This window comes from Paramormyrops kingsleyae, chromosome 1 (genome assembly GCF_048594095.1).
Source record: "Paramormyrops kingsleyae isolate MSU_618 chromosome 1, PKINGS_0.4, whole genome shotgun sequence".
In the NCBI taxonomy this organism is placed as follows: domain Eukaryota; kingdom Metazoa; phylum Chordata; class Actinopteri; order Osteoglossiformes; family Mormyridae; genus Paramormyrops; species Paramormyrops kingsleyae.
The window spans coordinates 61,987,197-62,131,375 of record NC_132797.1 but is presented as its reverse complement, the minus strand read 5'-3'; the positions used below and the strand labels follow the sequence as shown (position 1 = coordinate 62,131,375).

General features: G+C 44.8%; 1 protein-coding gene and 2 long non-coding RNA genes across 7 annotated transcripts; 2 read left to right on the top strand and 1 right to left on the bottom strand.

Moving 5' to 3' along the window:
* Positions 1-30,842: 30,842 nt before the first annotated feature.
* Positions 30,843-32,509, top strand: LOC111834640 (uncharacterized). The gene is made up of 3 exons (XR_011993569.1): positions 30,843-31,796; positions 31,893-32,004; positions 32,105-32,509. It is a non-coding gene; the product is annotated as an uncharacterized lncRNA (long non-coding RNA).
* A 33-nt stretch (positions 32,510-32,542) lies between these two features.
* Positions 32,543-33,901, bottom strand: LOC140593294 (uncharacterized). The gene is made up of 5 exons (XR_011993571.1): positions 33,512-33,901; positions 33,190-33,239; positions 33,057-33,110; positions 32,924-32,986; positions 32,543-32,747 (listed from the first exon to the last, which is right to left on the bottom strand). It is a non-coding gene; the product is annotated as an uncharacterized lncRNA (long non-coding RNA).
* Positions 33,902-61,973: 28,072 nt separating this feature from the next.
* Positions 61,974-117,846, top strand: LOC111842921 (contactin-associated protein-like 5). Of its 5 annotated transcripts, XM_023810039.2 has the most exons (25): positions 61,974-62,266; positions 79,480-79,590; positions 80,941-81,134; positions 90,313-90,460; positions 91,947-92,150; positions 92,523-92,707; positions 95,592-95,735; positions 96,689-96,953; positions 97,876-98,019; positions 99,291-99,462; positions 103,377-103,483; positions 104,232-104,351; positions 105,284-105,484; positions 107,765-107,921; positions 108,669-108,796; positions 109,086-109,256; positions 109,563-109,781; positions 110,605-110,844; positions 111,634-111,858; positions 113,581-113,714; positions 114,918-115,005; positions 115,465-115,668; positions 116,239-116,310; positions 116,484-116,704; positions 116,803-117,846. In XM_023810039.2, exons 1-25 carry the CDS (start codon positions 62,185-62,187, stop codon positions 116,851-116,853), a joined length of 3,987 nt encoding a protein of 1,328 aa, XP_023665807.2. In that variant the 5' UTR covers positions 61,974-62,184; the 3' UTR covers positions 116,854-117,846. The 5 variants fall into 5 exon arrangements, with proteins under 5 accessions (XP_023665807.2, XP_023665806.2, XP_023665808.2 ...); XM_023810038.2 differs by having other exon boundaries at positions 116,484-117,846; XM_023810040.2 differs by lacking the exon at positions 61,974-62,266 and adding an exon at positions 70,815-70,951 and having other exon boundaries at positions 116,484-117,846.
* The last annotated feature ends 26,333 nt before the right edge of the window (positions 117,847-144,179 follow it).

Below are 144,179 nucleotides of genomic sequence, written 5' to 3'. Positions count from 1 at the left end.
TGCACACATCATGCTTTTATGTACACGCACTTGAGAAGTAATCTTGGTTTCAGTATGAAAACCTGACTTTACACAGATTGCCAGTAGTCAGCACTGACACATTTTATCTTGGATTTTACTTGTTTGGTTTTGTCTAGATGAAACTTCTAACCCTGACTTGGTTACATTAGTTTTGTGATACAGGTCCTAGGAAAACAACTACTGTTTCTTGGCCTATTAATAATAAACAACATTACTTTATTTTCCTGACAACACAATTTTTTTGGACCTCAAACTATCTTAACTTATTATAGTCTAGTGCAGTGTTCCACAAAGCTTGGTTAACTTTAGCTAGAAGTAATTATCATCCAATAACAGTTTAGGTGAGGAACATAACGCACAATCATGATGTCTATCTTAAGTTAACCCAGTTAACTGAGAAATCCTTCTTTGTGGAACACCCCCTAGGCAAGTTAATATGAAAGTTACTAAACTGAAGCTACTGTAAACTGGGAGGTCTTCCACAAAGACAGTTTTTGAAATTGTGGTTAATTTGAAATAGCCTTGCTTAATTTAGCATAACAGTTCAATCGGTTCCACAAATAAAATTCAGATGCATCATTTCTGCTAATTTAATACTATTTTTGCGATAAAGGATCATGTGCATGCCAAAGATATATGAAGTGATCTTACATCTTTGGGCCTTTGAGAAAACCCCTTAACCTACAACTGCTTTATCCTGGGTAGGACATTAATCTACATCCAGCCTTGCAAGGTGTTCTTTCAACTTACAGGGAAAATTTGGGGATTGATGGCAGGATTAAACATGAGAGCTGGAGCTTGAATAAAAAAAAAAACCTGTGATGTTAGTGTCAAACAGGGCTTTAATTGGCATATTCACCATACATACACTCTCATACATGACACTTCCCTTTCCACAGGCTGAGCACGCATAAACAAAAAAAGAATGAAAATAATATGTATCGATGCCTCTTTCACATGAGCCTTTAGCAGATGCTTCTGTTGACGTGAGATTCAAATCAAACCCCTTGTTCATGATGCAGGTTCTCAATATGGCTAGAGGAGAAGAGTTTAACAATGGTTACCCCTGTCTCCCAGTAGTATGCTGGGAAATGTACCTATAACAGTATGAGCAAAACATTGGAGAATTGCAATGGCCTTACCTTGGCTGAGATTCTGTGCCAAAGATGATTCTCAAAATATTCTCGAATCATGTAATGACGCAGGCTATTTTTCCTCAGTGTTTGAAAGCACTCCAAAGTGAGTGCTACTGGCAAAGTGTTTTGAGAGAGTGGTGCTGGCCCACATCCAGAACAACATCCGAGACACTCTGGACCCCCTGCAGTATGCCTACCGGCCCAACAGGTCCACATCAGGCGCCATTGCTGCTGCCCTTCACTATTCCCTCTCCCACCTGGAAAACAAAGACTCCTACATCAGGATGCTCTTTGTTGATTACAGCTCCACCTTCAACAGGGTCATCCCCCACAAACTCATCCACAAACTGACCACACTCGGCCCACACCCCACACTCTGACTGGCTCCTGGACTTTTTGACTGGCAGACCACAGTCTGTCAGGATCAGCAACAGAACTTCAGCCAGCATCACCACAAACACTGGCTTCCCACAGGGTTGAGTTCTCAGCCCCATCCTCTACACCGTGTTCACCCACGACATCATCCTGAAGTTCGTGGGTGAGACTGCAGTGATCGGTCGCATCATTGGAAGGGATGAAGCAGCCTTCAGGAGAGAGGTGGCCAGTCTGGTGTCAAGATGTGAGGACAACAACCTCACCCTCAACATGGACAATACAAAGGAGATGATAGTGGACATGAGGAAGAGGAGGCCTCATTAGCCACTGTTCATCCGGGAGCTTGAAGTGGAGAGGGTGAGGTACCTGGGCATCCACATTAGTGAGGACCTCGCCTGGGGCCTCATGTATAAACGGTGCGTACGTACGAAAATGTTGCATATGTCCGTTTCCACGTGTCAGGGACCAAGATGGAAGGCACGAGGAACACAGGCGGATTAGAAAAAAATCCTTTTTTTAATTCACAAAAAGAAAGCAATTTAACAAAAGAGTACACTTGGGCCCACAAAAAGTCAACTTATCAAAAAACCACAGCTAGCCATATAACTTAAGCCAAACAAACTGACCATCTCCTAGACAAGACACCATGAGGGCTATATATATACTGGTTGGCCAAACCACAAGACACAAAAGGGGTAAAACCAATAACAAATACCACAAATACGCCAAAACAAAAGTCAGCTAATGTTTCAATCAAAACAAACAAAATCTAATTAAATTAAGTTAATCCAAAAAAATATACCTAAACAATAAAAAGAAACTAAATGCAAACTATTCCACCCCCACCAGAAACAGCCAGTTGGAACTGTCCAATTTCCTGCATTTAGCCCAGCTTCCATGTTGGCCACCTCTTGCGCCTGGAGCAGCAAGAAATCCTCCCCTGCACTTCACACACGATAAATCAAAAGAAACGATTAAACTCAATAAATACTCAACACATTATTCCACTTAACCAAATGTGCGCGCCTCATCTAGCAAACTGGTTAAATATGCCAAATAAATAAATGCATAAACAAATTAAATGTTAATTACCAATATATTGCAACTTAAACTAAACAAACTCAAACATAGAATAACAAATGACCATAAATGATACCCTCCTTCAAATTAGCTGTGTGGCTGTGGTGGCAGCCATCACACCACGCTTACGTCGAGGTGTATAAAAACGAAACATTCTCATGGCAGCTCCAGACGGCACTCAGTGGCAAATCATTGCTACTATGGTTTCTGTGGCAGGACGACCGACGGAGGAGCAGACAAAGAGAGCCCAAGTAGTTGTAGATGGCCCAATATCATTTATTTTATTACTCTTCTCTTTTTTCCCCTCTTTTCTTAAAAATACAAACACATACGGAGACAAAAATTCACCGCACAACTAAACCAAAGTAAGGAAAAGCAGAAAAAGGATATGAGTGGCCAGACTATGCTTAAGAGCCCTGGCTCACAACCGCAGAGAAAACGTGTTTCACCAGCCCCACTTCTTTTCTTACTACTGAGCCACTAGGCCTTATATTGACCAAGACAAACTATAGCTCCTCCCCCAGGTTAGCCCCATTAAGCAAAATAATCAATTAACCCAATAACAGCAAAAATCAAACAAAACAATAAATCAAGCAAACAAACAAATCATACCCAGACATACAAAATAATTATGTTACATCAAAATACATTATAGTGTTATTAGAAACAGCAAAAAGACCAACACACAAAACACCCCCGTCACATTGGACTTTACCCTCGCCCCTACGGGAAACCCCGCTATTTACATGAGTTGGACCAGTCCCTCGGTTTCGCGTCCGAAACCAGGAAGTAAGCAGCCACAGTTTAATATCGGTAAGCTAAACAGAATATAAAAATGTTTCAGCAGTTTTACCAATAAATGTAAATGATCTTGAAACCGCCAGTGTGTAAGCTGCATCCCGGGTTACCCTTAAAGGTTAACACAGATGAAAATGAAAAAAGAATTTTGAATATATAATTAACAAGTGTTTGTGCTCACATAGCCGCAACTAATAACACCGGTAGGCCTTTCCCTGTGTACCAGAGGCTATGCTTAGCACAACATACTATGTTTATGGCAAGTAGTGATAAATGGCAATATAAAAATAAACCAAGAGATTAAACAGTACATATGAAAAAGTGAAGAAGTAGTACCACGACCAGCGTCCGGACAGCATGTTGGAAAAAGCCGGCAAATGGCTGCCTGCACGCTGGTTAGCTGCGTAAGCGTCACAGCTCACCCTGTGACAGTTTCCCTTTTTAAACTCACAATCAAGACGCTGACTTTATCCAATACACCGATATTAATTTAATGTTGTTTACAAATGTACGGCACCTGATTTTTAATCAATTTGTAACAATAAAACGGTGCAGAAAATGACCGAACTATTACAACTACCATGGCAGGTCTTGCGTTATTCGAAGACATAGCATATAGAATAATTAGAAGAGAGCGCGTATTCAGGGATCATAGTGATTTCTTAGCCCTTGATGATGACTGGCTTCTAAGTTGATTTAGATTTCCAAGAGCAATCCTTTTGGAGCTGTGTGCTGAACTGGGGCCAGCATTACAAAGGCAGACAATGAGGAATTGCGCTGTACCTGTTCCTTTACAAGTTCTGTCCACTCTCAGGTTCTTAGCCACAGGTGTTATGATGCGTGTCGGACGAGCGGGGAATCAGAGGAGAGAGCCGTTAAATATGCTAAAACGGGGTTTATTCGGGGGAAACACGTAACGTTAATGACAGACCTGGGGAAACAGACTTGAACGCGGACTAATATACATAGAACTACAAGCAGGAAATGCAACACAACAGGTAAACGGAAGGATTCCACACGGGGTTAACGAGGTAGGCGTGGTCCACATGAGGGCGGTACAGGCAGGGTGTGACAACCCCCCCCCCCCCCCAAAGGCACAAACTCCGAGTGCGCCTCGGCGGAACGGAGAGACGGAACTGTGAAAACAGGACCTGGAAAAACAGGACAAAACCATCAGCGAGGCACAGGGAACAAAACCGAAACACAGAACAAGCACAGGGACAAGAAGTAAGACAGGACCTGACAAAGAACGGGAAACGCAGACAGACAAACCAGAAAAGGAGACACAGGGGGAACAGAGAACTGAGGAACAGAAGGACAAGGAGTAAACACGGGAGGCACAGAGGGACGAGGAGCAGAGACAGGAGGGACAAAGGGACCAGGAGGGAACGGAGGAGACACAGAGGGAAGAGGAGCACAAACAAGAGGGACAAAGGAAGGAGGTGGAACAAAGGCAGGAGGACAACGGGGAGCCCGAGGGAACCCAGGTGGGCAAGGGAAGGCAGCCGCAGGGGTCCCAGGCAGCTGGGAGGCCGGAGCCTGAGGGGACCACACAGGGGACAAGGAGACAGACGGAGGGAAGGACAGAGGAGACGAGGAGGGAGCAGGAGGGAACACTGGTGCAGGCAGGCAGGAGGGGGAAGCCGCGGCAGGAGAAGGCACCGTCCGACGCCCAGCCTGAGCAAGGGGGCCCGGAGGTGGCCGACGAGGCGCCGATGGAGGGACCGCAGACGAGCGACATGGCACCGGAGGGGGGCCTGGAGGCGACAGCCGAACCGGCGCCGCAGGACCCGCAGGCAGCCACTGAGCCACAGCCAGAGGACGCACTGGCGAGCCAAGGGGAAGGGCGGGCGGGACCCGGGCCCAACGTTTGTGGCCCCTCTCCTTACGGGACACGGAAAGGCGGGGGCCCCGTTGAGTTCCACCTCGTTGGGGCTTATGTGGAGGAGTCATAAGGGAGGTCCCCGAGGGGTCCCACTCGAGCTCCTCCTCTTTCAAGGAGGAAGGAGCGGTGGTTGGACTGTCTGGGACTGGAGCCGGGGGGACTGGAGCAGGGACAGGTAGAGACTAGATAGGGATTTCAGGCGAGGGTGGAGCTGGGACAGCAGGCGTAGCTGCGAGTGGAGCTAGGACAGCAGGCGTAGCTGCAGGCGGAGCCGGGACAGCAGGCGTAGCTAGGACAGCAAGCGTAGCTGCGTGCGGAGCCGGGACTGCAAGCGTAGCTGCAGGCAGGCGGGCTACGGGCGAGCCAGGCTGGACAGGCAGGACGGGCAGAGCGGCGGCATCAGGCAGGGCCGCAGGCAGAGCGGCCAGCAGGGGGCGCCTCAGCAGGCACCTCGTCAACCAAGCGGAGGTACTCGTCCTCAGCTAGGGGGGATCCTTTCTTGTTGAGGTCTGTCATTCTGTTATGATGCGTGTCGGGCGAGCGGGGAATCATAGGAGAGAGCCGGGAAATACGCTAAAACGGGGTTTATTCGGGGGAAACACGTAACGTTAATGACAGACCTGGGGAAACAGACTTGAACGAGGACTAATATACACAGGACTACAAGCAGGAAATGCAACACAAGAGGTAAACGGAAGGATTCCACACGGGTTAATGAGGTAGGCGTGGTCCACATGAGGCCGGAACAACAGGTGCTTTTCAGCAGGAACTTGCCGACCGATCGGGTATTTCTAGGTCAACACCAAGTCGCGCCATGCCAGCTGTATGGGATGGAATAATATGCAGGCTCCGCAGCAGGCACCTTGGGTGTGCAGCCAGCAGAGGGTGCCACTGCAGGCACCACCAGCACGCGGCCAGCAGGAGGCGCCGCAGCAGGGACCTTGTGTGCGGCAGCTGCAGGCGTAGCAGCCGGCACAGGCAGTTCAGGAACTGGCAGGTCAGGAACGACGGGCAGATCAGGAACGACAGGCAGATCAGGAAGTGAAGCAGCGTGTGAAGCAGCTGCAGGCGGACCCGGGAGCTTGGGCAGCGCAGCAAGAACCGCCGACTTGTGGCCAGCAGGCGGTGCCACAGCACGCGCCGCCAACTCGTGGCCAGCAGGGGGTGCCGCAGAGACCGCAGCAGGCACCTCAGGCGGCACCACAGGAACTGCCTGCTCAGGACCAGCAGGGGGAGCTACAGCCGGAGCCTCGTTGGGCAGCGTGGTAGCCGCCGGCTCCGGCAGATCAGGCGCCGGCCACACAGGCGGGACGGGCTGAACAGGTAAAACAGGCAGCTGCGCTTTCCGTAAATGGAGCAACCTTCTCAGGCCGTCCGCTAACCTCTCCATCTCACCTGAAGAAGAAGTTGGCGAGAACAGGGAGAACTCGCGATGTAGCTGTGCAGAAAGCTGGACAGCTTCATCGGACTCCTGTATGGCCGGGTCCTCGATCACCCTCCAGTAGAGCCCCTGGAGGGTGAAATAGCATTCGGCAAAAGCCAGTTCTGTACGCGCTGCAGCCGTCTCAAACACTGCCGGGTCCAGGATAGGACAGGGCTCAGGTGAGCACCCGGCGGGAGAGGAAAGTGAGAGGTTTACTGCCCATAAGGGGATCGCCGGCATCTCTTCAGGCCTCTTACCCCCTCTCCGCTTTTTCTTCCTCCCGGTCTGGGCTTTCGGTGGAGGCTGAGATTCTCCGGAGACACAGATCGGCCGGGCTTCCTGTCCGGTTAGCCTCTCCTGCAGCTGCCGGAGATTTTCGCGCACATCCTCCGCTAGATGTGCGTCTTCAGCGAGGGACATCTCCTCCAAGATGTCCCGGCTGTGGCTGGCTAAAGCCCATGCTACAGGGTCCTCTCGGACCTCCGACTGGGCCAGCCAGTAAAGGACCTCGTCAACCAAGCGGAGGTACTCGTCCTCAGCTAGGGGGGATCCTTTCTTGTTGAGCTCTGTCATTCTGTTATGATGCGTGTCGGGCGAGCGGGGAATCATAGGAGAGAGCCGGGAAATACGCTAAAATGGGGTTTATTCGGGGGAAACACGTAACGTTAATGACAGACCTGGGGAAACAGACTTGAACGAGGACTAATATACACAGGACTACAAGCAGGAAATGCAACACAACAGGTAAACGGAAGGATTCCACACGGGTTAATGAGGTAGGCGTGGTCCACATGAGGCCGGTACAACAGGTGCTTTTCAGCAAGAACTTGCAGACCGATCGGGTATTTCTAGGTCAACACCAAGTCGCGCCATGCCAACTGCATGGGATGGAATAATATGCTTGTCACCCAGATATATACACCCAGATATAATTTCCTTACACTGTGGTTGAACAGGCAAACATTAAAGCGCAATTTGCAGCGATGTCTGGTTTTCCTAGTGTAATCGGAGCCATCGACTGCACGCACCTTGCTATAAAGGCACCTTCAGATAACGAATTTGCTTATGTACTAGAAAGCATTTTCAGTCTATTAATGTACAAATTATGTGCGATTCAAACATATGTCTCATTAATGCATGGGCGTCGCTGCCATTAAATCTGAGGGGGACGTGTCCCCCTCACATTTCATAATTATTCATTTGGATCCCCCCATATTGAACATAAAATATTCGTTTTATGCCAGTGTGTCCGCCTCACATTCAAAATGCTTCTGACGCCCCTGCATTAATGTTGTGGCTAGATGGCCTGGCTCAACCCATGATCCGTTCATTCTCAGAAACAGTAGTGTTGGAAACAAACTTGAAAATGGGCTGGGTAAGAAGATCCTTTCCATTTTATAATTTGGCCCAAAATTGTAAGCTTTGTTTGATTTAACCATTCGACAACTCCTTAGGTGACAGTGGATACCCACTGAAGTCGTGGCTTCCCATGCCGCTCGCAAACCCACAGAATGAAGAAGAGTGGCGTTATAATGCTGCCCCCCATTCTCGGGCTCAGGCGCTGGTAGAGCCTTTGGGTAGAGCAGCTTAAAGGCTATTGGCGCTGCCTGGACCAGACCGCTGGGGTGCTGCTATACAGTCTGCAAAAAGTGTCGCATTGTACACGCATATAGCGTGTTGCATAACCTGGCACAAAATCGTGGCTTGCCGGTATCTGAAGAGCTTAGGCAAGATGAACCTGACCCTGAGCCACCAAATTTTCCGCCAAATGGAATAGCGTTACAACTTCAATATCCCAGAGCGTATCATTTAGATGTTTTAATTCAATGGCAATATCTTACAGCATTCACGATTTCTTTTTGTGACTGCAGCACAGCTTCAGTCAGCACACGGCCGGATGGTCGCCCCTCGGTTTCTGAGGCACGGGAATGTGTGCAGCCAGCACCCAAAGATGTGCTCGGCACAGCAGCACCATCACCGCCTGTGTCGTCCTCGGCACTGGAGGCACCTCTTGTACTATTGTCTGTAAGAATAAACATAATAAACAAAAGTAACACCGCATCTGCACCCTGCTTGTTATTCATAAAAACGCAAGTAATTCAAAGAAGTATGGTACAAAAAAAACTCACCCGCGCTGATATCGGCATCCCCCTCACCCGATAAAAGTGTGACACCGGGAATCCCCCTCCCTCCGCCTGTGCTGTTAAGACTCTTACGGTGAGCAGGTATTTATACAGATTTACATATGCAAATATACATAATTATGGGCGAGTCGGGGGGTGGCTATCGGCTCGTTCACGTACGTAAAATTTCACGCTCATTGGGATTTATAAAGGCATCTGGATTTTTTCTTGCATACGCACATTCCTAGTTTTGTCCATACGCCATGTTTTAGTATGAATTTTACGCACGTCGTTATACATGAGGTCCCTAGTCACTGAACATCACACAACTGGTCAAGAAGGCTGAACAGCAGCTGTACTTCCTGAGGAGGCTGAGGAAGTTTGGTATGTCAACCAAGATCCTCAGCAACTTCTACAGCTGCATCATGGAGAGCACACTGACCAGCTGCATCACCACGCGGTGAAGCAGCACTTCAGCCATGGACTGCAAACACCTGCAGAAAGTGGTGAAGACTGCGGAGAAGATCATCAGGACTCCGCTGCCCTCTTTGTAGAGCAGCTTCCACAGCAGAGTCCAGAGGAGAGCAGCCTCCATCCTCGAAGACCCCACACACCCCCAACACGGACTGTTCACACTTCTGCCCTCAAGACGGAAGTACAGAAGTGTGAAATCTAGAACCTCCCGACATAACAACTCCTTTTTCCCCACAGACTCCTTAACAGCTAGCAGGAGTATGAATAATGGACATCATACTAGCATACCATGCCATACTACCTCATACTATATTTTTTTGCACGTTAAGCTCTTTTGCACATTACACTTAAAAGTATTTATTTTTCTATTTTTTCTATTATATTGTACCTTGGCATTTTTGTGTGGACAGCAAAGTAAGAATTTCATTGCACAAAGAAATGCACTTTTCTACTGTACATATGACAATAAACGCTTTGAATCTTGAATCTTGGAGAGGTTATTCTAATATGAGTGTAGTCTATGGCCCCAATGAATGCCTCTCTGGCCAGGAAAGGTGATGAAAATATTGATGAAGTGCTCCAGTGCAATGCAAACCTTTATGATTTCATACTGTACTGTACTTTCAGACACTGCTTTGACAAAACTTCATTACTATCATGTAGGGTAAAATAGCCTCACACTATGCTACATTTTTTTTCTATTGGTTCGGTCTCCTGCGCTTAACCGACTGCACCTTCCTTCTCCCACCAATCTCTGTGAGTGACTGACTGACACACAGGGAGCCTTAGTTCTCAGTCTGGAGCAGAAAATGCAGAATGAAGAAGTGGTTCCCCCCAATAACACGTAGGTTTCCTCCAGTTACTCTTTTTTTCTCCTGCAGTCCAAAGACCTGCAGTTTAGCTGAGTAGTATCATATATGTATGACTCGGTGCATGTATCTCACCTGTGATGGCCTGGCCATCCCATCCAGCATTAGGACAGGGGCACATCCTTGCTTAATTAACACTTGTGCCCTGTGTGCTTAGGAAAGGATCCAGGACCCCCAAGACCCTGACCAGAACAGGCTTATGGAAGATGGGTTCTACTCTTTCTTTACCTATACACTCACCTAAAGGATTATTAGGAACACCTGTTCAATTTCTCATTAATGCAATTGTCTAATCAACCAATCACATGGCAGTTGCTTCAATGCATTTAGGGGTGTAGTCCTGGTCAAGACAATCTCCTGAACTCCAAACTGAATGTCAGAATGGGAAAGAAAGGTGATTTAAGCAATTTTGAGCGTGGCATGGTTGTTGGTGCCAGACGGGCCGGTCTGAGTATTTCACAATCTGCTCAGTTACTGGGATTTTCACGCACAACCCTTTCTAGGGTTGACAAGGAATGATGTGCAAAGGGAAAAACATCCAGTATGCGGCAGTCCTGTGGGCGAAAATGCCTTGTTGATGCTAGAGGTCAGAGGAGAATGGGCCGACTGATTCAAGCTGATAGAAGAGCAACTTTGACTGAAATAACCACTCGTTACAACTGAGGTATGCAGCAAAGCATTTGTGAAGCCACAACACGCACAACCTTGAGGCGGATGGGCTACAACAGCAGAAAACCCCACCGGGTACCACTCATCTCCACTACAAATAGGAAAAAGAGGCTACAATTTGCACGAGCTCAACAAAATTGGACAGTTGAAGACTGGAAAAATGTTGCCTGGTCTGATGAGTCTCGATTTCTGTTGAGACATTCAAATGGTAGAATCAGAATTTGGCGTAAACAGAATGAGAACATGGATCCATCATGCCTTGTTACCACTGTGCAGGCTGGTGGTGGTGGTGTAATGGTGTGGGGGATGTTTTCTTGGCACAATTTAGGCCCCTTAGTGCCAATTGGGCATCGTTTAAATGCCACGGCCTACCTGAGCATTGTTTCTGACCATGTCCATCCCTTTATGACCACCATGTACCCATCCTCTGATGGCTACTTCCAGCAGGATAATGCACCATGTCACAAAGCTCGAATCATTTCAAATTGGTTTCTTGAACATGACAATGAGTTCACTGTACTACAATGGCCCCCACAGTCACCAGATCTCAACCCAATAGAGCATCTTTGGGATGTGGTGGAACGGGAGCTTCGTGCCCTGGATGTGCATCCCACAAATCTCCATCAACTGCAAGATGTTATCCTATCAATATGGGCCAACATTTCTAAAGAATGCTTTCAGCACCTTGTTGAATCAATGCCACATAGAATTAAGGCAGTTCTGAAGGCGAAAGGGGGTCAAACACCGTATTAGTATGGTGTTCCTAATAATCCTTTAGGTGAGTGTATAACTTCCTTCGTGTTTCAGTTCATTGAGGAGAATCAACTATAATTCATTCTGTGGTAATGTGCAGTACAAAGATTTTCTTTATTAAATATAACTGACCAAACAGCCTAGGTGTACAGCTTTTACATGTACAGACCTGAAGGTCATCTCTGCTAGGCAGAAATATCAATGACACCCTACCTAGCCAGCCTAGATATTTATTATTATGTATACATCATTTATACACAAATTTGCTGTTTACTTTCTGTATCCATAGCATCCAGCATCTCAAACACTAAAATAACTCAAAAGGTTCATATTGTGAGGATGGCCTGACCAGAAACATGACTGTCCAAGTAACCTCCATGATTACTGGTCATGCAGAGCTGAGCTCTCAGTTGTTGATGACATAATCTTTAAGGGTAACAAAATAGTCATCCCAACCACTATGCGTAAAGAAATGTTGAGACGAATTCATGAGGGGCATCTAGGTGTGGAAAAATGCAAACGCAGAGCACGTGAGGTACTTTATTGGCCGAGGCTGAATCAAGACATCAGCCAGGTCACAGCTTCATGTTATGTATGCCTCACTTACAGATCAAAACAACAAGCAGAGCCTCTTATACCTCATTCTGTGCCAGATCGCCCATACCAGAAGGTGGGAGTAGATTTGTTCGACTGTAATGGAAAAAGTCATTGTACATTGTAGTCACATTGTAGTACAGTCGAACTTCGTTACAACGTACCTCGGGGGACATTAAGAATTTGTACGTTATAACCATAGTACGTTGTAACCAAGTCCCTCAAAATGAATGATAGAACACAAAATGTATAGAAAAAAACTTCTCGCCAATCCATTATCCCCTTTACGATAATTCTGAATTATTTCCACCTTGTCGGTCAGTGAAATCTGTTTCCTTTTAGCAGGCATCTTGCTTGATATGCGGTGGCATGACACCATGCAAAACCATGAAAAAACGGGGACTGCATGCAAGGAGTCCGGCCGGCGTGGAATGCTTCGTGAGGATAGGTTCATACAGTTAGGCGTTGCTAAGCGATGTAGATGGCCGGCAACAGCCGATTCTGAATTGTGCGCACGCTCAGAAGATGAAGCTGTACGTTGTAACGAAGGTCAGTTTGCCTATTTTCCTCTGAAAATCATACGTTATATCGAAGTTTACGCTGTAAAGGTGTATGTTCTAAGCGATACCGGCAAATGGAATAATGCATTACGCGAATTCGGGACATTGAAATTTGAACGTTGTATTGGTGTAAACGTTATAAACGGGGTACGTTGTACCGAGGTTCAACTGTATTACTTTTCTAACTATCCAGAAGTGGATAGTTAGAAAAACGAGTGTGGTTTTTGTGTGGTCTGGCTTGCCCCTAATGTCCAGTGTGAAAAACTTGTCCCCAGATTGTAGCACACGGAAGGGCCCATCATAAGTGCCAGTATGGTATGTCCTCCATTGATTTCCTCGGCTACCGCATCATGGGCGATAGGGCAGTTCCTCTGCCTGCCAAAGTGGAGGCCATCTCTGCGTTTCCGCAGCCTGCTACAGCCAGGGCCCTGCAGGAGTTCTTGGGCATGGTTACTTTCTACCATTGCTTTATTCCACGGGCCGCCCAGTTGATGCGGCCGCTGTATGAGGCTCTCAGGGGTAGGACGACCAAGCAGGTTCTTGAGTGGACTGCTGAGCAGACCCAGGCTTTTGTAGCTACCAAATCTGCTCTGGCGAACGTGACCATACTGGCCCACCCATTGTCTGGTGCTCCGGTCGCGTTCACCACTAACGCCTCAGAATATGCTGTGGGGGCAGTGCATGAGCAGTTTGTGGATGGTGCCTGGCAGCCGCTGACCTTTTTCAGCCGACAGCTCAGGCCGCACGAGCGGAAGTACAGCACCTTTGACCGTGAACTTCTTGGCCTGTACTTGGCTGTGCGTCACTTCCGGTTCCTCATAGAGGGCCGCCCAATCATGGTTTTTGTTAACCACAAGCCCCTGATGTTTGCGATGGCTAAGACATCGGAGCCTTGGTCTGCTCGTCAGCAGTGGCAGCTCTGCTTTATATCGGAGTTCACAACTGATATCCGGCATGTGGCAGGGAAGCATAACTATGTCTTAGGAGTGGATTATGCTCTATTGGCAGCGGATCAGCGGGTCGATCCAGAGGTGCAGGCATATAGGACCACAGTCACCAGTCTGCAGCTGGCTGATGTTCCCTTCCTTGACTGTGGTGCCACCCTCCTGTGTGATATCTCAACCGGTCTGGCTAGGCCTATCGTGCCGGCTGGTTGGTGTCGTCACATCTTCGAGGCGCTCCACGGGCTTTCACACCCAGGCAGACGAGCGTCTCAGTGTCTGATGGCTGCCAAGTTTGTCTGGCATGGGCCCGAATGGAAAGTCCTGGCATCAACCAGGCGCTGGTGTTTTATGTCCACCAGCAGTTTGTTAGCACATAAAAAATCGGCGGCCAGCAGGGGGGTGGACACCTTTGCCACCACAAAACGCCACCGGAACCGCTGGCCACCAAAACAGACTGCCTCGACACGAGTGCCATAAGTCAAAATACTGCTGCCATTAGCAGCCTCCAACGCCGGGCCCTTTGTCCCGGAGCGCGTATCCGCCACCGAAGCAGGCAAAACACTGACCTGCGCGCCCGTGTCGCAGAGGAAACGGCAGCCAGACACAGCATCCGTGATGAAGAGCAGGCTGCCGGAACTGCCAATGCTCTCTGCCGCTAACGAGCGCCGGCCCGTGCATTTCCCGTCCCCTTAAAACGGCAAGGTGGGGTGAATTTTTTTGCATTGTCACCAAAACGTGCATGGTAGAAGCAGAGGCCTGACATACTGCTCCTCTGTGCGGCAGAAACAGTAGCATTGGCAAGCGGCGGGGAGCTATCCGAGCACACACGGCTACACAAGCTGCCAGCCTGGCAGTGTGTACTTTGTCAGCCTCCCTAGCAAGCTCCCTGTAGTCTTTAAGCGGGAGGTTAGCTAATGCCCCCCGCACGTCTGCAGGCAGCTATTGCATGAAAAGCTCCCTAAAAATAAAGCAGGGCTGATGGTCACCTAGGAGAGATAGCATGTGATCCATCAGCTCCGAGGGCCATGAATCACCCAGCCCGGGCAGCGTGAGCAAGCGGCACACGTGATCTGTCTCGGAAAGCTCGTAAGTGCCCAGCAACAGAGACTTTAAGGTACCGTACTTGTCTGCCTCTGGAGGGTTCTGCAGTAGACTCACCACTCTAGCCGGCGTGGAGCTGTTCAGCGCTGCAACGAAGTAATAATACTTCGTGGTGTCCTCCGTAATCCCGCGCAAGGCCAACTGAGCCTCCGCCTGCATGAACCAGACCGCTGCCTGGCCGCACCAGAACTCCGGGAGCTTGAGCGCAACTGCAGTCTAAGCTTAAGTAACCAATTTAAAGCTAAGTTTGGAGAAAAAAAATCACCGGTCAAATGCTATCATTGTTGCTTGTTCTACCCGATTTTTTCTTTCGACAAAGCTAAACACTCTCCCACTGACAAATCCAGGCTGTGCATGGAGATCATGTGATATCTGGTACTGCCTCCATGGCGTAAGTTTGCATAACGTCATGTCCGGACTCACTTGTGGAGGTCACGTGTTTCCGTCCCTCTAGTGGAGATCCTCCTGGTGGAGGTCTGCAGCCAGGTTCTCTTGGAAATATCTCAGAGCAGCACAGAGGATCCTGAGTTCAGAATCCAAGATGGCTTTGCCCTTTATCAACAGAAGGGAAAGTTGTACTTTTATACTGTTTAAGCACTTCTTCTTATTTGTGGCTCATTAAATCAGTCGCACACTCTATACCATCCAACTTATCTGTGGACATGGCTACGGAGTTTGGACCACGCCTACCTCATTAACCCCCTGTGGAATCTTTCCGTTTACCTGTGTATATTAGTCCGCGTTCAAGTCTGTTTCCCCAGGTCTGTCATTAACGTTACATGTTACCCAGAATAAAACCATTTCTAGTATTCACGGCTCCCTTCGCCTGCTTCCCTGCAAACCGATCGTAACAGAATGACAGACCTCGGCAAGAAAGGATCCCCCCAAGCCGAGGACGAAGCTCCAGCCCCAATGGTCTCTGTGCCGCCTGAACCGTCTCCGGCCCCTCTGGCCCCAATTCCCCTGGTTCCGAACCTGGATCCAGCCTCATCAGCTCCCCAGACTCTTGGCCCTGTTCTCCAGGAGGGCCATGACTGTGGGGCCATCGTTCTTCCTCCCTTGCTGGTTGGAGAGGAGGAGCTCAAAGGGGGCCCCTCCAGGACTTCCTTAAAGGCCCCAAAGGAGTCGCCTGTGGCTTCCCCCAATCCTGCTCGACACAGGAGGGCACCCTCTCTGGCAGTGACCACACGGTCGCCTGCACCTCCCTCCAGGTCCGCGCGACCGTCCCTTTAGGCTGCCTCCTCAGCTCCTCTCCCTGTCCCTCGGCCTGTCTTCTCATCAGCCTCGTGGGTCCCCCCGGCTCCTGTCACCCGGGGTCCCCTCGGCCCCATCCTTCCAGTCACTGGCTGCTCCTCTGGTTGCAGCCCAACGCCCACGGAGGCTCTCTAGGGCTCCCCTGTGTCCGTCATCCTTGTATCGTCCTTCTACGTCCCCTCCAGTCCCTTCTGGTCCCTTTGTCCTTCTTTCTGTAGCCTCTCGTCCCTCTGTGTCTCTTCCGTTTACTCCTAGTCCTGTAGTTCCTCCGGTCTCAGCCCTGCGTCCCTCTATGTCCTCTCTGGTCACTCCGGGTCCTTTCATCCCTCCAACCTTAGCTACTAGTCCCTCTGTGCCTCCCATGTTCACTCCCGGTCCTTTCATTCCTCCCGTTGGTGTTCCCCCGGTGTCTCCCTTTTTAGTCTGTCTGTCTGCTTTCCCGGTCCTGTGTCAGATTCTGTCGTGGTTTCTGCCCCTATGCTTGTTCTGTGTTTCGGTTTTGTTCCCTGTGCCTCGTTAATGGTTTTGTCCTGTTTCTCCAGGTCTTGTTTGGAGTTGTCACACCCTGCCTGTATCGCCCTCACGTGGACCACGCCTACCTCGTTAACCCTGTGTGGAATCCTTCCATTTACCTGTCTGTGTTGCATTTCCTGCTTGTAGTCCTGTGTATATTAGTCCGCGTTCAAGTCTGTTTCCCCAGGTCTGTCATTAACGTTACATGTTACCCAGAATAAAACTATTTCTAGTATTCACGGCTCCCTTCGCCTGCTTCCCTGCAAACCGATCGTAACATAAATGATCATTTACTAATATTTTCTGGAAGAGTGGTAGAGTACATACTAGTATTGGTGCCTTACACCTTCCAGGGGTGTGGGTTTTAATATCACCTCCACTGAGTGTGTGTGGAGCGTGGAGCAACAGCAGACAGACAGATTCTTATTGTCAACAGCTGGTTTCAACTCCTGCTTTTCCATTAAAATTATTTTGGCATTAAATTTAAATGATGGAGGAGGTAAGTGTTACGTCCGAGTGTCGATGGGCGACCAGGCAGCAGAGAATAACAGGCAACAGGTGATTACAATCGGGAATTAACACGAGGTAACGAGGGGGCGTGGCACACAGGAGGATCGGACGAGCAGGTCATGACAGTAAGTTTTCCATTTCCATTTAATATTCCCCACAAGGGGAAATTCAGTTTTATTAAAATCTGTGAATGCAATTGTTTAATTATGGTTAAAGTTGGATAGCAGTTAAGGCTTTTCCCATAGAAATGAATGGACCATCTCCACAAAGTTACAAATATAATATGTGTGTGTGTGTGTTTGTGTGTGGGCTGATGGGACAAAGCAATCAGGCATGTAGCTCCAGCACGTGATGTTCCTCGAGCTCGATTACACTGAAGCTGAAGCCCTGATTGCCACCGACTTACCAGTAAATGGAGGGGCGGGGGACTTCACTGGACTCCAATAAAACCCTCTTTCAGTGCGGAGTCCTTTGATTTTTCACTGAGCTTCTTTTCTTAGATATATTAGCCAGTTTGGGAGAAGAAACACCATATGGACTAGGCAACCTTCACCACTGCTCCCCACAAACGCCCAGCAAGTCCAATTTCAATTTTGTCTACTGATGGTTTGCTAAGTTGGTGCGCTGTACATTGTCTAACAGGTTCACTGGCACTTCAAAGTCATAGGTTTGAGAGAGATGACCTCCAGTGTGGTTAAAGTATATATTGAGGTAAAATGGTGGCCAGGGGTGGGACACAGGGAGTCCTGCCTTTACATGACAGGGAGGTATGCCCACCCATGTCGGGGTGCTACAGGTGCGTGGAGTTCGTTACACTCACTCCATTCACCTGCTGTCACTATTTCAGTAGCAGGGTCTCCATGGCAACGCAAAGACCTTGTTGCCCATATGCACATCTTTTCATCTTTCAGCAAACTTGGCTGCTCTTCATGAAACCCCTTAGAACTCAGGTGGAAACGTGGAAATTTTTTAGCCGAGTCGGTTTGGCATTTCCTGATGTAAGACCCCTTGTAGCTGCACAGGGATCACATCAGCTAATGTTCTGTTCCTTTAAACAACTTTGCTTGCCTTCCAACTGTAATTATTAAAGACAAACCACAAGCAATCATGGGACGTGCAGAGGCATTCGTTCATACTCCCACAGCGATAATAATTGGAAAAGAAAAATCAAAAGTTGCATTAATACCATTCATCATGAGGAATTCATCACAAACCTTGATGGCCGTGGGTGTTTCCCGTGCTTTAAATTCGCACGGAGCGAAATGAGCGTTTACTTGTAAAGATTTGGGCCTCCCTTCTGACCTCATACGTCACTCCATGTAGCATGGGTGAACATTAAAACCTTATGCATTACTTACAGGGAACCAGGCTATGACCGCAGAAGTTTCTTTAAGTCAGAGAGAATGGCGAAGTGAAGGAGTATTAAATGATGACAGGCGACATGGGTATGGCACCATCGAACAGTAGGGGCCCAGCAGCTCTCCAGGAAATGTCACTGGACACCTGGGGCCGAAACCAAGACCCAGCTGTTCATAGGAATGCTTCACTCACCCACTACTCGTTCCTCATAATGCCACATTATAGTTAATATTTAACCTCCCATATCTGTATTTATCCAAAAAGTAAATTAGGCTACCCAGCCACCATTTGGAACAGCCATCTGATACATAGTTTACTGAGGATACAGTGGGGTGTTCCATTGCCCCCTACAGGCTGGACTCCAAATTCTACTGAGAAGGATGCAGAATCATCTGTGTTGGATATGAACCAGAAAGAAAATTGCTGGTCTATGGCCTGGACTGTAATTTGCTGCTTAATAGTCCACTCAGTTTTTATAAGACTAAGAGAGGATCATGACAGGGTACTGCGCAGGATAGCGGGGACCACAATGGCATCAAGCGCAGGACAGAGAGGACCATGACAGGGTACTGTGCTGGATAGTGGGGACCACATGAGCTCAGGACAGCAGGGACCATGACAACATACTGCCCATGATAGCAGGGGCCACGTGGGCAGACAGCTCGGCTTGGAGGGAGACAGAGAGCTTCTCAAATCAATTGTTTACATCCAGTAACTGTACATTTTAATTAAATTAAATCCAGTTTAATCCGGTAACTGTACATTTTAAAGTAAACATTATCTGAATTATAAATAGCATGTTTATCTAAAAATATTTAGGCTTTAAATGCAGCATCCATTTTGGGGTCTCATTTAGCAAAATGCGAATTCCTAAATGCGAATCGCTGTTACATGCTTGCTAAGTGGTATTTATCAGTCATGCATACGAACAGCCTTATTAAATGAATGTTGATTAATCTCATGGATTCTAAATGATATTCCACGGCAAGACTACAGTCGACCCATCTCCATTGCAGTTTTCCTCATTGTAGTTGCAATGTATTCTGGGGTGGGCATAAGAAATTAAATGGCATTGTTTTGGGAGCTTTTAGGAGTTTTGTGAAAGCTGCAGATGACACGCGAAGGTCAGCAGACGACACACAAAAAGTTTAGTAACTCATAACTGCGTAAAATATATGTACAGTGTCAGTTTGGAGGTAGCCAAGCATGTTTATAACAGCCCCAACTCTCACCTGTAATTTAAATAAAGAACCACCCTCATTGGACCATATATGGATATATAACCTCCAGATAACACTAGATGAGCTACACAATAGGAAAATGCATTGCAGGAATCGAAACCGTAAGGAGACGTAAACATATCATGCAGCAGAGTTGGGGGTGGGTGGGTACGCCCCTCCTCCCCCCCCCCCCCCAGATGGCCCACTTGTTCAGCATTCACAGTGAGCAATACAATACAATAAAACTATTGTCTGAGGGAGGTATGTGTATGCATGACTAGATCAATCAGAGGAAAAGTGCTGTTGAGAGGCAAATAGATTTTTCTTATTTAAAGCAGCAATCATAGTGCATTATGGATACCTTCATAATGAACTGCAAGGCATTCATAAAGTATTATACATATGGCGATGACTATTTATAAAAAAAGGCATAACACATTATAGCCATGTTTTTATGTATTATGTATGCTCTGTGAAGCTCTCACCTGTAACATCACACGCACGCATACGACAGGGCTGAGATTCTAGGTTGCCTGAGAAAAGGCCTAGCCTGGTATGAGAGGTACTTCTTGACCTAGGTACCCAACACACACACACACACACACACACACAGAAAACAAGAGAAGCCAGCATTACAGCTTTTATGGCCCAAAGATTTAGGGACCTACAGACTGGTATAGCAACAAACTAACGGCCACACCTACCTAAGGGTAAGATGTGCTGTTTGAATTAACCTACATAATGTAAGAAATTGCTAATTAATACAGATGGTATGAGGTGTGAACCTCCAGGCTGGTATGGCATGTTTGGTGTCAAACTGATGCAAAATCACTCCTTTTTCTTTTGGTCCTTGTTCTTGTTTTGTGTCTCTGTCCTGTTCCCTGTCCCTCGTTGATGTTTTGCTTTTTGTCTTCCAGATCCTGTTCCCCGGTTTCGTCCCGTCCGTCGCCTGCTCTCGGGCGCGCCCGGTGTGCGCGCCTTGGGGGTGGGGTTATGTCATGCCCCGCTCCGTCCGCTCCTAGTGTGTGCCACGCCCCCTCATTATCCACGTGTGCTTCCCCGATTGTGCCAGCTGTTTCCTGTTTCTTTTGCCTTGTTCTGTGTATATCAGTCCACGTCTCCCCTTGTTCCCCAGATCGAGCATTGTAGTGTCAGAGTGTTGTCCGTCTCTTGTGCATTAAACTCAGTTTACCTGACGTTCTGGCTGCACTTCGTCTGCTTCCCGACTCGCCCGTCTCCGAACGTGACAGTATGTGTGCGAACTGGCTACTAAGCTCTGAAACCTCAAGCTCGCCTGAAAATATCGCGATATTGTCTCAGCGGCTGTGAGAAGAGCTTTGCTACCAGTAGTTTACATCACCTGGTAATGTAGTTCAGTAGACGAGCATTCTAACCCAGGTTACTAATGCCTTGTCCACACGTACACGGGTATATTTTAAAACGGTGTTTTTCCTTCTCCATTTAAAAAAAAATCTCTGTCCACACGAACATTGTCTTCTAAAAAATTTACGTCCACATGAAACCGCTAAAATGCGCTGTCAAAAGCATGCCAAACCAACAGGTGGCATTATAACTCTAACCGTACTGCCATGTTAGCCAATCAGAAGCCTAATTGCCAGTCCTGTTAAGTTGAAAACCATGGCGCACATATCTGTACACATGTAAGAAGTCCTGTCGGCAAGGTTAGCACAAGCACTACAGTATTTCGGCTAAGTTCGCCATTGCTCAAAATTGCCTAATGTATACAGCAAACAGCGCACGCTCTGACGTTAAACAAAGTGGACAATGGCGTACAATCTGACATTTCGAGCCAAAAACTCTGTTTTCCCTGTCTATATGTCAATGCTGAAAACGGAGTTTCTTAAAATCTGGATGGAGTTTTGCAAAAGCTCCGTTTTCATTGACCTGAGACGCCGTTTACGCGTGCACAAAAGCCCAATACATATAGAAAAAGGTACGTTTTAAAATATACCCGTGTACATGTGGACAAGGCATTAGTGATACTGGTAATTAATGAATCCCATGTAAGTTGCACATTAACAGACTCACGGGGATTCCGCAACTGAGTTTGGAGAAACCAACCATTTTACGTAACAATTTAATTAATTTAAAAATAAATATTTAATTCCCCTACACATTGGTGGAGATATTTAAATTTACTTGAGCTACTTTTTCCTACACATCTATAATGCATTGTAATGGTCAGTATAAGCATTCATACCTGTTTGCCTTGTGGAGAGCTAAAGGCCTTCTGTAAATGGTATGAGATGGAGACTGAGGTCAAAGCCATATGGATAGTGAACAACTGCATCAGTCTAACCCTGGTCTTAGATCAGCAGGTGCAAGGCACTCCAATCACTCAAGCTGGCCATGGACTGCCTGTGTTGTTCTCACTGACGTCTGGGTGGGGCCTTGGTGTTGTGGTGGTGGTAGGGGCAGTGGGGGGGGGGGGGTGATGCTGTATTAGGATGACCCTCAGGACCCTTTGTGGGATGACCACATCCAGAGACACCCACCCAGACATGCACGGGGGATCACACAGTGAGGCAGATGAAAGAGTTGCTGTCAGGTACGCAGACGGCTCAACTCAAAAACGTCCAGTGCTCAGACGTAGCTGCGTGCAATCGTAGCTGAACCACACGCATACGGGATCCTGCACAGCCACTTGTGATTAAGCCAGTCAGCTCCCTCTAGATTACTGAATCGTCACACCAGTCAGCTTCCTCCAGATCTCCTCAGTACTGGTTCGGGTTTTCAGTGATGCGATCCTGCACTTTTCTTTAGCATTTGAACACATGCTGATGTCAGAGGTCCTAGCGTGTCTGGGAAATTAAGACACCCACATAGACAAAACACAAAAACTACAAACGAAAATGCCATTGTTACGTGCACACAGGAGGAACACACAAACACATACTCATCTACATGGGTGTTGCTGCCATTAAATCTGAGGGGGACGTGTCCTCCTCACATTTCATAATTACTTGTTCGAACCTCCCACACATTTAACATAAAATATTAGTTTTATGCCAGTGTGTCCCCCCCACATTCAAAATGCTTCTGATACCCCTGCTCATCTATCATTTATCTCTGAAGTGGATGCTTTTCTGCTGAGGGGGAGTAGTGCACAGAATGGTGCCAGACTCTATAATGTCCTGGTCCCCTGTCAGGTTCGGTCCCCGCCTTGCCCATCTGTCTCCTGTCCATTGTCTCTCTGTTTGGCCAGGGGGTGTTGCTGACCAACCCGAGACCAGTCTCAACTATGTAAGACATTTTAGATATCAGTGCTGTTTTCCGCACATTAATTATTTTCTTCTTCTCATATATTTCTGTATTGGTTGTTTTGTGCCTTTGTTCTTAGGTATCCTTACTTGTATCTAATCTTGTAGCAATGTTCTGTACCCTTGTTTCTAGTCTCTCTCTGTGTATGAGTCTGTACTGATTATTGATTTGCCCTCACTTGTTTCTTGCTACTTATAGTTCCTAGTGTTTGGTTCATTGTCAATGGCTTGCACCTGTTCTTGGTCTAGCCTCATTGTCTCTGTATATATGTGCCTACCGTAGGCCTCAGGCAGTCATTCCATTTTGTTCTTGAAGGTGTTTCTTGCCTGTGGATCCTGAATGTGTTCCGTGGTAGATTTTATGCTTAGTTTTTAATTTTATGTTTAGTTTAGCCTTGAATTTATTTTTATTTTGCCTACCTGCCTGTGTTTGGACCCCTCATGTTTCTTGTCTTTGAGCTCAGTTTGTAAGTTCCCATTGTGTTTCTAAGCCACACTGGATTCATCATCCATCATGCCCCATTGTAACTGTCCCTTGCAGCACTGATATCTGCAAACATTGGAAACCTTCTGTTAAGGGTGACTGTTCCATATATACGTTTTTAATTTGATGTCACGGGGGGGGTTGCCATCTCTTCATTCAAGGAAGCAGCTTTCAGTTTTTCCACTGTAGAACTTCCACCATTTTTTCCATATTTTGGTGAACTATTTAAATTTTTATGCTTGGATTTAGTCTTGGCTTGAGAAAATGAGTAAAGATGGAATGTCTGAATGGAGCCAGGAAGAACACACAAGCACTGAGTTCCATGCTCTTGAGTGATGCAGGCTGAGGGGAGCCATGTTCTAGCCCTCAGGTCATTGAGAAACTGTTGTGGACAATTGTCGTTCATCTGTCCGAGGGGAGCAACCTCCACAGAGTCTGCCGCTGGCAGCTCATTATGTGTCCATCATAGCTGTCAGCTGGCACCAAAATAAACCATCCAAATTAGTGACGTTCACAAACCTTCACGGGCCCAAAATCACTTCCTTTCTCATGTTTCTATGGGAACACTAAGAACAAAGATGAGGGCATGAGAGCTCACTGGCACCTGGTGCCAACTTTTTCCACTTTACAAGTAATTAAAAACCACTTTCCTCTCCCTCCCATTACCTCCCTCCGGTGACCAGGCATGTGGTTCAGTCCAGATGGCCCCTCAGGTTACCGCGGAGATGGGCCTTGGCAAACTGCAGTTATCCTCACCCATGAGGGAGACTCCCACATGAGATTTGCCCCTGAGGTTAAGACACATTTTACAGAGCGACCAGGCCGCTTAGCTGTAGGGAAGCAGGGGCGTAAGGACCCGTAACAGGCCCATTAGACTAGAGTGGCTGTGTGCTGCAATGTGCCTCCATAAAGTCTCACTAGGGAGCGGCTGTTTAAAAATAACTGAAGAGCAATTTTAATAGCCGAGAGTGGCTGCCATGGTTACTGCTCATTTACAGCCCTGTATTAAAATCATCATCTTCATCATCATCAACTTCATCATGCCCTCAATACATCAGCATCTAACCCAGACTTTATAATCTTTATAAATATCACACCCCCATTATTCAGTACTTCATTTACTACCATGTACTTTTACTTATCTAAAAGACATTTCCGATAAAGATAATAATTCAGAGCAGTCTGGAGTTTGCTTAAATTACACCTGATCAAACATATAAAGAGAGAATGCCAGAGTGCTGGACCCCCCTAGGAGCAAGTGAGTCTTGTTGGGTAAAGTGTCATACAGTATATGTAAATTGGCTCACAGGAACACTTGAGTCAGATGCAAGAGCGAAATGACCTCATAGGAATAGCATGAATGGTAACCATGTTCGCCATCAATTACCTCTCCATTAATGGTGTGACTTTCATATTCTCCATTATAATACCTTGGATGTTCATCATGCAGGATATTCAACTGTTCACCCCACCCACAAGTGACCTATCGCTCATGGACATGGAATGCAGCGAAACCAATTCCCATTTGCCAAGTTGAATCAGAAATTGATTAATTTCCATGTCATGAGGTGGAGATATTTACCACCGTCACATTCAAATAAACCTGCGTGTAACGACCTGAACCCTCAGATTTCCATATGCTACCCCCCGCCTCCCATTAAGAGATTCAGGGGGGGTCAATGACTGCCCTGTTTGGAGCTGTTCCATCCCATACCTGACTCTCATTGCACTGATAAGGATTAAGTTCCCAAGGATAGAGAGTAAGTGAGAGCTTCAGCGGAAAGTGCAGACGAAGAGTCCCCTCAAACAACAACATGTCACCATTGTGCCAGAGTATTTCAACAGAAACTAAATTCAGATGCCAAGATGAAAACTTCTATATAACTGGAGGAAGGGCCAGTCTATTGCATTATTTATGAGGACACCACTATTTCATGTTGTATGTTTGCCCTGATCCTTGCAAGTCATGCACATGCCCCCTACAGATGACGGTCTGTCTCAGAGAGGCAATAATGATTGATATTTGATAACTTAGCATCAGCTTTTTTTTTCTTTACTTTGGATAAATGCACAGATTACTGCTTCAAGCAGATTCCTCACTGCTGTGAACTCTCCTAGTCATTCATCATTAGACTGAAAGTCACTTATCTATTACAAATGAATGTTTCACCAAATGAGAGTTAGTTCCAAACTGCTCATTCTTCGTATCACACATGTAAGGCGAACAGCTCAGCACTCTGTGGCTATTATGAAAACATTTACTTTACAAAAGGTAGGGCTCTCGATGGAAGGAGTCTAGGATGCTGTGTCTGTGATCGAAAGTCCCTGTGCTGGCAGATTGATGCCATCCTTAAGCAGGGGTTGGTTTGTTCTTTCTGGGACCAGAGTCAAAAAGTCACTTGGGAGCCTCCTGTTGCCTCTTATGTAGTGACCAGACAAATGTGTGGTTCAAGTGCTGGTGAACATCGCTGCTGGTTTTAAGGTATGTCCAGCACCCTTAGATTACAACAGAAACAGCAAAAAGCAATGAGTCTTGCATGAAGTGTCAGATCCGGGTCCTACAGACTGGGCTGATGTTTCACCGTGTCCCTGCATCTGTTCTTGTTTCTGTGAGGGTACTGTAGCTTCCCAGGGTCAGTATCTAGTGCAGGGTTATTCAAATCACGGACCTCGAGGTCTGAGCAATGCAGGTTTTCCAGTCTTCCTTTACCTGTGAGCCTGGTGTGAAGCCTCTGACCAATCAGAATCAGTAATTAATAAACTAACTACCTGGGAGAACTGAAAACAAGGCCTGGATTTGGAATCGAGGTCCAGATTTAAAGAACCCCAATCTAGTGCATAATGAAGTTGAAGGAGGGCTGCATACCGATGCACACGTGTCTTCTTTTCCCTGCGTCTGCTGTGTCTCTGAGCCCTCATCACATGCTGAAGTGAGTCCCTCACCTCTGCTGAGACTATCTGCCATTGAAATCAGAGTCATTCGCAATTCCCTTTATTAATGACCATTAATCGTGTGCTTTTTTTCTGTAACCGTGGTCATTTCTGGGAGGCGGAGTGACACATGCGAGATTCGTCAGGTAAAGAGTACGAGGCATATGTCAGAGCAGAGACGCGCAGATGGGCATCTTGTGGTTTGCTGAGGCCTAAAGGACAGGGTGTGTTACCACTGGGGCACTTAAGCGGAGACATTACTGCAAATGAGAACTGTGTACCATGAACTCAAATGTTTTCAATTACTGCAGCTGTGTAATCTGGAGCACCTTTAAGGTGATGGATGGGGTTATCAGTGTCCTGCCTGCCTCTGGCTGTGCCATTTCTGAAGGGCAAAAATTTAAAAGCTCTGGTGATTTCGATATGTGTATCCACTGACTGTAATGCTGCGGTCCTCTGTACATTAGGCTTAACTGTGGGAAATGGAAAGGAAAGTTTAGCACAGGACATTAATCGGACAGCCGAGGGATGATTCACTTGTTGAATGGCAGCTATTCTCCAAGGTGTGGCTGCCTCTGAGCAGGAAGCCTATGGATAGGGCCACAGCACAGGATGGGGGTGGATGTCAGCTGGCAGTGCCATGATGACAGCTGTGCTGCAGAATGCTCCAGCTGTTCACCTGAAGAGATGGAAAAGTAACTCAGCTGGTCCATATTACCCATAATCCTCCTTCATCTCAGACATCGGTAATGGGTGAACACATGGTCTCTGAAGTGGACCATTATTTTTCTGTTTCAGTTTATATTTCATGTGAAATCTGTGTATGTGGACTCTGTGTTTCCCACTGTCTATCTATCAGGGTCATGCTTATCTCCTCTGTCCCATTTGAATGCTATGAGCTGCACCCCATTTTTACGCATTGGATGGAATCATTGGTGCAGAATAAGGACTCCTTAGTGTGATGGATGTTGTGCATAGTAAACTCAGCGTCCTAGCCGAGGTCACCCATCTTTCACGAAGGATGCCTCCCTCACTGACGAGGCCGAGCTTCCAGACAGAAACTGGGGCTGAGCCGGAGCGGGAAGCTCATGCTGGAAATGAAATAGGAGGAGCACAGTAAGAACGTGACAGAGAATCTGTCATTTCCTCCATGCGGACGAGCTCCTCTCCACCTCGGGATATGGAAGGTTGACCTTTTCCCATTGTAATTACATGCACAAGTTGCTTCTGCTGAGGATTACAGTAATTAATTGCCTAATTCAGGCATTTTATTATCCCTGTGGTTACCCAGCAAGAGATGCTACACTGGTTTAATGTGGGCTGACCTTCAGTAAAGGTCAAAGCGGTATTCGGTTAGCGGGCATGTGCTATGAGTTGAAGTTTTGAGGGCTGAAATGACAGCAGATGGTGGGAGGGGCCAGTTCCTGCCTGCTGCTCACCAAGTTAAGGGCGTGTCCTCCTTGGTATGTCGGGGACCTGGAACTTTTATCCCATCACGAGTGATTCAGAACCAGGTCCTGAGTGATGCCAGCTAATCAGACAGCTCTATGCTATCGCTAGCAATATGTGAATTCAGATCCAATTACTCACCAATAGGATTTTTGTTTCCTGTGGGGTAGAAAGGGAAAAGTGAATGCGCCTTTCTCCTGGCAGTAAACAGCCATGTACGTTGACTTCACGCAAATGGAAGGTTTGATGTGGCACCTTCCAGTCTGTGGGGTGGAGCCTGTTTGGAGGTGCATGACCCCTGAAATGGAGGCCCATACAGGAGAGACAGAGGCAGAGCGAGAGCGTAGAATAGCAAATCGGTAGCTTTCCTGAGTCATTTGTAGGAAGTGACCTCATTCCTCAGATGCAGAGGAAAGATGTTTGTGTGAATGAGATGATGTCATGCAGCGTGTGGAGGATTAATACATAAACAGGGAGGCAGTTTCCCTGTTTGTTTTCTGAGCCTCTGAGATCTTACCCCACATTCTGGTTTGCAGATCTAGTCCAGGAATCTCGACCAGCTTCACAGCTAACATGAACCCCTGTTAGCTGTGAAGTGATGTGGGGTTGACCCTCCCATGATGATGACTTTTACACAGCGGAGATATGCCAGCTCAGGGTGTGAGTGATCATGCTACTGACCACATCCCCTACTTTCTGCAAGCAGTTATGCTGAACTAGTCGTATTTAGCTTCCTACGTGCTTGGGGAAAAACCCCGTTTCTGTGGCATCTGACATGGGACCCTGGGAGTGCCTGACAGCTGCTGCCATCTTGAGGTTACTCACATGGGATTCATAAAGATTTACCTGATAAATACCATGAACACCATAACACCTCAGGTGAAGGGACCGGCCCATGTGACTAGTATGTCTGCAGGTCTCTGAGACAGCGGTTACACACAGAGCTGTTTGGCCATTGACAGGCTACCCACTGTCCCAGCTTTGACCTTGGAGGACGATTAATGGATTCTCTGTTTGCCAGACACACCAGGTTGTTCAAACTTGCAAGAAGAGACCCTGGATGGGCTACATTTTATTTACGATGTTTTTATGCAAAGTGACATTCATTTTTGAAAACAAAAAATAGGGTCAGCCAGTCCCTCAAGCAGTTGAGGGTTAACCCTTACCCAGCCCTAACCTTAAACATTAGTAACCAAAGTAAACATAGGATTTTTGGCAATTTTTGTTTCTTGATTGCATACAGAGATCACAAAAATGGTCCCCACAATGTCAAAATAGCAGATTTTTATTACATTGTGGGGGAAATTTGGTCCCCACAATGTAATATAAATAACTCCCCTACACACACAGATAGACCAGCTGTGGATCCTCTTTCTCCACTGACATTTATGCATAAATGTCCTGAAATCTCACACAATAGAATAATTCAGCAGTAAACACATTCAGTGCTGACCTTTAACTCCCGAGGCTGGACTTTTCTCGAGAGCCACTCGTGTCTCATGGTGTGGCTGCAGGATCTCAGTGTTTTGGCAGCTGCAAGGTGTCTAGCCTGAGACCCAAGACCTCTGGCTGGCAATTGTTCCCCCTGACAGGATGGAGCTGGGGGCAGCGTGAGCTGGGACGTCAACACCAACGCCCAGTAAATACCACACGCAGTGAGCCACAGAAGACCTGCATCGATACACTCATTACTGTTCATCTGGGTGTATGCTGATTTTCTAGCTGATTGTTAAACACACTCTAATGAAATCCATTCCCAGAAAATAAACTTTAAAAGAGATATAGTATTAACCTTATTTAACATTAACAATGACGGCGTGTGTGAGAGTGGCATTAACAGAGGGAGCGGGGGCTATGGCAGGCGATTCATTAAGAGGGAGGCAGGGGGAGTGAGGCACTGAAAGGTGAAGTACCTTCCTGAAGCGGGAAAGCTGGAAAACAGCTGGAAAATTGACATAGAGGGATGCAGAGAGAGACGGCCAAATGCAGGCAGAAAGAGTGGTCAGATTAAAGCAGAGGAGAGGAGGGGTAACCCAAGACAAGATAACAGAAGTAAAAGTAGACAAGAAATATGTGAAGAAAAACTACATTTAAAAGTACAAAAGAAGTTGCACAAACAGTGTACCACTACAATTCAGATTCAGATTTCCTTTATAGGCATTCATAAAAAAAACAAAGTTCCCTTCCCCCTAGACTAAACAGTGCCATAAAAGACAATGGACAAATAGACAAGACAAATAGAATTCAAAGTGTCTGTTGTGCGAATGGCATAATATACATTCAAAGTTTGTTCATAATACAGGTGCCTTTAGAATAAGCAGTGTGATACACTTGTATAACAGGTTAACAAAGAGCATTGTAGAGCTCAGTTTTGTGTTTGTAGGAGATTCTGTGAGTGAATGTGCTTCTGATGATACTGGTGTTGAGGGGATAGTCTTTATTATCCATTATGGAGAGTAGTTTGGACCTCACCCTTCTCTCCACCTACTACCGTTGACCAACTAGAAGACTCTTTTATGCTACTTCCAGCCAAGCTAGAAGCTCAACAGTTTGACTACCTAGCCCAAAATAAGCTCAGTCATTGTCTAATTTAACATCCAGAAGGCTTCATACCTACTGATGTTCAGAATCTGTCAAAGAATGGGTCTCTTGGTGCCCTGATGAGTTTGTCCTCCTTCAGTGAGGGTCTGAGTCACATGAGTTTCAGTGGCTGGGAGAGGTCCACGGATATGCCTGTGAATATGAATCAGCCCAGCTTACCATGAAGTGTCTCCATGTGCGCTCTTAAAGCCAACTTCATGATCTATAAGGTGCTGCCTCTGACATTATATAAAATGATGTAAACAGTCACATAGTGACATGTGTTTGTAGGACGATTTACAGCATACACCAGGAAAGGAATCCCCCATAGTCCATCATTAGCATAAATACCCACATCTCTTACCTTTAATCTCTAAACAAGATGGAAATTTTACTTTGACATTTAATCAGTATGTTGTTCTTAACTGTTATTGCTTTCCGAAACTATTAACCAGGGGGCCGTTTCACGAAGCGGGTTTAGTGAAAACTCGGAGTTAGTTGTGTGTGAGTTAAGGGAAACTCAAAGTTTTCGGTTTCAAAAAGCCAGTTGAGCCCAACTCTGAGTCATTTACCGCGGTAACATACCCCGTGAAGCTAACCTGCTCGCTAGCAGGTTTAATCCCTGTAACTCTGAGTTCCTCCTCTTTAAATGAACAGTCAGATTGAAGCAAGTACTTTCTCAGACATGGCGTGTCCTTTTCTCGAAAGACCGGTCGACATCGAAGCACAAATTATCCGCAGGAATCTATGTCAGGAGAGGGTGATCAGACCCCGTTTAGATATTTTATCGTTTACAAATGATTTTCTGTTAGAGCGTTACCGTTTTTCATCACAGACAATCATTTATCTCAACAATATTCTTAGCCCTCATTTTGCTCGTCAAACACACCGTGGACATCCTCTCAGTTCCGAGCAAATTCTTTGTACAGCACTTCGCTTTTTTGCTAATGGCAGCTTTCTGTACAATATTGGTGACGCTCAACATGTTTCTAAGGCAACCGTCTGCCGGTGTATCAGACAGGTTACTCTTGCGCTTAAACATTTTCTCTACATGTTTGTGGCATTTCCTGGTCACAGATGTAGTAGAATAATCAAGGAAGAATTCCACAGAATTGCAGGTATGAAGTAATAGCCTCATATATTTAGTAATATATGCTTTAAGATTTGAAGCAATAAACAATTGTAGGTTAAGACTAGATAAAATACAGTTACACTTTTTGCATTGTAACACCATACAAAACTAGAAACTGACTGCAGTACCTGTTAAAATTAAGTAGACTTATGCCCTCTTTGTTAGGATTTCCAGGTGTGATTGGCTACATAGATGGCACACATATTCCCATTAAGGCTCCTTCAGTAAATGAAGGAGACTATGTGAACAGAAAGTCATTCCACAGTATTAATGTGCAGGTAGGTGTTTCTAGCTTTTAGTAGTTTACTGCATTGAATTATTGGCCTACTTTACAGTACATCTACAGTAACTAATCACTGTTCTGCATTGTGAAGATTATATGTGATGCAGCCTATGTCATCAGCAACGTGGAGGCAAAGTGGCCTGGGTCTGTGCATGATGCCAGAATGTTCCGTGAATGCACACTGAGTGCTAGACTTGCTCGTGGTGAGTATACAATGTAGCTACAGTATATTATAATCTTTAAGCAATATCTTGTTCCCTCATATTGCACCTTAACATGTAAACTGTCTACTCATTATTGTAGGGGAGTTCAGTGGTTACCTACTCGGTGACAGGGGGTACCCATGCCAGCCCTATCTGCTGACCCCATACCCTGATCCTGAGCCTGGCCCACAGCAAAGATATAACTTGGCTCACAGCAGAACCCGGGCCAGAATAGAGATGACCCTGGGCATACTGAAGGCCCGTTTCCAGTGCCTTCGTGGCCTCCGTGCCACCCCAGAAAGGAGCTGTGATATCATTGTTGCATGCGTAGTCCTGCACAATATTGCAATGATGAGAAGAGAAACCTGGGTTGCTGCCCCAGAGGTTGACCCTGATAACAACCCTGACATTCCTGTTGATGCAACAGATGGACAAGCTGTTCGAAACGCAATATGTTCTAATCATTTCCAGTAAATAAGTTGCAAATAAAAACAAATGACAATCATTTTATGAACTCTTCTTTATTTCCTGTAATTGATTATGCAAAACAGTATTTTAATATTTTGTTTTGAAAGACAGTTAACGATCCATCAACTTGTGCCACTACCCACCTTTAACTGATGTTCCAATATTTGTATTTCTATTAGGGTTTTCTGCATTTTTTGTTTAATGTGTTCCATTTCCAGATCCGATTTTTCAATTTGTTTCTCAAGGTATATTTTGTACAACTGCTTTACAGGGAGCTATTAGAATACACAAAAATGTTACATCTTGGCAGTATTGCACTGTGAAAATTGTACCACTATGAATATAACTTAGAAAATAGACACTTGTAGCTAATGACATTTTCATTTAATGAGAAGAATGATTCTTAATCCAATTTTTCAATAACTGGCAGGCAAATACTGAAGCATCTTACAGAGGTAAGCTGCGCTGTGGCTGTGGATGCAGTCGGTTCACCCTGGAGATTCTCTGCATTGCTCTGTGAAGAAAGGATAAATGTTTTAAAATGGTGCATCACTTACATAACGTATTTGTTAGAAAGTGCATACCATAGGCTGCTCTACATCTTCCCTCCCTGTGACAGCTGACAAGGTGTCTTCATCCTGTAGTGAAGACTATCTCTTACTTGCATACACCAATAATGAAAGACATAGTATGAAAAATCTCGAGAAGAGTATGTACCATTTCATGGGTGTCTGGCGGTTCCACAACAGAGATTACTCCATCAGTAACTGCAAGACAATGTGGATTACAGGCAATTCATCAACAGAGACCTGCACATTTTGAATATAACTTTTACAACAGTGGGCAGTCTTTCAAATATCACAGTCTTTCAACAGTATGTACATGAAGTAATGACATCTATCAAATTATACTCATCTATAACTTTTAAATAAATTACAATCGGTTCGATTATGATGGGTTTGATGATGAGTTTAATGGATAGCCATCACTGAGCCAAGACTGGACAAATGCACATACATCATTCATATGAATTACTTACTTCTTATGTAAGAACTTCAGTCCTGGGGCATGGCTGTATTGGAGGAGCTTCCTCCAAGGATGCCATCAGCCATGGGCCGGCCAGTGTTTTGGCTGAGAGCCATCTCTTCAGCCTCTGAGAGAGCTGTTGGTGGTGGACCCCCACCAGTTTTTTGGGCCTCTGCCTTTTCCCTATTGGCTAATATGTAGGTAAAATGTGAACATATGCACCCAAGCCCACATTTAGAACCTTGTAAAAAGATTTAAACAATATTACATGCTGCCAGATTTAAGATGAAACTGTAGCTTTTGTGTCTTATAGACAAGCAAAACCTCCCAATCGTCCAGTGCCTACCTGTTTGTACTATATTTTTATACTTCATCTTTATTTGCTGCCAAGTGCGCTTTATGCCTGCTGGGTTACAACGGTAATAACGAAATTAAATTAGAGAGAATATAGAAAAACTAGTATTATTTCTTAAATATACATCAATCAACATCGTTCTTATCAATACTTACGCATTCACTCGGTCAGCTATTTTCTGCCACGCTTGTTCCCGTTCTTTCGCAGCAGCAATCGTGTTTCCTTTTTTTGATATGGCATGCTCATATTCAGTATACGCCATCATTAATAATTCAAGCTCCACTGGGGTGAAATTGGAAGCGCGAGATTTGTTTCCCTGTGTTGTCATGGTGAATCATTTTCTCTGGATGCCATTGATAGAGCCTTTTTATGTGCTCGTGCACGCGTGATAATCAGGGTTAATTGAACTCAGAGTTTTGTAAACTAATCGTTATCACCTGTTCTGAAACCAAAAACTCAGAGGTTGACATCTCAGAGTTAATCAACTCAGAGTTCAAGTTTAAACCCAGAGTTTGCAAAACCTGCTTCGTGAAATACCCCCAAGGACTACATGTTTATTTACACCAGAACAAAACTTTTCCAAGTTTCCCCATAATTTGACTCTTTCATGTCATGTGCAGTAATTTGACCCCATAATTATGCGATGTACGCTGTCAGAGCTACATGAATTAGCATGACTCTTGTGCACTTAAGCTGTTTACTGGCTGCTTGTCTTGTTTTTGCAGGTTCACCGAGTGTTTACAAGACCATCATGTGTTATCTTCTGCAGTGTTTGGATTAACACTCTGTAAACTCTTTACACAGTGTGAAAAATCTCAGCACATCAGCGCTGCTGTGAATGATGTTATGAATGTTCAGGGCTATGAATGCCACCTGGGAATAGCTGAAGGAGGGAACACATTGTAAAGCAAGGAATTACAGTCATCTTCCAATATGGATCCAGATGTGGATCCTGCAAAAATAGTCTACGATTTCACAACGGCACTGCATTCATTTTCAACAGTAGCTTATCTGGGTAGGGTTAGCTTATAAGAGGATACCATGCAAACCATACAAGAAACCAGTCCCTCTGGCTGGGATACACCAAGGACACTTTGAGGCACTGGGTTACATGACTTGCAGCCGCATGGCATATAGGAGGACATGCTGAGAGTGTGACCCAAATGGTGTTTTGGAGATGAGCCAGGTGATGTGACAGCCGAGCACCATGACAGAGGTGTCCAGCCAGCCATTTCCATGAGAGGAATGAGGGTCACCAACCACAAGCTAGAAATAAATAAGGAACCAGCATCCTCCCAACAGACAGACACACCAGAAGATGTCCCCACACTGACAGGTGATGGTGACATGTGACCTCACCACAAGCACTGCTGGGCCGATGAAACGTGCATTCCAAGGCGAAGTGGATGTGGATCCTGCAAAACTACACACTGGTCTTTTATGAGATAACACCTTAAACTGGATTTTTATGAGTCTGTTAATGTCCAACATGACCACACATGGTCTCATTGGGGACATACTTTCAACGGAAAGAACCAGAATGTCTGAGACAGCAGCAGAACCTGGCAGTTTTTAAGTGGCCTGGAAAGCCAGTAACCAAACTGGCTTTCAATTTTATTTTGGGGGGTGCGTATTGGAACTTATATAAAATTCCAGCTGTATCAAATTGCTTTTTGAACGTTCTCTCCCAAAGGGCGGAGCAGGGGGTCTTGGTCACTAGATGATCTTTAATGAGAAATCAGTCCCTCGATGTCTGGTTGAGCTGCACCTGGAGCCATTTAAAGAGTAAGCACCTTCACATGCACCCCACACCCTGCACCCCACAACCACATCCCGCATCACTGATGCATCCCACGGTCTGGACTGCCAGAAATTGCCAACACCAAGGTTAGATGTGATGGCTGAGGAAGCCACCGAGGATCATGGTAGAAGGCCAAATGGGAACTGAAGGTGCAGGAGCCAGCATTGGCCCTGGCAGCGTCCTCATGCCCACAGCGGAACCTTGCTGCTCACTCATCACTGACGGATGTTCGCATATTAATAATTTCTAATTTTATACCTTCTACCAGCTGAGGTGTTGGTTTGCAGGGAGGCAGGGGGTGTCCTCCCCCTCCGTGTCGACATGTTTAATTACCCAAAGTAGGATATGTTAAACCAACAAAATGAAACCCCACTAAACTGCTTCTGCACTGCGGTGCAGTCTGGTCATTCTGGGTGCCACATTTCACAAAGTACCACACCCTAACAGCTCTCCTGACTGCACCATCTATGTAAAAGCTACACACACACATCAGACATGGCAGGGAAATCAGTGCAATCATGAAAATCATCTATGAGGGAATCATGAAACCCGCCATATCAAACATGCATTTGTGATGCAGAGACGGGTCCCAACCTCGAAATAAGCCAATAGGTAAGCAAAGAAATAGCATGACTTTAAAATGTTAAGGGTATCAGGAAAGTCATTTGCATTCCTTTATGAGGTAGGTTTATTTATATTATAATTTGATAACTACCTTGGTCTGAAATCATTTGGGTACGAGGTAATCTGCGGTCCAGGGGCACAGTGCACACAACCCAGCTTATTTACAGTAAGTCTGTTTTCTGGTCCTTAAAGGCATATACGGTTACATTCTGTAACAAACAGAGGATCATTAATGCAGGGCTTTCGATGCTGTTCGATTATGCCGGACACAAGCCTTCTCATCTACACTAAGCTGCCCAGAGTACTAAGCAGACTGACGTTGGAACCAGACGCAGCATCGACTGGACAGTAAGGGACACCCAGCTGTCTTCCTGTAATCATCATGTACAACGACAAGGGAGGAACTATTTCACCAATAGTGAGTCATTGTGGTCATTAAAGCTCCCACTGGTCTCCCAGGATATAAATACTAACCCTATAATAATACCCCCAATATTTTCCTCTGGTATAACTAGCTAATTAAAATCCGTACCTCTCCATCGCAGCAGTGAATAGCGATCATGTCTTGAGTACTGTTATCAGATTATGCCGCCTATGAATACACAACAGAACTGCATTCCTTTTCAACAGTTGCGTATCTGGTTAGGGTCAGCTTGTAGGAGGAGACAATGCAAACAACACAAGAAACCAGTCCATCCGGCTGGGATACACCAAGGACTGCGCTGAGGCACAGGGTCACATGACCAGCAGCTGCATGGCATGTAGGAGGACATGCTGAGAGTGCAAACCATACGGAGTCTCGGAGATGAGCCTGGAGGTGTGACAGCCGAGGACCTAGCAAAGTTGCCCATCCAGCCGTTTCCATGATAGGAATGAGGGACATCAACCACAAGCTTGAAATAAATAAAGAACCCACCCCAATAGGCAGATACCAGAAGATGTCCCCACACGAGTAGGTAATTGTGACAGGTGACCTCACCACAAACACTGTTGGGCCAATGGAAAACTGCATTCTGAGGAGAAGCAAATGGATAAAAAGACACCTGAGACCATGTGGACGATGTTCTCCATCAGAGATAGCGACACGTCACGTCAAACATGTCAGACAGGTACAGCAGTTTAGGGTCTGAACCATGGTTTCAGTATGCTAATCAGTTCTCTGCTGTTTTATACTAAGTGATCTTGGGAAACTGTCACTTGGATTAGAGTTGGAAAGCAGTCTCCATATACTTTACAGCACGGGACGGCAGAGGAGGCACACGGACTGCATTCGGAAGTCAGAGTAATGGAATACAGCAGACGGGGGTCAGAAAGTGAGAATCCTCAGTACAAAATGGGCCCTGAGGGAGTAGCAGACTGTCTGAGTAACTAGCGACTAGCAACTTCCAGCTAGTGTGGCAGAAATGCACACTGGAGAAGCAACCACGCAGCACAGAGGTAGTGTGGCATGCGCAAATGTTCAGGCCACATCCAGCATGTTCCGGAAAGAGTAATCCATGAATTTCAGCTAATTGTGATTGGGCTGAAACACTTGTTAACCTTGTTTAACAGTCATTAAAAATTTATCTTCAATTATACTCCATTAAGGCTGAATTATATCCCAGTAATGAATGAATTCACCTGGCAATTGAAACATATCATGTTTATTCCACAGTCACAGAGATCACATTCCCTGACTAGGGACAGAGTGGGGGTTGTTCAGGCAGGGGCAGGGATGTTGTTTCTGCCCCCAAGTGGTTTCCAGAATGAAATACATAGCCAGGGAGTAGAGACAGATGATCATGGCTAGCTAGCTGATTAGCAGAACAAGCTGCTTCAGCATCTCCTAAATAAGAAAGCTGTTTATTAAATAATTTACTGTAGAGACTTTATGGACAACACGGGGCCTCGAGGCTCCCAAACCTTGGGGGGGGCATGCAGAAGGGTGGTTTGAGTGATGTTAAACACTGCTGCTGGACACAGGAGATGCTGGACATTTGGCATTCTGCTGGAAGGCTAACATGTCAGAGGTTGTTTCACACAAGAAAGCCCTCCCCATCCCCCGACACACACACACACACACACACACACACATGCTCTGAGGGTGGCGGGGGTTCTCGTTCAATTAATTTCCTGAACACCAAGATCCTGACCCAGCCTCATATCTATTGGTATGAGGTACGACTGCATCGTACAGTGATTACCCAGAAACTTCAGCTCTGCCCCCAGCAAACAGGGGAATGCGTCATGTGCTTCGCCACGTCAACCTGAGCTTTCCTGAAAACCCCCCACATTCGGCCCCAGGCCATGGTGGACAAAACAGCCTGGAGTTCTGATGAAACTCCCTGGGTCTACAGCCTGGGGCAAATGTGGTAATGAGCAAGTACAGCAGTACACCCCCCAACCCCCACCCCCACCCCCCCAGCATTCAGGATATTCAGCATGCCAAATGAGCGTTTATCAAAAGGGAGATTCATTATTATGATGATTTGCTTATATTTCCATGTAGTTTAATCGCAATAACAGACCATCATCATTCCCATATTGGCAATACAAACTGTGAGAACGATTGTAAAATAAATGGTGGATTTATGTCATTGGTCTTTGGTTTGGTAATGAGGACATTATACGATGAATGTGTTGAAAAACGAAAGTGAATATCAGATGGTGTGAAGATTAAACAAGTGTAAACTTATTAGCATCCTCAAAAAACTATGAAAAAGCTGAATGAGAAGCATCTAGAAGAGGAGAAGAATATTAGGCGTGGAGACGGAACTTCTGACCTATGAGCACGTTGTGTGGGATGTTCCATGGCACTAGAAGCCCATTTTAAGATACTCGTGATTTTTCATTGGTATTTTTGGATCAAAATAATGGCAAGGCAATCACTAAATGCAACCAGTGCAAATGAGATTGATCCTAGATGCATTTTCTCCCCCATAGAAAATAAATGAATTGGACTAAAGGTACTGTACTTTCTGAGGACTGTATGGTATTATTTTACAAGATGAACATGCATTATCTGGCTGACCAGTAATTAATCTTTAAAGATAAGGGCACTGATTACTTTGACTTTCACAGACAAAATAGGTTTGGTAAATAAACTATAGACAAAAATAGTATCTTTAGGCAGGTGAAACGAAGCAGAAATGGACACTCTCTCTGTTCTCTTTATACATGGTATAGCTTCAATAAGAGGAGCAAAATTTGTTCTAAAAAGGTGTCAGATCTGCTCTATTGATCACACAGTAACTGTAGTTAGACCTTGACCAAAATTCAGACAATCATGCACAGCTTGTTTCTTTAATTTATCTCAAGCAAAAGATCTAAATTATCTAAAACGTATCTAAATTATTGAAATACTAAATGACTAAAATGTTTGTTCTTCATTATTTGAAGCCATTCTGGTCAGCCATACAGTGCTGAGCACCAAATTTGACCTAAGGCTTTTCAGAGAAAGCATAGAGAAAATGGTTTAAGCTGCAGGCTGTACACAAGCACACTGGAAAGCCCACTAATACAGACAAACAGAAGGAATGAGGAACAGGTGGAACTAATCGATGAGAGTGATTTCAGTCACCTGGCTCTCCCTGGAGACAGACTGTACTCCCTGTTTATTTCCCCATTTTCAACAGAAAAATCCAGCATTTGTTGTGTTTAATGACTGCTCTCCAACTATTAAAACATGTTTCTTTCAAACCTTAATGTTATCATTTTTTTGTCTAAATTCACTGAAATCTGAGAGGGCATCTAACCAAAAGACCTAACAGGAAAATATGCAGGTGAAACAGCATTTTAATTTCTGAAAATGGCTGTTTTCTGCAGGATAAACAACAGTGATTTGCATGTGATTTGTTCATCTCGGTACAGGTGCTGCACAGATTAGCTTAAAGCATTTTCTTTGATCTTGGGTCTCTGTGGACCGGCTGCTTCTGTGTTAGAAAACACTGTTTATCATCCTCCATGGTCCGCTGTGCAAAAAAATGGTGATAACTGACACATCACTCTCCTCTTCTGAGGCTGAAATGAAAGGTCACAGAAAGGTGACAGAGGTGACACAAAGGTCACACAGAAAGGATTAGAAAGGTCTGTTTTATTCAGTAAAGCAGGGTTTTTCATGTGGACTCATTATGCTGTTTTCAGAAGGTCATTTGGGAGGAATTTCCATTGCATTAATATCACAATTCAGAATATTTCATCTATAAAAAAATACAAAATTTCCAAATAAAGATTGTGTATTTCACAGGTGTGGAGGTGGCTGTGAAGGTCGCTGTTTCACACCTCCAGGTCTAGAGGCTTCAGTCCTCTGCGTATATGTGGAGATTACATGTTCTTCCTGAGTCATGTGTGGTTCCTCCTGTGTCTGAGACCCTGACCAGGGTGATTGGATGGATGGATGGATGGATGGATGGATGGATGAATGGATTTTTCAGTCACACTACATGGTCTGTTTTCTTGTGTCTAGTTGGTTTTTTTCATTCTGGCAGTCACTGGTCTTCATTTCACCCCCATGGTAAGATGCTCATGTATCCAGCATTACTGTGTAGTCTCCATCTGCATGTAGAGGCTGGGATTCAAGGATTCATGGGATTTGTCATGTGCAAGTTATGCAATGAAATGCGAGGTGGTATAATAAAAATACTTGAGGACAATAAGTCAGAAAGGTAACAAAATAATAAATATAATAAACAAAGAACTGAGTGTTAAACTGGGAAAAAAAGATGTGAGATGTACAACACAGGGGAGCCTGAAAGCAAGACACTGAGGAGGACAAGAGCTGAAGTCAGCGGTGAAGCTCTCAGCACACGAGCCCCCTGCCACTCGTAGGGAGTGGAGCATCCAGCTTGGACACACAGATAGCAGAACGTAACAGACTTAATGTTGTATCCCTCAAATACGAGAGATTGACCACCCGAACCAAAATCTGCTGCCTGCCCCCTTGAGTGACAGGCATCCACCCCCGCCCCCCCGAAATATCTCTTTATTACCGCTCCTTTAATATTAAAGCCTTGCTCTTCATCAATGTTGGGGAGTAACGAGTTACATGTAATGGCATTACAAAAAAAAAGTAATTGTAATCCTTTACAGTTACTAGAGGAAAAAAGTGTAATTAAATTACAGTTACTTATGGAAATTTTCAACAATTTTAGTTACATCGTAAGATTGTATGCAAAACCTTGCTACTATCTTTAATAAGAGTATTTGTATTGCTTTTCGTGTTTTTCTTATGCAAAACATCCTCCTTTGCTATTTCCCTCCACAGCCGAAAGTTTGAAACTATTCCACGCTTCTGATTGGTTATGCTGTCGCGTCTACATTTGCAGCCAATTCTGCTAATTAACTTGCCTGAGCAGTCAGAGTTTCTGTTACAGGCAATGGCAGACAAGGAAAGGAATGCTTTCCATTGCTGGAAATATAAAAAACATTTCCGATACATTATGGAAAAAGGCACAAATTTAACTGTGCAATGCAGTGCGTGTTTACTGGCTGTAAAGATGTTGTCGACATCTAAACAGTCCATGTCCAACCAGAGGAAACATCTAGAGGTAAGTGCAGCTTACTGTAACTGCAAACAGTCATATTAAACAAAGCAGGGAAGACATGTCTACCTTCAGCGTGCCACACCATGCTTGCAATGCATGTAATGCCCGGTACACACTGTGTGATTTCAGCAATCTTATAAAATCATTACCGATCACACTGTGCGATACGGATCCTATAATCTTGGCTATGACAGGTATGCAGACTGTACGACGACAACATCAACTCAATCATAAGATACGGCGCATAGGACAACAAAACAAAATGTAAACACTGACAGCATGCGTAAACACTTCTGATCCCGTTGACAGAAAATGTGCCATCCTCCTTCAATATGCTAAGGTTATTGGTAATTTATTTTAGGTCTGATATTAGCACTCCCAACATGCTATATCGTATTGAGTTTTGAAAATTCAGTAACTAGCTAACCCTTGGGCGATGCAGCCTTACCACTGTGCTAACTCATTTTATTTTGCAGTGCTGCAAAGACACTGTTTTAGGCTACTCCGTGATTTGTGATTGACAAATTGACTTAAATAGAGTAAGTGATTACACAATCAGCTGAAATCTCATATCCTGTCTGATGCAAGAACTGTTCAGATCAGAACAGCCAACTCGGCACCAGCAGGGGGAGCCGCAGGAGCCTCCAGGGGAGTGATCACCCCTGGCACGGGGACCACGGGGAGCTGAGCGGGGAGCGATCACCCCTGGCATGGGGACCACGGGGAGCTGAGTGGGGAGCGATCACCCCTGGCACGGGGACCACGGGGAGCTGAGCGGGGAGCGATCACCCCTGGCACGGGGACCACGGGGAGCTGAGCGGGGAGCTCAGGAGTCACGGGGAGCTGAGCGGGGAGCTCAGGAGTCACGGGGAGCTGAGCGGGGAGCTCAGGAGTCACGGGGAGCGTTGGGGGCTGCACAGGGGACTGGGCAGGAGGTGCAGGAAGCAGGGCGGTGCAGCAGCAGGGGCCTTGGGCGGTGCAGCAGCAGGGGCCTCTTCCTCTGCGGGAGGAGCCAGCTCCGACCGCAATTGGAACAGCTTTCTCAGGGTCTCCTCCGCCTTGGCTAGCTGCTGGAGCAGGGATACGGGGGGGACTGCGGGGGACTCTGGAGAGTCTCTCACTGCGGGCTCTTCCACTACCCGCTAGTACAGTCCCTGGAGGGCAAAAAACCTCCAAGCAGTCTCCAGGCAGGGCCGCGGCACAGGAACCTCGGGGAGGGCGCTGCAGGCGCCACAGGCACCTCGGGGGGGGGGGGGGGGGCATGCAGGCGCCACAGGAACCACGGGGGGCACTGCAGGCTCGGGAACCACTGGAGGAGCTGCCCGCTTCTGAAACTGCAAAACCCGCGGGATAGTGTCCCAAATGGACCTGGCCCCTTTAAGGGCCAGGCGCGTCCCGGTAAAGGGGCAAGCAGCTGCAGGCGTGGGCAGCAAAGCGCCGGGCGGACGGTCTTTGCGCGTCCGCTCAGGCGAAGCGGCGGTAACGTCACCCGCGAAAACCGCCGGGTTGAGAATTGGGAGGGGATTCTCCCAAAGTGCAGCAGGGCAAGCGGCAGAAACAGAGATGGCCCCGATGAAGAGCGTGTCTGGTGCGTCCTCCAGTCTGTTTCTCCGTCTCCTTCTCTTTCTGCGCGCTGTCGCTGCGTGGCCAGGCACGGGAGCTGGTTTTGGTCGCCGGTCAGCATCCGGCCAGTACAGGCTGGGGTTGCAGAATGCATGATTCGCCAGGATCATCCTCGGAACCCTGGGAAGATCCTCCCTCAGCTGGTTCGCCGGCGAAGTGCCTGGTCGTTGTTTAGGGAGTCCGGTCATTCTGTCACGATGTATGCATCCGGAGGGCAGACAAACGCACTGGAAGCCAGGAATCGGGGAACACGGGGTTTAATCACAAGAAAGGCAGGCAATAACACATTGACAATACAATAACCGGACTGGGGAAACAAACGGAAACGCTGACTAAATACAATAAACTGATGACAACAATCAGGAACAGCTGGTAAACACGGAATCCACACAGGGTTAACGAGGGGGCGTGGCGCACGGGAGCACATCGGATCATGGCAATAATCATGTTAATTCATTTATTGAAAGGAGTTTGACAGTAGTCAATACTGCCAGGTTACAAAATTTCAAAATGGTTAACGGTTGAGAATATCCATTCATAATTTAGAAAAGTAATCAAAAAGTAATTAAATGTAATTAGTTACATTACTTTCATATAGTAGTTGAAATAGTTACTCTACTATTACTTTTTCGATAGAGTAACTTGTAATTGTAACGAATTACATTTCCAAAGTAATCCTCCCGACACTGCTCTTCATTAACGTTTTATCTTGCTGTGCTTTCTCTTCCGAGTTTGCTATGGCCTCTGCACTCTCTGTCTTATCACTATATTTCTCATATCATCATTGACCTGTGTGTGTTGTCTTTTGTGTCACAGGACAGGGAGAGACACATGATCCAGTTGGAGTGGAATTTAAAGTGGTCCAGGTGTTCTCTGTGACCAATTAGGGTCACGAGGACAAGAGGGCAAAGTGGCACATATTCATCATTCATGGTGATATTGTCATTCTTTTATATTCATCATTACTGTTCAATCTGAACAAAACCCCCACCCAGTTAAAAATCCCTGTCACTGGTCAGCTCAAAATGCTATAATGGCCCGGCATATGTTTTATAATGAAATCTGATACAAACAAATTATTTGTCTGGGGCCCATGGATATTGTCTGTCTTAATAGTAATATGGAAAATGTAATCTCTTTAAATTTCATGGCATGAAGCAGATCTCCTTGTAAGGTCATGTGATTCATGGCATCTTTATAGGTCTAGGATGTCGAACACAGGCAGTGGCGTTAATTATACTGTTTCAAAGCGAGTACACTGTACATGTGGGGAAGAGTAAACAAACACAGAGGGAGAAAACAAAATAAAAATAACGAGCTCTAACAAACAAGGAGCAGTGATCATTAAAGCGAGCGGCAAACTACGGTAGCCAGTACGAGCCAGGTAACAGTAAACAAGCGTCTAATGAGTCCAAAGAGTGCAGGGAAAGTGATGCATGATGGGGGAATGGGAGTTTTAGGTGGGGACTTCAGGCACTACAAAGAGGCTCTTTGGATCAAGTGCTGAGGGCTGGGGGAGGGGGGCAGGTTAGAGACAGATGGGGAGAGAGTGGGAGGTGTGTCTTCCTTCCGAATGGCCCAGCTGGAATGTTCTCCACCATTCACAAAAACAAAGGAGAGCCTGTAAGCCGTTGACGAGAGTGAAGATGATGACGCAGGGAGCGCTTCTCACTGAATAGTGAGCTGAAGTGCACATGTCCACCTCTGGCCTTCAAGACCCAGATCCCTGCAGGTCTGTAAACATTTTAATTTACATCTAAAAGGACAGGTGCCGTAATTTGCTGTTCTATGGCAGCTACTGAGTAACCTCATTTGTAACAGCGGCGGAGGGAGAAATGGCATGCAGCCCTGCCTGCTCATATCCAGGATAGACAAGAAAGAGTACAACCAGGTAAGTAGCCATTTATATCAGCCAAACTCAGCCATCAAAACAGGAAGTGATATGTGCATGTTAGCTACAGACACCAAATTCTGTCATGAAAAGTGAAAAACAGAGTATAAATAAACAAAACAGAATAATATGGCAAAACAGGGGACATTAGGCTCCAGAAATCATTCACATCATAGATGTGGTGTGTGCAGGTAGAAAGGTTTCATATTTAACTTCTCCTGTTTTGCTCTCTGATCGGCTACTCTCACAATCACCTGATAATTTTCCATTAAAAATTAAGCATTATAACAGCTTTCTGTGATTAAACTTCTTTCTGAAGAACGTAAATACATTTCTAACTGAACCCGCAAATGAAATAGCCTTTTTCCATTCCCTGACCTTCGCTGATATTAAGCTACTTCATTCATTCAGAGTAAAAGATTCCTGGCCATAAAACAGACCATTCAATTCTTTTCCAGTGTTACAGGATTTTCAATCATGACATTTCTGTTAAAACAACTCTGTCGTGATTTGTTAAGTCTAATGAAGTGTTTCAGAGTAATTCTAGCGAGTTCCTTGCCGCAGAACCAGCTGGAAAACCTGCATGAGTCCCCTTAATGCCTTGCATTCAACCCACTTATAAAGGCAGCCTTCACATGCTTCAGTCTTGATGAAGGTTAGGGAGCACTTTCCTGCACACTCCAGGAAATGTCACAATCCATTTTTCACATTTTAAGACATTTTCTCTCCATTTTCTCTCGTGGAGTCTGCTGAGGCCAGGCTGCACACTCATGGTCACGCTGGGCCTATCGGCGCATGGCAGATGCATACCTTGATCACGCTAGATTGTCTGTTTGCAAAAACTTTTGGGTTCTCAGACTTTACAGAAACTTCTCTTAGAGTGCAAATGGGAATCTGTTGAAAGTCTCATGTTACAGGTATGACTGTGTAAATCAGGGTGGAAATCTGAAACACGGTTAAACATCAAAGACGGCCGTAGGCGAACCTTTCCATTTGTCCAGCTAACAGGCATTGGGAGAAAGGTGCAAACCCATTGCAAATTCGCCCCAGGATGAGCAAAAAGACTATGCACATATGTACTTCAGAAAGCACATGGACTGCTGGACTTGAGACTAATGTGCTTTGAAGATCTTGAAGGCCATCCTTGGCAGGATCCCAAGCAGAAGTTCTTCCTTAAGGTTTGGTCCGAGTTTGGTTCTTCGAGCAGCAGAAATCGTCAGTGCAGCGACAACAGCCCATTGTGGTATCCTAGTCAAGTTTCACCGACTAGTGCTGCCCATCTGAGACAAAGTGAAATTGGCTTGCTAAGTTGGCACCCCTCAGAAGATGGCCCGATGGGTTGACCTGAATGCTGAGTAACCTACTGAAGGAAATCACAAGTGCATTCAAATTATAAACGAAAACAAACAGCAAAAACACATATAAAATAAGAAACAAACAGAAGTAGATCAGCCCGTGAACCAAAGCAAAATGCCAATGACCCCTGAGTCAGTGACTCGTTTAGTCTCCTGTCCTGTCATTCCTGCTCAGGTGCCAAGATGTGGAGATCAAAGATGGTGTCTGTGTAATGTGACTCTCAAGGATACAGCTTTAGCAGCCAGGGGAAAGGGTATACGTACAGCTAATGAAATGTAAACTTTATAAACCGGGGGATTGTGGGATCGAGTGTATGGATGCCTCATTAAAATGTTTTATATGCAAATATTTTTGCTTAAGGGAGAGCTGAAGATAGACTGGCTGCATTTAGGTATTTAATCTCCGTTGGGTTTGGCTAAAGTTTGAATTTTAAATGAATGCATTCAAAGATGAAAAGAGTGAATGATTTGCCTTCCTGCACCCAGTGGATCCTCCCACCCACTGGGCTTCTGGGTGGTTAGTTGCCTAACAGCATCCATGTCTGACCAACATTACAGCTTTCCTGTCATTTCCATTTCTAATTTCTAGTCTGCACAGACGTTACATTGCTGAGCACCATACACAACTGAAATAGACCCCAAAATACAGTAAGAAAGGGGAATGTCCCACAGAAGTGGGGGTGGGGGGGGGGGGGTTGTCTTCCTTTTGTTTCTTCCATCCTTTTCTTATTCTTTGTATCCTGGGTCCCGCAACCAGTGAAAAACTCAGTGCCTTTCATGTGTGGTGTGTGCATACAGCTCCTGTGGTTGAAATCGCCTCCGTCTTGCTTTAATAGCATACACTTTAAAGTAACAAAAGTATCTATCCTTTACATGATTTAAAGCACAGGGATCGGTCTGAAGATGGATAGCACCAGAGCTGGCATGCTAGCGTCTCCCAGGAGGGGGCGCCGCACTGTGCCGGGTCATAAACAAGCTGTGGCCTGGCTCCCTGAGCAGCTGTGTAGGTTAATGGGTTTGTAGGTCTGCTTGCAGGGAGAGGCTCCTCTCTGCTTTGTTTATAATATTATTACCCCAACATATCCTTTAGTTATCATGTTCATGCTCTACTTTCACCCAATTCAGTCTTCTTTTCGAGTTCTTTCCTTGATTTCTTTTCTGGAAAACAATTAATGTTTTTTTAAAAAAACTGATAAATATAGATGGGTCACATGTTGTGTCTTTGCTCTTCCAGGTGTTCATAGATGGTGCTTTACAAAGTCAATTCTCGCTTTATAATACAACTTTACATCCCCATCAAAGAACTTCTTTCTGTAATAAATAAAGTAACTTATTAATGGCATATGAGTCATTGTTTAGTTAATGTAAATCAATTCCCAGAACTACTGGAGCAGGGAACATATTCCAGTCAAGCTGGTACCTACGGGAGCGAGGGTCCCTGCTCAGTCCAAGCCGTGACCAGGCAGAACAGCACCGTCTGCCTCCCCAGCTTTCATTTACATTTTATTTTATTTAACAGATGCTTTTGTCCAAAACAACATCCAAGTGAGGCAGATAGCACCATGCAAACATGCAGCTGTCAAGGAATCAACTGGGCATAAGTGCAGCTAGGCTGAACTTCCAATGAATGCCAGTAGTATAGCAGCAAGAGCTACACATCTTACAGACAAAGCAAGAACCTATTAAGACAATTATTCAAATAAGACTGTGTGACGTTAAGAGCATTCAAGGAACATGGAGTAGTGTCAGGCTTATAGAGTTGTTTCTGGAACAGATGGGTCTTGAGACATTTCTTGAAGGTGGAGAGGGAATCTGATAACCAGGAAATGCATACATATAACAAAAAACACATATACTGTATAAACACACATACTGTATAACAATCATGTACATATAAACACATATGTATAACAAACACACATATACCAAAAACGTGCATATACGCACTGCACATAAACACACACATACAGTCAGGACCATAAATATTTGGACACTGACACAAGTTTTACTATTTTACCTGTTTACTGAAATATATTCCAATTGAAGTTTTACAATGGGCATGGACATAAAGTGCAGACTCTCAGATTTCATTTTAGGGTATCCACATTCAAATTGGATGAAGGGTTTAGGAGTTTCAGTTTGTTAACATGTACCACCCTCTGTTTAAAGGGGCCAAAAGTAATTGGACAATTCACTTAAAAGCTATTTCATGGACAGTTGTCCATGTTTCCTTCATTCTTTCATTATCAATTATAGGCCTATTATAGCAGATAATAGGCCTGGAGTTGATTTGAGGTGTTTTGTTTGCATCTGGAAGATTGAGGTGTGGACATACAATATGCGGTGAAAGGAACTCAGTATGCAGGTGAAACAGGCTATTCTTAGGCTGCGAAAACAGAAAAAAACAATTTGAGAAATTACCACAACATTAGGAGTGGCAAAATCCACAGTTTGGTACATCCTGAGAAAGGAAGCATTGGTGAACTCAGCAACACAAAAAGGCCTGGACGTCCACGGACGACAACAGTGGTGGACGATCGCAGAATCATTTCCATGGTGAAGAAAAACTCCTTCATAACAGCCAGCCAAGTGAATAACACTCTCCAGGAGGTAGGTGAATCAATTTCCAAGTCTACCATAAAGAGAAGACTGCATGAAAGCAAGTACAGAGGGTTCAAGATGCAAGTCACTCATAAGCCTTAAGAATAGAAAAGCTAGATTGGACTTTGCAAAAAAACATCTAAAAAAGCCAGCACAGTTCTGGAACAGCATTCTTTGGACAGATGAAACCAAGATCAACCTGTATCAGAATGATGGAAAGAAAAAAGTATGGAGAAGGACTGAAACACCTTATAATCCAAAGAACATTGCATCATCTGTAAAACATGTTGGAGGCAGTGTGATGGCTTGGGCGTGCATGGCTGCCAGTTGCACTGGGTCTTTAGTGTTTCTTGATGTGACACAGGATGGAAGCAGCCGAATGAATGCTGAGGTGTTCAGAGACATCATGTCTGCTCAAATGCAGCCAAATTGATTGGGCAGCGTTTCATAATACAGATGGACAATGGCCCAAAAAGGAGGAAACCCAGCATCTGGTCATGCCCATGAGTTCAAGACTTCAGGCAGTCATTGCCTGCAAAGGGTTTTCAACTAAGTATTAGAATTGAACATTTTATTTTCAGCTGTATGAATTTGTCTAATTACTTATGAGCCCCTGAAAGGAGAGGATTGTGTAGAAAAATTACTTTAGTTCCCCACATTTTTATGTAATGTTTTTTTTTTGTCTACCCACTGAATTAAAGCTGAAAGCCTGCACCTCAATTACATCTGACTTGTTTATTGTGGTAATGTACAGAACTTAAAAATTGAAAAACTTGTCCAAATGCTTATGGTCCTGACTGTATAGCAAACACTTTTCCCTGTGTGGAAATTGTTTTTACACCTCCCTCAACTTGCTCTTTGTAGAGTAAGCTGTCCACGAAGGGCAGCCACCTGTTGGGGCACCCAGGGAGCTGGGGGTAAAGGGCCTTGCTCAAGGACCCACAGATGTGCTGAGGCTGGGTTTGAACCGGCAACCTTGTGATTACAGGTACATAGGCTTAGCCCACTGAGCCACACGCTGCCCACATGAATATACAATGAATATACAGATAGATACACATATACCTATGGAACACATGCATATACACACTTTTTATAAACACACACTTGTAAAAATATGTAGGCTCAGATACACAGGTGGGTACAGAAACACCAACCACCCCTCCCCCTTCTCAGAGATGCAGTACGTCACCACACCAGGGTCCATCAATTCTGCTACATGAAAAGTGTCAGAAAATGTGATCCCCGACGCCCCCTTCTTCGGGCTAGTCATTCTCCTGGCCACAGGGGTCAGGTTGGGGTCTGAGGTAAGTGAGACTAAGAGGCGTGGCAGCCTTTTGTCTGGCCTACCAAACCCCATCATGAATAGACACATTCTAAACATGGCACAGCACTCTGGGAAGAAGCTATTTTTGTGTGTAATGACAAATGGATAAAATCAGAATTAAGGCCCAGTTGGGGGCGCAAGAAAGCATTCAAGACAAATCGAGATCTGGCTGCCATTTTAGTAACTTGCTGATCACATGACCTGCAGAATGCATACAGAGTGCTATACATAAACAAAGCCCCAACCAACTTATCGAGCACAGACACCACAAATCAGTCTGGCCCCGCCTGCCATCACAACAGCCAGTCTGTGCGTTGCATGTGAAGCATAACATTTCGTAAATCGTTATGTTCAGGGGAGAGGCACTTGATGATCCATCAAAGAATGGTCCTGGTGTCAATGTGATTTTCAGAACTGAAAAAACCTTCAAACATGGGGCATAACACACTTATATGAGGATGTAGAAACAAAAATAACAGGTTGTGGACCTGGAAAAAACAAAAGAAAGTTGAAATCATGGAAAACTATACCTATTACACCAGGGGATTATGGGAAAATGGTTCAGAGAAGTAGAAGTTTTAATGCCACTTGTCGAAACGTGGGCTGGGGGGCCATGGGGGGTTACCCGGGAAAAGAGCTTGTCGTTTTTCTTCCCCCATTTCAAATCAAAAGCATGGAGGCAAATTCACCCTGACTGCATCAGTCTTCACCCAATTTTCTTCAGTTTCTCTCGGGTTATGGTCTCTCTCTCTCTGATCTGGGGATTACTTCTTCTCAATCTCTCACTTGAAGCGACAGCCCTGTGCCTTCTGGTGTAAGCTGTCCATGAAGGGCAAACCAATATCACTCCAGTTCGCTCATAGATGGAATTTAACTCAAAGTTTAGAGACAAAGTGATTAGTGTTTCCTAGTTTCTTTCAGATTACTGAAGCTAGCTTGTACTTTATACTAAATACTGCTACGCACCAAACGTGCTAAAATATAACAGCCATTCTTGTCATTCCAGTTTCTTAAGGGGGTGTGGGGGGGGGGGCAAAGGAAGCTTTAAAAATGCTGGGTCTCCCTCAGACTTTTGCAGAGTTTCTTACACATTTATTTATCCAGTTCCCTCAGGTGCTCGTCCTTGAAACCGTAAATGACGATGACTGGCCTTGTGAAGTTCAGTGTATAAGGCACTCATGAGAAGTGCTGTCGCTATGGTAACATCAATAATTAGAGATCATCTGTACAGCTTTCCAATTTTGATTCTGTACAACAGAGGCATCACTACAGGAGAGTTACGAGTGGGTATGGATGGGTCTCCCCCAGCTCACCGCTGGCTCCAGAGGCTCAGACACCTCATGCAAATCATGGAGATGCACTTTGGGCAGTCAGAGCCTCTGTGAGGAGAAGGAGCGTCTCCCCCGGATGCATCCTGACCACCCTGGGTCGCTTTAAGCAGGGTCTCCAGCTAGCATGTCATTTGAGAGACTTTCATTAAGTGGGATATACTTATATGGAGCTGAATTGATAGCACAGCTTGTGTTACACACTGTAAAAAGGAGAGAGGAAATCAGTTTAGAACTCACAAAAATGTGTGTGTGTGCTTGCATGTGTGTGTTCATGTGAGTGTGTGTGTATGCAGGCATGCATGTGTGTGTTTGCATGTGTGGGTGTGTGCATGCATGTTGTTTTCTCAAGTTGTGGACTTGACTCATCATGATAAAAACACATTTTAACAGCACGCAGTTAAAAATACTCCCTCCTCACCACCATCTGGCAATTGAAGGTGGTGTCTTTGTATAATTACACACTTTCATCAATCAGCATGGGAGTTGCAGTGTGACAGCTTTGCAGGGTCGGCTTCCGCCTCTCACACACCAGCACATGATAAATACCAACTGGTCCCCAAAGCTGGGGCTTAAGTGAGGCTCACATCTGGTCCAACAGCCGAGATGCTGTGGAAATGGGAGACACACTGGCAGCCATCAAAGGGGCCCGTCCTTCATCAGGCCACTGTTTTCCTTCTGCTTTATAATTAATAAGCATGGTTTCTAAAGCTCATCCGCCACATTTGCATTTTGCGATATTGACAGTACACATTTTGCGATATTGACAGCGCGATATTGAGTTAAGGTCAGGGTCAGGTTCAAGGTTAGGGTTACGGTTAGAGTTCATTTATCTGAATGAACTGACCAAATTCTTGATCTCAATTATGAATATATGAAAATGAGCGGTGCATTCCTTAATATTTAATGTGATGAAAGGCCTAGAATAAGTGCAGACATAAAGCAGCAAAAAATTAAATGTCATTCAAAATAAATAATTAAGCTCTCCTCTTTAATTATGGATGGTGTTCGTCCTCCCTTCCCTTTCATTCACTTTCCTGGACTCACCTTCGCTGGAATTAGAGGAATTCATGTAGCCATCTGCCTGTGAAGAAGCTGCTGAAGATATCGGTGCTTTCTGAAGCACGCTTTCTGAAAAACAAAAATCCATAAGTAATAATTCATGGAATACTACACATGTTTTTAAATCTACTCTGCACTGTTAACAGTGTAATTAGCTGCTACACAACATTAACCAATGATTTATTAATCTAAGGCTTGCTGAACAATGATGCCTGTTGGCCAGTTCATGCTTCTTCTGGCTGAAAATCATCCCTCTGCTGTGGTAAAGGTTCTGTGAAGCTCTAACGCTTGCTGCAGCAACTTCAGCTGCTAGTTTAACTCTTGACCACCAGCCTGCCACCCATTAATTCTCCAGCTGGCTTTTCAGCACAGTGTTTTGAGTGTCACTAAATGTGTTTGGTAAATCTACTTTCAATGTTAGGTGTGAAATGTTTGCGACATGGAAAAAAATGTGTTCACGGAAATAACAAAATATATATATATATTTTAAATGCTGAAATTAGACGTGCAAAAAATTTTTTTGCATTTTTTTGACGCAATAACCAGAAGAATAGCAAGAACCTGCATGGAGAATCTGATCTGAGAACAGCCAATTAACCCGAAGCAGCGCATTCCCGGGTGCGGCCAAATGGCACGCTTCACATTCACACAGCCAGTAGCAGAAGTCATTACCCGCCTGGAACATGTGCCTGGGGACCTCAGTCTCAGGCAAATAAGTGCCTGATGTCATGGACTCTACCACTGCCCCTCTGGCTGCTGGGAGTGACCACCAGATGTCTGCCAGGCTGACAAAGACCTTCCACATACTGTAGAATATGCGAAACCAGAACAGCCTGTAGATGTACAGATTGAATGGTCTGATGAGAACATGGAGATCAAAGCTTTAAGAGATGATCAGTCTGGGCTTAGGAATAAAAACAGCTCAACTGTCCAAACTGCGCATTGAGTCTGTCGGTGCTGTACAAAGTCGCTGTGATACGAATGTCACATGACCTCAAGGGTGTTTCCTTTGGGATTCTCACTAGTGGTCAGCAATACATTACCGCCAAAAGGGAAGCAGTGGCAGGTTGATACGAAGCATGCATGTCTGGCATGGGGAGCCTGGTGGAAAGAGTAAAGCAACCGGCAGTACGGGGTGTCGCCCAGGCTTGGGTGCCTTATTTATAGAGGAGGACACAGCACCATAACGCTGACTCCCGAAACCAGCCCCATACCCAGCTGATTCAATAAAATCATTCACTTTATTTGGAGACTTGATGAGTTTTACTGATGAAGTGGGTGCAGATGTGATGGACATGAGCAGATGTGATGTATGTAAGAGGATGTACTGGACATTAAGAGATGTAATGGAAATCAGTAGATGTGATGGACATGAGCAGATGTGATGTATGTAAGAAGATGTACTGGACATTAAGAGATGTAATGGAAATCAGTAGATGTGCTGGACATTAGCAGATGTGATAGGTGTTTGTCATTAGTGCTGGACATAAGCAGATGTCCTGGACATGAGCAGATGAGGTGAATTTATTAAGTGTAAATCCTCTTTCTCCAATATTTAATAAAAGATCTTTTCAAGGAATCCCCAATTTAAAAATGATCTAAAACGAAGCAGGTTTTACAGTAAAGACATCACCAAATTTGTTGCACCTGTAAAGCAATCTGTCAGCCTTCTGGTGTACATGTGAAACAAATTAAAATTGTAATCTTTATTAATTAAGACATTTAGTGTTAGTTAATCTGATAGACGGATTTGTAATTTTTGAATCTGTGTTAAACCATGATTTCTAAACCTGTTAACCCTTCCTGTCTCGGTTCATCATTTCTGTTACACACTAATGGTTTATTAACATGTAATAAAGCTTGTCATTAGTTTCCCTGGCCTCGTGGCAGATTAAAGCTGATTTCACTGGCACCAGAAGTATCCTGCTGGTTTTTATGCACAAACATTTTCTGAGTAACATTTATTTATTAACTTCTTTTGCTGTAATTTCAGTTTTGGACTGATAATTAAGAGGAACACAGTGGCTAATGGACCATTTTCACTGTAAAAAACTGTAGAAATCCCAATTCATTGGGACCACTTTCCCCAGCCCTGTAGATCATGACCTGACTCTGACACCACCACCCCAATAAAAAAATGTGAGGGACTGAGCCTCATTCAGACACACTGGTGAGGAGGTAACTGATCTCCTTACCATGCTACTATGCAGAGTTCCATTACTTATATTCATCGAATAATTTCTGTTAACTTTCTGTTCTATCCACAGGGAGAAGGGTCAGTACATCAGATGGAATATAAGTTCCTGTCTGGCATCTGCATTCAGTATGAGACTCTAAGCTCCCCTAAACACTGAGCTTGTTCTGTAGTCATGTTAGGGCTGGGCTGCTGTACTAGCTGTGGTGCTCTGTCAGTGTTGCATTTATAATACATCTCCGATGGGGCCGGGGGGGGCATGGGAGGGCGGGGTGTCTGGCCATAGGTTTCCCTTCAATGCACCAATGCACCACGTCAGCCTGATTCTCTGTTCGCTTGTCACTCCCCCCCACCACCACCCACCCTGCTTCTCTAACAGATTCAGGGATCTTCCTGATCCAGTCCATGTCACTTGCAAAAGGAAATCGGGGGGGGGGGGGGGGGCTGAGTATATTATTGTGGAGGGTGGGTGGCTGAGGTTAAGTGAGTGTAAAGAGCGTGAACGACTTCCTGAGGGGTCATTCTGACAATCTCCATCTGCAGCGTCACCAGCCCCGCGCTGGAGTTATAACATTCTGCCATTTCTGCAGGATTTAATAATAATGCAGGGGACACATTATTTCCACACACATTTATCTGTGGTGTTAAGTGAAGGACTTATTTTAGGCATTACTGTAACTCATACCAGGTGGAAAAATAAAGGCTTAAAGAACATTTTATCTTTTTAAATAATTCCATCCATCCATTCGCCTCCTTTTTATAACTGCGGCTTAATGTGTGGTCATGGTGAGCTAGGTCCCAGGAAGAGCCTGGAGCTGCATGAGGCAGGGGACACCTTGGACAGGACGCCAGTCAGTCACAGGACATAAAAACAGAATCAATAACGCAATACGGGAAGTTTAGTGATACCGATTCACATAAACTGCGTAGCTTCGGACTGGAGGAGAAAACCAGAGCAGAGAGCCAAAACCAAAGCCCGGACACGGACACTGACCTGGGCACTGACCCATCCCGCCCTGCAAAAGGTTTAAGGACCGGCCGGACATCCAGTGTCCAGACTGAAGTCTGCCAGAGGTCCTCCTCTCAGTGAAAAGGATGCTGTTTCACTCCTGGAGTTTGTCATGAGAAGTACAGTCTGCCAAGTCTTTGTTCCTCTGGATTCCCCATTTATGTCTATTTCTGTCCATTGTTCCCCGCCTCCGCCTTTTGGAGCCACGCTCTGTATGTTTAGTCAGTTCTGTTTGCAGAGCCCATGCCTGTAAGTTGCCCCATCCATCCCTGCAGGAAGTCACCCTGGTTCATTTTGGCAAACCTCAAATGTCTAGTAAAGTAAAACAAAAACCGGTTTGTCCCTAGAGGACAGATGTTTGAAGAGAGGTCAGGTCAGGTCTGGTTGGGGAGCACACACTGGTACAGCATTTTGCCGTGCACACCACACAACAAAACACCTTGGGATCCCGGATGGCGATCCCCCATGCCCACGGTGCAGTCCCACCTTCCAGAAATGCCCATCTATCTCCTGCAGCCAGGTGTTACATGGGTGTCCCCTAGGCCTGTTCTAGCTACTTGGATCCTCAGCTTTGAGGATCCAGCGAGCCTGATCACCCTTAGGGAAACACACCACATGGATGTAGCACCGTAACTGACGCTCTCTCATAATGCAGTTAATGTGCCTTCAACACAAAGTCAAACCAGCAGTACCCAAGGATTCTCCATAGAGACACAGTACCAAAGGAGTCCAGTCTCAGGTCACTGGATAGCATCCATGTCTCACAGTCATACAGAAAAACAGGAAGCACCAGGACTCTAAAGACTCTTACAAAGATAAGAGAAGGTGTATTAAATCTCTTGGCTTTACATTAACTGCAGTTTTATAATGCCTTTATAATGCATTTGTAGAAAATTTTGTGCACCTTCATGATGCATTTATAATGCATTCATAGAGCATTCATAAGCAGTAAGTATGATTATAATGTTTGTTATTATATCATGTTTTATATTAAATGTGTGTTACATGGATATTATATTAAATGTATATTAAAGCTGTTTAAGTATGTTAGGATATTAAGATATACTTGCTGCTTATGAATGTTCTATGAATGCATTATGAAGCTGCACTGAATGTCCTATGAATGCATAATGAATGTGTTATAAGGATGCATTTTTGTAACTTTTATCTTCGATTTTTCATAAAGAACCTAAATAGTCTTATATGATCATTGTAGTAAATCAATTTTCACCTTTATGGAGGGTCAGTAACATACTATGAAGTTACTATGGACACAGCACCATTTCATAACAATTACGACAAGGCTGTCTGCTCTCTCAAAGCCTTGACTTTGTTCCAGGACAGCATGTCCTGCATTCAGTTCCAGAATTGGCTATGTCTTGACAAACAATGTGTCAAGCTGTTCTCTGTTAGTTATTACCTTTATTTATAACATAATACACATATTTTTTATACTAAGAGAGAACAGTCAATGGAATAATAAAAGAAAAAGCAACAGATGAAAGTTAGAGTTAACGTTCTTTTATCTCCTCTACATTATTTTTCATTTGGCTGAAAACACATTGCGTTTAATGGTCTCACCAGGTATTAAATTTTTTCATTGCTAAGAGACACTAGTTGTGACTTTTGGCTTTGGATTTCAGCAGAAAACCATAATGGCGCTGATAAAGTTTTCTTTAATGTTTCAACAACAAATCTGATTGAGCTGACTGAGCCTTGAAAGTATTTTCTATTTAGCTGAATTTTCCTTTACACAAAAGAAACTTTGTTTGTTTGGATGGATGGATGGATGGATGGATGTATGTATGGATGGATGGACAAATAGACATTAACATTAAACTTGAGAATGGATGACAGTTTCTGTTCTTTTGGCAGAGGAAGTTCGGTATTGTGCGCACATTCACTCTGCACGCGTGAGGCATCAGCAGGGGATTGGTTGAGTGACTCAGAAGATCAGCCTGTCTCCTGCATCTCACCATTTTTCAGTTCCGGGATGCATCATAGCCTCTTCCAGGCTTCCATATCAGCACCAAGCAAGGGCCTCACAAATCCTCTCCACTCTTGGATCGGAGGGTATGAAGCCTCCCTGTTGGGCCTCCTCTTGGGCGGCAGCAGTGCGACTGTCTAAATCTGACTGGCTAATCCTTATCCAGCAGGAGATTCCTCCTCTTCTTGAAAACATGGTGTCACCAATGCTGTTGGGAAGCTTAAAGTATGGAGTTCCCATAGTCCTCTGAGGAGGCAGCTGCGTAGATACATGCCATTGTTATCCTTATGTGTTATTTTTGAATGCCTTAGCAAGGCCTTGCTGGCTCTTTTGAGGAAAAAGTGCAGTGTATTGGTGCCTAAACCAAAGGTTCAAGTCTTAGAAGAAGCTCCGTTGTTTGATATTTTATCCTGAAACTGCAGCATTTTATTCAGCCATATAAATATGTACAAATGTCACTTTGGATGAAACAGTGACATACAGTAACAATTTCTTCATACTACAGTAGTAGCTCATTTGATGTGTACCCAACTGCTTCCTCAGGCTATTCTCCAGCGAAGGAAGTATCTAAGCATGTTCTCCTTCTCACACAGGACCCTGCAGCTTCCTGTCTGTGCAGGAATACATCCTAGATCCGCACTGAGATACTGCTGTTATGTGAAAAAGAAAATCCTCTTTCATGTAAACTGAACATTTCACTCTGTAGAACGTATTTAGTTACAATACAGGGGCATTTCAGTCTAGAGCTGTTTATGATACTGTTTCCACATTACTTACAATCATCTCAGTAGATCGTGTCTGTGTTTTCTCAGATCTGTAAGAAACCCTAAGTAAGTTCTTTTGCCAAGTAAGTGGTAGGAAGCATGGCAGAGATTTGGCATACCGCTGCTTATCATTGTGTGTGCGTGTGTGTGTGTGTGTGTGTGTGTGTGTGTGTGCTGGGGGGGTGTTTAATCAGGCCACACAGGGGAGTGCCATAATTACATAAGTAGCTTTATGAATTCTCAGAAGCTGGATGCTGGCAGAGTGAATCACTTTCATGTTTCCAGGGTGCATCATTCATCTATGTCTGATAGCAAGGCTTAATCTAATGCTGATGTAAGCAATTGCAGACCTGCACAAATGAGTGAGGGTCTCCAGTAGGGTCATGGTGTGCAGGGCGAAGCTCACTGGATTTGTAATACTCCACATTGAGGAATCGGTATGCATCTTACCCCTATTTACTGGGGCAAGGAACCGGATGACTCTCCAGTAACACATGGAAAACCTTTTGGGAGTATGAGGGTAAAATATACAATTGCATTCAAATAGCTGTTTAAAAATTAGATAGAATTTATTTATTTGTTAATATTTTATTTTTAAAAGTGCTCATTTTAAAAATTACTATACACCATAATTGCCAAACTTTTTACCATTATAACAGGGCTTATACAATGATTTATAAAAATCACTCATGGTCATGTAGCTGTCAGCAGAACCTGTATAACAAAGCTGGTGTGAACTGCTCCCTGTGAGTTAAGCAAGGTTCCCCACGTGGCGGAACAAGACTGGAGCAGCTGGTTCTATCAAATGCACACTGTCAAAGGGGATGAACCCCATTGGTTCAAATCTGCCAGCTAAAGATTGTAACTGGAATGCAGAGGGGAACAAAGATGGAGGGCAGCTCAACATGTGCAGAGAAGCAGCATGTTTATTGAAATAGCGAATCAGTTTATAGCGGAGAAGAGGCAGAGGACCCAACTATGCTGCCTGGCAAGTCGCCCCTTACTGCACCCTTTAAAGTTAATGCTGGATGACGTGTGATTCAGGGTCTTTGTTATAAAAAAAACAAAGCAAAAGGACTTGAGGAAGTCTGCATAGTTGCTGGACTTTGTGGGCTCTCCTCACAAAATGGAAAACAGCAGCATCAATAGAGACCATGTGGGCCCAGGTGACATGGGCTGACTGTCACATAATTTCAGATGAGACCTTCAGCCACCCCAGGGCTTAGCTGTCTCCTCATCCACAGTACGATGGGCATCTAGCTCTATCTCCAGGCTCCTCTCTGTCTCCCAGGGGCTCATTCACATACAGGAAGTGCCCCAAGGTCCACAATTATCATGGCGATGCCTTTCAGCCACCGGGGTGCTCCTCCGACTCCAGGGAGACCCAGTAGATGTTCATGATGAGGGAAAGAGCCAGCCAATGAGTCACTCGCTCCCAAGAATAAACCCCCCAGCAGCACAGTCCGCGGTGTGGCCAAGTCCACCCTTCCTGGAAAAGAAGTGCAGTGAACAGAATCACTTCACTCCAAGAAGCCATTGGTTTCAGCAGTGGTGTGACGGTCATGCCGGAGCCTCTATATGTCACTCATTTTAACCCACCTACCCTCAAGACCCCTGGCGTGACGGCGATCTCAAGTGTGACAGAAAGCTACAGCACCGCCGAGCGGTGATTTATCCCAGTTGCATGTGCTGACCAGACAGGTGAGCACCCCCCCCCCCCGATACCTCATGAAATCAGTTTGATTTATCCAAAAGTCCAGGAATAGTAAACCTGACTGATCTCAGAGACCCACATCAGGGATCATAAGGCAGCTGTTTGAACACAGGGAAGATGAACAATAGCAATGCAATATAACAGGAATAACAAGCATTTACAGTACTTCACGCCTAATGCCTGAATGAGATAATTTTACCTAAATATAAATAGATATACAGATAGAGATTATATATAGAGAAGAATGTACTTGGCTGAGATATATGTCTTAAGATTGAAAAGATTAAATTAAAAGCTGAAATAAATATCAGCTTGAGTGCTCCAAGAGGAAACATATTGCCCTATAATATCACTGCTAATGCGTAAATGGTGTTACAGTGCTAGTATACAAAAATACAGATATTTCTGTAGCTTTAAACACTTTCTAAAGCCAACGGGGTATCCTGCACTTGGTGCAAGTCTGTACAGGCTGTGTAGCAGGTTCTGCTGCTGGGAGCAGAAGAGGAAAGAAGGGGTGAGGAAGAGGAAGGAATGGGAGAGGAGGAGGAGAGGGAGGTGTGAGGAAGAGGACAGGAAGAAAAAAGGAACGAAGGGGTGAAGAGGAACGAAGGGCTGAGAGAAAGGGGAGATGAGGCAATTCTCCTGGGCATTAAAGATTATTTAACTTGCAGCCTTCAGTTCAGTCTCAGCAAGGAAGCTTCTCTCTTGTTCTGTAACGTACAAAGCAAACAGTGATAGCTGTTTATATCACTATTTATATGACTTTGGTATTGATGTACTGTGGTTACTTATGTAAAAATTGGCAGCACTGATGTATCATGACTAGTTAAATAAGTACTCAAATAGACGAGTCTGTCGTATACAATAAATGGAAAAGGCAAGAAATATTGGCCGAACCATTCATTATATCTATCATAACATATATTAATATAAATAGCCGTTTCTGGGTGCTGTCCGAAACTGTGGTTCTGAAATTCCCCGGACGTGGACGAAAGTCGGTTAAGGGAGCTGTCCACGCTTGTGGTGCTGAAATAAAGCGAGCGGCACCCAGCACAGCTCGGGGAGCCGTCAGTGGTCCTGAAGTAACAGGGATTAACTTCTGAGACAGCCCCTCATAGAGAAGATCTCATGATTCATACATAAACTACTTACGATTAAGCAGTGGCTGAACAAGCAAAGTCTCAGTCAGAGATGCACAGCATATGGATAGACACACCCCTATGAATCGCCGACTGATGCATAAAATAAAATAGCGTTGCACTTTATTGCATCCATGCTCTCTCTCTCTCTCTCTTTCTCTCTCTCTCTCTCCCCCGCTCTCTCTCTCCCTCTCCCCGGGAGATGCCGTCAGTGCGCGTCTTTAAGCACAGGCAGTGGGGGGAGTGTCTGTCTCCGGTATATCATCAGTGGCACCTTGGCTCCGGGCTACAGAACGGGAGCCGCTGGAAATAACACTCGGATGCGCCGCGCACTGGAGCTATTTGCACGCAGACTTCGGATTAATCTCAGCCTGGATAAACGCACTAGAGATGGGGTGGCCGAGCCCGCTGTGCCCCTACGCCCTACCCGTCACCCTGATGGTCTTCAGTTCAGCGCTGGCGGCCAATAACTGTAAGTAACTCGGCGATCTGAGAAACGTGAAGCACAAAAGATGGAACTTTCTGCACCATGCGTTTCTGCACCATGCATGTTTTATTTTTACTAGGTGAACAAATATGTAAAATGTTAATGTTCAATTTAAACCTTGTGTAGTGTTCTTCAAATGCGAGTTCCAGGCGCATCTGTATTTTAAATATAAAACGTAGCTGCATTGTACTAACTGGACAAAGTGTAGTTGGTCGCGTTCCTAAATGAATTAAACCCTTTAAATTAATGTAGCATTATCCTAGGTGCGATCCGCAATAACAGTGGCACGGCTGTTATCTTGCGTGTCGCCTTATGACTGAGCGTATATAAGGTAAAACCTTATTTTCGCACACTACATTTTCAGTTAAATGTTAACGATGTTTGCATGCTGCGCAGAAACTTCCCTGCGATGTGGAAACTAAAATCCCTGTGAGAAACATGCGGCGGAGATGCTTGTTTGCTCATTTTCTTGACTTCGGGATCCAGGGATTAACTCCTGGACCTCTAAAAATTATTCACAGATCCGTCCTGCTAATTCAAACAGAAATTTTAACCTTTTGAAATAAACTATACTATCTGAGGTGTATTAAACATATGTAATGCCATTTTTTTTCACAGAAGGATTTGTCACAGTCTGAACTGTGTTAAGCCTGACAGTTTAAATATATAAACTTCATTTTAAAATAGTACAAACAAATTGCTTAAATGTTATATTTTGTAAAATAGAGACGTTTCCGCGGTACTCATTCGACTCCGTGGAAATGTGCTGCAAGCCAGCGACCCGCCCAGATATTTAATAATTTTAATTAAAAACCACGTTTAATATAAGCAGTTGAGAGACTTTGGTGACACTGTCACTAGAGGTCAGTGTTATTTCATTCAGCTTGTCCGTATGGGCGCCCTAAACATTACCCCATTACCCCAAATATCCCATTCAAAACGCCCATAATCAATGCCGCTCGTGCATCACAGTTTTGCTACTCGTAACTGGGTTGCTTTTTCAACGACAGAGTTTTGTATTTATTAAACACGCAGTGGTGTATCCCATGTTGGGAAAATGTGAAATCGTCTAAATTAGAAGGTAAACCTAACTGATAACTTGGATATAAGCGCTCAGAGTTTACACAACGATCTATGAAACAGACTGAAGGACACTATTCCCTGGCTAACTTAGTGGAAACGTGGCGGATTCTGCTCTAATAGTTTGTTCGGCTCGTCTGAGTCAGCTTGTAAATCATGCCCCGTCTCCGTGTTTCACTCCGTAATTGGGTGTCCTCTCTACCCGAGGAAGCTTGGGCAATGTCACCGATGCTCTCACAGCAAAAGATGCTCAGTGATTATTATTTTTATGTTTTTCTTTTTTAAAACTGCCCGTTTTCCGAGAACCACTCCGATATAATCCGTCTCTGCGTCCTCATCCGTACAGACATAAAGCCCAGTTCTTCGGAATTTAGTTTTAAATTAAATAATAAACCAGCAGCAACAATTATTATATTAGTAGTACTTCTACTACTACTACTACTACTACTAATAATAATAATAATAATAATAATAATAATAATAATAATAAGAAGAAGAAGAAGAAGAAGAAGAAGAAGAAGAAGAAGAAGAAATGTATTAATAGTAGTAGCAGTAGTAGTAGTATTACAGTATAGCATAGTAGCAGTACTATAGCAGTGCAACATCAGAGGAATGACAGTAACTGTCTTTCTCTTTCTCTCTGGACAAAGTAAAAACAGTGAAAATGGAGTAATATAGTACCAGTAGCTTGATTTGTGTCAAATGAAGGCTAAGCGAGCAGCTTCTTCCCACACTAAGGCATGGACTTGCCTGCCAGGTCCAGGAGTGGGCACGGCAGTGACAGAGGACACCAAGAATGTGTCCCAGGAAAAGGGGGCAGGTTGTACTCTATCATATCACAGGATATAGGAGGTTAACCTGCTTCAAATATAGATTCATGGGTTTAGGGTTTGTTATGGTTTACCGTACATTCAAAGACAAATACTCGCAAATACCCCCCTCCCCCCCGACTCTGCCATCCATATCATGTTAAGCATACTGAACAGACACACTTAAGAAGTATCCAAGGGGAGATCTGCTCAATAATTCTGCATTCATAGGGTTTGTGGCACTTGTGCCGGGTGCATCTACTGTAGGTCTAATCCTCAGCTTGAGGCTCGTCTTCCTCATTCTGTGTGGGAGGTGCTCCCACACACATGAAGATGCTGTTGGTTCCCCCGCCAGCACGGCAATTCACAAACAAGCTTGTTAATGTGAAATCTTCTCACACATACCAGTTTTTCTGCCTGTCTACAGCTGTAATTTTGTGCCATTTATTTGAGAAATAAAAAAATAGTTTCTTGTGTTTAAGTGTGAGCTTGTCATGATGCCTGTTTTTCTTTTTTTATCGTTGTTTAGATGCTTGTACTTCTGGCTACTTAAGTGATATCGACATCCAAAATGACTTATAATACTGGAAATTTCATGGGCCATTCAAATTAAGTACCTCGCTCCAGGATAAAATAGCTTGGCTCTCCAGAGGCTTGATCCTACAGCCTTCCGGTTATGAGCATGTGTCCTTAACCACTACAAGCTGACCACAGCACAAGCTTAACTGCAAATCCACTGCATTATATATCACCGATGGAAAGCTTATTGATTCAATTATCTGAAGCCTCTATCCATCCATGGGCGTTTTACCAGTTTGTAAGGCTGTGCATTTGGTGAAACACCTCATACCCTTTAATGCTGGTGAACAGATACCTTTTGAAATGTCAGTAATTGTTCAGTCTGGATATTTGACCCATCCGTTGGTTTTAAAAGGCATCATGAAATGAGGGTTTGGGCTGATTTACAGCATCCAGCAGGCTGAGGCCGAGGCTGGGGAGATGAGGGTATAGAGGAAACATTGCTTTGGAATGTGAGATGAAACTCACTTCAGCGCACAGAGATCCTGCAGATATTCTGCTTCTCATTTTCCCCGGGTTCTGATCACAACCATATTCTTAACAGAATGTGAAATATCCAGGTTTTGAGTTTATCTCTGAATGTCATTCGTATTGTGAACGAACCACAGTGCCAAAACTGACAGCCGTTTGATCAATCGCCCTCGGTCCGGGTCGTTATATTACGCTAAGAGGCTCATCATTCATTGTGTGCTTTTCTTGCGAGCTCAGTAATCAGGACCGACATGCGGCCAGTGATGAAGTAGGCAGATATTCTTGGATGACAAGCCAATAGATGTTCCCGGATTTAGCGTAGTGAAACAAAAGGGAACCAGTGTCATCTCTGATGGAGATAAGGAAGCCACATCCCCCCTCTGAGTGGATGGACCCTATTTGCTCATCCCCGGGACAGAGATAGCAAAGCCAGCCTGTTTAATCTCAGCTTTCCCTTGAAAGCAGCCATATCAGTGCTTGTATGGTTTATGAGGTCTCACCCACATTTTTATTTATTTACCCAAATAACCCAAACTCACTCTCACTTACCCAATACCCAACCTCCTCACACAGAAACATACATGCACACACTCACACACACAGAAACACATGCACCTTCCCCCAACAGAAGACAGAATTCATTTGATATATTTCACATGATTGGCGAGTTGCAGGTATACTGCGCACACACACACATCACACGCACATACACACCTTCCCCAAACAGAAAACAGGATTTATTGACACATTTGTCTCTCGTGAGACCTCCTCCTACACTGAATGGAGGTTCAGTCTTAACAAACCCAAACGTTAACCCAAATGTGACAGGGAGTCCCACAGAATCATGCAGGAAAACATGCAGAAAGACGTTCAGCAAAATATGCAGTCACTGACGCAGTCCCAGCAGAGCCTCATAACACCAGTATTTCTTCCTGGGAAAATCAGATGGCCCACTTTATTTTATTTTTTTTCTCCCGGCAGACGCCTTAAAGTAATTTACTCCATCTTTTTTTATATATAAGGCCAAAGCAGCCCGTTGGGAGCGAAAGTGTAATTTTGAGAGTCGCCTGCGGCTGACACTGCAAGGGGGTTCATTACAGGAGTTCATTCCAGATGTTGGACCTGTGGAGCTTCATAATTCTGGAAGATGCTGCACAGTGACTTGGGCAAAACCTATTCAATAATAATAATAATACACAGTGTTACACAAGAAGGGTAAAGCTTACTCTGGATTCCGTTAGTCAGCCTCATTAGACACTGATTTGTTGAGTACCCACTGTGACTCCTGGGAAGCATCTCTGATAGAGGTGTGTGCAGCTGAAGGACCCCTGGCGCAGCACGTCATAAGGAACTGGCCGACAGATCATTGAGACGAAAGGACAGCGTGGGAGCCTGAACAAAGAAGGGGGTGCTGTATAGGCAAAAGCAGAGGGGAGAATGGCCGCAACCGGGGAGCTGTCAATTAAAACGGGCGTCTCAGCACGTGCTTTTTGTTCGTGTTTGCCTAATAGCTGAGGGTGTTTTCAAGCTGAGAAAAATCATTTCCCTTTTCCCATCATGGTCATGATTTTACCTTCTGCCATCCTCAACCCCCCCTCCCCCCTCCCCCCGCATGAGACCCAAGGCATTTAGCGTGCACAAACAGCATGCTGATTTCAAACGGCCCCGGTCAGGAATGCGAGTGCAGAGTGAGTGATGAGTCAGTGAACATGATGGTGCTTTCCTCCTGGTGCTTTTAGTGCAGGGTACCGAACATCTGAGAGCCAGGAAAAACCCCTACCCCTCTTTAAAAAACCTGGTCTGCTTTTTAATATTCTGTCAGGGAAAAATGGTGCCGCTTTGTTGCGCTGTCAAATGTCTGCACCGATAATTAGTTACAGCATGAAATATGTGTCTTCAGAAAATATCGCCTGTGGGAATTAAAAGTTTATAGAAGAGTGACTGGGAATGTAATGGTGGTGGGGGTGGGTGTGTGCCCCCCCAGGGAGAGCCTGCTGCCCAGCACTGTTTGTATTGATTTGTTCTGTCTTCTCCCACAGAGTGTGTATATCACTGCATTTGGCTTTGTTTCACCCCCAGGAGTAGAGAGACCAATTTGATGCCAGTCTTAGGCCCCGTTTTCTCTTCCTGTCCAGTCCTGTTAACCCCCAGTGTGCCGCTGCATTGTTTTTGTGCCCTCTTTTTTTTCATTCAGGATTTTCATTGGCAGTTTCCATGGTGACCCATCCCCCCCATTTTGCTAGCAAACCCCCTGTTCCGTTTGTGGCCCCCGGATTCTCTCATGAGAAACTCATCACTTCAGCTTTTGCGTATTAGATCTGCTTATTTATGCTAAATTTCAACTCTAAAATGTAAGCACTGCAAAAAACAACAACAAAACAATCAAACTAAAAATAAATGGTAGGGTACAAAATTACAGATCGGGGGGTGCAGAAAGGCAAGAATAGCGGGGGGGGGGGGGGGGGTTGGTGGTTATGAGGAGAGTTAGCAGACACAGCCCCTACTGGCCCTCTAATCCCCCCACCTGCCCTCCCCTTGCCACAAAATAGATTCTAGCCCCATGAACTGGCAAGGACAAACAGTTGATGCCACATTATTCCTTTGCAATTCATCCTTCCATCTGCCACACTGCTTCCTGTTTGCCGGTTACCGTTTCTGCTGCAAACACTAAGCAACGCTGCTGCTTAAAGATGTCCTCTGCTCTTTCAGTGAATATTTCAGGGTTACAAGGGCCACTCATAGATGCTCATGTAGGAATGCCTCCGCTGTCAGTTGGTGAGCTCTGTTATAGCTGGCAGGTACAATGCTCTGCTTTCCATTCCTTGTCCCAGAAGGCAATACTAGGGATGCAGGTTTCCATTTATTTGTGCTGCTATTAATTACTAGACTTAAGTAATGAGTTAATTGAATCCAAGGTGACCTCAGCTGGTGCTTCAGGTGCTCCGTAAACTGAAGGCATCCGGCCCCTGACATGAAGGCACATTAATCTGTGCCAGAATGGGTGTTACATGTGTTACCGTGCACACAACATGGCCAGCTCGGTCTACATGCTACCCTGAACATGTTAATTTAGCATATCAGCTCTGAAGCCCACCAGTGGAGTACCTGCTGTTTTACCATTGACCAAAGACATTTCATCTCAGTTGCTCCAGTAAATTACGCACCTCTATAAATGGGTTAAAAGAATTGAAAGTGTCAGATAAACAATTAAATCTATAATGTTGATCATCTCCATTATCTCATTAGTGCCGATAATTACTCAGGGTGGCTTAGTTCTCAACATTAAAGAAAACAAAACTGCTCTTAATAGCAAATGTTTTACAAATTGATTTTTAAAATTAAGCCTAATTAAAGATTTGTCAGAATGAAAGTCAGCTTTTACCACATGTCCTCAGGGCCAAAGCTAAACACTGAATCTACCCAAAGACAGTGTCCAAATCATAAATAATAAATATATGAGATGATTTGGAGATATTGCATCAGCTAATTATTTGATCTGCATACATTTCAGAAGGTTATGTAATGTAATGTTTCTGCTGTTCATTAGGGGGCGATTGCAGTCTGCTCCTTTATTAGCTGGGACTGCAGAGGTACAGGAGGGCAAGCAGTTTCAGGTAGGGGTGTGAGATGCAACAGTGTGAAGCAAGATGCGAAACTAGCTGAAGCGAACCAGGACAAAACCTTCAGCTTCATCTACAGCGACATGCAGCGTTATCTGCTGAGAGGATCGACATGGATGTTTCATTAGCCAGGCAATCGGCTATTCACTCTGACACAACACATTATTCTTCATTTTCAAGTGCAAAATACAATAAATGAGCACCTGAATGCACTAACCCATTAGGCAACATCAATGTTTGAGTATATTGTACCTCCATACACGATTCGGATTGCCTTTCAAGTAAGTTATTGTAATTGTCTGAATGTGACAGCGAATCTATGTACCCACATGAGGATTTAAACAATGGTCAGCAATATAACCTAGTGTAATATTTCCCATACTTTTGAAATGCCTAATAGGCTAGACTGCAACATAATTTTCATGTTATTTGGCACTGTAGAAACCTCCAATGTCCATAAGCACGCTATATATACTGAACTTGGACTCTTTTCCCCTTAAAGGTGAGGTATGGCCATTGCCAAGCCTGCTGACTGTATGCTGCCCCGTTCAAAGGCATTTTTAATTTCCCATCACAAACCGTTTGACAACATCCATTTTCCACCGGCCACCGTTGAGTCTTCGTTAATTAGAAACAATGCTCTGTCACAGCATATTAAAACGTGTTCTTAGCACGGGGATGATGGTTTAATGCATAATGAAAATTGTTTTTAGTGCTAATTTTAACACCCTAATTGGCCGATTTAACACAAGCGGGATTGTATCATAATAGACGGATATCATCGCCCCATACAAGTCGGTTAACAGCTTCGCCATCGATCACTGGAACGCCACAAGGCTCCGCGCAATCGATCCGTAAGTAACGGAGAGATGTGCGATTCTGAAGCCGAAGCCGAAACCTGCGGAGGGCGCCTTAATCAGCCCCTCGTATAGTTTGTGGCTTTATCAATTCCGCCTAGGCTGACGGATGATTTCCCCGCCGGCCGTTTCCTCGTACCTCCGAGTCTTTAACGAAAGTAATTTTTTTTTTTTTTTATTGCCCACCAGTTAGACAGTAACCAATCTGGGCCCAACTACCACGTCAGGTGTGGCTCATTCCATTCGGCGAGGACACTGGGGTCCCGGGATAGCTATTGAAGTGTGCAGTTTATCCATTTAATCTATCTCCTCTGTGAAATGAGCTACTATCATATCACAGCTATCTTCAAAGATAAAAAACACATTAAATGCAGGCTAATTTATGGAACATGTTCAACTTTATAAGATCTTTAAAAGAAGTTTTGCTTACCGGCAAGGTTAAGACTTTTTTTTTAATACATATGACCAGACAAGAAAACTATATCCGGAGAAGTTTGTCATGTCTTTCTGCCTCAGAGATTGGAGATGTCCGTCCGTCCGTCCATCCATCCATCTATCCAATTTTCTAAAGCCGCTTGTCCTACGTAGGGTGACTGTTATCCAGAGCCTATCCGAGAAACTACACGCTCAAAATAACCCAAGACGAGGCACCAACCTCTATATATATATATATATATATATATATATATATATATATATACACACACACACACACACATATATATATACACACACATATATATATATATATATATATATATATATATATATATACACACACACACACCATTCAGACCTACAGGCAATATGACGTCTCCAATTCACCTTACTACTATAAAGCCTAAAAAATGCCTGGACAGAGGCCTTGGCCCGCAGGTAACTGTGGACCACTAATCAGGTGGGGGGAATTCTAAAAGCCTTAGAAATAATTTGAATTTTATTTTTAATACTATCTTATTATAGAAGTAAATAAAAACTTACATGATTACTTTTACTTATCTGCCTGTTGTTTCTTTTATCTGTTTTTCTGACTGCCCACATGCCCCCTCCTTCTCTCCCCTCCCCCTCATCAAAAGCAAAGGTGGTTTGATCCGCCAGTGCGCGAAGCTATCCTGTAAATAACGAATGCAGGCAGTGGCTTTGGCCAATTCTGAATGCAAAAAGAAACCTGAAAATGGGATTTTAGAAGCGCAAGGAGCGCGGAAACGTTAAAAGACGGCAGGCAACTGCTGACAAGTTTCTTTCAGAAAACAGGTGAGCCTAACGTGCCAAAGAGTACATACGTTTCAGTAATGTAACGTAGCTTGCAAATAAGCGATTAGGTAGTTCGCAGTCATTCATTACAAGCACGACCTGATAAAGAAGCAGGATTTGATTCATTGCATTTTATGGTTAATGTAACACGCAGTGTTTTTAGATCACAGCCCCGCGAAATTAGCCACAGCCCAGCAGTTAACCTGTAAAAAACACACTGTTAGTTCCAGGAGCAGATGCACAGGTAGAAAGAGCAGACACTTCTTCATGTTCTGATGTAGCTGAAGACATGAGACAAGATGAGCTCAGCAAAGATGTTCCAGCTTCCAAGTGAGCATTCAGGGAAAATGACAGTAAATATTTTTAAATTAAGTTTTCCAGTGCAATACAAAGATGAGGAAGATCTGTGATTCAAAGCACAGGTACATTGGTGATTGTCAGCTGTTTAAGCCTTACATGCTTACCAACCAACCTGATCATTAAATATAGAAAATACGTAATGTATTTTTCTGTACCCTTGTTTTCTTTGGAGGGATTTTGTGGGGTGGTTGGGTTTAACTGGAGCCCAAAATTTGGTGCTACACCCCTGAACGTGAGCATTGTATTGAGTATAAATTATGTGTCAAAACCTGTGATAACTCGGTGCTTATATGGGGGCTATATCTTGGACTTACTGGAAGAGCCCCCAGGCTCACTGGAGAAGAACTTGGATGGATGGTCCTGAAAGACACATTCAGCCCTGACTCCATCCATCAGTGTGTTGCATACTGTTTAGGGTTTACCGCTTGACTTTTGCTGAGAGCACAGTATAGGTCCAAATTTAAAGAATGTCATTGGCATTTTAGAAATATAATCATCCCTTTTTTCTGGATTTTTGGCAATAATTTCCTGTACAACTTTCTGAGATTCTGGGGGTGGGGGGCTGGGGGTGGTTAACATGACCTGCCTTTCCCAAGTCTCATGATAGTTCCACATTCAGCAGTGCTATGTATTGTGCCTCTGGGCTACAAGGGGCCACACGGGGGTAAGGGTTAGGAAGACTGGTGGAGCAGCTCTGTGACAGACTCTCATGAGCTAGAGATGCCTGGCTGTCACAAGCATGGTTACCGTGGTTATGGCATAAGTGTGTGACAGGCATGAGTCAGCTAAGCTCAGGGCCATGTGAAACAGGAATGTTGTACCTCACAGACACCTCAGTCATTCCCAGTGCTTGGCTGACCAGTTTGAACACCCAGGGTCAGATAACCACCCCCTTACTGAATCAGCACCTGTCCCTCCATTGTGGGGATTCCAGTGGCCTGGCTGGTGAACGATGCAGAAAGAGTCCTGTGGTCCTAAGTTAAACATGACATGAAAAGATTGGGATAGTGGGAGATAGAGAGAGGGGACAAGGGTCACGGAAAACTGATGCTGAATCCCGAGCGGAATTTTCCGGGATTAATCCCAGTGCTGTCTTGGAGAGACACAGTCTAGAGTCAGTCTGTCTGACGTGATTCTTTAACACTCTCGAGGACCAACCCCAAGTAGACACCCCTGTCCTACTGGCCGTTTATTTTCAGAAGCAATTTTACTGTGGATGTTTCGCCCTGGCGTGGACCCAGTCACCCACACTAAAGCATTCATGCACTATTAAGTCAATTAAGCCAATTTTTGGCACAAAACTGGGCTGTAATTATTGCGGCTATTTAGCTGTCCATTACACAACACCCCTTAACACACCTCTATAGCGTGAACAAACTGCACCACACCTTATTTAATATAATTTCATATAATATATAATATTACGTTCTTAATCAACATGTCCCACATCATGCCTACTAAGAACCTTCTCTCTCTTTGCTCCTTTATATCTCCTGCCACTACAGTTTTCTGTAACACAATGGGAAGTCACTGTTCTGGAGTGTGGTGTATCAGCCTCCATTCGTTTGGGAGGCATTCGCCTAGATTGTCATGAGTATCTCTGATTTAGACAGACAGATTGAAGAGTTAGACTCTTATCTGCTTTAATTTCCCTCATTTTCATCACCGTATAGGCTGGTATTAACCCTCCTCCTCCTTACATCCAGCCTGCAATGGGGCAATTTATTAATTTTTACCATAATCCTGACATGTAGCAAGTCCATTTCCATAGCCTTCTGGCAGCCTGCCAAGCGGATGGCCAACACCCACACACAGAGCGATTGGCCTGAGACATCTGTATGCAAATACAGTAGCCGCTCAGCATTACGGATGAGAGCATTAATGCTAACAATGCTAAGAGTCTCTGTGTGCAAATATTAATATTAGACATCTGCCTTTTCTCCAAAGTAGAAGGGCAGCTAAGGGTTTAGTTTTATTGAATTAATACAAAGTGCTTCTATCAATTAAAACAAAAATATCACCTAACTGCACTGAAGGCAAAATGTTGGCTCGACTAATTTCCTTCCTAGAAATAAATAAATAAATAAATTATATATATATATATATATATATATATATATATATATATATATATATATATATATATATATATATATATATATGCCCTGCGATGGGCTGGCCCCCCATCCAGGGTTGTTCCCTGCCTCGTGCCCGTTGCTTCCGGGATAGGCTCCGGACCCCCCGCGACCCAGTAGGTTAAGCGGGTTGGACAATGGATGGATATATATATATATATATATATATATATATATATATTTTTTTTTTTTTTTTCTTTTCTCCCCTATAAATAAATAAAATCTTACCCATCTGGCCTTGGACCCCCGAGATTTTTGTTTTCCTGTATCAGTGGTCCTTTCCTCTTCCCTGATGTCTACTGACCTTTCGCTGTAATACATTAACCTCTGCCCAGTGTGCCAGGCTTTACTTTTAAACAATACAATTTAAGATATAATTAAATTGGGACAGGCGCTATATTATCTTAAATGGTAATAGTGAGTTGAATAATCAGTGGGTTTCAGGTTTAAACCAGGGCACTGTTACCCAGCACATTAAAAACACTCCGCTGTAATCCTGACAGGACATCTTACAGTCATTTAAGTACCTAAATTAAAAAAGGGCTCCTAGCAATGGCAGCTTGTTGCTAATGCCACAAACAGGTTAATTAGTTTGTTTTAATTTAAGGGATTTTAGGAAACGAGTCTTAACTGTCATTTTATGAATCTCACATCTGTATCATTAGTATATCAGTGGAGAGATAATAATGAACTGTTAAATATTAATGGTATATTAGCAGAGGAATCAGACAGCCTTCGGACGGTAGCCCAGTAATGGAGCTGGTTAGCACATTCTGTCATCTTACTTACCGATTACAAAGTGCTCACATTCTGCAAAGCGCCCACCTCAGGAAAATCAGAAAACATGACTTTCCAGCACATGTCATGGGAAGGTTTGGGGCCTTCCAGGACCTTTATGACTTTGGGTACTGCATTTATTTTTTCTCTTATCCTGACTAATGTCTCCACGGAAACCGTTTCCCACGAGGAGTCAGCAGGAATCATTCTGTTGTCCGAAAACCTGCTTCAGCTAGCTGATTCGCCAGCATGAGACCACACCAGTCTGAGAGGCAAGAGTCCCAAATCCCATATTTCATAAGCCTCTTTGGGTCATGCTTTACATTAACGATTCATTTCGGAGGGGGGGGTCATGTGCTGGAGGGATTGTTTGCCTCTGTCAGTTTACACAGCTGGTGTTTGTGCTGAAACGGTCCAAGCTATGTACCTTGGCCAAGGGCGCGAAGCATCACGCAGGTGTAATGCATCAGCATTGGCTGTGCCGTGTGAGCACAGTTCACTGTAATGCAAAAGCCTCATCAGGTGACTCTGACCTGCCTGACTTTGGGCTTCTCCCCTGGGCCCTTAGGGCTGCATACAGACATTTATGCCCAGCTATCAATCCGCTCAACATCTCAACATCTTTACTGGGGAGGTGCACATCAGACTATGGCATAGGCTACAACATAGGTTATGCAGCTATAGCTTACCTGTGCCATACTGATGCTGTTGATTCTATACACAACCTAGATTTGAGTTTACTTCATAGTATTGTATAGCAGTGTTACAGATTTTACACAGTGGTGATACAGCAGTGTTGTGTAGCAGTGTTACTCAACTATGTTACACAGCAGTATTATATATTGAGGGAGATTTAAGCGAACAAAGTTTTAACTTTTTTTGAGGGGGGGACTATGACTTTGACTGGCTATATTTACCTTAATATAAGCTGCACAGAAATGGTCCTATTGAGGCTATAGAGCTATAGAGCTATTGACAATAGCTATAGAGCTGTTGTCCAGCTCTATAGATTGCACAAATAATATGCCATCCCCATATGAATAATTACTATGTAATGACTGATTAAAATATTAAAAATTTAATAATAGAAATTGATCGTTTTTTTACTAAACCTAGATCATAATGTCATGAACATCTCCGGAAAATTTGGTCTTTGTTTTTTAAGGTGTTGCTGAGATATCTTGACCTAAATGTAGCGTCACATGGTTTCATATCACTAATGGGCCATTTTAATGGCAGCCAAACTGACATGAAATAGTATAACAAGCACAGGTGTGTGTAATAATAATTAAGGTTACAAATATGCTACACTGAAATTTAAGGAAAGCTTCATTAATGTTATTGCAGACAAATGTACTTGCCATACTACTGAAAAGGCCCACATGGCTAGTAAATATGGCTAATAAATGCCCTGCATTCATCAGAGGTGTGCAAATCGGTCCAGTGTAAGTGCACACTGAGGGAATCACTCGACTTTACACACAATTTCAAGCAAAGACACAATAGCTGCATCAATGGCTCTGATGGACTTTAAATTGACAGTATAGCAATTGTTAATGTTCTTACATTCCCACCTTCCCTTTAAACAGTACTGCTTGTATGTAACTTATGCATTATTACACCAAGATTGAAATGCTTTCCTTGCTCTAGTAGCATAAAAGCCTATCTAGTTTGTTTATTTTTGTTAGTTTTTCAGGTTTTTGACAAACGAAGGCTCTTTTTAGTAGGCCAGTGTCTAGTCAGAAGTGTAAAATAAAGAGAAAAATAAACTATTCTGATTGTACCATTAATTCTCTTTTTTCCAGTTTCTTTGGCAATATTGTCTTTTTATTATTTGTTTTAATTTAAATTATATTTCCACAGCTAGTTCTGGTAATAGTTGTACTTTTCATGAAAAATAATAAGCCAGTACCATGTACATTGATCACTAACTGCTATTCTGCTACTGCTGACAGCATTGTAAGGAACTGTGGTTTTGATGCACATTTCACATAAGTAATGATATCTCAGCAACAACTTTGAGATGTTCATGACATTATTAGCTAGCTTTAGTTAAAAAAATATATATTCATTTTGAAATATAGGTTTTTTTGTTATTTAATTTTAAATATTTTAATCAGTTATTACATAGTAATTATTCATATGGGGATGGCATATTATTTGTTCAATCTATAGAGCTGGACAATAGCTTTAAAACAATATGAGGACCATTTCTGTGTCATAGTCCCCCCCCCCATAAAAAAAGTTAAAAGTTTGTTCGCTTACATCTCCCCCAATATTGATCCAAGACACGCCCCATTTCAGTTTCACGAGTTATTCATGTGACCAAATCAGCATGCCAAGTTTCGTTAAAATCCGTGACAATGAGGTCTGAAAGTGTGATTTGACATGGAATGACCCAGCAGTGTTACTTAGCAGTGTTACACAGTGGTATTACTCTGTGGCATTACATTGAGATGCGTAGGTGATGTTATTCAATGGCATTGTACACTCCTAGGCAAAAAAAATGGGCCAAAGCTTAATGCTGTGCAATTTGGCACATTTTTTTGCCCAGGAGTGTATAGCGGTGTTATATTGTATAGTTTTGTTACTTGGCTCTTGAATTTTCATACTATTGGGGTGATGCTTCTGGATACACAGCTGTATTTAACCCCTAACATTCCCTCCCTGCCTTTTTCTGGCCATGTTGGGCTCTCATCTGCCCCTGAACCTTTACTAATGCAGGTCTCCTAACATGTGGAGAGGTATGGCGTAGTGAGAATCGCCCCGTGAGCAGATAGCAGCCTACTGAGGCCTCTGCGCGCACCGTTTATGTGGACATCTTATGTGATTCATCGCATCTCCCGTGGCTTCAGGACAGCCTTTAGCTGAGCTGCGCCCTAAAGCTGAAGCGGAACCTCATTGTCACAGGGTTAGAGGTCCTTAGTGTCCTTTTTATTAGCCCACATGACCTTGGATCATAGTGCTGCATGTCTGGATGCCCTTTATGTATGCTATCCGTCTTTTTTATACTTTCATTTCACTTGTACAGTTCTACCAAATACCAGGTGATCACGCGGTACAGTTAATTTCTCCAGCACGTCTCGTCCCCCTGAGGAGAATGAGTAGTGTTGATCTGTCCTGCAGCTGCTATAATGTGTCTGCTTGCATCCCAGTGGAAATGAGTTTCCAGGAGTTTCTGAGCACTAACAGACTGGAGCTCTTTTTGCTTTACCTCCTCATTTCCAGGATAACGCCATTAGACCACATGAAGCTCTGCTGAAGAAATGAGGCCACTCAGAGCATCTCGCTAGCTGGGATGTTTAATCCCTGAGTGTTGGTAGAACTTTATCTAGTTCTGATTTCAATGGTCAAACATCTCTTGGAGCCCAGCTGTATGGATTTGCTGCAGCTCTGTTCAGCTCTGAGGAGTGCAGATGCTGTTTGTATGGGAAGCACCTCTTGTGGTGGGGTGGGGTGCTTGGCTCTAGTTTACTGACATTATGAGCCTCTTTTATTCAAAGGGAGAGGTTGACTAAAACTCAGCTAGTCATGGTTCAAGGTAGGAAATTGAGAAGCAGGTTCACCGGGCTCACTGGGAAAGGGGGCTAGAGGATGGATGGATGTAAATAGAGAAACCAAAGCCCATTCCTCCATGTGATCTCTGTAACCCTGTCTTCATTCTTTGCTAATTTGTTTGGTAGCATCATAAGTGTGCAAGGAGTTCTTCAGGATCCACAGTGTCATTGTAAAAAGGTGTTAGGGCAGAAGGAGGAGGCCCCCATTCTCCTTTTTCAAATCAGCCCCCTCCCCTGTCCCAAGCCACCCCCTAATCTGTATCCCTCCATTTATTACTTGGTGCTTTTTCCTCATTCCTCCACTCCTCTGTTCCTCATGCTCTCTTTTCACTATTGTTTTTATGTTTATGCATATAAACTAGAGGACAGACAGCAGGCCTTCCAATGGCAAGCTCATCCTGAGGTTCACTGAAAGATTAATTGGCTGCATAATCAGCAATAGGAATGAGGACTTACAGAGGGATTGCAGACACATTCCCTGCAAGTTATTTATCTTCAGACCACCCCCTGGTTGGAGTTTTCTCCCTACGGAGTAGATGGGCTTCCTTACTGCTGAAAACCCAGCCCTTCTGGTGTCCGTTACCATGGCACCCCTAAGGCATACATGGTGGATGGAGAGGTGGGGGGTAATCCCAGGGTATGGAAGATCAGTGCCTCACAGGCAGGGACAGGTCACTCAGGGGTTCAAGTGACTAAGATAGCAGCTTGATGGAGTAGGGGGGGGGGACACGGGAATCCCAAAGGGAGCTTGGAAAATAGCTGGTGTTCTGCTAATTAGCAGGGTGATGAGCAAGGATTTTACAGGCCAGTCATGGTGAAAAAAATGAGGCACTGACTCAGTGCCTGCTCCGAGCTGGGGAGGGGGGGGGCTCTGCATCAGGATACCCAACTCCCATCTGAACACCCATCCCCAGCCAACACCTCAGCAACTTCTCATCCGAACACATAGCCCGCCCCCAAGCCATCATCAAGCTCCCTGTCCCAACGTCAGCCATCACCACACCGACTTCTTGTCGGACTGCCCCACCAGCCGTCTCTCAGCCAACTTACTACCCATCTGAATGCTACTACAAAGATAGCACTAAGCCAACTTTCCATCTGAACACCCCCCAGCCATCATCATGCCAACTCTCTGTCTGATCAAAACCCCCTCTAACGATCATAGCACCAACTCCCCATTCATATGCTTCTGCATGTGGCACCATGTTGACTCCATGTGCAAACAAACCCCACCGACCCCCCTGACATAATCCCCCCCCCCCAGCTGCCAGCACGTTTACTCCCCATTTGAATGTCCCCCCCAGCCTCAAATCACACCCAGAATTTGCTGACAGGCTTGTGTAAATCTCAGCACATAATTGCTGTTTTTTTGGATGACAGAGGTCAATTAGTACTCTGCAAAAACAGTTTCAAGTCAATATGTGAGTCTAATGGATAATTGAATGTGCTGTGTTGGCGATTCAGGCCTTGGTGGCGTGATGACAGCTCTGGTCCTGTAACAAGCAGGCAGTGTATTTGGCAGCAGCCAGGCTATAGAATAATGCTGCCTTTTCATTTTACTGCTGCACTGCACTTATTTCAGTTGATTACAAAACTGCTTTCTTCTTTCTTGGAAGGATGATACGCTCTTAATTGTTTCTTGTGCCTCTCATACTGAAGACGATTTATTTGCTTATCTGTGAATTTGTTTTTCCTGCAGATAACTGCGACGGACCCTTGGGGGCGACGATGCCTGCGACGTCGTTTGAGGGCTCATCACAGCTTTCTGACGGCACCGCTCCACATTTCTCCAGGCTGAATAAAAGAGAGGGTGAGTGAATCATGTGGCAGGGCTTTCTGATTGCTTCTAGGTAAACCATTCAGTCCGACTTAACTGAGGAGACTTTTTTTTTTAAGTTTTACCTTTAGGAACAGAAAACTTTAAATGCTAAAGGGCACTTTTGAATAAAACCCCCCACATACACCGGTGGTGCCCAGATACGCTGGGTGCCCAGGGGGACCACTCCTGATCCCACACAGATAAAGACTCTCTTCTGCGTTTGAACACTCAGCGCTGCCCTTTCTGGACAGAAGTGTCAAACCACACATGCACACAGTATGGCCAAGACACACCAGGAAGCCCTCCACATGCACCACTTTGGGGAAATTATGGATCCTGGTCATCTTGGCTCAGCTCAGACACTTTATTAGAGCTGCCCCGTTTTGACATGAATGTGAGCCTTTGCATGTTGCAGGGCACATATTTATGACCATAACACTCCCTGGTGCAGAGGAGATCTGCTCCAGGGGATCTGCTCTAGGGGAATCTGCTCTAGGGGAATCTGCTATGGATCATGGAAACAACAAGACTGTTCAAGTTGTCATCCTGTCAGAAAGAGCCACTTGGAATCCTCAGTTGTAATAAGTGGAGCCTGAGAGTAGTGGAGTATATTTCTGTAGCTCACTCAGGCACAGTCAGGGATGGCTATCTGCACCGTCCGGCCCTGAGCAAACAGAGGCTCTGAAATAAGCCACCAAAGAAGCTTGCCTCCAGGTGTTTGTGACTCAGCTGTTACACTCTGGATCTAAGGATCCTTCATCGGCATGCTGGATGTTGCTTGCCTGTGAAGTCAACTTTCCTTAACCGTCAGGTAAATGGTTTTGACATGAAGACATGCTTGGCCTTTCCAGGGAGGAACCAGACCATGAATAACACAATTAGTTGAATGCAGCTGAACGCTGGATCTCTCCAGCAGAAGATCTGTGGTCACGAAGAGCGCTGGCGCTGAGCGACTCCTTACAGTAGCTTTGTGTTTGTATTTGACTGATTCATTCATTCTTGCTTCAGGTCTCCAATTAATAAAAAAAAGTAAACTCTAGAATATGACTAGAACTGCAGACCAGGTAGGTTTAAGTCGAGAAATCTGTGGTTTTTGGTTCTCCTTCACTTGAATGGAAACTGAATGTTTGACTTTTGTATACTTTGGCCTACTCTAGCAGGATGAGATGACATCACACTGAAATGGTCATGTGATCCATATTGGGTTAACCACAGTGAAGTATAAACGCAACCGTTTTGGCTGGCGGCTTCAGCTCCTTTCTTGTGCTTCTATCCCAGGTTCACCAGACTGTACCTCACCCCCGTACTCTTTTTGCCCTCCCCTCCCCCCCACACACACAGGAGCTGGGGGTTGGTCCCCCCAGCACAAGGACCGGAACCCCTGGCTGCAGCTGGACCTGCGCGATAGGCTGGAGGTGACTGGAGTGGCTACACAGGGCCGCTCTGGCAGCTCTGATTGGGTGACCAGCTTCCGGCTGCTAGCCAGTGACACGGGGAGGGCGTGGATGCCATACCTGCAGGAAGACGGTGTGACGGTGAGCCCCTTGCTGGTTCCCTGCCCTCCTCCCCCAACATGTTACCCCCAAAACTTAGTCTCTCGCTATTATTACTGGCAGGTTACAGGTGTGCAAGGGCACACTCATTCCTTTGCCCACAATAATTGCACACAACACCTTTTCCATGTCTTTCTGAGCACAAATAACACAGTGTTCGCAGGAAGAAGGTCACAGCCTGACACGACAAACTGAATCGCTCCTCATCTGCCAGCCCGAGATGCCACCCGCCAGGACCGTAGTCAGTGTCACTTGAAAAGGAAGTCTGTCTTTAAATTCAGGCAGCAGATGCTGAAGGATTTGCTGAATGAGGCAAAATATGATCCCAGAGTGAATGTGTGATTTAAAAAAACGAGTCTTCGCGTTTCCCACTTTCTAATGTTGTGCTAAAAAGGTTGTCTCTTCTAAGCTATCAGCATAGTCACAGGGAAACTCTGCCAGACCATCTCCAGCCTGTGGGGTCCTCTCCAGGAGTTATTGATGATCTCAGGCTCAGAAGCAAAAGGGAATAATCATCGTGACAGGCTGGGCCCGTTAGTCAGAGACCTCTCGCTCGTTCTTATCTCTTTGTTGAAATGACAGTGGCTTGTTTAAAATCCTGTTGGGTTTTACATTACAGGCCCCAAAGAGATCCAGGCAGGATGGGTCACTCTTCGCCCATTTAGGGCTAGTCTGTTTCAGGACCACCTCTGGCTCTACAGAGCCTCTACTTCTGAGTGCTGCCTTCACTTGTTGCATCTCTTTTGTTTTATGATGGTAGACCAACAGCTTCCTGAGACTGAGAGGTTCTAAAGGAACCCTACAGCGGTGTGACCACTTCACATCACCGCCAACAACTGCTTCCATGTATAATTAAGCCATCGAAACAACTCTGAATGGGCATAAAGTATCTGTAAGTGTAGTACACATCTGGGACTCTTTAGAAAAACATGAATTAAGGAGCTAAAGTACACATTTGTAGAGATCAGGACATCTATGTCTCAGCTATATATGATGAGGGATTATGTGTTTCTTTGAATGGCATAAAAACAGCCTGATTTATTTAAGGTAAGCGATTCATACATGAATACCCACAGAGAAAACACTGAACATTCATCATTAGGATCACAGGCTGTGAACCCACAGCATTACAGTGTGGTTGCTTTATGTCTGAAACATCAGCTAGTGCTCCCAAGTATCTCAATACTTGGAGAATGCAAAGTGATATCTCTCAGAGAATTACAACCCCATTTCCCAAAAAAGTTGGGACGCCATGCAAAATGTAAATAAAAACCGAATGCAATGACTGTATAAAAAGAGCCTCCCAGAGAGTCAGTCTCTGTGCAATGAAGATGGGGAGAGGTTCACCACTCTGTGAAAGAATATGCGGGAAAATAGAACAACAATTTAAGAATAATGTTCCTCAATGCAATATTGCATAGAGTTTGGGAGTTTCATCATTTATGGTAAATAATATCATTAAAAGATTCAGGGTACCTGGAGAAATCTTTGTACGCAAGGGACAAGGCCAAAACCCAATATTGGATAGCTGTGATCTTCAGTTAGTACTGCATTTAAACAGACAAATCTATAGTGGAAATCACTGAATGGGCTCAGGAACACTTCCCAAAACCACTGCCTGTGAACACGTTTGTCACTGCATCCACAAATGCAGGATGAAACTATCATGCAAAGAAGAAACCATGTCCAAACATGATCCAGAAAGACCGCCGACTTCTCTGGGTCCAAGCTCATTTAAGATGGGCTGATAAAGTTTTGGAGCAGTAGCATGCAAAAGTTTGGGCAAAATGTCTGTTACTGTGAATAGTTAAGTGAGTAGAAGATTACATTTTTATTTCCATCATACACACTTTTGCATGTCACTGTATGCTGCCATCCAGACAATGTCTTTTTCAGAGAAAGACTTGTATATTTCAGCAAAACAATGCCAAACCACATTCTGCGCGTATTGCAACAGCATGGCTCTGTAGAGTCCAGGTGCTAGACTGGTCTGCCTGCAGTCCAGGAATTGCTGGACTCCCCCTGCCCCTGGAGAGAGAAGCAGGTAGCGTGCACAGTGTGGGGAAGCGCTGGTGGTGATGCTGACCTGGGGCCCCACTATTTGCTGGACATACAGAAGGGGGGGTGACTGTTCCACTCCTGTTTGGACGGCATTCCTCCCAGACTGGACCGTTCGCCCTGCTCCCTTCTTCACCATCTGTCTCCCCGGTCTTACTTGGCACCCTTTGACCCTCATACCCACTTTGGCCACAGCCTTGAGCTGCTTCCAGTTTCTGTGACCTGTGAGAAAAAGTGAGTGAAGTGCCTTACACTCATTGACATCCTGCTTTATCTGCATCAGTTCAAGTGCTGTGTGAAAATATTGAAAAAGGGGGACTGAGCATCTCACGGCTGTGATGCGTTTGGGTGCCTGCACCCCCGGTAATGCGCTAGAAATGAGAGGTCATGGATCTCCATGAAAGAGATGGTTGTGGTGCAGTCAATGGGAGGAATTAGATTTTTTTTCTTTTTCTTCTTTAGTTTAAGTAGCTGTCATTTAAATATCACAATCTGACTGTCTATACTATAGGCACTGTACAAAACCGACTGTTTTCATGTCCGTCTTCATTTTCTTTTGTGTTTCGGACAGTTTAGATTTCCATATTACTAAACCCTCATGTATATGATGCATGAATAGACTTTAAAACCCACTTGGTGTTTGTTAAAGTGGCCAAACTTTCACAGCAAATGAATCACATGTCACACTGTCAATCAGTGACAGTTACCTCTTCAATGGATGCCTACAGCTGTATGCACTGTGCCTAGCCCTGTCTTTTAGATTTATTATTATTATTTGACATTTTTTTTTTTTATCTATCTATCTATCTATCTATCTATCTATCTATCTATCTTGTCTCATTATGAATCATGAAAGCAGGAATAGGGCTGCACAATTCTGGGTGAAATATGAATCGCAAGATTTTTTTTCATGATCCTTGAGCAATATGTTTCTGTATTATTATTTTTGTATTACATACTGTCTTTATGAAGATAGAACAAACAATAGGTAGAGATGCTCAAGATATTTGTTAACATGCTGATATATCTGAGCAATATTTCGAAATGGGCAAGGAAACCAGTGTGGTGCATATTTTTCAGCACACAGCAGTATTAGTATGTTTGAATTCCCCAAAATCTGACAATTAAAATTCTTGGTATGTGATTACATGTTCTTAGAAAGGCAGGGATAACAGAACCATATGACACAGAGCCCTATTTATAAATAAATAAATTGCAAGACAGGCCCAGGTCAAAGGTATGGCTATAAAAAGGCACATGGCAAAGTTGCCCTATAGGTGATGTGTAACTGAGGTTGCTGTGGACACAGCACAGGGTACTGTGTTTACCTGTGCGTACACATGGTGTAAATTGCATTATGATATATCAGTGAGGGAGAGTGTCCGTGCCAATGCAGCACAGTGGTTATTTAGGAATGTTTGAAAAGGTTTCTGTTTAGTGCTTCAGAAGATGTAAAAATGGATCTGCAGGAATTTTATCTGCTCTGATGGGGGTCCATGTAGGACACAGTGATACTACGACTGGAGGTTGTGACCTCCAGCAGGACGAGATTAAAAGCAGCGGGTCTTTAAAGCACTCAAACCAAAGACCTTTGAACAAATTCAACCCAACTCTAACCCGCTGGAGCCTGTTGACACACATCTCTATTTTTTCCAGAGTAAAGAGAAAACAGAGTGATGCAGTCATCTGTGCTGAAGGATTAGCCAGTTTGGCTCTGATTTAACATGCTGTGTCCTAGATGGGACATGTCACCCTGTCTGACAGCCTCCAGTGAGGTATTACGTATCTGTGGACATGTTCCTACACCCCTCCTCTTCCAGAGGAACTCAGCACTGACTCTCAATATGTGGAACTGCCTGCCTTAACACCAATATCGGGCACTGAAAGATGAATGTCTTTTGTTAGGAGAGCTGGTGTGTCAGTGTAACCCCTGTATCTGTGGCAGGTATATGCTGGGTTATTTTATATTTATTAGTATTTATTATCTTGCACTCACTATGGTCTTTCCCCCAATGGAGGGCAGCTGTCTTTGTGTCATTTACCAGGGTTACAGAATGTCAACTGTTTTTACTCTGGAACAGAGTTTACTTCTCTTTATCCCAGTGGTTTCCCATACATTTTATCCTGAATGAGTTGCTTTTTCTTTGAAAAAGTAGGATCTGAGCAATTGGGGTTAAGGGCCTTGCTCATGGACCCAACAGTGAAATTACTAAGCCAACCCTGGGATTCAAACCTGTGATCTTCCAAACACAGGCACAAGATCCTAACCTACTGAGCCACCCCTCTCCTCCCCATGTGATTATTTTCGATCACCTCAACCATTTATTATTTAAATGCAGCTAATAAAAATTTCTCTAAGGCACTAACGCTGTCCTGGCAGGTTTGAGCTCATCTGTTTTGAATGCTTTATGAGGTACTTTTGAATACAGCAGAAGCTGCCATCTTCTCCTCCATCCTGGGCAAGATGTTGGGCCTTGCAAACTCAAATATCCTCTGGAAGCTTGTGGTAATTGAAAGTACTCAAGCTCCAAAAAGCCACTGAGACGAGAAGCGAATTAAAAAAAAAAAAAAAAAAAACAACCCAGTGCCTCTTCCGTTTTTAAAAATTTATTTTTTTAGATAGCTTAAAGAGGGGGTCTGTCTCAATCCTGAGGATACTCTGTCTGCCCACATGATTTGCAGAACTCTTAGAGTTATTTTATTATCTCTTGATTAATCAGGAAATCACATTTCACTGGTTAGCCCGCAAATAATTTGATACACCGCTAACACATTCCTGATTGATGAACACATTTCAGATTGCTTCCCCTTTCTTATGCCCAATGCCAACTCACTTTCTGTATTTCTGACACTTGTTTTCCCAACTCGTCACCAGCTCTCGTGTATATCTTCAAACTGGGTTGTTGTCCTTAAACTGGGAAAAACTGCCCCCCTGGACCCAGAGCGTATACGTACAGCTGATGAAACTAGTCACAGGGGAACGCGGCTAAAAGGCTGTAATGAATGGATCACGTCATTCATTCAAGAGACACAACAGGAATAGAAATAATGATGTCACTACGGATGGAAATATGTGTGCATGATAGGTAACTAACCTGAGCTTTGTGACCTAATGGGAGTTCAGGAGATGCATGGGGACCTTGGTGTGACTCCCGGTGGCACCTCTGACTCGAGAGAACTGTGTGATGCAACGGCTTTGCGTCATTTGATATCACCGCAGCCCCTGGACATACTAACATTAATATAGTCACCCTCTTATGATAACTAAACTTAGATTCATTTTTATTGTAAATTATACATAAACAAGGCCGCTGTGTATGACTCAGTTTATAAGGTTTCTGGAGTAAACCTTAGGGAAAGCCACGAGGTTCCATCATTACTGCTGTTATGTTTACCAGCTGCTAATTTAGTGGTGTACCTGAGGGGGGCCTACATTTCCATACCATGTGATATTATTTTGTAGGTCAGTGACTGTGAGGATCAATATGATTTTCTGAATAAATAAAATAGCAGCCAGCATTGGCATTAGCAGCTTGAATCCACAGTCATAATGTTTACGTCATTGTCACTGTGTTTGATTCCACAGTCAGAATGCTTGAATCCACACTTGGTTAAAGCTGTCACCATACAATTTATCAGAGAAGAAGACCCAGATTGTCACCATGCTATGAACATTTTTAGTTTTATAGCTGGTATAGCACAGGTAATGCAATCTGAGGTTCTAATCTGTATTAATCTACTTTTTGATTCTGTGTTTCAGAATGAAAGACAAACACTTCCGCAGGATGTCTCTGCTTTGTACTTCATGTTATTGTGGTTCTCTTTCATCTACTTAATACGCATTGCGTAACTGAGTGGAAATGTCTTGGTTTTAAGGAAATTTAAGGCACTGTAGAGAGTGATTGGTGCATGATACAGAGTTACTGTGGTGCAGTAGTGAATTTGAAGATGAAATACACTGTTTGTTTACAAGTCTGGTCGTTAGGGTATCGATGCCAAGCTAATCGGTGTGGTGAGTTCAGCCCCATAAGACACATGAGCATCTTGGGAAAAAAACAGCAGAAAGGCACTATGGCTTAAATGCTTCCTAATAATGGCAGCAGCGTAAATTACGGGAGTGCTTTAAATCACAGGCAGCACACGGTGTGTCAGCTCCCGCACCTCCCACAGAACACTTTCCGCTAATAAGACTCTTGTTTATTTATTTCACTCCCCAGCACCCCCCACCCACCCACGCTTCCCGAAAACGCTCCATTATATCTCGTCCACCTGGGAGATGTGGGATTTGCTGCTTCCCCAAGCTGCGATTATGTTGTGTTTTCAGCACTGGGAGGAAGCGGGACTAATGGCCTGGGCGAGGGCCCCTGACACGCTAACCGCAGGGGACCAAGCTACGGGAAACTGGCCTGGCTTCCTACAATCCATCTCTGCGGCTCTGGGAGTGATTTTACCCAGCTGCCGTGGGCTTTCTGGTCTTCAGGACCTGGCCTGTGACTCTTCACTGACTGCTCATCATTGTTCTGTGTGAGTGCCTGATAATTTAGCTCTCCAGCCAAAAGAATGATGCAATGATCTGACAGACATTCCAACTAACATTATCTCTATATGAAGCAGAAAAATTGCCTCTATTTTGTTTGGGGCTTTTTTTTAATGGACATCGTTTTACTGGAAATCAGGTCTTTTCCTGTACCTTGTAACAGTATAATTGGCAATGAGAGCCGTCAGTGCCGTACATGGGAGGGGGAGCCCTCCTAAAAGTGCCCGAATACCACTTATCTGACACGACTACATGGCAGGACCCTTGTTCAGCACTGACATTGTTATGGTGAATCATTGTGGCCGGAGGAAATTCTGTCACATTCGCAAAATGAGCAGCGAGAATGGGCCCCACCAGGCCCTGGCTGTTTTCATGGATGAGAGGTGTATCCAGTTTTGTTTAAGCTCTTGTTTGGAGATCCCAAGGCCAGGCTCCCGGAAAAACCTGGAACATAGACTGATGGAGGAGGAGCTGAAACAGTGTGGGAGGAGCCTGTAATTAGTCGTTAATAACGATAATAGCAGGCACCTTGACACTGCTGGACGCCCCTAGCACCAGCCTGGCCTGTCAACTGGAAAAGCTTTTGCGGATTTGCACCGAAATCAGACTCTGACAAACCAGCAAATTATCCACTCAATCGATGAATAGGCACATTTAATTTTAATTGGCAACAGCAAAACAGCAGCAAGTTGATACATTGTTGAATAATTATAGAAACTTCTAGATTATTCAAAAAGGGAGTCCGATTCAAGGCATAGCACTATCCTCAGCACAGTTCTGTCTCCTAAATGGTCAGTTTCTGTGCACCTAACTTGCACAGTCGGGTCTCCTAAATGGTCAGTTTCTGTGCACCTGACTTGCATAGGTGGGTCTCCTAATTGGTCTGTTTCTGTGCATGAAACTTGAATGGTTACTTTCCTCTATACCTGACAACAGGACTGTCTGTCTCATGAAAACTATCAGAAGATAAACTCAGAATGAGGCAGCGATATACATTAATATTTAAGCCATGTTGCAGCCATTATTGATCCCTTTTTATTTGTGCATGACATAGCGTATGACAGAGTGTATGGCAGCGTATGCCAGGGCATGTGACAGAGTGTGTTACGGGGTGTATGACAGATCGTATGCTGGGGCGTGTCATGGGGTGTATGACAACATATGATGGGCTGTGTGACTGGGCGTATGACAGAGCATATGATGGGATGTATGACAGAACGTTTGACAGTGTATGACATTTCATATGATGGGGTGTATGACGGGGCGTTTGACATCGTATGACAGAGTGTATGACAGGGCATATGGTGGGGTGTATGACGGAGCATATGACAGTGTATCACAGATTGTATGACAGAGCATATGATGGGATGTATGACAGAACGTTTGACAGTGTATGACATTTCATATGATGGGGTGTATGACGGGGCGTTTGACAGCGTATGACAGAGTGTATGACAGGGCATATGATGGGGTGTATGACATTTCATATGATGGGGTGTATGACGGAGCATATGACAGTGTATCACAGATTGTATGACAGGGCATTTGACGTCGTGTGACAGGGTGTATGACAGCGTATGACAGAGCATATGACGTCGCATCCACATTCATCTTGCTCTCTCCAATGTATGTCACCAAGCAGTGTTTTCTGCTCAAGTCCCAATCGCTGTAATATTTTACAGTTTAAGGCAGATGGGAGTGGGGTGGGGGGGGGGGATGTTCGTCTAAGAAGCTGCCCATGATTTATGACTCAGAGGACATTAATAAAACAACCCGGAGGAGTTTTACGGGTTTTCAGCAGCCAAACGGAGCAGAAAGGGAAAAATTAGCAGACAGGCAAAGAGAGAGGGTGGTGTGTGCAATAAATGCAGCCGTGATATTGCCACCTGCAAGGTCCCGAGTCGTGTGTGACAGCGTATTTTCAATTTGTGCACGATTAAGGTGAATCCTTGCCGAGGTATCAGCTGGCCACCACAGGCTGCTCTGACTCTCACTCACCCGTCTGGCCCTTGCTGCTCCTCCATTTTCACACAGACACCGTCAGCTCCATCCAGCCCGCTGCATTATTAATTTACTATCGTCTGACTGTTTGAACTGCATGCTAATATTTTAAATGGAAGTTTAATTAACTTTTCAAGCATATATAAATATTAAATCCCATTATTTCAGCCTGTGGGTTTCATTTAATGAAATTAACACAGAGGCCGGGCACAGTTATGGACAAACAAACAGAGATGTGTGACTGTGTTTTGAGCGTGTTTTCAAACTGAGGAGTAATGCGGAGATAGTCAAAGTGCTGGTGGAGAGGTGAAAAATAAAGCTTCAAATAAATCAATATGATTTATGCATAATTAGTGAGTCAAACAGGCAGTCTGACCACTTGCTCTCATGTATGAACCAGTTTGTGTTGGGGTTAAGGACCTTACTCATGGGCCCAGCAGTGAAATCCCAAAAGCTGACCCTGGGATTCAAACCAGAAACATTCTGATAACAGGTCCAGTGTTATTATCATGTATTGTATTGTTTTGATTATCTCATTCTTTGTGTCCATCTTCCCACCTGCAGACGTTCCAGGGGAACACCAATGCTGAGGGCGTGACCCAACACAGGTTCCCCCAGTCCATCCGAACCCGGTTTTTGCGCTTTGTCCCCCTCAGTTGGAACCCCAGCGGCTGGGTCGGCCTGCGAGTCGAAGTCTACGGCTGCATGTACAGTGAGTGGCTCCCATTCACCAGACATGGGTGCTAGAGGTCTTCTCAGTGGAAGAGGTGCAGTCACACACAGCCGAGTCCTGTGTTTATGAAAACGCGACCATCGTCGCAGGAGCAAGCTCATCATCTCTGTCCCTGAAAATGTGAAAGCGAGCAGCCGAGGACCATGGGCGATTTTCTTAATCAGAAGGATGATGGAAGACTCGGCAGTGCAAAGGCAACTCACGTGGGCCTCATTTCAGGAGAACGGTGGGGCAGCGTGTTGGATACTCTTCGTGAATGATCACTCCGTAATGACATTTATAGTTATTCCTGCGTGAGCCCATTCATTCACCATGATCATTGTGTTAAGCCTGCTTCACACTGCATTCGGGGTATCAACCAGATCCCTGTTAAAGGTTGGACCTCAGTTATCTATAAAAGGACAGCCAGCTGTCTCAGAGGGCATGTCTCTTTATAATGGGAGAGGGGTGGGGGCCTTGGGGTGTTTCACTGAAGGTGCAAATTGTTTTGTGAATTTGTCTTTTTGACATGCAACATGCAGGGTAAGTGGGTTTCTTCTCAAAGTACTGGTAAGGTGTGCGTATAGTTATTTGTAAGGTACAGGTAACAGGCATTAAAGAGACTCATAGAGTTCTGTTCTGATAATTTATTGACTGAAGTGCAGCTTTTGATTGTCTGAGTAGGATGAGGATGAGTAATAAGCTGTGTGGGCTCCCTTTATGTGAAAATGTTCTGGATGTTTCCCGGCATTGAAACCACAGAGTCAAGTTAGAACTACATCTGCAAGTCTGAGAGGGGCCTAGGGTGGAACATTCTGAAATTTGCAGTTCTTTTTATACAGAATACAGTAACTCACATCATGAAGTGAGAGCAGAGTGGTCATGATTATCAGTAAGGCCGAGACCCCCCCCCCAGCTGACACAGTGCTGTCGGGCTGTTTATTAAGACATCAGACCAGGGGGACACACCAGCACTGCCCACAAGGTTAATGCGGCCAGGCGTTGAGGCTGGGGGGGTGGGGTGGCAGAGAGCGCCAAGCGTGACACCCATTAATCTACATGGACTGGGGTCACAACAGCCTGGTGAAGCCTGTGGTCAATTTGCCACTTAACATCTGGCATTCCTGTGTTCATACCGTACACCGCCCCCACCTCCCCGTCTCAACACAATGTACGATCTCAACACTGAGCATATCAACAACTCACAGATATGACGTATTTCCCACTGGGGAAAAGCTCTCTCTCTGCAAAGTGACGGACGTCTCAATCTGGCAGGAGAATAACAGCTGCAAGCATTTCTCGACAGCAATCCCTCTTTCCAGAGCGGCACGCGTTTCCGCAGGGCCTCGTTTATCCAGTCATGTCTTACAATCCGTCTGCTCGGTGTCAGCTGCCATATAAGGTAACATCCAATGACGCAGAGTGACCCTGGGCAGAGTGGCAAGGGCTACAGCAACCTCACAAATCATTCTTTTGTCTCTGTCAGAGTCGGATGTGGCAGATTTTGACGGCAGAAGTTCCCTCCTCTACCGATTCAACCAGAAGTCCATGAGCACGGTGAAGGACGTGATCTCACTGCGGTTCAAGAGCCAGAAGGGGGAGGGTGTGCTGGTACACGGGGAGGGCCAGAGGGGAGACCATGTGACCCTGGAGCTGCATCGGGGCAGGCTGGCCCTGCATCTCAATCTGGGTGAGCATCTGGGCCATGGGTCACAGATGGAGAAGGTCAGAGGTTGAGAGAAAGTATCAAAATTTGGGCCAAACGTGAGAAGGAAGCAGTCCATATAAGTGAAGGAGCTGTCAAGTGATTACCCTCACATGGCAGACTATCCATATAAGCCCATCAACACCCTGCTTCGTCTGACCTTTGACCTCACCCATGCTTGTAATCACAGCCAGTCAAATGCATGAGGCCAAATCACATTCCCTTGAGTAAATATTCAACTCATTTTATGAGAAAATAAGGTGGATATTTACATGCATGACACACTTCATACAAATTTATGGCTGATTAATCCCCTCCCCACCTTTTAAGTACAGACTGTTACGCTGCCCCCCACAGATGATGCCAAACTGCACCCTGGGGGTGGGCACGCATCACTGAGCCTGGGCAGTTTGCTGGATGACCAGCGTTGGCACACTGTGCTGGTAGAGCGGTTCAACAAACAAGTGAACTTCAGCGTGGACGGGCAGACGCAGCACCTGCGCACCGGGGGTGCTGACGACTCGCTGGACGTGGATTACGAGGTGACCCCCCCACCCCCAAACCAAGCTCTTGTTCGAACTAATAGGATTGAGAACTGATTAAGTTAAGCTTCATAATAATTTATTTTGTTTCATGAAATAACAGAATCATTTTCTATTTCGTCGACAGCGGGGTACCTTCTCTTTTAGATTAATTCATCGAATAATTGAGATAATGAACACAAATCATTAATTTTAATGGAAAAAATGATTAAATATAGATTTCCTGTCGCCATTAATTCCTGGAGCAGCAGGAATGTGGGAGCTATGCTCAGGAAAGGAGAGTACCTCTGTGAATGGCTGAATGTGATGTCCCAACAGTTGGATTAAGGCTTATTAATTCAGAGCACAGCTGGAGCTGAAGCCGGCCACCCCACCCCACCCACACTCACTATTTTTGTGGGGGCGTATTAAGCACATGCGAGATTCTTCCTGCCACACTATCTGTGCATGTGCGTGCATGTCCGTGTCTGTGAGTGCATGTCCGTATGTGTCCACATGTGTGTCCGTGTGCGTGTACACGGCAGCATTTCCTCTGACCTCTCATCATCCAGATCTGCTCACATTTCCATGGTCGCAGCCTCAAATTCCCGCTCAAATTCCCAGCATCTTTCAAAAGCACCATGATCTTTCAATTCATTCTGATGTCGGCAACTGCCAAACTATGAGCTAATTGAGTAATTAAGCTGGGAAGGGACAAGCTCCTGGCCCAGGCCGCTTGGCAGGTGATGCGCCGGGAGTTTTCCAGCCCATTCAGAGCTACATTTACCACGTTTATCTGGCCAGACCCCCCCATCTGGGAGACATTTCTACCATAAATGGCAGGTTTACCTTCGGACTGCCAGAATTGCAGCTTCTGGTCACCACATCCGCCTCTCCCGGGTGCAGGTGGGGGGCGATGCCCCATGCTGAGTCTGCCAAGCTGCCAAACCCCACAGGGGGTCCAGAAGGTCATGGTGAATCCTTCTAATGTTTCATATTTCCACAAAAGTCAGCTGGCAGCAATGAGCTTCATCCCGCTGCATGTCTCCCTCATCTCTGCCTCATCTCTCTGTCCGCATATATCCCTCTCTGTCTCTTTTGTTTACCATGATCTCGGTACTGAATTACATTTGTGCTTAATCACATTCTCACACCAGGCACCGTTTTACACCTTATTATTTGCCAGCAGCACTTTAATGCTACGATTCCGAGGGAAATCGTGCTGGAAACACTCACCTCGATAAGCATACTTTTATTTATGTGTTGTTACATTTATTTTCTGGGAAAATAAATGTTCTCAAATGGCAGAGTCATCGCCATATGAACTGTGTGATTGACACCCGTGAAACCTTTCCTGCCATTAAATTTGAAAATAGACTGGAATTACTTAATCATCTCCTTTATACACTACCTGCGATATATTCCGGCCTGTATAATTAAGGAGGGTATTTTTCTGAAATTTATAGCTATACAGCCTGACTGGCACATATTATAGCAGTTCTGAGTCACTCTCTGCTGTATTTGTGTGAATTTCAGTTTTTCGTCGCTTTAGGACTTGATGCATATGGTGTATGCGTCTTTTGGGGGGTTCAGTAATGATATGTGAATATAACGGAAAGATAGATATGAAGTGTTGCAGTCTAATGGTACCATTAAAAGTAATCATCATATGAACTCTCCACATATGAAGGAAGCGTTTATGTTTGAAGATACAGAAACTTAACAGCTTCATCTTTTTCATAATATTTCCATTTCACCATGTTTTTGTGGAAGCAGAGCTGGGAACATGTTTAGCTTTGATGCCTCTTAAAACAGATTAAGCATTTGAAATTTTGAAATTTGGCATTTGAGGAATAAGTCGGTGGCTCTATGGCCTGTACCCTCGTGGGGTATTAGTGAGGTGAGTGAACACCTAAGGATGACAGACAGTTGCCTATCCACCGTGTTTCACCATATTTACAGCTCTGTACAGATGGCAGCATTTGCACAGATGGTGATTTTGATATAGCCTTGTGGGGTATCTGAAAATTAAATCACACTTGGTGTTGGGTATGTGAACAGTAAGTCACACGTGGTGCTGGGACATGAACAATAAGCCACACATGGTGTTGGGTACATGAACATAAAGCCACAAACAGTGTTGGGTAAGTGATCATTAAGCAACATGCAGCGTTGGGTGCATTAACATTAAGCCACGTGCAGTGTTCAGTACATGAATATGAAGTCATACTTGGTGTTGGGTACGTGAATATTAAGTCACGTGCAGTGTTGGGTACATAAACCTTAAGTCATGAGTAGTGTTGGGTACACGAACATTAAGTTAGATGTTGTGTTGTGTACCCAAACATTAAGCCACATGCAGTGTTGAGTAAGCAAACATTAAACCACATGCCTGACATACCATATAGCCAAAGGATGTGATGTATGTCAGCTAGTGACAAATTCCTCCCGCTCTGTCTGTCATGTGAAATTTACCTCAGTAATGTCAATCATTATTAATGAAAGATTCAGCCAAATACAAGATATATTATATGCGGATCAGGCAGTAGAGACTGATGGGAGTGTCCTGTAGTATATTTTATTTATTGTATGAATGTTTTCGGTAAGAGTTATACGATTAATATAGTTCATTGGTTAATATAGACTCATCGCATGGTAACTTGTCTGGAGTCAGCAGTTTTTTAAAAAGGACATGCAGAATTGCATGCTTACTCCCATGTCTTTAATTGTATGTACTTACTTATATTAATGGACACAGAAAGTTGACATAACAAGTCCTTCCATTGCTGTGGGCTGGGCTGGGCTGGGCTGGTCAATATAAATCAAGGCTGTGTGGCACCTTGGGGGTCCTGGGTCCCCTCATTGTAGCATCTGTTCATGTCCCCTTCTGGCTGCCTTCTCAAAGCTCAGCTTCGGGGGAATCCCGTTGCCCGGGAAGCCAGGGACCTTCCTTCGAAAGAACTTCCAAGGCTGCATGGAGAACCTGTACTACAATGGGGTCAACGTCATCGACCTGGCCAAGAGACGCAAGCCACAGATCTACAGTGTGGTAGGCCTCTCTATTGCAAAGCCGATCCCTGCAAAAGAAAGGAGGCCATACCAGCAGGGCTCTCTGTAGCAGCACAATGAGAGCCTTGTGGCTCCTCTAGTAAAGCATGGAGAGGCCGACACAGAAATCAGGGTTTGAACAGGAGGGATTCATGCAGTTGGTCTTTTAGGAAGCTCTTTCTGAAGCAGCTGTGAGGCTACCACACCCACCAGCAAGGATTAAACAACAATAATAAAGTGACACTCCCTAAAAGCAAGAGCTAGGATTGTGACAGGTGGCTTCAACTCAGATCTGCACATGTGCATAGAGAGTTACCCTACAATATAATGGGAGATCCTTTGCCACCATTACACTGAGATCATATAGTGACGGTTCCCTCTAGGTTATTAACAGCTGACTGATTAGAGAGGCATGGTCTCTGGAGACCTTTAGTGTCCAATTAGCAGCAGGCAGTAAAGCATGGTGTCTTTGGACCTTGGCATCTGTTTGTTTGGGACAGGCAGTTAGGATGTTTGACAGACAGGGAGGAGATGCGCCCCACCCTCCTCCACCTTGCTAAGTGTCAGCGTGTCAAACAGAACAAAGTGCGATAGCTTAACGAACATGACTTGGTTTATAACAACAAACCAATGCAGAGTAGGACTGTAGTGATTGGTCCTGCCTGTAAAGTACAGGCTGACACAATACTTCACGTTATCTCTACCAATAGGGTTTCCTTATGGATTGGGTCGTTGTAATCTTTGTGGGGCCTCTCTTGTTTAGCACATTGTCCCTATTTTGATGATGACACAAGGAAAGTTTCACACTTTCACACAGTTGATCTTATCTGAGCCCTCCATGATAGCATTGCTACCCCGATGCACGGCTGTTTTCAGACCCGCCAGTGTCACCAGATCAGCTCCCCACTCACCTGCCTTTGCCATGTCTCCGCTAACTCCTCCACTCCTCTTCAGGGCAACGTGACCTTCTCATGCTCGGAAGCCCAGCCCGTAGCTGCCACCTTTCTGAGCTCCCGAAACAGCTTCCTGTTACTGCCAGCAGAGCCTGCGAAGGAGACGCTGTCCGTCTACTTTCAGTTTCGAACCTGGAACCGGGATGGGCTACTTCTCTTTGTCCGGCTGGGCCGGGGTCCCGGCTGCCTGGCCCTGCGCATCAATGGCGGCCAGTTGAGACTCACCCACCAGCACTCGGCCCTGCAGAAGTCAGAAATCTCCACCAGTAAGGCTCCCAGTTAGGACACTGTGAGGTCAGCTCCTCAGTCTGATCTCACTGTTTCCCTATTCAGGGTAATTTAGCTGCTGCAGATGTACACTGCCCCCTATAGGCAGGATTCTGTTAAATTCGATAATCTATGATAAAGAAAAGAAGTGGCTCACCCCCCCCCCACACACACACCCACATCAGTGTGATGTTTAAGCTCAGAGGACTGAGACCTGCTTTTATTTCCCTGTCAAAGAGGGAGGAGGCAAGGCAGCCGAGGTTTACTGTGTTATCAGGGCTTAAATCAGATTACACACCTGTCACCGGGCCATTTCAGCTGCACCTTTGCGAATCTGATTGTTCACCTCCCAGATTCCTAAGGACGAAAGCTGGATCAGAAAGGAAATAAATTTTAAAATGAAATTAATTTCTTTGATCTTGAAAAAAACATGCAAACGAGCATCTCAGTTGCACGTGTGGGTTTAGCTTTTCACTTCCATGTCACTAAAGTGCTGCTGGCCATTTTATCTTTCATATTTTATTTGTCAGATTCTTTGGCATCTCGCTAAGGAAGTAGATGGTGACCACAGACGGGTTTGAGGCCACAGCCTTACACAGCTTCTAACTCTTTCACTTTTAAGGCTGAATCCCTAAATTAAACATTACACTCTTTTCTTTGTAACAGTTCTGTTTGCAGTTAACATAAATCAGCTTTAAAGAGTCAGCTTGAAAGAGAGAATAATGTATGGATAATGTATGGGATTGTGTATGGAAAAGCCTTGGGATTTTAAAATTACTTTCAGGCTCCTTATGCTTTAGATGCAAGCTAAGGCAGAGTCTCACTCCAGCCACCAGTGTCGCACCCAAAAAGGTCCTGCCCCCTTACCTGCTGTCCCCTCTATTGTGGTGACACGGCTTTTGTTGGTGTTTCGGGATGCAGGTGACGGCGTGAATGATGGGCTCTGGCACTCCATCAGCGTATCCATGAAGAACCGGCAGGTGTCCCTGGTGCTGGATGGCGAGTCACCGCTGACGGTGGAGCTAGACGAGCATGGCATCAGCGAGGGCAGCTTCTTCTTTGGAGGTGAGGAGACGCCAGGGGAGGGGGCTCAACTGGGTTTAATTATCAATGATGAAGTACAGAGGGCATAAAAGACCCAGTTCCATCCACGATTCAGGAAGAAGCGTGTCACATTGCACACCTGGGTCCTGAAGAAGGACATCCCTGTATAGAGCCTGTGAGAGTGATGGTTGGAGACAAAGTACCTATTCTGGGATGGAGAGGAGACGGCGGTCCCTCGACTGCATTTTACTGTGTTTAGGAGTCAGTGGAGTTCTTAAGAAGTTTCAGATGTGCCCCAGACATCTTTAACAGGCTATGTGCATGGTGTTAGGAGAAGGGAGATATCAAGAACAGTGAAACCCTGTCCTTCCGGACCTGTTACCAATTACCTGAAGCTAATTACCTGCCCTAATTAAGAATCCGGCTCTCCAGGCAACTCCCCTTTCTATCAGATTGTAGAATCCAGCACCCCGGGTCACTCCCCTTTCTATCAGATTGTAGAATCCAGCACCCCGGGTCACTCCCCTTTCTATCAGATTTTAGAACCCAGTACCCCAGGCCACTCCACTTCCTATCAGATTGTAGAATCCAACACCCTGGGTCACTCCCCTTTCTATCAGATTATAAAACCTGGCTCTGAAGTGGCCCTTAAAACCCTGTCCTCTGCAGGACTGGTTTACATAGGAGAAGTTTAGGAGATCTAGTTCTGATCCCCAAAGAACTCCAGACCTCGTTCAAGCTGGTTCAGGGCTGGGTGATGTCGTCATCTCTCTGCATCTTATGCCTGCTCATCGGGCATCTCAGAGGACTTCAGACCTCAAAGAATCTCTCCAAATTACAAGCTTTGTTAAAACAATCTGGGGAAATTAATAATATTTTCCGTGAAAGGCACAAATCCAGAAAGCATCTGCTGTTATGCAGACCTAAGTGCACCACAGGTTACACAGGAATACATGAAATCAGGCCCAAGGTCACTGTGGCGAGCATGTTCTTTTTGATTCATTTTACTTTCTCTGGAATATTCAAGGTTATTTGTTTTATTTTAAAATAATTTTTTTATTATTTTGCAGTACATTTACGGGGTTATTCACAGTAATCCCCTTCTGGAATCATCAAGTCTAAAAGAACAGCATTTAAACCTTGGCTCTGCTGTCTTGGCTCTGCTGTCTCTAAAAAGGCTTTAGGGAGACGTTATCAGCTTTTTTGTGTACCTTAGCACCTGGCCGTGACTCTGAAGCCTGCCACATGTTGGATGTACCTGTACAAACAGCACTTGCCCCTGTTTGCCGCAGGGTGTCCTCCGGCCCCCAATAACTTTGGCTGCAGGAACCCGACTCTGGCTTTCCAAGGATGTCTGCGCCACATTTTCCTTAACAACCAGGCAGTGGACCTGTTCCATGTGCAGCAAGGGATGCTGGGTAACTTCAGTCACCTGCAAATCGACGCCTGCGGCATCAGAGACAGGTACGGGGGGGTCGGGTGGTTGTGAGAGCAGGGGCAGTTGGGAGTAACCCCGGCTGGGAAAGATGGGCTCTGCCCCTGAGTGTAGCTGAGGACATGGCCCCACCCCAAACCGTTAGCACTCGAACCAACACCACAGTGATATCGCTGCCAGGCAACTATTTCAGTGCCACACTGCATGACCCCCCCCCCCCCAGGACATAAATAGCGCCAAGACTAATGTGCCCCTGACGGCAGAGTCCTCCAGGCGGCCCCAGCCTTGAATGGCAGCCAGCCCTCTGATTGACACATGGCTTCTCTGACATACATATTAGCCCTGACCTGGGTAAAGGAATAGAAGATGGATGGGTGGATTCATGGATGGATGGATAGATGGATGTATCTGTTTAAGAACTCTTGTGAAATTCTTGGAAGAACCTTTAGGTATTTTACAATGTGATACCAGGTCTGGAGATGGAAGCCTGTGAAGCCTTTGTACCTTTGGTCCTCTAAAACACCAGCTCCTTTAGAAGCTGACACGTTTTTGCCACCTTTCCACAATAACGGAGGTTATGGAAAACACCAAAGAAGAAGCAGGTAGTAACTTCTACAGCGCTCCAGGATGATCACAAGCACTCGAAGGGCCTAAAGAACCAAACTCAGTATAGTTTGTTACATCAGCAGCCTAACAGTGAAAAGGATTAAAAGCTCAAACCAAAACTTTCAGCCGGCATATTCAGACCAGTAGCTTCAGTACAGTGTAGTCTGGGATAATGATGCCTTTCACCAGCTGTCCTGTCTTGAGCAGAACCTGTATTGATAGTGGACTTCTGTGGCCATGGGCCAGGGTGCCCCTTCTGTGACGGTCAGCCTTAAATCATTCATGACCAGCTGCTGCTGTCTGCTGACCGGCATGAGCTTTTCAGCGTGATGGTCCTGACACCTTCAGAGCAAACAGCACTGGCTTGGGAATGTTCCAGATTGTGGGACATCGCAGCCAGCTGGCAGAGCTCATGCCTGCCCCTTAGTTAAGGAGGCCACTGATCTCTTAGAAGCCCTGGGTGGCTATTGGATGGTATGGGGATTAAGGTGGAGATGGACCAGGGCCAACTCCACATGCATCAGGTCCAAAATACCTCCCATGATGCCCCAGTATCTCATACTACCTCAGTGTTCAGTTTTTGCACTTGTTTTGTTGGATGTGTCCCAAATGTGAGTGAACAGCAACGCATGTTTTCAGGCAGATAAGCTGGGGACATGCAGATTGGTCACATGAAGTATACGAAATCAGCCAATCACAGAAAAGGTGGATATAGAGATCATGGAGCAGTGTGCACATACAGTAAAAGAGTAGTATGAAACTGTAGAATCTGGCCTCTTGCTTGAGAGTTTGAGGTCATCACGTGCCGTATGGAGAAGCCGCAGGACGTCCTCCTTTTTCACAGGAGCAGAGGCTGTTAATTCATGGCAATGTAAACAAACAATGGAGCTCTTGTTCATCTTTTCATTGTTCAATCCTCCATGGAGGATGAATCTTCCTCGGTATTGCCATTAAAAGTTCATTAGCTACTTCGTTCTGAAGATGCCATTATGAAGGCCACTCGTGTCATTTTATGGTCCACAAAAGCACTATTCACTGCTTTAGCAAAAATAGCTGGCAATAATTAAACTATCGTCTGAAACATTATCCACCCAGCGGTCGCCAAATTCTGCTGCAATTAAAAGCACCGGAAACCTCCATTTCGTAAGTACAGTTTCCTATAAAAGTCACAGTGATCCTATTGCGGTTTGCGGCACAGATGAAAGAGCATGAAATAATGTATGCATGCACAAAAGGCTGATAATCGTGAATTTTTAGAAGAGCGACAGAAGATGGTGATACTAATTAAGTGCCAAAGTCACTGAGGCGTGCTGGTCATGTGGACGTATGATACAGGTTTCCTGACTTCCCAGCATACAATTTCATGTATTTACTGACAGCAGCCTTTCAATGAATTTGGTTGTCGATGGCTCTGCTGTCCGTGTGCCCTACATCCTCCGTGGCGGCTCAGTTCTGAGGACAGCAGCAATGAAAGACTTTGAGCTGGACCTGGACTGTCCCTACAGTGCCACCTCCTATCTGCATAGTGATAATGTGCATGCAAACACAGAAAGTGCAATTCTCTCATTAGCACTTAATGTCAGTCACCACGCAGTGTCGTATTAAACTGTGACACCCTAATATTGAAATGGTGCCATACTGGATTTAAACCTACAAATTTAAACCTGCCTTTATATACTGCTAAGTTATTTTTCCTTTGTGACATCCTGCTGTTTATGTTAGTTTATAATAGTTTATATTATTCGGAAACTACCAACTCCCCAGGTAGGCGGCGCCAGGTTCTTGGGTTACTCACAGTCAGCTGGTGTCTTTGTTGACAATAATTAACAGTTTACAGCACAGCTCCTGGTACCGTGGACCCCTAGGGCAAACCCCTCCCTGCCACCCAGTTGCTGTCAGAGTGCATCGTTACTATTTCAGCCAATTCTCCGTTGCTCAATCCCCAGCATTGATGTCCCATCCAAGCCGCTCCTGCCAGGGGAGGCTTTGCTTGTTTAGCCTCTGCTGCATTATGAATTGACGCCTTGAAATGGTGACATCCAGCATAATGAGATACAGCACTAAAGAGCTCTGAGTTTTTTAAACTTTTAATGCCAGCAGGTCAGTGGACTGAAAGACTGTGTCCCAGTGCAAGTGCCTAAAAGCTCAATGTCACCTAGACAGCAAAGACTAAACACAAGAAGCAAAAACCCTTTCGCTTCCAAGTACAGGCTGTTCTCGACCGACATAAGTAATCTGTCAAATTATGTAAATTGGAATTACCTCTCCATGCCATTCAAGACACCTTAAAAGCAAAAAAGTCATAAGTGTACTTGTGATACATACTAAAGAAAACAAATAAATGAAAAGATGAAGTGTAAATTTACATACAGGTGCATGTCACATTTTTACATTAAAACTCTATGTATCTTGGATATTTTGTAGTTAGTCTGGATTCATTAAAGTCAGTTTACACCAGTTGAGAGCTGCCTGCACTGTGAACAGTGACTGTGTCTTAGAGCCACAGGACAGAAATCCAGGCTCCTGCATGGGATTTTTTGAGGAGTCTTGCTTATGTCAGATAGAAGACTTGATGTTTTTTATGCTGACATGAACAGTGGTGTTCCTCATAGCTCTGTGCTTGGGCTGAGGCTTTTTACAACATCATTCTTGACAAAATCACATGCTGCCACTGTTACCAGCTTCATCCCCCCCTCCAAATCTGTTCTTTTTCTTCACAAATTCAAGAGCTGTACCAGTGTTCATACTGCACATCATATTCAGCTTCAAGCTTGAGCTTTGAAGTGAGTCACATGGATGATTAAAAACCTCAATATTATTGGATTTTCCAGGTTACAGATGGAGCCCCAGCTGCTACATTCCCACAAATAGCTCAAAGGAGGACTTGGCTCTGGCCCCCACTTCCTGAACTTCTGAATAACGATGCATCATTTTTAGCTGTGGTTTCATGGACATGGAAGATGCTTCAAATCACAGGAACTGGGCAGAGCATCACCTCAGGAACAGGCAGTCTGGCTCTGTGAAGACCACCATCTACCAGCTTATCAAGGAGTATGTGGAGTAGCATTTACACACATGGACAGCAACTTGGTTTGAAATTCCCTTGCAGTCCTTTGTTCAAAGAAGAGTTTCAACTGGAACTTGTACTAAAAAGCTAGCAAAGCAGCTAGAAGTAAATGCCTTCGCGTGTCATTATTTTGTTGTTCTTTCTGGAAGCTTCTGACATGTGCTGACACGGTTCAGCTTGAGAGTCATGCTGCACTCTTCACAAACAGGCCTTAGCTATCTCTGGAGTGATTATCATGACCTAATAGAAGGTTAATCTGTTTCTCCGCAGATGTACGCCCAGCTTCTGCGAGCACGGTGGCCGCTGCACACAGTCCTGGAGCTACTTCCACTGTGACTGCTCGGGCACGGGCTACACCGGACCCACCTGTCACAACTGTGAGTCACCCCCCCCCCCCACCCCCAGGCTTGCACTGTCATTGTGCCATCCCACACACTCCCACCCATGTGCTCAGTTCCCATGTGCACAGTGTGAAGCCTCTTCCCGTGATCTGCATTTGGAGAATGAAAGGGGGCAGCCAGAGCGAATACACTGAACTATAGGCACCATTCTGAAATGCACGGCGCTTTTTTATTCATGCTTATTTATCTATTTCCTCTGAAAGGCTTTTACGCTTGTTTGCTGGTACTGTATGGATGGACTACGCTGTGCTGTTCAAGAGTGTAAGGAGAGATTAGCAAACACCACCACACATGTTCACACGTTCCTTTTCACCACCAGCTGTTACCCAGCAGCAGCGCGACTCACTGGTCACTCGCAGCATACTTGGCTGCAGAAGCATCCCCGTCAAGTGTGCCCCGCTGAAGAGTCTAAACACAATCGTGTAGCAGCATACTGCCGTGCAGCAGCTAATCAACGCAAGCACATTTCGATTTCTGTTCAGTAAATATAATTACTCATGTTTACTGTGAGATGGCGCGACCACACTCACATCAGCCAGGACTGTAAATTGACTGTAATGAAGTGCTCAGAATTAAATGTGCATGTTATACAGACACTGAATTGTTTTCGGGTTAAGACACTCATTAATCGGGTGGAGTTTTGTATATGTGGGGGGCTGTGTGGCTTTTGTATGCTGAACTGTAGGAATTCAAGCTGCTGGTACTGACACTGTGCTTTCCTCAGCCATCTACGAGCCATCATGTGAGGCATACAGGCAAACCGGCAGCTCCTCCGGCTATTTCTCCATCGATCCGGATGGGAGTGGCCCCTTGGAGTCCACAAAGGTGTACTGCAACATGACAGGTGGGCACCCCAGTCACCTCCAGCCTCTCCCTGCATGGCCTCATAGACCATGTCTCTCTATGCAGGCAGAAGCAGGAATCCACATTTTTCTCCAATGAAAAGCTTCTTCCTCTCTTTTAACCAATTTTTTGCATTATAAAAACCTTAATGCTATAAATATCTTACTCAGGCATGCACATGCATCATCTACCTCTGAGATTTTCACAGGTGTACTCATCCCTACAGTTTTTTTTCTTCTTTTTTGACATTTTCCTGCATGTCCCCAGTCCCCCCTCACATCCGGTGACAGGAATAGACTTTCATCACTGTGCAAATAGGGGCCATTATGTAGAAGTTAGGGGGCTGGAGACCAGCTGTGCCTGGGAAAATCAGAACATGAAGACTGATAACTTTCGGAGCCCACATCCCACACTGGAGATGGGCTCCTTTTCCTGTCAGTGGAGGAGGTCCTATTCTCAGCAGGCGGTGTTGCAGCAGTAAACACACAGCATTCGGTGTTTCCACAAACCAATGTCATCAATCTCGTAACAAGACTCAAGCTAGATTATAGTTGTTGCTTTTACAAATCCTGCGGCATTTACCTGTTTCTGTATCAGTTAAAGAGGCTTGTTGCCATGTAAACGGCATCCAGATTGAACTGTTAGGGGCTTAAGGAATCGCACATATTTGCTCAGCTCTAGCATGCGTAAATATCTTACATCATATCAATCCAATACCGAACCACTGTAAAATAGATCCATTGTGTTAAAATGACAGTAATCAGTATTTTATCATCCAAATTTATGTTACTTTTAATTTGTAATGATTTCGCAAGTTTCTGCTTCCCTCTGGATCTCAGATCCACAGTCCTGAGGGTTACAGTGTCTGCAGTGCTGACAAAGGCCACCACTATCAGGCTGAAGTCTTGTAACTCTTATACATTTTTTCCGCAGAGGACAAAGTGTGGACAGTAGTGGCCCACAACATTACTGAGCCGGTGCGGGTGCAGGGCTCATCACTACAGAGGCCGCACATCATGCACTTCAACTACAGCGCTTCACCCGAGCAGCTCCGCAGCCTGGTGGCCACGTCAGAGCACTGTCAACAGGAAGTGGAGTACCGCTGCAGGAAGTCCCGCCTCTTCAACACCTGGGGTGAGTGCAAGTGACTCTGTCAAGCATCCAGACACCATATTTTATCTGTATTTTGAGGGAAAGGGAATGTTTGCATCACCTTAGCTGCTTATGAAAGGTGCAAAATTGCTTCCACTCGTCAGGGGATGCGGCAGTAACTACAACAATGAACCCTTCCAGTAGCCACACTGGAACTACATTTGGCCTTAATGAACACTATTATGCATCACTGAATACTTCCTGCTAATACCAGGCAGAGAGCTGATGGTATTGTGTTCCAAAGCTTCTATGAAGCATTAGTAACCTCCATTAGTGATGAAGGCCATTGAGGCCGTGCCCTGAATCTGTGCTCCAATTCATCCCAGGGATCTTCTACCCATTGGAGGCTGGACTCTGATGCTTGTGTGTAGCATATAATCAAGGATTAAAATAATTTATCTCCATACCAAGGGCTGCTTGCTCAGGGTTATTCATCTATGAAATAGTGAAGCTCATCATTTCAGCACCGTGGCCAGAGATGTTTCTTCCAAAAACAGTGCCTGCTGGGTACATGATGTAATGCTGAAAAATGTGCACACGCAATTTGTAGTTAATAATCCTTCATAACCATATTCCTCATTGGTGTGGTTGTTGTCATTAACCCACGGTTCACCACTTGACTTATGGAGGCCTTTTCCATCTTCAACAGATGAGAAAAGTCATCATAAAACGACAAATTTTATTTTAATGATTTTTGGACCAATAACAGTTAGATGTTGGCTTACATTCAAGCAGTTTCCAGATCATTTAATTTATTAATGAGCCGTTGGAAGCTTGAGTTATTAGGATCGTACGGTTATTCTTGGAACAAAGCGGTACTTAGTGCTGAGACATCATAGCAAATGGCATTAATGGAAAATCAAACGTGAAGTGAACTTTAATAAAGAAATTAGGAGGTGAAGCTAAATGCAGAATCAACCATCAAATGCTGCCTGAATGGAAATCGATGCCTACTAGTGTTTGGCTTTTTAAAATGACTGAGGCCGAAGCCATAAGGGAGCTCTGCTTATCCAACAGTGCCATCATTCCGTTTTACTATCTGGTCGCGGCACTGGTTTCATGTTCTTGTTGTCCACTTTAGTGCCAAGCAAGCGAGATGTAAATACATAGGATAAATGGAAAATATTGCAGCAGTCTTTAATGATCTAGGTGACTTAGAAATGCGTGTTTAGAAAGTTGGTAACATTTTTCTTAAAGCAGTCACCATGATGCATTATAAACAGCTTCATATTTTGAAGGCCTACACAGAGACACAAGTTTCTACCCACCTAAATCCTATCCATCAAGGAACCACATTTTTAAAGTTATCTTGTGACACAATGAGTCAATAAAAAGATACGGAGGAAAGATTTCTGTTGTTGAGGCATTAGCTTTCCTTAAATCCCATCCATCCATCCATCATCCAACCCGCTTATCCTACTGGGTCGTGGGGGGTCTGGAGCCTATCCCAGAAGCAATGGGCACGAGGCAGGGAACAACCCTGGATGGGGGGCCAGCCCATCGCAGGGCACACTCACACACCATTCACTCACACATGCACACCTAAGGGCAATTTAGCAACTCCAATCAGCCTCTGCATGTCTTTGGGGGGAAACCGGAGTACCCGGAGAAAACCCCACGATGATATGGGGAGAACATGCAAACTCCACACACATGTCCAAGCGGAGACTTGAACCCAGGAGGTGTGAGGCAACAGTGCTAACCACTGCACCACCATGCCGCCCCTCCTTAAAGCCCTTAAAAGAGAAACTCTGGCTATACATGCACACGTATGCACACTTGCTCTCACACTCGTATACATACTGGGTCACATGTGCACACACACTCACTCACACGTGCGCACATACATGCACATACACTTGCTCACACTCGCATACACACACACACACAACTTCTTTCAGTGTTTTGTATTGTATTGTACAGCTCTTGCTCCAATGCTAACATGCACTTGCTTTTTGTCACTGACTGGAAACATAGCTGCCCTTGTGCCCAGTTGGCTCCTTGTCAGTACTGTGCTTCTGTTGTTCTATCTGGATCGCTTCCACATTGCCTTGGACGAAAGCTTCTGCTAAATAAATGTGTGAATGTTTAAGAGTCATTGGCGCCCTCTCTGTTCACACACGGTATGTCACATGTCCCGGTTGCCTGTTTAAAGGCAGAGGGAACTTCAGCTTGGACTCATGTACCAAGAACACAGCCCTGCCCTATGGTTAGCCTGTTAGCAATGACAGTCTGTGACCCGGGGCTCATTCTGTGTTCCAGATGGCACCCTCCTGTCCTGGTGGCTGGACCGCAGCGGGGATAGGCACACCTACTGGGGCGGCGCGCTGCCCGGCGTGCAGCAGTGCTCCTGTAGCCTGGAGGAGAACTGCCTGGACATGAACTATTTCTGCAACTGCGACGCTGATCGGGAGTCATGGTAACGAAAATGCCATTACATACCATCTTCGGGGAAGCTTTAACATTAGCATATACTGTACCTGTCCGACATGTCACATGATACTGCATGCATATGAGCCATATGCTCTGTAGTCCTATATGATATATGGGATAGCATGGAAGCACCTTCAAGTGGGACATCATGCAGATTTTACTCCAAGGTGCAGTCAGGCTTTAGGCTGTGCAAGATTGCTGATTGTTGAGCCATGAGTATGCTGCTTTATGGCCGTCGCCCTCCAATGTGCCTGTTAGTGGCCAGGCACCTTCAGCCAAGGCTCCGACCCCATTCTCTCAGACCTGTACCATGAAAAACCACCATTTTGGTGAAATGAGAAGAGCAAACAACTTAATGCTCGTCCTGATTTACCGTATCGACAGCCTGCCTTTCCTCAGCGACACTCCCACTGTGGAGTGTGATTTTCCCTCGCTCATAAGCAGATTGTGTGCCCGCTAGCCTTGCTGTCAGTATTTGCTGCAAGGTGTTTGTCATTACCATTGAATTTAGGGCCCGGCTACTCCCCTGGGGAGCGGATTTGCAAAGCAAACATCCGATGAAATTCAAGAGACCCTGTCAAGCAAAACACACTTTCTGCCTGTCGTGTAGATGCAGCTGGAGTGAGAATGCAGGGATTTTGGGGGGTAGGGCGGGGGATGAGCGCTGGGAGGGATTACTACATTTACTCCCCCTCTCTAAAACCTCCCTATGAATCTCTGCATCCCTTTCCAGGGCCAATGATACCGGGGTACTCTCCTACAAAGACCACCTGCCAGTGAGCGAAATCTCAATTGGGGATACAAACCGGACAGACTCTGAAGCCATCTACAGGATTGGGCCTCTGCGTTGCCACGGTGATAGTAGGTGGTCTCTTTTTTTCTTCTTTGAGGAAAAAACAATATAAAGCAATGCTTCGATTTTGGTTTTTATTTTTAGAGCCTGAGCACTTTGCTCTCCGACTGTAAAAAAAAAAATCTATTTTGTAATTTATTTCTATTTTATAATATTGGCTGATGGCTAAATTGTATGTAAGGTTAAAAATATACAGACACAATTTGTAGTTAACAATCCTCCAGATCAGACTGCTACACTGTCAAAATGACCGTGATTGTATGTTGTTTGTGTTTCACTGTGCTCTCCATCTCCCAGGATTCTTCTGGAATGCTGCATCCTTTTACCAGGAATCCTCCTACCTGCATTTCCCGACTTTCCAGGCTGAGCTCAGCGCTGACATCTCCTTCTACTTTAAGACCACTGCGCCCTCCGGGGTCTTCCTGGAGAACATGGGAATTAAGGACTTTTTTCGTGTGGAGCTGAGCTGTGAGTCAGGAGTTTCTTTCTGATCTTATTTTTTCTACAGCAGGAATAAAGCATTATCCAGAGAGAGCTTGCTCTTTCTCTCTGCACCGCTCTAAGGCATTCCCTTTCTATTTTTTTCAGCCCAGTTCATCCGTTATAGAAGTATAAAACATTTCCTAGCGGTATAAATATGAGATCAGCCAAGCAAAGAATTAACAAACGAGGAGATAATGATATCTATTTAATTATCTTTTGGCTCTAATTGCTTAACAAATGCTGGGGAGTGACTTGCCTTCCTGCATGATTATTTTCCCGCCCTTTCCACAGCACCATCCGCTGTCAACTTCACCTTCAACGTGGGAAATGGCCCAGTAGCCCTGGTAGCCAAGTCCCATGTGCCGCTGAATGACAAGCAGTGGCATTATGTGCGGGCGGAGCGTCATGTGAAGGGAGCCTCACTGCAGGTGGACCAGCTGCCTTTGCGCTACAGCGAGGCGCCCCCTGATGGCCACCTGCGCATGCAGCTCAGCAGCCAGCTCTTTGTAGGTAGGACCCTTAGGCGTCCTTTTATGACGCAGTTGCCCTAAGGTAGTTGACATGAGTGTGGTGAGTACAGTACTACATCATTTATACAAAATGGTGCATGAAACGGGGAAAAGGAAAAGAAAGAATGAAAGCCAAAAAACAAGGAGAAGAAAGGAACAAAACAGTAATTAGTTAACAGTGTTTTTCTCTTACTTAAGGTACTAGAGTAGGTACGCACCCTAGCTGCCTTAAGGATAAATGCCAATCCCCTTACCCACCCAGGTAGTTAGTTAGGTAGTACTTATAGAGGGTGAGTGAGTCAGTTGTTGCAAAATCAATCGCTTTCCTGGTCGGGAATTTCAGGATTGCAGTCGACCGTTTTCAGCAGGTGGTGTACAGGGTAACCTTGCAGAAGGTTCTGGGTGCTGGAGTCCCAGGGAAAACCTTCCTACTGCCAGAGCTGAGAGCTAGCCAGCCGAATAAACATAAAAACCTGAGAACAGTAAAAAAATTGTACCAAACTATTCAACAGTTTACCATGATTTAATAGCAGAGTCACACTGTACAGAAGCATTTGCAGAACTGTTCAGTGCAGTAAATCAGTAAATATCCACAGACACTTTTCCTGGTTGGAGGCATTTATGAATACCTTTTTTTCTTACATATGATTGATGCTGTTTTCACTGAAAGGCTAATTTTGCCTCCTAGGCTTGTGTTCCTATTCGCTGACTTTGTGCTCAAAAGTTCCTTGGAAAATGATTTATTTCACGGAGCACAAGGCTCCGAATCCCTGAATGATTTTTCCCTGAGTGTCTTAAATGGCCACTCTCCCCTCGACCTGCAGGGGGCACCGCCTCCAGGCAGAAGGGCTTTCTGGGCTGTGTCCGTGCACTCATCATGAATGGGCTGACCCTGGACCTAGAGGAGCGTGCCAAAATGACTCCTGGTGTGAGCAGTGGCTGCCCGGGACATTGCAGCGGTCACGCCAATCTGTGCCACAACCGGGGTCGCTGCATGGAGAGCAACAACGGCTACACCTGTGACTGCACCCACTCCGCCTATGGGGGGCCTCACTGCAACGAAGGTGCTCTGCTAGCATGTCGCTAAGTAGTGTCTAGCAAAGATATTATCCATATTTTGCAGTCTGTCCTTAAATTCTAGCCTCTCCTTTTAAAATGTTTCTATTGAGTATCCCCAGGGATTAGAAGCACACTTTTAAAGCTACCTGACCCTGACAGGGTGCGGCGTAAACACACAATGCTTAGGCTATCCTTTGTAGGTGACTATTTGAATAATGCAGCATTAAGCTCCTCTCCATGACTTCTAATGAAGATGTTATGAAAATATGAAGCATTTGAAAAATATTTTCAAAATAATGCACACATAATCCCACACATGCTTTGAGGAAGGACGCTGAAAAGAAAAGCTGTAGGTATTATAACCAGCACCCCGGGCCACACCCCTTTCCATGAGATTCTAAAACTCAGATCCCTGGGCGCCTCCTATTGCTATCATATTCTAGTCCCAAGCCACCACTTCCACTCATCAGTTTAATGGCAGTCTGTGCATGTAAATAAATATGGGCCTTTTCTATCCTTGTAATATGGTTCTCTTTCAAAATTCAGAAATACCTTTTTGTATCGATTGTTTTTAATCTCAGCTGATTATTAAAATCATCATTGATATTGGTTTTGAGTCACTGCTTTGTGTGAGAAGCCACATTTGCATAGTAGATAAGAGGATTCCTTTAGAAATGCTGACCTTAAAGCAGGCTGTGTGTCTGGTTTTTGTCCAGACACATTTCAGAATAACGCCCCTGTCAAATCTTTCCCCCCACCCTCCCGATCTGCACCTGTCCACCGCCTGGACACAGAGGTGTCCCTGTCCTTTGAGCTTGGCTCCTCGGTGACCTACACCTTCCAAGAGCCATTCTCCGTCATGCACAACAGGAGTGCCCAGTCCCCAACTGTCTACGCTGAAAGCGGCAAGTCCCGGGAGAACGTGGCCTTCAGCTTCATGACCAGCCATTGCCCGGCCATGCTACTAGCCGTCAGCACCTTCTACGGCCAGTACATGGCCATCATTCTGGCCCAGAACGGTACGACAGTGTTGCGGTCCTGCCCTGCATGACTCAGGATAGCAGCCGGCCTAACCCTAACCCTAACTCTTCTGTCTGGATTACTGGTCCATTCTCAGCCTTTGAATCTTTCACTAATATCCCCTCAAATTAAAATTTATTTATGTTCTCTAAAGAGGAAACAAGGCAGGTCGGAGCAGAGAATGTGTGTGTGTGTGTGTGTAATTATTACATCGTGGGGACCATATTTCCCTTCAATGTGATAAAAACCTGTAACTTTTTACCTTGTGGGGACACTTTTATGGTCCCCACAAAGTCAACTTTAATTTTATAAAAACTTCTGAATGAAATCAAAAACTGAAAAGTCTTGTATTTAGTTTGGTTACCCATAAACCTATGGTTAAGGTTAGGGATGGGTTGGGGTTGAAGTTACTGAAGGGTTAGGGTTATGCCCATAGTAATGGAGAGTCCCCATAAAGATATTAATAGAGGGACTGGGGGTGTGTGTTTGTATGTGACCAAGTGCGTACGTGCATGTGTGTATGTGTGTGTGTGTGCTTGCATGTGTGTACGTGCGTGGGTGTGTGTGTATGTGAATGAGAGAGAGTGAGTGAGTATGTGTGCAAGTGTGAGTGAGTGTGTATACGTGTGCATGTATAGCTAGACTGGAGCTCTTCTCTTTGAAGGGATTTAAGGAATACTAATGGCTTGAAAATAGAAATCTTTCCTCCATCTCTTTTTATTGACTCATTGTGTCATGAAATAACTTTCAACATGTGGTTCCTTGATGGATAGGATTTAGGTGGGTACATGAGCTTGTATCTCTTTGTAGGTCTTCCAGTGTCATAGTGATAAATAGCCCAGCCTGCAATATGAAGGTTGCCAGATTGTGTGCTTGCAGCTGTGCCGTCGATCAGGATACTCAGCTTGAATGAGTTCAGTAAGATACTTGTCTGCGTATATAGGTAACACCTGACTGAAAATGGGGGTTAAGCTAATGAATGTCAACTGAGCAGAGAGGTGTCTGTTCCCATGCATGGGAAAATCAGACTAATCACTTAGCAAGCCATTTGCCATTTTGGGAATACAGGTTTAGATTGGTTGGAAAACAGTGAGCTCAGTACACACGCTTGAGTAAATATGTGTTGGCATCCTCATAAGTCACAGACAGCTGTCAGATCCCCGCAACCTCAGAAAGCATTAGATGTACAGGATGAGGCCGTGGTGATGTTGCCGATGATGACAGCTTGCTGGGTTTATCACCGCCTTTCCCTGTCTTAATGACATGGGACCAGCTCTCTGGGTCTCATAACGTCCTCGACCTCGAATCGGCTGGTGATGTTTGCTTCTCACTGCCTCCCTCAAACAAGCTGGGAGGTGGGATTTCCAAAGCACATGTGCTCAGATCTTCACTCTCCTTACCCCATTTGTGATTTGTTTTTTATAATTTGGAGTGGCAGCTGGTGAACAAAGTAACAGAACAAGTGAGGGAGAGAGAGGGAGGAGCAAGTTGGGAAATACACAGGGGCCGGTTTGCCGTTTCTGGAGCCCCATTCAAAAGAGCCACTTTGGGGCCCATCCCCTAGTGTACTGACTGTTTTTGGCCAATAGGGGGCCTTGGGGGCCCCTGCATATGCATAGTTTGAGTAAAGGTAAACACCACTGCTGGAAATTGGTTATGTTTACAGCCTCATTTTGTTCAAGGTCTGTGTAAAAAGCTGTAGCTCTGTCCTGCTCCTCCAGGAAGCTTGCAGATCTGGTACCGGCTCGACAAGGACAGGAAGCCTGATGTTTTTACACCAGTGCCAGCTAACTTCGCTGATGGGCAGCTCCACTCAGTTCGCATCCACCGAGAAGGAAAAGACATCCACGTTCAGGTGGGCGGTCATACTGGGAGAGCTGGGATACCAGTTAGGAGAGGACCTGAATGTAGGAAAACAAAATCAACAGGAGCGGTGATCAGGGCAAGATAGCACATGCGTGTACAAAGAATGAGCAGGACGAATGAGCAGCACTAATATCTTCAGCCAGATTTAATAACAAATAAATATTCTGTAGGTTAATTTATCTAAGCACATCCTAAATGATGGCCGAATTCCTATCAAGGTATTTTCAGTTAAAAAAGATGTCAATGTCAACAACCATAATTTTTGTCAGCAAAACAAAAATAAAAAGAAAAATGTTCCACTAAGGATCAGCGATGAAGCACGTCAGCTTCACAGCCATGTCTGATAAGCTCAAGCTGCGAGGCTCTTAGATAAAAGAAACTGTTTGTGAAACTTGTTACAAGGTCTCTGAACACATGAAGATCACCAGATCAATGCCAAGACTGACAAGAGTGCTTCTGTGAGAGAGACACTGGTGCTGTCATCTAGCACAGGGATGGAGAGTTCAACACAGAAATGAAATAAAGAATTAAAACACAGAGCTTGTTTCAAGGCTGCAACAACAAGCTGTCAGCAAGGTTTCAGTAGCAGATGCCTTATACATGAGACCCACATTTCATGTGAAGTTTTTAAGACATTGAATAACCAAAAGATGCTAAATCATAACACAACACCTATATTTCCCAGCATCATCTATATATAGAATATATTATTTCAGTCTACAAAAATAAATTTAAAATATGGAAGCAACCATTAGAAATCTCTCTGTGAAAACTGATTTGTGTTACCTGACCAAGTAAAACAGACCTCACAATATGAAGTGCACAAACACAGACATCATTCTGGACAGTGAGTATACTAACCCTACCACACACTCCAGATACATGTAGTGCTCTTTCGCATTGAGTGGGTGTGTATTATCAGATCCCTTTGAGTGGGTGTGGATTATCAGGCTCCTAACGGCAAACCAAATACAGTAGTTTTGTGACCAACTGTTACAGCATGAGACTGGAGGCAGTCCCAAGTCCAGACACAACAGCAAGCTGTTACTAGTGCCAGCTAGGTCGTTACCCACTTGTAGTCTCTTAACTCACCTCCACATGCGAAAAAAGGTGTGTGACATTCTTGAGTGTACATCTATACATGTTTTCATTGAAATATTAATTTACATGTTTCATCTTATTTCCTCTGCAGATGGACAAGGAAACAAACCAAAAATACACCTTGTCCCGTGATACGGATCTGAATACGATCAGGGCTCTCACTTTGGGAAGAGTGTCAGGTAAGAGAATCTGATGAAAAAGCTGTGAAAAAGTACGAGGACATCTGCCTGACGTTACTATACTGAGCTCATTAACACTGAGTAGGGGCCCTGTCTCAACTTCAGGGAGCTGATGGCATATGAGTCTCTCTGGTTATTAATATGTTTGTCATGTATGCAAATAACGGTAGAATTATAGATCGATCACACTCAGTACAGTGCGGGACTCCACATGGAAACGTGGCCCGTTAAGGCTATTTGGCAAAAAGTGAAATAACAGTGACACATGTCAAGTACCTGCTAAGCGATTAAATGATACATAATCTCTCTACGGGTTTCTCCATTCTTGGAGACAGGTGTGATTTTATGCTCCCATGAGCTTCCTATCCGTTTTATAAACCCCCATAAACGTTACCGGTGCAAAACCATTCAAATGCCAACAGGCAAGACTTTGCCAGCCTGACGCCTGTCCCTCAACAGGAAGCATAGGCATGGACGAGGAAGTGCAGCAGGCCGCATCCAGGGGATTTGTCGGCTGCCTGTCATCAGTTCAGTTCAATCACGTGGCGCCCCTGAAGGCAGCCCTGCTGAACCGCGGCAGCTCATTGGTCAGCGTGCGGGGCCGTTTGGAGGAGGCCAGTTGCGGCTTGCAGGCAGATAGGACCACGTCACACTCCCACTCAGGTCTGTCCTGTCGACGGTGATGCCCCAGAGACACGTTTCAGACACAAAGCTGACTCCCCCTTCACCCCTTATGTGATTACTGATGTGTCATGATGTCATTATCCATGTTGAGTACAGCAGTGGGAGCTGGGAGAGAGCAAAAATGTGAACTGTCTGGGAGCTCATGAGGACTGGATTCAGAAACACAGGAGTACAGCAATTATTCAATTGTTTTTGGGGGCAGTGAGTGGGTTAGGATGCTGTGCCTGTGATAAAAAGGTTGCTGGATTAAATCCTAGAACCGGCAGAATCATATCACCATTGAGCCCCTGCGCAACTTCCTTAACCCCCAATTGCTCCAGGAACTGCCTTCCCTGCTTTCTCAAAATGTATGTCACTCTAGATAAAAGCATCTGCTAAATAGATAAAAATGTAAATGTGTTTGTTAATCAATGTCTACATGAAGGCCAGGTTCAGGTCTGAAGCATATTCCCCATGGATGCTGTCATTTCATCATACATGCCTGACTGAGTGCCTGACTATAAATTCTAGAGCCGCTCACACACTTCCCGTCTTATTTTCTGGGGTTAGACTCTGAGAAGGTTGACAGAGGCATAGAGCACCTCGCCAACGCAGTGCAGAGGGACTCGGCAGTGATTGGAGGTAAACACACTCACTCAGTATCCGTACCTTCACAACTCTGCTTATAAAAACCAACTGAAATACAGATTTCAAATAGCTTTTTGATTATATTGCCCACACTGGCCTACTGGCACGAACCAATTCATAAAACGGACCCATAACAAGTGAGTGGAAACTGCTATTGTTGTCACCAGGGGTGATTGCAGCCGTGGTCTTCATCACTCTGTGCGTGGTGGTAGCCATGAGCCGCTTCCTGTACCAGCACCGGCAGGCACAGCGGGCAACCGGCCTCAAAGAGAAGGAGCAGAGTCGGGACCTGGAGCAGAGTCGGGACCTGGAGCAGAGGCGGGGCCTGGAGCAGAGGCGGGACCTGGAGCAGAGGCGGTGCCTGGAGCAGAGGCGGGGCCTGGAGCCGGTATACCGTCCGGACCTGAGCCTGCACAGTACAGTGCGGGACAACCGCAAGGAGTACTACATCTGACGCTGCTCTTTGCCCTTCCCAAACTGCTCAAGCCCTCCCGCCCGTGCCAGCCACCTGCCCACGTGTCCAGGCATCCGGAGTGACTGGAGAAGGGAACTCTTTCCCTGGAGATTTTGGGAAATCACCCCACTTACTGCTCCAAAGGTATCACTCTCCTAAAGTATGGCACTGAAGGCTATTTTGTCAGCTGAATGAAAGTGATATTGTGATAAAAGGGTTGTGGGGGGGGGGGGGGGCAGGATTACCAAACCGTCATAAACACCAGTTTGATGAAAAAATTAATTTGAAAAGAAATCTGCAGCAAGCCTCAATTAATCAAGGGCGCTGCATGTGGCAAAACAACATTCTGAGTCCAGGAGGCATGATCCTTCCTGGGTGTTTGGAGCAGGACAGCAGGCTGACATGATGCTGCGATGGTGCCTTGGACACAGCTCCCTGGACACTTGTCTGACTCGAAGGAGCCCTGGGTCATGTGCTGCTTGCTGTCTGGACACAGGGTCAAAACTGCTCTGGTTTGGAAATGTGGGGCCCTCGCGTGGCTTCGAGTGCCCCTGCCTGACTGGTGGCCTCACGGACACATCTCTAGAACCATTTCAGGTCGGAAAATGCGGTCACTACAGCTCTTGACAGACGGTCCCCTGAAGGCCTGGAGTCAAGACGTATCGGAAAAGAGGCATTATAAAAGGCAGAGACCGGAGGACTCCACTCTGTACTCACAGCCGTCAAACCCCCATTTACCTGGAATCAGCGCAAACCCTTCATCTAACACAGGGGGTGCTATTCTGCCCAAAGAACACAGCTGTGTTATGAGGGGGAGGAAGCAGCAGTCTAGCTGTGGACCTCCAGCACATGCAGTACCTGCCAAAGCCTCTGCGTGGTGTTGCTGCAGCTGGACACCCCCACCTCTGCCATCTGAACTCCCCCCGCTCCCCTGTCAGCCTGCACTGCTGTGGCCTTCCCTCTGTACACTTCACTTTTTTAACTTTGTTTTTTATTGTCGTTTTTCTCCTTTTTTATTTGTGCCCTAGCCTTGTTTACCTGTAATAAACGTCACCTGTGAGTCGCTGCCCAGTTTATACCGTCGTTCCGTTGCATTTTCGTTAAAATATCGGTTTGCTATGTTTATTGGACAACGGATGGATGGAGTGAGAATGAATGAAGCAATCCATCGAGGAGATCAGAGGCAGGCCAACCGGAGGGCTGAACGTGATTGCATACAGAGAGGGTGGGGCCACTCAGACACGCCCTGCAGCCCACACAGCCAGGGCCAGATTGATGCCAAGTCCATCCCGGGTTGTACCTCTGGAAAAATGGAGTGGTTAGTTAAATCAGCAACACCTCACTGTCCATGCTGATGTCAGTCGGTTAATCCGCCCCCTGCACACAAGCTGCAGTAATGAAGCCAACCCCCCAAATATGTATGTGTTTATTTGCGGAACAAGCTGACACTGTACTTTGCAACCTGAGACTGTAGTCACACAGTCTTTCATGTTGCTATGTGTCTGGGTATCCAATGCTTTCTGCCCTGTTTATAAGTTGGGTGACTATGACTGGCTGGGGCGTGTCCGGATGGCCGATGATGCACCTCAGACAAACCCGGGGGCACTACGCCACTCACGGACACACCGCTGCACTGAGCACACACACGGCAATGAAATTCATACACAGCCCATGGTGAGGTAAGCCGTGCGGTCCTGAGGGTGAACGACCCAGGGTGTTATATCCCAGGGGCCATCGATTGGTGATGCGGAATCACGGGGGTGGGGGAGACAGAATTAGCCTAATGGGGGCTCACAATGAAATTAAATGTTACTTTCCATATTGAACAGGACAGGGAAGGGAGGAGTGGCAAAAAGAGTCATGTGATTATGGTACGGTTTCCAATAGGATTTACTGGCATCCAGCCCTGCATGCTTTTCCTGGTTCCTCCCACAGTCCAAAGATATGATCTTCAGAATTGCTCACACTGCCTGCAGTCCAGTGCAGGATCTGGCTCCCTGCGACCCTGGGAAGTGGAAAGACAGATGGGGTTCGGACAGAGAGCTCACCTCTCTGCAATCCGCACACCCTGACACAGATTGGGTCGCTATGGTGATGTTTGACTATACGTATTATTGGCTTGAAACTGAATATGTAATGAAGCAAAAAAAGATTTTGTCTGAGGTCTGATATTAACATGCATCAAAATCCAATTTCACCATTTCAAAATGATTTACATGAAAATGTCAGTTTCGTTTTTGGCTATTCTCAGCTCTGATGCTGCCATGTTTATTCTTCATATTTACACGCAACTCCATTCTAGTCATGCGTTCAAAGAATTTATTTGTATTATTTGTGTAGATGAAGCCCTTTACCTGAAAACACTTGTAGAAAAATAAATAAATATGTATATTTGGTTGAAATGCATATAACCATCTGTAAAAATTCTAAACTACCTTACAAAGGCAAAGTTTTAGGGACTACGGAATTGACCGAAGTGAGTGATCCATATTCACCCTTAAACAAAAAACAAAACTGGAATTATGGCAGTAAAATGCACGGCTTTATAAATAGCTAGATTTCGAAGAATGCTGCTGCACTCTGGGTAATAGCAAAAAATAATTTCTGTGAACCCGGCAGGCGGACAAACTTAGCTGGAGTCTGTAGGATGTGAGTGGTGGGAGTCCTGCCTCCTGGGTGGAAAATTATAAATAATGGTTAGCTTAAAGTATTAACTAAGAGGTACGCCTTTATATTGCATTTAAAAAGAGCAGCTGTCTCCATTGGAAATTCAGAATGAACTGGAATAACACAGTTCAATCTTCCTGTTCCACTTAAGGAGATTATTGTTGTCATGTTTTGAATATGGACATTTATGGTGTAGTTATTTGTCATGTGACGTGCTGTAAGGGTCATCTTGCATAGGATGGTAAATGAGGTCAAAGATGAAGTGCTCAGTTGACCTTCCAGAATGGTACTGTATCTCCTCCTTGGTTTCAACAGTCATATGGGCGACAATATGACTTGTAGATGGCCGTTTCCACTGAACCCTGATGTCTCTTCCTCCTTTTTTCTTGGCAACACATGCGAATCAGCCACGTTAGCCAGCTCTGAAGCCGAGGGAGGGCTACACAAGCAACAAGCCAACAATCAGGCCTAATAATGAAGCAGAGATGGAAGCAGCCATTTTAGACCCTGACCCATGGAGTGTGGCTTCATTACAGTGGTGATCGTCGCTATTCCACTAATGTTCTACATATCCAGGGCCTCAGATTAACACACTAGAGACGTGTTGCCTGGGCGTTATTTTGAAGTGCATTATATGCTGTAAACATGTAGTACAGACCTCTCAGACCACTGTTTATTACTTTATATTAAAATTGACAATTCAGTTATTTTTGAGCTTGTTTTGTATTACTATAATTGTACAGGAATATTGTAAATAGATGTATATTTAATAAATAAACCATTTTTACTGCTTTCTGTGCAATTCAGTGTTGTCCTGTCTTCCTGGTTTTACAATAGACTGGCATTTTAACGTGAAAACAAATAGTAAATAATTTTATTAACAGCAAAAAAGTTAGTGTGTGATTCGATGATTGTTAAAGCCAGTTTACAGCCCCTGACAGCTGTGAAGTGCATTCGGTCTCTCTTCATGAGATATGCTTATTTAATTACCAACTGTATCTGTGAATCATGCCTTTTCCTCCATAAGAGTAAAACGTGCAAAATAAAGGCTGATTTTAACACACTAGTGCAGTGTTTAGAGTCTAAATCAGCCAGTCTCCCAGTTTCCAGCAGTATATTGGGCCCACAGGTAAACATGGTGATAGTCACATGACAGTCGTAGGGTTCAGAAGGTGAGCGAGACCACTCACTTGAGAACACCACCTGAGATTCTGATTTTCTAAGCTTCTGAAGCACATCCTCAACCCAGATCAGGATCCAGAAAAGTCACCATGCGTCAGTCTCTGGGGTGTCCACTGAAATCCGAAGCCTGGAGAGGAGCTGGGCTGCGCTCAAACAGCAGGGAAGGGAAGGAGATCACCATTACGCGGTTGTCAGGCTGAACTAGGGTGGAGGCCCCCGCTGCAATGGGTCTCGGGACACATTTCGCTGCCTGCTAATGGGAGGACTGTTTCAGGTTATTGACTGCAGGACACCTATTAACCCCCGGAAACCGGGAGCAGTTAAGGTGACATGGTGGAGGTCACACTGTCAACGCCTCCTCCCCATGTGTGTGTGTGTGTGTTTACGTCTGCATCATATCTGTCAGTCACCATTACTCTCCCCCAGCTCCCGCATTCTGTCCTCAACCAGCAACAATGTCAACATCACCATCTGTCATATGTGAATTAAACTCCATTATTTACATAAAATTAGCAGTCGCAGGGGAGGCTTGGGGAGGAACAGCACAACACAGCACCCCCCCCCCCCCCCACCCCTGGTTCTCCCCTGCTGCTGGACTGCTGAGCTGTTTATAATGTCCCAGTTCTACACTGAGATTTCTGCCAAACAGGGTAGGGGGGGGGGGGGGGGTGTGAGGGATTCCCCATGGGAATGGGTGGAGCTCGGGTCAGGAAGGTAGCACTGGATGAGCAGGACGGGTGGGGAGTTCTTATAGGCACAGAGGGACTTTGGTCCCAAGGTCTCTGCCTACCCCTTCCCCCATGTGACTGGGAGATCCAGTCCCCAGGTGAAAACATAATTACCCTTCAGAGCTGCATGACTAAATAGTGATTATACCACTCTTTAACTCCTTATGTCATTGCTGCACAGGCTGCTAGGGGACCATAGTCCGGAGGTGTTTTTCTACTACATTTCTCGGGCATGTGATTGAAATCACTGTATAGATCCCCCCCTATTCAAATCTGGCCCTCGATTCCAAATCCAGGCCTTGTTTACAGTTTTCCTAGGTAGTTAGTTTAATAATTACTGATTCTGATTGACCAGAGGCTTCACACCTGTGTAGGAATTATTAGCTCAGGTAATTTTTAATATCTCCACCAATATGTTTGAAATTAATTAAAGTTTAATAAATTATTATTTAATGCTGATTATTAACCAATCGTTATGCCGAATGGTCGGCTCCTCCAAACTCAATTGCGGTATCCCTGTGAGTCTGTTAATGTGAGACTTAAATGGGATTCACTAATTACCAGTATCGTTTAGTAACCTGGGTTAGAAGACTCGTCCAGCGAGCTGCATCACCAGGTAATGTAAACGATTGGTAGCGAAGCTCCCCTCACGGCCGATGAGAGAGAGTCTCGCGATGTTTCAGGTGAGTTTGAGGTTCAGAGCGTGTAGCAAGATCGCACAGAGGCAGGAACTTAGTGTGAGTACTCAATCACGGAGGCTGAAGTTGTGTAAAAGACATGCATTTATTCCTGGCTAACACTACAACTAACATAATACAGACATTACACCTAACACAAACAACAAACACGAAATAACGGAATAAAACAAACAATGTAATTATGAAAATGCAATGACCGGATTTAAATGAGTAACCTTAAATGGGAAATACTGTTCTGCAAAGCAAGCACAGTTTGTGGAAACATGACCCTAAAGTCTTATACCAGGTTAACAGAACAGCTTAAGGTGTTAGAATGAAAGGAAGTTGGTTTACTTGGTTGAAGAGTGGGGGGGGGGGGGGGTCTTGGCAGTTCATGGCAGAGCTGCTGAGCTGATGGCACTCAGGAAGGCGCGGCGTTTGGAGCAGTGGAGTGGAGTCCCTTTAGATTCTCTCTCCTGTCTCCTGGTGAAGCTTTGTCTTGGGTGCTGTTCTCTGTTCAGCTGGGCCTTCACCGGAGGGTTCTTGTGGGCTTCTCTTCTCCCGGGCTGATGGTCTTTTCTGCGCTTGATGATCTGTTTGCCCCGGCTGATGTTCTCCTTCGGGCTGGCGGTTATTCTCTGCGCACCTTTGTTCTGAGGTGCTAGATTTTTATGGTCTAAAGTTCATGAATAGGGATGACCAGGAATTCGACTCCTGGCCCAATGGCTGGCCATTCATTTGGCGGGCTTTCGGAAGGGGGTCTGTATCAGTCCTTTTGGGATTTATGGCCCGACTGATTCTCCCTTTACTGATGATTTTCATTAAGCTGTTATAACTTTTGATACATCCACTTTTATGGTAATCACTGACCAGATTTGGAATCAGGGGTGATTAACAATCAGTTTGACACCAAACATGCCATACCAGCTTCACAGGTACATACCTCATACCATCTGTATTAATTGATTAAACAATTAATTATTTTATCTATGTGACTGATTCACATCAGTATAGGATACAGGTGTTTTGGGTTGCACCTCAACAGATGTTACACTTTGTGCAGACATTACATCAAATATTCATATTACAAACAGCACATCTTATCCATAGATAGGCGTGGCCATTTGTTTGTAGTAATATCAATATAAGTTGCACATCTGGACACAACATATCTTGGTTGGTGTGGCTTATTCTAATTCATCTTCTCCAAAATGGATAATGTACACCTTAATTCAGTTCTTTTTAATATAGTATGTTAGAACACAGAAACTTGGTAACGGTCCACCAAGATCAGATAAGGACCACAAAGGAATGTTGGAAGAGAAGGGGGGGGTTTAACAAAGAAGACCCTCTAAAAGTTAGGACACATTGGTTACACTCACTTTCCAGATTCTTCTGGTATACCATGAGAACATATATACAATGGTAGCTATACCTATCTATTTATTTAAATTTATATGTGTTCAAGTGCAAAGGGGTAAAATAGGTGATACTCCGTGAACATGGTTATAAGGGTGGCACACAAAACACTAAGATTGTCTAAGGACACATACAAACATAACCTATCTGTATATTGAGACTAGTAGTCATGAGTAAATCAATATACAGGCTATACAAAAACCAAACTTAAATGAAATTTCTTTTTTTAGGGTGTTTGTCTGTTGGGTGAGTGATATGTAAGGCAGAATGTATGGGGAGGGGGTTGTGTGCCAAGTCGAGGGACCCCTGTCCGTGAAGTCCACTCTGCTTGTCTGTAGGTCCCTAAATCTTTGGCAATAAAAGTTGGAGTGCTGGCCTCCCTTGTTATCTGTGTGTGTGTGTTTATGTGTGTAACCCCCCTTTGGTGCCTCTCGTACCAGGCTCGGCCTTGTCTCAGGCCACCTGGAATTTAGGCCCTGTGATATGTGCATGTGTGATTCTACACCTGGCTCACAGGTAAGGGAAGACAGGACAATCAGCAGTGCTCAGCCCCTGAGGACCTTGAATAGCCCAGGTATAGATAATCACTCCCCTAGGTGTGTGTGGGTGAGAGGAGCAGCATGTCACTGTGGGCCCCCGGGGTGAGAAATCACCCCTCAGCCAGTTAGCTGTAGCAGGAATACACAGGGGAAAAATGATGTAGTTCATGTTTTTGTGTTGTTTCCCTGAATATGAATCACACTTTCTGAATGTAACTTTACAGTCCTAGAGAAAATTTTTACATGATCTGTAGAGGGGTCCTCAGCAAAAATGTGAGAATTGCAGCTGAATACAGTGAAGAGGAACCTGACTTCAGCATAAAACCTCCTGATAGGAGATGTTAAACACACAGATCTGCAAGCTGCTAGAATGGAAATATAGCTGATTTTCAGTTTAATTTTGCTGTCTGTAGGTCCCATGCAAATATAAGAAGCAGAAAGTCTTCCACTCATAAGCCAACAAAATGACAGGCTGCTCACTACAACACGATTAGTATACTCTGGACACACAGGAGATTACAGGACTACCATTTTACAACATCAATGTAATCAGTCATTTATACTTTATTTATTTTCAAAGCAGCATTAATTTCATGAAAGCTGGGTCAGCTGGTCCCTGGAGCAATTGGGATTAGGGGCCTTACTCAGAGGCCCAATGGTGAAATCACAATGCTGAACCTTGGATTTAAACTGGTAACCTTTTGATCACAGGCACAGTCCTAACCCACTGAGCCACACACCACACCCACACTTTCTTTATTACACAAGATAGTTGGTTTTAGTTTTGCACAGCAGTCATGCATTACATTGTAGGGTTTTATATTTTACATTGCTCCCTTAAGCTCTTCCCCTTCTTCCATTTGGCATTATAAGTTTCTCCCAGCTTGGAAACGTGCGGTCAGGCTACTGCCACTACCAGCAGTGCAGGAACACAGCAGTGTCCTTGTGGAAGGAGACAGAGAGCAAAGCAATTCATTACCGTTTGTGATCTTCATGATACACAGAGAGACGCCATTCAGGAAGTTGGGGTGCCAGTTAAGCAAGAATGCAGCCGCGTATGGCCAGGGAGCCGAGCATTATAAGCAGAGTCACATGGGGCCCCCATACAGCCATGGAGGCATTGCAAGCGGGGTCTTGAGGGCCCCTGTACAGCCAGGGAGCCGGACATTTGAGGCTGGGTTGCTTGAGGTCCCTGTTCAAGCAGCAAATAGCTTGTTCACACCTCATGTGGTGGACTCAGATAGGCGCTGTTTGCAGGCTCCACACACAGCATTTCCTGGGTGCATGTAAGTGTGTCACGGTAAACATGCATTTAAGTGTTAACTGGAGGGGGAGAGTGATAGTCTCCTGGGAAGAAAACAAAGAAAAAAAAGTCAAAATAGAGCACAAGAGCTCTCCTGGCTGATAATAAAGGCACAACAACCCAGAACTGTCACTTTTTCACAGGGCAAACTTCGATTCCCTGAATATCTGTCCTGATGGATAACACAACTTAGCTGGTGCCCAGAGGGAGTCTCTCTATACCTCCTCTTCTTATAAACTTATTTCATTGTTTTTGTTTGCTCTCTACAAGGTGACAAAAAGAAATATTAAAACAAAGTGCTGCTTAATCCACTGGTGGTATGCAACTTTCAACAGTCTTCCAAAAACAATATTCCGGTCTCTTCTGAAGGTATTTTTTTAGACAACCCAGACCTGCCTCACTGCATGTTAGCCTGCCATGCTTTGTGTGGATCCGTATCTTCTACTATATTAGTAAAAAGACGGGAGGAGGAGGAGGAGGTGGGACATACTGTAAAGACCAGGCTGTTCTGGCTTTTCTTCATGACCATGTGCATTCATTCACATGCTTGGTGAAGTTCTGTAGAGTTTGTTTCCTTAAAAGCTCACAGTTTCCACTAAAACACATAAGTGAATGTAGACATTTTCTCTATTATACTGACATTTTCTCTGGAGTGCTTATTAAACACCATAAAACAATCAAATATAAATGAGAGAAACTGGTCTCTCACCAAACACTAAGCATCTATTGCAAAATCTCTAAATCAAGATTGATTTACTTATTACATTACTGCAAATATTTTGAGTAATAATGCATGTAACATGCCACCATAAATCTCATTCCTGTAATTATAGCAATTAAGCCAGCAGAGTGCAGCATAGATTCTGGACTCCACCCTGGTCGATAGCTGTCACAAAGCTTGGCTCCCTCCCGCCCTTATTCTGTCTTTCTCTCTGTTCATGCTCACATCACACCACTGCTTGTGCAGGTCTTGTCCACGTTAGATTGTAAGTTCAAGGTATGAACTGCGGACCACAGGTGGATATCTACAGCTATTAGTGTGATACAATGTGTGGTCTTAAAGCGAGGGAAGAGGGCCATTTGGAATATATCTGAAACTCCATGTCATTATGACACATCCTGACAACTCCGCACACTACAGTGTGAAACCTGATTTGTAAATGTCAATCATTTCATTTACAGACATCCCAAGTCTCCCGGAAGTTCCGGGAGTCTCCCGCATATTGATAGCGGCTCCCTGATGCCCGCAAATTGAATAAAATGTCCTGGAAACTAGAGCAAGCACACAAGAGCATGCGCGCGACACAGTAACGTGTCCATCGCGCACTTGAGAAAATCGCGCGCACGACGGAATGAGAGAGAGAGAGAGAGAGAGAGAGAGAGAGAGAGAGCGAGCGTATGTATGGATCCCTGCGTGTGTGCCTGTTCATGTAGCCCGTGCTAGACAGACAGCATCCTGATTGGTCTACTTAGCAAAATAAGCCAATCAGATTTCAGTGCGGGCGGGCTTTTATTTAACTTCTCGAGGACCAAAGTTATCGGTTCAGTGGAGCCTTCGAAGTTTAGTGTGCTGACTAGAAAAAATTAATTAACAAAAAATTATACATATGGCCAATGTAGAAATTCTCTTGTGTGAAATAAAGTCATTTCCCTTCTTGGCAGGGGGGGGGGGGGGGAACCTCCCTGAAATGAGTTTTTGCTTTATACACATTTAATGGTTTTGTGGTGGAGCGGTCTGTGATTCCTGACCCAATGGATAGCTGACTACACCACTCTGGGGAAAGTTTCCCCCAGGGAAATACTATATTACCCAGTCTCATAACTAGTGCACACGCACACAGGTCCAGTCAACCGAAGGGGGCCAGAAACGTGAATTGATAAAAATTATTTTATTACATTTAAAGGAGAATAGTAATTCCACACTAAACACAATATATAAAAACCATCAAGCCGAAGCACCAATGTTATGAACGAAACAAGGTAAAGGGCATGAACTGACAGATGGACAAGGGACTTACCATAGGCGGGACCTCCGTAAACACTCTGGTGATCACACACACACAGACAAGCACACACGTGCACAGTGGGCTAATGTCAGTGATCTGGACTGCACATGCATACAAGTGAAATTCACTACCACCAGTAGGGAGGACTCTACTCTTGCAGCTCTAGGCTACTAGCCCTGAAACACAAGCAAGAAGACAAGACACAGGGTTAAAACAATAGTACATTTCCCTGGACCTTAGTGTCCCTTACTGCTCCGTACAAAAATCAAAAAGAAAAACAAAATGATACAACAAAATAACCAAATAAGCAAACCAGAGTAAATGCAACATCACAGAAACGAAAATTAATAAATGAAATCACTCCATTCACTAACAATAAATCAACCCAGATATATCCAAAATAAAGAAAAGAAACTTTAAGCAGTCTATTAGCTGCACACACGTAAGTCAAAAACGGACCGGGCACAACGCAATGAATATCCGGGTGCTGCTGATCCGCGCTGGGCTGCCCCCCCGTCTGATTGAATCAAACAGCCCAGAGAACCCAGACGATCCATGGAATACATCGTGCAAAACATAGGGTGACCAGATAATCCATGTCAGGGAGGACACTTTGAGCTACTTCGGGTTTTACAAACTACTTTCAAATTGAAAGGCTCCTGTGCTCGCCCAAATAGTTCAGCTTTTCTTGTGCTTTGACTAGTTTGTTTCCTTGACTGAAAGACTCATCCAGCTGTTTCACATTAGCATTAGTGACACATGCATGATTATAAGAGACTGACCAGTCAGCACACAGCAAGAACTCAAGTGCTCAAGTGAAATCCAGGTCCGTTTAATTGAAATGGTAATTTACAATTCCTGTCCTAGCTCAGTGTCCTCCCTGACATGGATTATCTGGTCACCCTAGCAAAACAGACCTACAAAACAGCAGCGATGTCTACCTCCACTGGTAAACCTGTAATATATTAGTGATTACGGGTTGCACTAAACGATGAATAAATCCTGCTAATATCCAGTTTACCTACCGCAGGCATGGATGACTATACAAACACTGGAGCTGCTTTCACTATCTCTCCAACTACAAGGAAACTAACTGCTTAATGTTGGTAATTTTGTAATTATTTAATTGCCATTAAATAAGAGCTTACTAGCAATATAACGTAGCTTCCCGCACGCGTGTATTACGCTTACTGCCGAACCCCCAGCGTACACCACGTCAATTTCTGAGGGATGGTAGAGAGTGCTGCCGCCTCCACAGCCGGCACCGAGAACAGCTTGAGTACCATTCCTACCCCGCCGCCCCCTTTATATTAGACACTAAACCCCACCCCGGACTGAGGTGAGCCAATAGAGACACAAGCTGATCCATACTTCACTTTGCTACAGTTGCATAGGAACAATACATTTTGGGCCTACCTAACGTTGGTTGACAGCAAACTAATGATTTAAAAGTACATTATAATATATTGAACTGTGCAATACAAATCACCCACAGGGACCACAAACAGTATGGAGTACCATTCAGTATACCGTGATCCCCCGCTATATCGCAGATTTTTCCCCAACGCATCACAGTTCTCCGCAATGTGTGTATATTTATACATATACATTACATATATTATTATTATGTTACTCATATCCTTAGCCCAACATCCACATATCATATGTGTTTACAAAGTGTGCTTTAATAAGTTTACCTGTGTTTAAAGCATGTGGGAGGGGTATTTTAAGGCGTAAACTATAACAACTATGTTTATTTATATGGTCTTTCTATATTGCGGATTTTCAGCTATCGCTGATGGGTCTGGAACTTCCGCGATAGGCGGGGGATCACTGTACTGTCATGAACCTCATGCAGCAATTACCATAAGTGATTATACCTGCCCCTCAGTGCAAAGTATTGCCGTCTCATCCAGCATACCTTCTGTGTTCTCATGATTGCTTTCGGTTCATGGTTCCACTCTCCCTCATTGCCCTTGGACCTGCCCCATATACAGTACTTACTGTACATTCCTTGTTCTGTCTCCTTGTACGACTGATACCCCCAGCATTTTATCTCTCTGCACAAGACTACGAATAAAGCCTATTGATTCTTACATCTGTTTGCCTCTTCTCTGAATCAACCTTCCTTCTCTCTTTGGATCTCTGTGATTCCGTCTAACAGAATGCTTCACCACGAAAATAGTCCCAGCAGAGATGCTTGACCTGCTGCAAGAGCAAAGGGCTACAGCTGGGAAGCACCGCTGCTGTGCCTCTCCGCCAGTCACCTGGCATGCACTGCTCCTGGCATTTCTGTCTGTCATTAATATTAGTGTTGGGGCTTTCCTATGCAGTGTGGGCTGCCTATTGCCTACCATCCAGACCTGTATCTATCACATGCAGATTGAGTGCACTTTGTTCAATCATTCAGCCATCGGGCACAACCCTGGAGACTGCTTATGTGAACTATAGCAAAGGAAGCGGACAGCGAGGGACTTCGCACTTGAAGTCTGGATCCTGGCTGCTGGACTGGGTTGCCCATCTTCCTGCCTGCAAACCACCTATCGAAGGGCTCTACATTCCAAGTTACAGGCAGAAACTGCATGCAGAAGAGAGGTGAAAACTTTTGGGGAGTACAAATTTCTGTTACCCTGGGTAATATCATCTGCGATTGCAGGCACCATGCCAGACCAAATGTCTGCCCCATCTGTGATGTCAAAACCCAAACCCATGCAACTGGGATGCATTCCTCCCTTTTCAGAAGAGAAACAGTGACAATGAAGCCAGTCACATCCTTGGCACCTGACTTATTTGCCCACCCTTGAACCGCAACCAAACTGTTAAGATAGGCGCTTCTTCCCTTCTAAACATTACGGCTAAACAAGTCACAGTCCTGGTCTAACTTACCTGTGGTGGGGTTGTAATTTGCAGCTTTGCCTAGCTGGACTCTGGTGCAGACAGTAATTTTGTAGATGTAGACTTTTGTTCAACTACATGCTACACCCCTCAAGTTTGTTTCACCTCCCCTCTTAGTTCAGGCTGAAAAGGGATCTCCTCTGGCCAGCAGTGTTGAGACCAAGCAGACCATTCTGCTACATCTAACCATGAGAGTTCTATATACCAAAAGCGGTTTGTAGTCCAATCTGTCTGTGATCCGCTTATCTTCAGCTACCCATGGCTCAAACTCCAAAACCTCAACATGGAATGGGAACAAGGGAAAATTGCATCCTGAACCTCGGCTTGAATATTCCTGGTGCCTGGTTTTACCCTCCAGGATCTCGTTTGTAGAGAGTCCACTACCAAAAACCACGTCAGTTTTTCCCCCAGACTATACTGACTACGCACAGGTCTTAAGTAAAGTCAAAGAATCTATTCATCACAAGTACCGGTTCAATTGAATATCTCGTGATGCCTTACATATTAGCCAACAGCCCTTCAATCTTCCAGTCTTTCATTAATGAGATTTTTCTCTGGCATGCTAAATAGGTTTGTGATTGTGTACATTGGTGATATCTTGATGTACTCTTCTACCCTTGAGCAATACATTTCCCAGGTACAAGAAGTCCTATAACGATTACAGGAACATCACCTCTTAGTGAGAAGTGTGAATTCCACTGAATAGTCATCAAATTCCTGGGCTCATTCATCATTCATCTGGGCAGTGTGGCAATGCCTGAGGACAAGGTGCAAGCAGTGCAGGATTAGCCTTTTCCTCAGACCTTGAAGGACCTCCAACACTTCTGTGCTTGTCAAACTTCTAAATACATTTCATCCATGGGTTTTGTTCTGTGGCAGTCCCTCTGACTTCGATGATCTGGACCAGGACCAAGACTATCTATTGGACCCCAGGAACCACAGCTGCCTTCCACTCCCTTCAGATTGTCTTCTGCTCAGCTTTCATCCTCAGACAACCAGATCTGACATGGGCCTTCATTGTCGAAGCAGATACTTCAGAGGTGGACGTGGGGGCAGTCCTCTCACAATTGCTTGCCCAGCCTAAGCGGATGTACACCACGCATTCTTCTCTAAAAAGCTGACAGCCGTGGAGTGTAACTATGATGTGAGCAACCAGGAACGTCTGACCATAAAATTGGCCTTTGAAGAGTGGAAGGGGCAGCCAAGCCTTTCCAAGTGCTCATGGATCACCATAATCTGGTGTACCTAATGTCTGCCGAGGGTCTCAACGTCCTTCAGGTCTGGTGGCCACTTTTCTTTACATGATTCAACATCACTTTTTCTTACATCCTGGGATCAAAGGCTAATGCCTTGTTCTGTCGATTCGACCCTTTCTTTTTCTAACACCACTGTCCTGGGATTTTGAAGACTACCTCCCAGTAGCTCAACAGCAACCAGCCTCGATTAGAACAAACATTCTACACTCCATCCTTGGCACCGGGACCTGGGCATATCCACCACTGCGACCAATGTGTGACTCTGTATAGCAAACACCTCTGCTATATCCGTGCCCATCATAACATAGATACTGGTGGTTAACTTGGAGGAAGGATGTGGAAGAATACGTCGCCTCTTGTCCCACTCGTGCACAGCAAGGTCTCACATCTCTCTAGATTTTATCACCGATCCACCGAAATCTCAGGGTAATACTGTGATCACGACCATAGTTGAGTGTTATTCTAAACTGTGTCACATGATAGCTTTGCCCAAACTGTCTGTTGTTTGGGAAATGGCCGGGCTCCTGTATTTGTGGGTCTTTAGGTACTATAGTGTGCCTGAGGATATTGTTGTGGATTGGGAGACTCAATTCATTTCGCCCGTGTTCTAGGCCTTCTGTACTCATCTAAATATCTCAGTAAGTCTCTCTTTCAATCTCTCCTGCAATCAACAACACCTTCCAACCCCTGCACAATTCCTTCCACCGGTGAGCACATCACCAATTTCCTGTGGACTGGGAAGGGTATGGCTCAGAGGAACAATCCAAGGATTCTGCCACTGACATCCTTGACCCCAACTTGGTGACAGACTACCATCAGCATCCCTCCAGGCCAGCTCCTCATCCCTGTACATGGAGGAGGAGGCTATTGGGGGATCACCATCAGTGATTACACCTGTGATCTTCTGTCTTTAAGCTTTACTGGTGCTGCACTTCAGTGTGAAGTATTACCATCTCATGCAGCATACTGAGTGCATACTCTTCGTCTTCCATGTTCTCCCAACTCTGTTTCCTTTCAGTTCCTGGTTCCACTCTACCTCATTGTCTCACACCTGCCCTGTTTACTTATCTTTCTTATTCCATCTTTATAGGACTGATCACTCGGCATTCAATCTCTCTGCACTCCCCATCAAGACTATCATCAAGACAAGTTTCACTGTTCCCTTCTCTGCATTTGGGTTTCTGTGATTCTGTCTTGGGTATACCCTACAAACACTGTTATTTCAAATTTGCCATTTTTTATCATTATTATAACTGGTATTTTCCTGCTTATGCCTTTTCTTTGCAGTTTTGTTTTTCTAAGCTCACTGACAGTTAAATAGCACAAGACTCTATCCATTACAATAAACAAATAGAAATACACAATTACCAGAAATGTTGGGACCAAATCAAAGCACCACACTAATCTTTTAAAATAATTTTTTTAATGCATTGCAATAGTCAGTATAAGCCATTATAATGCAATATGAAGGTATTTATAGTGCATTATAGATGAGAGCATCATAGAGTATTCATAAGGCATAATAAACATGGTTATGGTGTGTTATGCCTTTTTATAAATAGTTATAGCCGTGTTTAAAATACTTTATGGATGCATTATGATGTATTATGAAGTGCCTTAAGTAAAGTGTTACCGAAATTTTAAACCAAAATTATGTCATTTACATTTTAAATGTGCTGAAACTCCTTTCAGCTTTGCTGTGGCTGAGACATTTAGAGGCAGTTCATCCTGAATCTGACCAGATATTTGGAAATCGGCGATGATGTTAAGTTCATGGAAAAGTGCTTTTGCCTCTGGGCCAAAAAGCAATCATTCACACTGCAGTTATCATCTATTATCATCTACAGCATAGTCCAGCAGAGCAGGAGGGAGAGCAGTGTGGCTGAATCCAGATAACACCACACCACCTTCTCCTGCAGAGAATCACGGCCCAGCCCAGATGTTTATATCGGAGGGTAGACAGAATGACAGCCGGCCAGCATGACCAGCAGGTATCGGGCCCCAATCCCCACAGAACACAAACACATTGATTTTTAAAATAACTTTAAGCAGGAGAAACACAAGTTTAACTGCAAACCAAACCACCAGAGCAATTTGTTCCACCAGTGTCGATACCAGTCAAACTGAGACCAGCTCCCAGAAAACAGATTAGCAATTGCACTTAAATCATGTCTTCCCCAATTCTCAGACAGAGCAGACTTTTGATTAACGGTTCTGAAATGTCAATATCGTTACTCTAGCCAGACGGAGACGAGCCCCTCGGAGCAGAAGGATTGGGTCAGTACCTCCAGCAGGAAGCAGCTTCAACATCTGTGCTTAAGTCGGGGATTATTTAAGCAAGTGAGGCTCACTCATTTGTTATTTAGATAATGTCATTTGGACTTTACTGTACAACTCGGTTTGCACAGCTCAATTATTTGGTGAAGACATAACAGTGAATGCAGAGAATGCTTTTACGAAATTAAACTGGCAAAATTAGCATGTTTATGCAACATACATGTGGGTGTAGAGGGCCGGTAACCTAAACGAGAAGGGGTGCTGTACAGTTTATAAACGCCATCGGCTTCGCTGCCGCATATCATGTAAATATAGCTCCTTCTTTTATAAGGGAGGGGTGAAGTAGAATAATAAATTAAAAGTGTTATTCAAAGCCTTCCAGAAGCGTGAGCCGAGCCGCGAGTGTGAGGCGCCCACTCCGTCTCCCTGGAGCTGGAGAAGAGTTTCCCAGTGCGGAAGAACATTAACGAGGGGCTGATGTTAGAATATCATTAAAGCAATGTATGTATATGTCAGGCAGACTCTTGCATTGGCCATATATCTGCCATATATGCAGAGCATAAAATCAAGACAATTCAATGAACAATTGTTCCGGTTTTGTTCAGGAGGAACAGACTTTGTGCTGTTTCCTTCCCAAAACGGCTGATTCAGTCCCTTGCCTTCAAAGCAGCTTGGGGGGGGGCTCTCCTGTTCTGCACGTGCTCTGCCTCAAAGAAAGGCCTGCCATGGAACTGCCTGCTGCCGTCGATGGGACTGCCGTATGGGAATATCTGTAAAAATTCTCCAAGTTGGGGAATGTTGCATGTGCTCGTATCCACTCCCACACCCCCACTTGTTATGCTTCTGCTCCTCGGGAGGATTACACAACACCAACCTGCCGTTCATCTCTGTCGTACACAGATTGTTTCCAGCGTAACACTCTCCCTTTTGTTTGCCTTTTGTCCTCCGAAATGCCTCATCCAGGTTTATTTATATACGACGCAGGAGGGCCGTCAGCGGAGGGGCAGGTAAACATTGAGCTGCGGCAGCATTTTTTGAATGATGGCATGAAGCAGCACCCTGGCTCTCCCTTGCAGGCGATTTCCGGGTGCGGGAAGGAGCTTTCGGTGTTTTTGCGAGAGGCGAGCTTTGAGCATGATCGAGATGTCGGCCGCCTCATGCATCACATCGGTACGGCTGTTTCTTTAGGAGCCGTGATGGAGTAGGGGATCTGTCCCCGTCTCGCGGCCTGCAGGCCTACAAATTAAAACCTGACATGTTGTTATTCACTCTCAGGAACTGCGGGCCTTGTTCACACCACCCCAAAGTGTGAGTACGCTGGATATCCTGTCGTTTTTTTTTTTTTTTTTGTGCTGGTTTATTTATAGGTATTGTTGAATCCTTTGGTGTGACCTTAAACACTATCCTCTCCAGATCAGACATGTCCAATATTGTGCATAAGGATGCATCCCCATTCCTTTTTTACCCAGATGTTTCCATGTCCCCATTCCCAGAGAAGTCCATGAGCTTCGTCTTCTCTGATAAATACTGACTCACACTTTCAGCTCTACAGGATAATCTCTCCATATTCCTCCTTGGGAGCAAATACATTCTTTCCTTTCTCTCTCATCATAATCATCAGTGCCTCACTCTTAACAGGAAGTGATGCGCCACGCAGGAATTGCACTCTCCAGAGGATGGCATGGCACCAATCAGGGCTACTCCCATGGTTCCATTGGATGGAGACTCAGTGAGCCATGGCGGCTCCATGCTCTGCAGGTTTCTTGTTGTGCAGGGAGGGGGGGTCGGTTGGAGGGGGTGCTGCTTCACCTCTGCTATACATTTTCATTGACAGCCGAGGAGGGGTGCCATGTGGTCTGACTGATGTCACAGTGAAGCAGTTTGTTGCTCTCATCCCCGTGTGTCTCTGCGTATGAATGTTTCATAAATATCAAAATAGCTGTTTAGCTCCACGCTTGCTCCATTTCCCCTAAGGCTGTATTTTTACCATAGTAACAAGGTTTAACTCCCTTTGCAAGACCATGCAGGAACCTTTTTTATCTGCTGCTCTGCCAAGTTGGTGTAAGTAGGTACCCCTGCTGTGTTTAAAGAGCTCTAATATATTTACATTTAGATTTTATTTAGCAGCTGTTTTTATCAAAAGTAAAATTGAGGAAGCAGGGTCAGACAGTTGCTGGAGTGGGTTAAGCGTCTTTTTCTGGGGCTCAACGGTAAAAATCACTACCCTGGGATTTGAACTAACACCCTTCAGATAATCCACACTAACCCACAGAGTCACACAATATTATTGCCTTTGACCACTTCCCTCAGTGCATACACTGCACATTATACTCTGTGCAAATGTAATTACTTTTTCTTTTAATTAATTAAAAAAAACACACACAAGACTGTTATCATAAAGATTATTCCTGAATCGTACAGCTATACAGCTCTAAATAATGGCATTAAATGTAAAGGCATACTTCACACAGCAGGGAATGTAAATTAGCCTTTGACAAATAACAAATCAGGCCACATTTGAATTGCAAAATCCCTCAGACACCTCAGCTGGCTTAGTGGGTCATCCACTCACACTCTCTTTCCATTCTGAAATGTTAACCAATGGTCACAGACAAATAATGTGATATTGGATGACAAGCCTGGTGAAACATCCTCTCTTGACCTTAGCCTGCAGAAATACAGAGTTAGGCAAAAGGATGCATCTGTAGTATTAAATATGGTCTAGAGGGCAACACATTTTAGGCACAACACTCTTAGGAGGGAGCATGTGCCGATATTGGCTTAGTTGTGCAGTGGTATCTATCATCTCACATTCTCAGGAGCAGAAGTAACCTTTCTCACAGCTCTTCCTCTTATAACCCTTAACTCCTACCTGATCGTTGGGGTTCTCTGCTCCAGATTACAAGCCCTGACTGCTCTCCTGACTCCATCTATGCCGTGCTTTCAGACGGTTACCTGGCGAATCCCATTGAATGCCTAGGGATCCGCTGTGATGCCTCCTATTGGACTGGCCACCATAGTGCTTGGGGATTTATGGGGTCTCAAGTTACTAATATTTAGATGCACGGTAAACGGCTTTACTGACACATGACTGCTGGTAGATAGTTTGTACTCTGAGGTGTGAAATTACTGTAAGCAGCAATTTCATTTCCCCGGACTGATAGAGACATGGTGTCTGAGCCTGATACTCACGCAGTCAGGCACTGCAATCCAGCTTCAAATGAACGGCAGCAGCATTGGAGGTTAAAAAGCACATCATGTTATCATTCGCCTGGTGCTGTGGTCTTGTGTGTGTGTGTGTGTGTGTGCACGTGTCTGTTTGGCTGCATATCTGTGGGATACTGCAAGCCAGATGTCGTAGTATAGAAACGGGAATTTTTAATAATTATATGAGAAGAAAACACAAGGGGAACTCAGGCGAACCCAAAACAACATCATAATTTTATATTTTCATATTGTATAAAGACTGCATAATTGAACCCAGTGTGCAGTTTTCCTCATTCAAAAAATAAAATAGAAGCCAATTTTATTTAAAACACACAGTCTTGTGCATCACATTTTTTGAATAATGGAGTGAATAATGATTAGCAGGCTATAAAAGCTTACTGCAAGAGGCCAAAAGAAATTTAAGATAAACCCAAGCCTACTTCCATGCAGTTCCATGGAATTTTCCAGTTACCCATTTTGTTGTGGGTCTTCCTCTCAACACCTGACGAGCACGCCAGCTTTCACTGGGTGAACTACCAGACGCGCGGGTTGTCTTAGCTATACACTATGGCTTTGAGGGGTTATGTCATGCGTAAGGAGGGCTCCGTTCCCTCAATACCCCTGTAGACTGAGCAGGAGAGTCTCATGGTTAATTTCATTAGTTTCTCACCCTGCCTTTGTCCATATCTGTTTACCATGAAACAAAGCACAGATTCCTTCACAGTGCAGCTTAGTGGAAGAGTTAAAAACTATGTCATCTAGCATGAAATGAGCAAATGGCAAGAAACCCTGCAAGACATATCTGAGCTGAGAATGGTTCACCTTGCAATATTTATTCCTGGTGAAAGAGGAGCGGACTGGTAGAGTCAATCAGAGTAAACGGGATCAGAACAGAGTACAGTGCTTACGAGCAGCACTGTCAGTTAGCACTGCCAGAGCACTTTGCTCAAATTGTTTTTTATGATGTGTAACCCTGGAGAGATGGACCTGGTTAAGCGCCTGATGGAGATCGCTGGATATTCTACAGCACGCGGACGCAGAGGACATCAATCACAGTGCAGCAGGGCTCAACAAGCTTCACTTCTAAAGCCCATCCTCACCATGCTGGCCCGAAGTCTACTGGCTAAATAAATGTCCCCTCAGAAGATGGCACCCTAGGTGGCCGCATATGTCACCTGATGGGTTGACTGGCGCCGACTGGACCCTATAGCAGATACATGAGCCTATATCTGCTAAAGGAAGTACTTGGTAGGAAGCAGAAAAAGGACACAGAAGGACTCCATAGATTTATCTGTGAACCTTCAAATGGATGCCTATTATGGAACAACAGATAGGTGATTGCATTGTATTTTCACCCTGCATTTACACTACTTTTTTAACCAGAGGAAGTAGCCGTGACCCCATGACCTGGCTCTCCTTTACCTAAATCAGATCATATCATTATAAAACCTTATATAGCTAATTGACTGCATCTATACACATATCTGGAGATGAGCCACTAAAGTCCACTAACTCATAAATTGAATCAGACTTAATTAAGAAGACGGGGTATAATGTTACACACCTGCTGCCTGCAGATTCAGCCAATGAACAGTGAGCACCAGCTACAGCCTTCCCACTGCCCGTCAGCATGAAGCGGCTCATCTCCCACGCCAGCAGAGCCGAGGCCTCCCTGCTCCACCTGGCAGCTGTTTTCTGATCTTACCATTCAACTTGTTCCTCCAACCCTGTCAGTGCATTTGTCTGTAAACTGCATTTAAAATCCATTTTTATTTGCAGTCGGGATTTAAGTGCTTGCAGTAGACCAGGTGAAAATTGCTCTCATTTCCATCAGCTATATGCCGCTATTAGCATTTGGAACTCGCATGTTCAGATCTCTGTGCTCAACCCGTGATTTTAGTTGCCAGGAGAGTTCTTCCTAGACTTCAACAGTAATAAATTTGCACTTTTATATGTTATTTATTTAGCAGAGAGGCACGTTGGTGCAGTGGGTAGCACTGTTGCTTCACACATCTAGGACCAGGATTTGGGTCTCTGCCATGACTCCAAGTGTGTGGAGTTTGTATGTTCTCCCCGTGTCATTGTGGGGTTATCTCCAGGTACTCCGGTTTCCCCCCACAGTTCAAAAACATGCTGATATTAATCGGAGTTACCAAATTGTCCGTAGGTGTGAATGGTGTGAGTGGTTGGTGTGTGTGAGTGTGCCCTATGATGGACTGGTGCCCCATCCTAGGTGGTTCCCTGCCTTGTGCCTGCAGGTTCCAAACCCCCTGTGACCATGAATAGGACCAGCGGTATGGATTAGGATTTTGGGCTTTACTCATGGACCCAATGGTGAGATTATTTTGCTGACGTTCCAATTACAGGCCTGGTGTCCAAACCCACTGAGCCACATTCCAACTCACATACACCCCCTCTAAACGATAGGGGTATGCACAGGAAATGAATTTCCCATAATCCCTGCATATTTTTCTCTGATGGTCTGAGCTGATGAGGTTACAGCAGCGGATCAGGGAAGCTCTATCTGCTTAACCTCCTGTCAGGAGTCAGTGTAATAATCCTCTCTGAAATGGGTCAGCACCCCTCGTGTGGTAAGACCGTGGCACGAAGAACACCCCCTTCGAGGTCACCACAATATCATCATCATACAACAGCCTGACAAACTCCAGCTGATATCGGGCTCTGTCCTCAGCCATGTGTTATTTTAGAAATGTGAAAATTGCTGTAACATCAGGCACGATCCATGAAGGTTAACAAGGCAAGTACATCATTATCGCTGAATAATAGTGGTCTATCTACCAAATGACATTAATAGGAACATGAAAATATTCATCTGCTATCCGCTAATCCTGGTTGAGGTCACAGTGGGCCTGGAGCCTATCCAGGGCAGCGCAGGACATGGGACTGGGCTACACCCTGGGCAGGATGACATGAAAATATATATTTTTAATTAAATATTTGCATTAGCCTTCTGGTTTATCAGGAGGTATCTCCACAGATGTCCATTAAAATGAAATGTCAGCTATGCTTAATTAATAGGAATGTACTGCTGGGCCCCGCTGGCAAGAATCGATTATGACCTCAGCGTACATGTCACCATAGAGGATCCACGGATTAAAGAGAATTCAGTTAGAGTTTCATATGGAAATTTTATATTTAAAAACACATCAGTTCATACTCCTTACAGGAACCAAAAAAAAACAATTAACTAACAGTTTAGTATCTGAGGAAAAACAATACAGTATAGATATTATAAAGCTAACAAATTAAGTTCATAGTGCTGTCCCTCCGAAAGGAGTGCTTCAAAATGCTGAAATATCTGTCTCACTCTGTAGCATATAAATATTTTTATAGTATATTAATATGGGGCGACATGGTGGTGCAGTGGTTAGCACTGTTGGGACCTGGGTTCAAGTCTCTGCCTGGGTTACATGTGTGTGGAGTTTGCATGTTCTCCCCGTGTTGTTGTGGGATTTCCTCCGCGCACTCCAGTTTCCCCCCACAGTCCAAAGACATGCTGAGGCTAATTGGAGTTACTAAATTGCCCATAGGTGTGCATGTGTGAGTGAATGGTGTGTGAGTGTGCCCTGCAATGGGCTGGCCCCCCATCCAGGGTTGTTCCCTGCTTCGTGCCCGTTGCTTCCAGGATAGGCTCCAGACCCCCCACGACCCAGTAGGATAAGTGGGTTAGCGAATGAATGAATGAATGAATATAACAGATGCCCCAGACCAACATTGCAAAATCTTATTATCTATTATAAGACTTGGAGAATGGTAAATCCTACACTGAACGATGTACCGCGTTATAATTTTACTACATTTGCTAATAAAACATACATAATCAATGTATTTGTTGTTTTTTTTCTTCAAATTCATAAGATCTGCATACATACACATTATAATTTTCCTAAATGTGCTTCATTAAATGCGTACCAGATGAGTGTACAAAATGCTTGGTGATGTCATCACCGCCTGTCCTCTGCAAAGGATGGGCACGAACTCATGGTTTAGAATGACAGCCCCAATTACCATCTCAGGTTGATGAAAGGGTTGGGGAAAACACAAAAAACGACTGGCTGCCTGCCTGCTCCAGAAACATGGCGGTAATGAAGCGATTCCTCTTGTGCCAGATACTCTGACTGGCAGAAGGATGGGAGTGGAAGATCGTTCGCTAAATTGCCACGGAGCCTTATCTTGCTGCTCCGCGGCGTCGCCTGATTGGCCGCTTCCAGCCGTAATAATCGCAGCCGGGGGGAGATCTTTTTATATGCAGACTTATCTAAATCTTCAACATGAGAGCCCCATTTATTACCAATGGCATTGTGAATAGCCCTTAAATGGGAGTTATCTTCTGTTTAGCCATGAGGATAACACTCTTATTGCCGGGGGCGGGGTTAGGGGGACGCACCACGAAGCACAGCATGCCTGCAAGGCAGCCTGTGATGAAGAACAATCATTACTGCTTAACAGTCTCTGAAGATTTAATTAAATTTGGGCTTTTTTCATATAAAATCCGCAGCAGTTTCTAAATTGGCAGTAGATCATGCCCGTCTGCCCCTGACTCTTTATGGGCTGATGAAGGAAGTTTAGGAAACTAATTCACTGTAGCATTTCTTAAATTTAAATACATAATTACACATATAGAGGCATCCAAACAGTCTTCAGGTGGGAAAATTATTGTTATTTCAGTAAATCAGCCTAGCCTTGGGCCCGTAGTTTCTGGGATAGGCTCTGGACCCCAACTACCCTGTATATGACCAGGGGGTACAGAAAATGGATGGATAAATTAATCATCCCAGAGTGACTATTAAAGGAGCATCTCTGTGTGGGGAGAGTAACAGAGGAGCCCCAGGAGTGCACCTTCTTAAGAGAACTGTAGTCCCTTTCAGACATACATTGCTGTCCTGACCATTTATAGTCATTACCCAGAGGGGCTGTACTATATGTGTGAATGCAAATGTTCAAATCAGTCGTACCAGACATTTAGTGAACTTTACTCCACAAGCTCCCTCACACAAAGTCTAGGTAATTTCCAGTTGACCCCATCTGTGACTGGAGCAGGGAATATTCCAGAGAACTCACTGTGAGCGAGTGGGCATGTTGATGACGTATCTATCATGTGACTGGTATGAAAACGGAAGACTACAAACATCTGAGGGCGAAGAACACTGCAGCTCATTATTTATGCTTTTTACCTTTAAGGAAATCCGTACTTTGTCCAAGCAGATGTGACCCCAAAATTTCAGTATGTCTGACTAGTGTGATCACTCCATACCGATGCTTGGATACAGTACGCTTATCTGTGCCCAGGCCTGCTTGAAGAGGTGGGCCTGAGCACAGTTAGTTGGACTCAGGCGCCGTGCGCATATAGTGTGATTGCTAACAGTGCCTGGGCATGGAACCCAGACATGACATCAATGTTGCGACTGATACACGCATGAGCAGAAGTACACTACACATGAACCAGACTCAGAAGTAACAGATCGAGTAGGCTGTACAGATTGTGTCATTTTTCTGTTTGGGTTGTGAAAAAAATGATGTGGACAGATCGGGTAGTGACAAACATTTCACAAACATAGCGGCAAAGGATCACTTTGGCAGAGGTGCAGTGTTTGCTGGAAATTTGGACTGACGACAGTATCCAGGAAAACCTGGTTGCAACACAGAAAAACTTTGAGATATGGGACTACCTTCTTATACATGCATCACAAATAAATAAAATCACTCTGTTGTGTACTAGATAAATCTATGTGTCGTCACACTCAAAATGACTCAAAATAAACCACAAAATAAGGATATTAATCAAGAATTCCATTGTGCAGTGCGATAGCGCTTAACTGCCTATGTTTTTCCTAACACAAAAAAGTCGCACTGTGATGACGAAAGTGTGCTTGGGCCCTGGTCATTAAGCACAGAGGGGGAGTGGGGAGGGAGGTAATTGTGCTCAGGCATAGTACAAGGCAACGGGGCCAAGAGTGAGTACACCCTAAAACATTTCCCTGCTACTGAAATGTTTCCCTTCTGTGCCTATGAAAAACACAGGACAAGCTAAGTGAAGAAAGGAAGATTACAGGCCCTTCTGCCATTGTTTTTTTTCCCTAACAATTTCCCTCTAGCTTCACGCCTAGTTTGCAGCAGACCGAGGAATAATGAGGCTGCTGATTTGTGTAGCAGGAACATAAATCACGACAGGATCTCTACATACAGAAAATGAGCCTCAACCTGAATAGCTGGAATCCACATCTACCCAGCTTTGTCATTAGCAACAGCTCTGTTACTGGCACTTATACCTGATTTGGCTAATTGCAAGCTCATTTGTAGATCTAGGTGACAGGTACTCACACCTGATCATGATTAGTAAGACTAGAGTGATAAAGTTCTTTGGTTTTTGTTCTGTTTTTTTTCTGTTGAAAATTCTTTGTTTTTTTTTTTTACCAGTTTCAGGAAAACATGGTTGCTGCGCTGACATGCTGGTGTTTCATGACATCGAACTCTGTGCCTTCTTCTGAGTTTTAAATTGTATAATGATCTTCTCTAAACTAGAGGTCACATTATTCCATGCATGTCATTCCAGACATTGTTCAGAAGAACAGCGCACCTTGATTAAAAAGTTGATTGGAGAGGGGAAAACATATAAAGAAATGCAGAAAATGATAGGCTGCTCAGCTAAAATGATCGCAAATGCTTTAAAATGGCAACCAAAACCTAAAAGACGTGGAAGAAAACAAAAAACTAACATTCGAATGGATCGAAGAATAGCCAAAATGGACTCAGCCAATGATCAGCTCCAGGAAGACTAAAGAAGATCTAAAGTTACTTCTAAGTACTGTTACAATCAGATGACGCCTATGTGAAGCCAAGCTATCTGCAAAAAGCCCCCGCAAAATCCCATTGCTGAAAAAAAGACACGTGCTGAAGAGGTTACAATTTGCCAAAGAACACACTGACTGGTCTAAAAAGAAACGCTGCAACATTTTGTGGACTGATGGAAGCAAGATTGTTCTTTTTGGGTCTAGTGGCCGCAGACAGTTTGTCAGGCGACGCCCAAACACTGAATACAAGCCACAATACACTCTGAAGACAGTGAAGCATGGTGGTGCGAGCATCATTATATGGGGATGTTTCTCATATAATTTCTCGCTTCTCGTGGCCATAGGTGGAAATTAGCGGGAGAACATTTCAAACTGGATTTAAGGAAGCACTTCTTTACACAGCGTGTAGTCAGAGTATGGAATAGTCTTCCTGATAACATA

What these genes read in the sequence shown, in the direction of transcription:
- LOC111842921 (XM_023810038.2), top strand. Translation starts at nt 62,185, where the DNA reads ATGGGGTGGCCGAGCCCGCTGTGCCCCTACGCCCTACCCGTCACCCTG. An exon ending in TGCAGGAAGACGGTGTGACG is followed by an intron (nt 81,135 to 90,312) that starts GTGAGCCCCTTG and finishes TCCCACCTGCAG; the next exon opens with ACGTTCCAGGGGAACACCAA. An exon ending in GGTGTACTGCAACATGACAG is followed by an intron (nt 104,352 to 105,283) that starts GTGGGCACCCCA and finishes TTTTTTCCGCAG; the next exon opens with AGGACAAAGTGTGGACAGTA.